This window comes from Adiantum capillus-veneris, chromosome 10, assembly GCF_014529385.1.
Source record: "Adiantum capillus-veneris isolate H3 chromosome 10, ASM1452938v2, whole genome shotgun sequence".
NCBI lineage: Eukaryota > Viridiplantae > Streptophyta > Polypodiopsida > Polypodiales > Pteridaceae > Adiantum > Adiantum capillus-veneris.
This window is the reverse complement of record NC_140940.1, coordinates 52,546,538-52,690,716: the sequence shown is the minus strand read 5'-3', so window position 1 is coordinate 52,690,716 and position 144,179 is coordinate 52,546,538. Positions and strand designations below refer to the sequence as shown.

General features: G+C 41.5%; 2 pseudogenes; both read left to right on the top strand.

Moving 5' to 3' along the window:
* The first annotated feature begins 29,328 nt into the window (after positions 1 to 29,328).
* Positions 29,329 to 131,256, top strand: LOC147448848 (uncharacterized; annotated as a pseudogene).
* An 806-nt stretch (positions 131,257 to 132,062) lies between these two features.
* LOC147448847 (brassinosteroid LRR receptor kinase BRL1-like) lies at positions 132,063 to 134,990 on the top strand (annotated as a pseudogene).
* The last annotated feature ends 9,189 nt before the right edge of the window (positions 134,991 to 144,179 follow it).

The following is a 144,179-nucleotide window of genomic DNA, read 5'->3' as shown; positions in this document are numbered from 1 at the left end:
TCTCTATACAGAGGCGACTGTGCAAAATATTTTTCCATAAACTACTAATCTCACTCTTTTGCATTTGCTCTTGTCAGTTTATGAATGGACATTCTGAGAAAGAAGAGTATTATATCAAGAAGTTTGATGGCACAAACTTCACGACATGGAAGTAGTGTACACTTAATGTTGTGGTCAATAAGTGCCTTGCCGAGCCATTGAAAGAGCTTAAAGGTCCACACTAATGATCAATGGGAGGAGCTTGATGCTCATGCTATGGAGACCATTTTCTTGCACCTTGTGAGTCTATTTTCATGGTTATGGATAAGACCACTACAAAGGAATTATGGGAGTTGTTCTGCTCAGGCTGGAATGGCAAGAGTACCTCAAAAAAAAAAATCTTATAAAAAAGCTCATGTCTTTTAAGATGAAAGATGGAAATAATGTTAGTTCACACTTAAATAAGTTCAACAGGTTGTTTTTGTAGCTTATCATTAAGGGACTCAATTTCAATGATAAAGGGAAAGTCATTTTCTTATTATATTCTTTGCATGCATCGTGGGACTCATTTAACACTACCGTTAGTAGTTGTGCTCCCAAGGGCAAGATTGGTTTCAATCATGCTACAAGTGCTCTAATCACGAAAGAGATTAGATGTTGATATGGACATGGCGATGCATATATGGATGGTGATGGTCGTCTAAGGCAAAGAGGTTCTAGTCATTGTCACAGTAGGTTAGAGGATCGTTGTTAGAAGATATGTGTTCGAAAGGTGAATCGAATAGGCGCAGTCTATCTGCTATCAAGCCCATCCTTCATTTCCTCAAATCCCTTGAACACATTAAAATCCGTCTTCTACATTCAATTAAAGTCCAGAGGAATACTTGATTCGATGTCAATCCTTGGTTACCATCTTTGCTTCTTCATCTTCAATCTCTAAACTTGAAAACTTATTTTCAATCCTGAATTTACCGAGTATGAGACATATAGCATGAGAGAGTAGAGAACTTCCTTTAATTGCTTTCACTTATCCTTCTCGAACTGTTTCTCAAGATCTTCAACACTCAATTCCAAGAGAGAGCAAGAATCCAAAAAAACAAACAAAACCTTATCTTTCCTTGCCTCTTCTTCTTCTTCTTTCCTTTTCTTCCTCCTTCTTCTTCTTTCTTATCCTTCCTTCCTCCTCTTACGCTTTCTTTCCTCTTCTTTTTTTCTTTTTCCCTAACTTTTGCATGCGAGGCCACACTATCCCACCAAAAATAGAAAAAAAAACCTCCTCAATGCTTTGGAGAGGGGCAACGATGGCTCACGACGGAGCCGCCGTTGCCTTCTCTCTTTTTCTTTAAAAAAAATACTTGGTGATCATTGCACGTTCACACAGACACATCCTTGTGGATTTGATCGTCGAGAGTCGCCCATAGTCAATGACCACCGCATCCCTGCTTACATTAAAAAAAATTTACCGCATGTCGCCAACGATGCTTTACTGTATTGAGTGTCACCATCATCAACAAATAATGCCCCATGTTGCATGCAATATATGTACGCATCCACCATTGCTACAGTTCGGGTGAGCTCTCCTCTTTGGCTCCATGATCTCCCCACAAGCACACAAGCACACAAAAAATGATTGTTGTACATAAACTCCTTCTCCCAGTTCCGAAAAGGCCAATGAAAAGTATTGCAAGTCCTCGAACTCATTTTCCACAATGCCATTGCACAAATACATATACACCTGAAATAGGTATAATTTGTATCATCAACTCCTTTTTCCCATTGTGGAAGCGAAGCGGCACGACATCACAAGAATTCCCATAGCAAGAGCCATGGATGTGACCTATGAAATGGGGAATGCTTTCATTGCCACAAGAAAGTCCATTTGAAGAAAGATAGTCACATTTTGCAATGTGAAAAGAGTAAATTCATTATCAATTATGAACCTCCTAAAAGAAATGTGAAAATGAAGAAACTCAATGTAGTTGAGTTTCAACCATTTGAGTTTGTTCTTGACGTACCATAGCCGTCAAATATCTTGATATTCATTGCTGACTTGAGTCCAGATGCATTATTGGCTCTTGATGAGTGTTATGTGCAAAATTGGATCATTGGCTGAGGTGACGGTTTCCATGCTACTTTCCATAGGGAATGGTTCTTCAGTCATGCTTCTATGCATGGTTTAGTCAAACTTGATAATGCATATGAGCTTGACATTTGTAAAATTGGAGATGTGAAGTTATATATGCATAACGACACTAAATATATGCTTTGAGATGTCAGGTATATGCCAAAGTTGACTAAGAGTTTAGTGTTAGTAGTTGAGACAAGTAGGAAATGCAGTATTGATGGCTACATGAGTTTGGAAGTAGAAAATGAAGGAGAACCCTTGAAGAAAGGCGACAAATAGGTGAAGATTTTTTCTACAAAAAAAAAGAATCAAAGGAAGATACCACCCAAGGGTGTATAGCGGTTGAGAAGGAAGTTGGAGCATCAAGAGATGCCACCTTAGTGGACAAAGTAATTCAAAGTGAATTGGTTGTAGATGGTAGCAAATCTCCAGTCTTAGGCAAGGAAGGCACTGAAGTTGGAGCAAATGCCACCTTAGTGTACAAAGAAAGTCAAGGTGAATCGGTTGTAGATGTTAGAAAATCTCCAATCTTAGGCAAGTAAGGCACTGAAGTGGTCAATCAATGATGTTCGGCAATAAGAGTGAAAACCTATAAGGCTGTGATCAAGACTTACCAGAGAAAAATGTATGCAAATAGCATGGAAGATGCAACAAGAGGAAAGGAAGAAGAGATGTTTAGCCAAGTTCTACAAGAGGAGCAAGATGTATCAAGAAAGGGGGATGGTTTTGAAGACAAAGGCCTATGCACCAACATGTATCAAGAGCAACATACTAAGCTAAAGACACTGCTGAAAGGTCAACCTTTCAACAACGCTTCCACAAAGATTCCATAAAGATTCCTCAAAGATTATCTAAAGATTCCAAATAAAGATGCCGATGAAGTGATGAAGACGAAGATGGATGCTGTAATGTGAAGATACAAGCTCATGGACATCATCGAATATCCCGTTATTATTATTTTGAGCCATTACGGCCACTTTTGTAATGTTTACGGGAACTTCATATTTTAAGTCGGCAATTGTATTTTGGCCAGAGATGCTTGTTGGATGAGAAAAGCCAGCTCATAGTGTTGTAATTAAGCTCTATAGAAGCCTAGGGACAAATGAGGTCATTTTGATCGGACATTAGGTTTTCTAAGGTTTAGTATATAAACCAAAACCTAAATCTTTGTAAAGAGACTTCTAATAATCTGATATTCTGTGTCGTGGGAGACTGCGAGAGAGTGAGAGAGTGTGTGTGTGTGTGCTATAGGAGCTATGGTGGCCGGAATTGCAAAGGAAGAGCAGCAGTGTGTTGCCCACAAGGAGAGCTACGCGTTGATGCTTGCATCACGCGCGTTCGTCTGTGTTTTGGCAGATTCACCCGCGAGCTACTTTTGGAGTTTCGGTGAGTAACTGTTGTCCATTTTTGCATTTCAGCATATCCACGGGATCAGAGCGAGTAGAGCTACACATTAGGCACTTTAGTTTTTGGAAACGTTGACCTGCAAAAACCGGCCAGACATCCTACGCGTTTTCTGCACGGAGGGTATTGGGTAGGTTTTTTTGGTCACGGACCTTAGGGAGAGTGGCCTATTGGTGTTGATAGGATATCCCTCAAGTTTCGTAACGTTTCGAGAACGTCTAATGGGCTTTTGGCTTGCGGTAGCATCATAGGAGACTCTCACATTCACAGAACCGATGGCATGTAGATTTGATATCTCTGTAGGAAGTAGTCATTAGTCGGTCGAGTAGAGGTTGACACCCTTTGCTTGCTTCCACGCGCCTATGGGTCGAGCTTCGTCCTCAGTTGACATTATATGTTAGGTGAGTTCTCGCTATGCTGACGTCCATCGCGGTGTATCCGTCCAACATTGGCGTCGCTGCCGGGGACGAGGGCCCTAAGTAGGTGACCGAGACTAGTCCTTGAGGATAGAGGTCCCTCGCTTGCCAAAGTATATTCATTCTTTTAGATAGGATCGGAGAGTGGTGGACTCTTTTGGTCTTAGAGGGAGTCTAGGGAGCGTGTGTCTAGCCTAGATCCTTCCTCTTAGGTAGTATTAGGTAGTAGTAGGTTGGGGTGTAGAGAGTAGGAGTTGGAGTGGTAGATGTGGTGGTAGGTTGACTTGAGAGCCCATGTGAGGCCAGGAAACAACCAAGACATCAAAATCACCATCTCACATTGATAAGTAGGAGTAGGGTAAGTAGGATATCTTGATTTTGCTGATCTAGAGTACTTTATGCATGTCTTATTTGCTATTAGGCTCATCAGAGAAGTGGAAAACACTAAGTAGGAAAGACGGTAAATTGTGTTTGGAAGCTGATTTGACGTCCAAAAGTTTTTTTGATTATTGCTGAGAGCTCTACAGAGCATAGGGAATACTATTGCCAAAAAAAATTTGCATTTTAAGACAGTAGACATCCTACGCGTAGGATGTCTCCAGGGAACTTTTGGTAGGGAATTTGGGAAAACTGAGGTTACCAGTGGGTTCAGAGGGTAGGTTTTACCCTAGTAACATATTGACTTGAGTGTTTTTCCCTATTTTTGTTGACAAAAAGCCAAAAGGCGGAGTCAGAAAACGTAAAATTTCAGAAAAGGCTTAAATTGAGTGATTTTTGCATGTTTTTGCAATTGTGAAGCATACTTGCACTTGCTGAGAGCATAAGGAAGCATCAGGGACACTTCAGTCTGAAAAAATAAGCAGTAGACATCCTACGTGTAGGATGTCTACAGGGTGATCTGGGCACTTTTTGGAAAATCTGAGGTTACCAGTGTGTTTAGAAGGTAGGTTCTACCCTATTTTCACCTGGAAAGTGGAAATTTGACCAAATTTTGACAGATAAAAGCCAAAAGACGAGAATTGCCAGACATCCTACCCAAATTGTGTCCAAGGCCTAATTTTGAGACCAAACCATAGGATGACTCCAAAGGCATGTTCTAAATGTTGTATTGAGTGCATGTGATAAATTTCATCTCATTTAGGTCAGTGAAAGGGAAGATTGAATAGACTTTAGCATTTTTGACTGAAAAAGGCAAGAATAGCTAGTTTTGGGGTCTTTTGACATCCAAACTCAAATCTAAGCATACCAGTGGGTTGCTGAAGACTAGGGGAATCTTTGGTCCAAGTTTGGGTTCATTCTGGGAAAAAAGACATCCTATGCGTAGGATGTCTACTGCATGATTCTGAGACCAAAATTCTCCTGTGACCATACCACGCTGTCATATAGCCTTAGATAAGCCTCCTAGGCAAATTTGGTCCAATTTGGAGTTGATTTGACTTGGGAATTCATCAGAACAGACATCAGGCTTCTGGAGCAGATTCTTGATCATTTGACCAACCTATAGGTGTCAGAATCAAAAAGTAAAAATAGCTGTGAGTTTAGCACATCAAGGGGAAGCTACAATGCAAGTTTGAGCTGAAATAGAGCAGAAAGACATCCTACGCGTAGGATGTCTCCAGGGTCATAAAGTGGTCAAAATTCTATTGTAGCCATATAGGGAGGTTCTAAGTGTCTCAAGGATTCCAGAACTTTTTTCAAAAGTGAATTTGGACCTTGTTTGGCCTATTTACCAAGCAAACACAGGAATTGTAAGACATCCTACTCTTGGAGTGCACTAGAAGCTTATGCAGCCCAAATCTTGACCTATTGGCATCCAAATTCAATTCTAAGCATACCATTGGGTTATTGAGCCCTAGGAGAATATTGGGATCAAGTTTGGACAAAATCTGAGCAGTTAGACATCCTACGCGTAGGATGTCTCCAGCTTGATTTAGGACTCCAAACCAACCTATGAGCACACCACTGTGATCAGCACATCAAGGAGAAGCTGGGGTGAAAATTTCAAGTCATTTTGAGCAAAAAGACATCCTATGCGTAGGATGTCTCAAGGCCATTTTTAGGTCCAAATAAAATTTTGAGCATACCATTGTGTTGCTCGACTTAAGGGGAGTCTCTGGACCAAATTTTGTTAAATTCTTAGCATATAGACATCCTACGCGTAGGATGTCTCCAGGCCAGTTTTAGGGTCCAACTGTAATTTTGACCATACAAGAGTGTTCACAGTGTCACAGAGATCCCAAATCTTCTTTCAAAATTGAATTTGGACTCATTTTGACCATTCTAAACTGCAATTCATTGTTTTGGCCATAACTTTCACAAACGGTATCGGATTGGAAAAGTTTTTATATCAAAACGTAGCTTGAGAGCGACACTATAGATCTTAGAGCAGAACTCGAACTAAATGCATGCCAACAGCAACCATCTAGTTCAACTTTGAAAAAACGCCGTTTAAGGCCTCAAAATGCATCCGGAAGTCAGGGGTGTCTAAAATCGAGAGTTCGAAAGAATTGTGAGAAAACGGTCACGGTTTTTGAAGACTGCTAAGTTAGCAGATTGAAATTATCTTTTGGGAAAACCATTGGTACCTGCGGAAAGGTGTAAAAGTTAACTACGGCCTAGTGTACGTCCATACATAAATCTGGTAGTAGTAAGACCATACACAAGGACTCTTGATTTTGCAACAACAATCGTAAGTTTTGGAGAACTTTAACACAAGATTTTTGCTAGCAAATCACTGCAACTTGTGCATAATTCTCTTGTGCTAGCTTAAGTTTAGTTCAGCTAAAAGCGAACTTGAAAGTCACTTCCGAGCTCAAGGAACAAGTGTGGCCGTCAAAGGTACATCAAGAATTTTGCATTCATTGTGAAAAAGTTTGCCAGCTAAATAGAATTTTGTAGATTGTGTGCTAAAGTGAACACGGTTAGCTAGACTCAAGAATCACTATGAAGGGAGTAGTCGTTGCAGTATAGTGGTAAGTTGCATAACTTATCACAGTGCTTCCACTAGATCGAGGCCTGCTAAAAAGCTCCAGGCAAAGCAAGCAGCCAGACAAGTCAGTATCAGCCTTGGCAAGCAAGGGAGATAAGAAGTTCAAGCAGTGCAAGCAAAGCCCAGTTCAATAACTCAGAGATTAAGGCATCCACAAAAGCTGAAGGACCTCAAGCGAAAAAGACCGAGACAAGGGTGATAATATTTTTATTAGCATTGAGGCAAGCAATTAGAGCTATCACTGAACAGGTACAACAAGGGAGTCAAGACGAAAGAAATGATGTCTCAAAGGAATCAGACCAGTCAGGAAGAGGCTTCAAGTACATCCACATAAATTACAAGAGAGAAAATTTGGATCTATCTGATTGGATACTACAAAGGACTGCCATGCTATGAGGATGACAATCGGAATTTGTACATCAAGAAAAAGAAAGATACAGAGGAAAATCGGACATCTCAATATGTGGAAGTTGAAACAGAGAAGAATGTACTACACCCACATCCAGATTTCATGGAAGACTGTCTGGGATCAATTTACATGAGGCACGGAAAATACATCGACAATGAGATAGAAATATTGTACAAGGATCAACTTACAGAACTCTACGCATATCCTCCAAGTATTTTTCTGTACAAAGCACAAGATGGAAAACGGAAAATTGGTACCCTCTATGGAGACGAAGACGGTTGATACTACAGGGCTGCCACAAGTCAGGAAGTTCCTATAGAAAACAATCATTACTTTGCAGCAGAAGCGTTTGGTTCAAGAGGAGAAGACTACATGTCTAAAGGTGGTAATGTATACCATCTTGTCATGGGTTTACCTCTTACTACGCACCTGGAAGAATTGACACCTACAACTGTCACTACACAAATGAGTGACACACCACATGACACACAACAAGGCACAACAGGGAAAGACACGGCACAAGTCTCGTGCACCACACTAGCACAAGACAAAGCACAAACACACCAAATTGCACAAACAGGGAATACGCCGGAAGTATCACCTATGAAGATAGCACAACTTCAAAAAGAACTAGCTCGGTCTCAAGAGCTACTTAACAAAGCACAAGAAGTCATATCATCAGGCATTAAACAGATGCCAACATCAGATATGGAACCCTCTCGGATGGGGGGAGTTCAAACTCAACAAAGAGACCCTATATCTTCAAGAGTGGGATTAAGAAGTCCAGTTTTACAAGAAGTAGTGTCCTTTTCAGGAGTCCAAGTGGAATTTCAAGAAGCATTGGAAGATGACGAGCCGGAGGAGAGACCACTGAAAATTCACAATGCCCAATGTAAAAGGTCAGGTCAAGATGTCATTGTGGTTGACAAATACAATAGGCACTATGAAATAGCCGATGTGAAAAATATGGATGAGTTTAGCAATTGTGGGCAACCTGTAAGTCACATAATTGGACCCCGTCCAAAAGCACCATCAAGGGAAACGGAAAACAAAAATTCGGTTCGATCTTCACCCTCGGTGCAGAACTCGCCAAAATCAACTCGGAAACATAGCCATAAGGCTATGCAGAAGCCCCACGTCAAAGACCATATACTGATGGAAGAATTAGCATTACAACTGCTAGAAAGCATGGATAGTGATTTGATCTTGTATGCAGCCAATAATGGAAGCTATTTTCAGCTTCTCAAGGACAAGACGATGAAGGATAAAGAGACAAAGCCAGTGGATACACCTAAGTCAGTCGTAATCTACAGGTTCAAGCATGCAAAGAAGAGGTCATATCTGTATCTTGATACCACAGGAAACCATTATCAACAGTATTATGGAGGACTGCCTCGTCCAAAGGGTGCACATGTTGAGATATCAACATATTGCGACCAATATGCCATTGGTCATTTAGTGAAGGACTGCCCAACAAATCTCTACATTGAAAAGAAGAAGCAACAAGCCAAAAGCAAAGTTCAGACAGTGACAACAAGGGAATGGAAGAAAGAATCCCCAACAAGGGAACAGTGACAACAAGGGAACGGAAGAAAGAAACCCCAACAAGATCTCCTGAAAAGAAGCAGATCTTATCACAGAGCACAAAAGATAGGCTCCAGACACAATTGCTTGAAGTCAAGGGTGTCAACGACATTATCATAGAGAATCAGGCTTTCAAAAAAGATCAATTGAATCAGTTGATTCGAGATTGTTTAAGGAACCTCAGTGAGGACAAGTCAAAGCATCCACAAGGTGATGAAGATGAAGCTCGTAGTTCAAGGTTCGAGAGCAAAAGAAGCCAAGATTCTGACCATAGTGAGCCAACACAAGAAGAGGTAACAAAAATTCTTAGTGCCACGTCACAAGTGGAAGACATGCAAATAGAATCAATGGATGAAGCTGAAAGTCTACCAAATAAATTCTCTATTGTGGACTCTTCATTGGTGATTGAACAAATCAAAGAGTATGAGAAGCTAAAAGAAGATGTAACTGAAGACATAGAATGCACAGAAGAACAGGAAATGACTGAGTCCAAGATTGACTACCAAGGACAAGCAATACAGGATATGAATGAATATTTTTGAGAAGACACTCTACAAAAACCCATGGAACAATGGAAACCAAAGGCCACGACGACCATTGCATCAGAAGAAGAGAGTCAACCTCAACATCCTGCTACACAAGCTTCAAAACATTTCCAAGAAGAAAAGTCACCATTGAATGACCTTCAAGTGCTAGAAGAAGTAAATAGTGACAGAGAGCTTCTGAAATCAAGAATCAAGGCATCACAGTCAGAAACTAGCAATGAACACCAACAAGCAGCTACAGTAGAAGATAGTAAGCACTTGGGACATGCTACAACCAGTCAAATGACAAAGAAGTTCAACATACAAGAGGATGACAAAGCCTTCAAGGCACAAAAGTCCAAGAAAAGTATCAAAAGGAAAGAGGACATCAGTTACTTGGCAGCCAACAAGAAGATTAAATTTTCGTTGGATGTGCATGAGAAACTGAAATTCAATTTTACAGCAGAGATAGATTGCACTGCCACGACTAATGTCATGTCTTATGGGCTGTGGTTACTTCTAGATAAGCCAGAACTATATGAAATTCAGGTACAGGTTCCTATATCACATGGAATAGCCGTCACAAGTTTAGGGATTGCAAAAGCTACCCTTACACTACGGTCAAAGGTAATCAAAGACAAATTCCTAGTGGTGGATTCCTCCAAAATGAGTACACATTTGATTTTGTCCAAGCACTGAGAAAAACCATTGGCAGAAGAACCTGAATTTTCAACAATGGTCATCACGACTAGCTCTCAAGAAATCCAGCCTACTACTGCTCCAAGATTATCGGCTTTCGACAAAGGCAAAGCCAAAATGAGCCCACAAAAGCAGCCCCTTAAATCAGAGTTTTCAATCCAGCCCTGAAAAGTTCAAGACATAGCTTCGACATCAACTGACCACATGCTTCCACATGAAAGACAGACTCCAAAGAAAATCTTTCAACCAAAATATCCTACACTGCGAGATCACCGTCGACAAAGGTTTTCAAAGGCCTACATTAAAGCTGAAGAAATTAAAGTCAAGGACCCAATATGGGTAAATGATCCTAGACAATTGACGAAAGATAAACACATAGGATGGATAGCCTCCCACTACATCTTAGTAGAGCAAGGCTATTATGTTACCATATACATGTGGTAGTGATGTGTGTGAACACACTAGGACCGCCGGGGCATTTTTTTCTTCTTTAGGAGGTTTTTTCCCCCGTGCATTGTATATATGCCCATCACTCTAGGGCTATCTATCTTTCCATTGCACACTAAGTAACACACTCTCTATTGTGTGCCTTGAGCTTCCTTCGTCTTCTCCAAGCTGTGTGTGTTTCTCTGCAACCCTAATTCCAACAATTGGTATCAGAGCAGGTCACGTCCTCCCGGGCTTAGTCGCCAGCTGCTCCAGCACACGCCTGCTCACTTTCTCCGATTTGAGTGAGCTTTGGCGAGCGTTCGCAGGTCGACAAAAATTTTGGGAGAGCTCGAAGAACTCGGTCTGCTCAAAATTTTGATTTGGGCTCATTTCAGCCTCCGTTTCCACTACAGGCAGTAAGTACTGCACAGGCTATTTTGTCATTTTTTGCAGAATTTTTGTCAGTGCCGTTTTCTGCATAACAGGTGCCTTATAGTCTTCTACGGTTTGTGCTATATAGCACAGGTTGTTCCCGCTCTGTTTCTCTTATTTTTGGGCAGTTTTCACATCAGGTGCATCATTTACCATGGCTGACAACAACAACAACACATGTGTTCAAGATGTTTGCTGCTAAGGATAGGTTGGATGGGGACAACTACCCTATGTGGGCTTATATGATGCCACATGTTCTTGTGTCAAAGGGTGTCTGGAACATTGTGCAGGGCATTGATGTACGTCCTGGTTCTAAGGATGTAGGCGATGTTGAGGATGTTGCAGATCTTGCTGCAAGGATTGCAGCTGTTAGAGTTGTTTTGCCTACGGCAGATGTTAAGGATGCACATGCTCATGTATTGATTGCGTTGTCCGTGAAGCGCACCATTGTTCCTCACATCCATTCAGCAAAATCTGCAAAACAGGCTTGGGATATTCTAGCAGGTCTTTATGCAAGCCGCAATGAGGCTAAAATTTCTTTGCTGTGTAAAGAGCTGGAGTCGAAGATTATGCATGAGGAAGATGATATGGACACTTTCCTTGCTAGTGTCAAGGATATCAATGAGCAGCTTATTTATGCAGGTGAAGTCATTTCAGACAGTTCCCTTGTGCAGACTGTTCTTGATGCCTTACCAGATTCCTACCAGACTTTTGCTAGTACTTGGAGACTGATGACCCAAGGAAATCCTGAAGTTGTCAAGTTTGATGCATTATGCACATTGCTGTTGCAAGAGTCACTTCCTAGAAAAAACAGGACTAGGCAGCGTGCAGTTGAACAGGCTTTTATTGCTTCTCAAAGAAAGGGTGGTAACAGTAATGCAACCACTTCTTATGGTTCTGCTGCGAGTGGCAAAAATTATGTTCCTAATGCTTCTGCTGGCAGTACTTCGTCTGGAAATTCTGGTGATAAGGGAAAAAATAAGATGCGTTGCCATTATTGTAAAGCCAATGATCACTTGATCAAGTCGTGTCCTAAGTTGAAGGCCAAAGAGGCTAAGAAGAAAGAGGGTGGTTCCACTGCAAATGCTGGTTCCACTACAAATGCAACCATTGTTGAGTCTTCTGTGAAAGGAGACTGTAATGCTGATGTTGATACAGAATGGGCTTTTACGCAGAGTGCACTTACAATCCTGCTGTCCATGATGCATGCTTGTCAGTTGTTGCCGCAGATTCACATGTGTGGTATTTCGACAGTGGTGCTACAAAGCACATTACCTCACATCGTGAATTGTTTACCTCTCTCGAGTCTGTCCCTCATGGGAATTCAGTCACTTGTGCCAACAACGCCTCTTATCCAATTCCGGGAGTTGGAAAGATTGTGCTCACTGCTGCTAATGGCAGTTCCTTCACACTTGTTGATGCACTTTATGTACCTGGGATCAAGAAGAATCTCTTGTCTATATCTACACTTGCTAGACTTGGACTTGTAGTCAAATTTGTGGATTACAGATGTACAGTTCATGATCTCAGTTTTGGTGATGAAATTGTTGCATCTGGCCTTTTGTGCCGTGGGCTGTATAAGCTCACTTTGTATGACAAGTGTGGACAAAATTTTGCAAATGCTGTTGCAGATTCAAGGGATATTTCAGATGCAAAACTTTGGTATGCACGTTTTGGTCATCTAAATTTTGCCTGTTTGCTGCGTTTGCAGAAATCTGATATGGTTGTTTCTTTGCCGCCTCTTGAAGTGCCTGTCAAAAATGTTTGTGAAGGCTGTATTTTGGGTAAGATGCAGCGTTCTAAATTTCCAAAGGATGGTTCAGTTGGGCCACATGCAGGTTGCAGCTTGTGCATAGTGATGTTTGTGGGCCCATGCAAACTCTGTCCTTGGGCAATTACCTGTACTTCGTGACTTTCATTGATGATTACTCCAAGCATGCCTGGGTATTTTCGCTTAAAGCGAAGTCCGAAGTTTTTATGTGCTTCAAAAAATTTCTGGCTATGCCTGAAAATTTCTCGAAATGTACTATGGGCACCCTCCGTTCCGATCGAGGGGGGGAGTATATGTCTCATGAATTTAATGCATTTCTGGCTAGTCGTGGGATAAAACACCAATGTACAGTGCCTTATACACCTCAACAAAATGGCGTTGTTGAGAGGAAAAACAGGTCACTGACGGAAATGGCACAATGTATGGTCAAAAGTCAAGCTTTGCCGCATTCTTTTTGGCTTGAGGCCATTATGTGTGCCACTTATATACTTAACAGGTGTCCTAGGAAAGCTTTGCAGTCTATTACTCCATATGAAGCATGGCATGATAGAAAACCTTCTATTGAGCACATGCGTGTTTTTGGCTGTTTGGCATATGCTTTGGTGCCACAAGTGCAGCGCAGAAAATTGGATGATAAGGCTGTCAAATGTATTATTTTTGGTTATAGTGCTGAAAGCAAAGGTTACAGGTTGTATCATCCGCAAACAAAACGTATTCTAGTTTCTCGGGATGTAGTGTTTGTGGAAGATTCTGTTCAGCCCTTGCTGTCATGTACTAGAGACAGTAATGTAAGCTCACAGGACATTTATGACACTTTGTTGCCTCTTTTCAGTGGTGGAAATACAAATGTAAGTTCCAATGAGGCAAATGTACAGCTTATGGGGGTTTCTGAAAATGTTTTAGATCAGCCTATTACTGATGCAGATGTACATGATGTACTTGATGAGGAAAGGGCTGAAAATGAGCAGGCTAGAGGTATGCCAAAATGGATGGTGCACACTTTGCGTGACAGTAAATTGGATGCACCTTTGTCTAGTCGTACTCGTTCAGGCTCTCGCCATGCATCTTATGCATCAGATTGTTATGCTTTGGCTGTGTCTAGCTTACATGATGTTGAGGAGCCTCTAACTTTTGATGAAGCACAAAATTATGAAAATTGGATGGCTGCCATGCAATCAGAATATGATGCACTTATAGAAAATGACACATGGACTTTATGTGATTTGCCTCCCGGAAAAAAGGCCATTGGTACGAAGTGGGTTTACAAGTTGAAACGCAAGCCGGATGGTGAGATCGATCGCCATAAGGCTCAACTTGTTGCAAAGGGTTATGCACAGCAAAAAGGCATAGATTATGAAGAGACTTTTTCTCCCACTTGTCGTATGACTACTGTGCGTTTTCTATGTGCATTGGAAGCTCATTTTGGTTGGGATGTACGTCAATCAGACATTGTTACTGCTTTCTTGAATGGTGACATATTTGAGGAAGTTTATGTAACGCAGCCTCGCGGTTTTGTCATAAAAGAAGAGGACAAAGTGTGCAAATGTAAGACGGCTTTGTATGGGTTGAAGCAATCTCCTCGTGCTTGGTATGAGAAAACTGACACTCATTTGGTTAAACGAGGCTTTCGTAACAGTCCAACAGAAAGCACATTGTATGTAAAGCGTGAGGATGATGTATTTCTCATCGTGGTTCTTTATGTTGATGATTTGATGATCACTGGACCAAATGAGAGACACATTGCTGAATTTAAGGCTGATTTGAATGCTACTTTCAAGATGAAAGATTTGGGGCTATTGCATCATTACTTGGGTATACAGTTTAAGCAATGTGATGGTGGTATTGCCTTGTGTCAAAAAAGTTACATAGAGACATTTGTCTATGTAAGTTTGGACTTCAGGATTGCAAACCTATTGCAACTCCCATGGAAACAGGTTTGAAGTTGAGTCTACATGATGCTGGCGATCCTGTTGATGTCACTCTTTACCAAACTGCTGTTGGCTGCCTCATTTATGTATGCAACACGAGGCCGGATATTCAGTTTGCAGTCTCACAGGTCAGCAGATTTATGCATAGCCCAGGGTCTAAGAATTGGCAGGCTGTCAAGAGGATTTTTCGCTACCTTAGTGGCACTTTACATCTTGGCTTGTTTTATCCCAAGGGGGGATCATTGCCGCCAGACTTACATGCTTTTTCGGACTCAGATTGGGCTGGTTGTTTTGACACGCGAGTGTCCACAAGTGGTTTTTGTTTCATGCTTGGCAATTCATGTATATCATGGTTGAGCAAGAAGAAACCTACTGGGGCCACTTCGAGTTGTGAGGCTGAGTACAGGGCAGTCTTCACAGCTACTGTTGAGTGTGTATGGCTCAGACGCCTTATGGCTGATTTGGGTGTTGGACAAGACACTGCCAACACTATCTACACTGACAGTCAGAGCACATTGGCAGTTGCGAGGAACCCAGTTTTTCATGCTCGCACAAAGCACATTGAGGTGCATTACCACTATGTCAGGGAGAGGCTCTCAGCAGGAGAGATCAACTTGGCTTATGTGCCAACACAGGACAACCTTGCAGATCTTTTCACAAAGGCATTGTCTCGTGAGAAGCTTGAAGCTTTCCGCAAAGCTTTGGGATTACTCCCCTTTGTGGACTGATCCTGTCCTCAGGGCATGGCACTTCCCTTTACTCATGTGCCAGCTCTCGTTCACCGCATCACTCCAGAGGGGATTTGTTACCATATACATGTCGTAGTGATGTGTGTGAACACACTAGGACCGCCGGGGCATTTTTTCCCTCTTTAGGAGGTTTTTTCCCCCGTGCATTGTATATACGCCCATCACTCTAGGGCTATCTATCTTTCCATTGCACACTAAGTAACACACTCTCTATTGTGTGCCTTGAGCTTCCTTCGTCTTCTCCAAGCTGTGTGTGTTTCTCTGCAACCCTAATTCCAACATATTATGAGGGTCAAAAGAAACTTTGGTTACAAAAACCACAGACCTCGGCTTATGTGGTGGATAAAGGTTTCAAAAAGCGTCTCCAAAAGCAACAAAGCTCATATTTATATCACCAAAGGAAACCAAACAACAAGGCTTGCGAAAGGTACGCAAGAAATTTCAAATCGAGCTGGCCTTCATACCAACATAAAACTTCATCGGTAAATAATCCCAAAAATGGCACTCTTGTACATCTCAATACGACATCAAAAACATCATGGGAAGTGCCATCTACAATTCTTCTGCACAAGGTTACTATCAAGGAAATCGAAGAATCTGGCTACCAAAGATGCCAGGTAAACATTCTTCAAGAAAATGACTTCAGCTTGAAAATAATCGCAATTTCACGGAAGGCAAAATCAAGGAAAATGTCACAGTCAAGGCAAAGGATATTTGCAAAGACACGCTAATCACACAATGCATATACAAATGGGTGCCAAAAGAACAACACATAACGAAGAAGATTGAAGTCATCTCTAGCTCTCAAGAAATGTCAAGACATGATAGACAAAGTGTTACGGAGAATGGAGCAAGCCATTCTTCTCAATCAAGGGACCACCAACAACAAAAAGAAATTTTGACAACCAAGGTCACCCAGGTATGGCAAAAGAAACCAATATTCCGAGTATGGTCCTTTACAAATCCTCTCTTCGAGGATGGGAGTTTTGAATTTCAAAACCTATTCTTGGTCGAAAGCTCCTGAGAGTAAGTCAAGTCGCCATAAAAATCATGGCATAAGAGTCAAGAGTCGGGTAGCTGAGCCACTAAATGAGCAAGTGTCAGACCCAAGCTTCATGTCTTAATATTTTTTGTGGTCTATGAGTCTCGATATTTAGATTATAGCTCAAGCTGGAAGAGTTGAGCATATTGTAAAATTGAGTCGCTCATGCTGGATAGGTGAGCATAAGAGTCGAAGTCTACTATTTTAAATGGTGGAGTGGCAGAGTAGTCCGGAAAACACTCACGCACATGAACACAGTGGGGAGAGTGGAAAAAATATCGTCGACAAAAACCCTTCTTGTGAGTAACGGCAGCTCTTGAAGTCAAATATATTTATTGCTTCTCTAGCTACGTTCACTCCTGGAAGCACCCATTCAAACTCTTCTCGCACCGCATATTGTTTCCCATGAATCTATCTGTGCAAGCATATATAATGTCCCATCATTGGACATTTGCATTTGACACGATTTGTGTTCCACCCATGCACTTACACAACAAAATGACGATGACGAAGCGGTAACGGTTTCATAAGCAAACGACTTTGACTTCAAGCTACTAACACTTATCCAATGTATATCCAGTCAATAATAGTAGCCATACGGCCATAAGTACTTTAACTCAACAAAACTCGGTTACATCAATACATAAGTACATATAGCCTCACATTTAATGGTGACTAAATGCATTTTTTTCCCACTGGGTTTTTCCCTTTAGTCCTATCTAGGTATCCAAGACCTTCATTTTGTAATATACGCCACATTTTATCTTTACTATTTTCTTGTAAAAACACAAAAAACCAGACCAACAACATCCCCAAACAACTACATGCTCATCAACTATAGGATCCAAGGGGAGCGGCCCATAAAAAATTCAAAAAGGCTTCAAGTTTACAGGTACACGTGCAGGATGACACCCAAAGAACAAACAATACAGAGTTTCCAAGATAATGACTTGTGGCAACAACAAACCTCACTCAACCTATTCACGCTACAACAACCAATCGGAAGGGGAGAGCTATGGATTCAACTACACTACATGTACAAGAAAAAGGTGCCTCTACAACATACAAAGCATCTGGTAGAAGCAACTACAACAACAAAAGCTTCAACCAACACCAAAACACGAAGCACTCTTCAAGGTCACTACAGACATAGAGTCTTGTCGGGGACGACAAGACTTCGGAGGGGGAGAGTGTTGAAAGGTCAACCTTTCAACAACGCTTCCACAAAGATTCCATAAAGATTCCTCAAAGATTCTCTAAAGATTCCAAATAAAGATGTTGATGAAGTGACGAAGACGAAGATGGATGCTGTAATGTGAAGATACAAGCTCATGGACATCATCGAATATCCCGTTATTATTATTTTGAGCCATTACGGCCACTTTTGTAATGTTTATGGGAACTTCATATTTTAAGTCGGCAATTGTATTTTGGCCAGAGATGCTTGTTGGATGAGCAAAGCCAGCTCACAGTGTTGTAATTAAGCTCTATAGAAGCCTAGCCCGACAAATCAGGTCATTTTGGCCGGACATTAGGTTTTCTAAGGTTTAGTATATAAACCAAAACCTAAATCTTTTTAAAGAGACTTCTAATAATCTGATCTTCTGTGTCGTGGGAGACTGCGAGAGAGTGAGAGAGTGTGTGTGTGTGTGCTACAGGAGCTACGGTGGTCGGAATCGCAAACGGAGAGCAGCAGTGTGTTGCCCACGAGGAGAGCTACGCGTTGATGCTTGCATCACGCGCATTCGTCTGTGTTTTGGCAGATTCACCCGCGAGCTACTTTTGGAGTTTCGGTGAGTAACTGTTGTCCGTTTTTGCATTTTAGCATATCCACACGATCAGAGCGAGTAGAGCTACACATTAGGCACTTTAGTTTTTGGAAATGTCGACCTACAAAAACCGGTCAGACATCCTACGCGTTTTTTGCACGGAGGGTATTGGGTAGGTTTTTTTGGTCACGGACCTTAGGGAGAGTGGCCTATTGGTGTTGATAGGATATCCCTCAAGTTTCGTAACGTTTCAAGAACGTCTAATGGGCTTTTGGCTTGCGGTAGCATCATAGGAGACTCTCACATTCACAGAACCGATGGCATGTAGATTTGATATCTCTGTAGGAAGTAGTCATTAGTCGGTCGAGTAGAGGTTGACACCCTTTGCTTGCTTCCACGCGCCTGCGGGTCGAGCTTCGTCCTCAGTTGACATTATATGTTAGGTGAGTTCTCGCTATGCTGACGTCCGTCGCGACGTATCGGTCCAACAGACGCTCTGCATAATGGATGTGTATCAAGTAAGTGGGAGGGTTTTAAAGACAAAGACCTATGCATCAACATGGATCAAGAGCAATGTAGGAAGCTAAAGACACCATGCATAAGGGATGTTTTACCAGAGGTCAGTAACAAGTAGGTAAGTATATATGGCTGGAGGTTTAAATTTGGACCATGTTTCAAAGGCTTGGGAATGGAATAAGAGTCATTTGTGTGGTGATTTAGACTCGCAGATGGGCAATGCCTCTAGTCTATGTAGAGATAGTCAACATGTTTCCAACCCAATAAGGATTACATCATCAAAGTCTAGTGTTTGCATAGGATGCATGGAATGCATTGGACCTTGGTTGAAAACTTGCAAGGGAAATTTGGTCATTTTGAAAGGCCAAAATTTAGGCTCATTCCCGTGAAGTTCACTAAGATAAAACACCTTATATCACGTGCAAAATGGGGACATTTAAAAAACCCTATGTAATTTTTTTGGGCAAGTTAACCCTACCCTTATGTGGATCCAAAGTATAATTAAAAATGGCCTTCCTATATATATATATATATATATATATATATATATATATATATATATATATATATATATATATATATATATATATATATATAATATATATATAATATATATATATATATAATATATATATATTTATATTTATATTTGAGCCTCTATTTATGAGAGGTCCTAATATAGATAGTATATTTCCTAACTGCCAGCAAATATGAAACTAAAACTTCTTAATATACACCTCTCATGACTTGAAAGGTGGGAATTTGTTAAAGAAAAAGATCTTAATATGTTAAAGGGCTTTATTGCTCACTTCATGCTCTCTCTCTCTCTCTCTCTAATCTTTTCCCTCTTGCACTTTACCCTAAAGTCCAATGCGTATTTGCAAATTGGGGCAACCTTACAACTCAATCAACACCTCTCTCTCTCTCTCTAGGGTTGTTTGTTGATGATATGAAGCATCTGTCCTCATCAATTGATATTTACTTACATGGAAAATAGAAATAAAGGACACAATGATAAAAGAGGAAGCAATAGTGGAAGACAAATGATGTGTATGTTTGCAATGAGTATGGGATTATGCTTCAAAATCTAATAACATTCTTGTAGGAGAGACTAAGGAACGAAACGTTGCTAGAGGAAGTGGAGAAGGCAAAATTGAAAATGGCCATAATTGAGGGCTAGAGGAAGTGCCTTGGATTAGTGAATTGATTTTGAAACACCGTGTTAGTGGATTTTTTGAGCCCGTGACATAAAACTCAAGGATGGTTTGAACATCACCTCTCATGACCTAATATCATGCTTTATGAGAATCGATATACATAAAAAAAAGTTTGGGTAGTGGCTATTTTAATCGGTTTTATATTGTATCTAGCTGGGTTGTATTTATATGCCAGTACTAGAAAAGAAATATGTATAAAACTCATTAAACATCGAAATCCCGAGTAATCACTGAATAGCGATGGTTTGAACATCACCTCTCTTGACCTAATATCATGCTATATGAGAATCGATACATATAGAAAAAAGTTTGGGTAGTGGCTATTTTTTATCGGTTTTAGATTGTATCTAGCTGGGTTGTATTTATACGCCCATACTGGAAAAAAAAATATGTATAAAACGTCATTATACGTCGAATCCCGAGTAATCACCGAATAGCCGTATTTTTTATTTTCAATCGAAATATCTTTCGATCAAAAAAATTATCCATGTAAAGGCAATCGCCGATTTCGATCGAAAACAGCGACTACAGTTGGAGGGCCATAGACAGATAGAGACTATTGAGGTATACTTTTATACTTGTTTAATTGTGTACTACCTTGTTTTTTTGTGTTGTGCCCAACTCGTGTGTTGTAGTAGTTTTTCTCTCACCACAGAGTTGGCTTGCAGGTTATAGGCCACTTCGTGGTGTGTAGCCATCCGGCTCACTCCAAAAGTGAGTAGAATCTAGTCTCTTTTCTCTTGTTGTTCAGCCACTTGGCTCACTATAGGGAAGGGTTTTATGACAGACTTAGATTCTCACTCGTGTGGTAAGGTAGTATAACTATCACCATAGATTTGAGTTAGAGTTTAGTGGTCGACTCGTGGATCAAATCATCATTTTTACCATGTGGAAACGCAAGAGTTCTGCTCGTGAAACAGAGTGGAGAGATGCATAGTTCATACCCTCTTCATCTCTATGTGACGCACTGCTTACTCTTGTGCTTCAAACTCCAAAGGCATGTCATTGTTCATCAAAATAGATGACTTGGTGTTGTCTTGGATGTAGATACATACAATATTTGACCTACATATGAGATTATTAAGTTGTCCGTTGATGTTTGTGTTGTGAGTTCCACACACTTCATCAGGGATTAGATTAATTCACATCATCGTTCTTACTACATAGAAATATGAGGGTTACGTTTGTCTACCTAAGAGTGGAGAGATGCATACCTATGCCCTCTTCATCTTAGCATGACACACCTTGCCCTTGTAATTTTTGATCCGTAGATACGCCACTCATCACTAGATGACTTGGTGTTGTCTTGGATGTAAATATGTATGATGTTTGACCATAATCTGAGATTGTTAAACTGTCCGTTGATGGTTGTGTTGTGCGTTCCACACACTTCATAAAGGATTAGATTGATTAAACTAGCAATCAACATTACAACAACGTCCAACACTTGTGCTGAGCATACCTCACCCAACCTGGGTTGTTCACATGTATGCTCCGGATGTTTGCGTGTATTATGTAACGCACATAATAGGGTCTAGTTCTTGTGATGAGATTCCCTCACACTACTAACCTGTTCACCTCTTGATCTCTCTCTTTGTGTGTTCTCCTCTCTCTATTGCACAATGTATGGATTGCAATCATAATATATTATTGTTTGCTATAAATTATGTCAACTATTTATGGTTTAGGGTCATGACATGATTTTGATAGTTTACCCTCTCCTCTGACAACGTTTATGTTTTAAAATTATATCTTGCAGATATGGCAGACACCAAGCTATTGAAACATCAACAAAAATTTTTCTTCGAAGTCATAGTATGTCACTTTTATCACACGTTGTCAGGTGTTTTTTGGATGAGCATAAAGTCAGTGGATTTATGCCAAAAAGCTTGCTAACTAGCTTCATGTATATATGTGTACATAGAGTCTTGGGAGTGACCATGTAAAAATTCATGTACAAAGGTTTGGTTTCTCTGAGCTTGGCTACTAGTGTTTTGGTTTGTTCAAGTTCCCAAAACATGGTTTTCAATAAGTATTTTCAGTCGTGCTTTATAGCCCGTGAATCGAACTTGTACATCATGAGTTATGCGCGTCTGAAGTGGGTGGTCTCTACTTAGAAAGTGGTTGCAGATGCATGCGACAAAGGAAATTGGGCCAACTTGATGATCTAAAATTAGAAATTTCTAAGATTTTAAATTTTTGGAGATAGCCGGAGTAATGGGCTCGGAGCCGTGCTTTACAGCGTCGCATTTGGTGGCCGGAGTGGTGCACTATGCTCTTGGGAAGTTGGTCCTGAGAAGGGGTCAAGCTGAAAATTTTATGTGGGAAGGAGGAAGTTGGAGAAGTGTGGGAGGAATGTGCCATGTGGAAAGGAAATAATCCCACATAGGGGAGCTTGGGCTCAAGGCAAGGGGTATAAGAGGGGGAATGGGTGCCCATTTGGGGTGTATCAAAGGAGAGAGGAGCTTGGCTATGGGGGTTTGTGGACCTTTGGGGGAGAAGGGGGCCATTTTTTAGTTCCCACCTACTGCCCGAGACACCTGGCATCTTTTTAGTCCCCTGGACATTTGCTCCCACCCCCTCCCTTGGCTCAAAAGTCACTGGCTGCCCATTTTCTTACCCAAATGAAGCCAAAATTGGACCAATTAAATGAAGCCTTGCAAGAGAGCCTTATTGGATGAGGAGAGAGAGGAAATATCTTGGATAAAAGATAAGAAAATCCCCCATTATTATAGCTACAATTCTCTGCAACACCAAAAACTTTCCAGAGAGCTTATTTTTTAGAAATAGAGAGTACACCCCCGACTTCAAGAGGCCATATCTCTCTCATCTTTTATCTGTTTTTAGCCTATGGATGCTCTACGGACATCTACTCAAGATGAGATACATCTTTATGTCCTTGGTTTCTCCTAGTTTGAAGTGTGATTCATGCTAGAAGGGTTCTTCATAAATCTTTACAGGTGCTTATCACAGTTGGTTTCGGCGGTGCAATAGTTCTTCCTTCCGATGGTGTGACTCGTGCAAGGCTATAGAGTCACTTGTTTTCCTTGTTGTTTGCATGCTAACATCGTTTTGGTGCCCCCAGCCAAGGAGAAAGTGCTCATGTGCTTGTGAAATATGTGTATTCTGTAGGCAGAGAATGTAAAGGGGATGTGGGTCCTTCTGGATAACCGCCTATGTATGTGCAAATTGTGGACAACACTTAAGGCGGTCATGTAATTGGATTGCAGCCTGTAGAGGGTTGTGAGGTTTTGTGAAGCCAAGCACTGGGGCCGGGTTACCCAATGTGAGGTGGATTAGGTATTGTGAGCGATCCATTGACATCCCTTGAACTTATGACGTCACATGTAAGTGTTTTTGTGGCAATCGAACACGGAGGACGAGTTTCCACAGTTTCATGGATTGCCTAATGAGAATGCACGGATTTTTATTGAGAAATTGGAAGTTAATTGCTCATTGCAAAATATACTAGATCAAGCTACATTGTTGCGGTTGCTGCAATATAGTTTACAGGATGAGGCAAAAGTTTGGTTACAAAATTATGAAGCGGTAGTGCACGTACAAACTCTAGGGGTGGTTTTGGACTACAATCATGTGAAGCAGGCTTTTCTGGCACAATACAAGCATTGAAGTACTTGATGAAGTTTGGCATGAAATTTTGGGGTACACTCAAAAGGTTAATCAAATTGTTGATGATTTTGTCATGCAATTCACCCATTTATGGGATAAATGGGCCCGAGCTTTGGGAAATGAAATCCCTCCAACCATATTAAAAAAGGACCGTTTTGTGGCAAACTTAGGAAAGGCTGAAGTTCAAAGTTGATTTGAAAAGGCCTGCTACCTTCGAGGAAAGCAGTCACTATCGCCAGGGAGAAAAAATGGAAAGCTCAAAGACTCAATGAGCATGGAAAAGTGGTCCATGTGCAAGGTAATGGTGGCCAAAATGAGGAAAATCAGGCAGAGGCTGAAGCCCAACTAGCTCAAAGGGTTGTGAACACTGAACACTTACAGTAAAATATGCAAGACATGATGACCATAATGCAAGAATTGCGGCTCACTATTCTTGGAGGTGGTCATGGTCATCGTCGTGGTAGAGGAATGGCCTAGCCATATGAAGCTTAGCCTAATGCTAATGTGGGTTGTGAACAAGGTGTCTTTGAGACACAAAGGAGGTTCATCCCTACCTGTTATAATTGTGGTGAACTTGGTCATATCAGCACTTATTGTCCAAAGCCAACAAAGATGGGAGGTGATATGTTTCTACTTCCTCAACAAATTCCTAACAAGGCTAATGATTATGCAGTGAATATACGGGGAGATCAAGGTATTGAACACAAAAATACGGCCTCAAGCTTTGGTGGTCATGTGGGTATTGTGCGGGTTGAAAAGAAAGAAGAAAATATGATTCCCATAGACAAAACAGAGAGGGAAGGTTATGTTGCTCCAGGTCCTAGTAAGAAGAAAGGGAAAGAGAAAGAGGATGAATATGCAAAGGTTAAGAGAAAGAGAAGACGTCGTAGACAGTTTGAAGTAGCCGATTTACCTTTGGGAGAAGGCTAAATAGCTTATAGTTTAAAGGAAGACCTCATTGGGAGGAAAGTAGATTGTAATTTTGGACAGTTGATGAATATGGTGCCCAAACTTAAGCGGCAGTGGAAGTCATAGTGAATCCAAAGAAAGATCCGAAGCATGGACAAGTCAGGGTGTTGGCTGTGGGAGAGTTACCCGACATTTGTCCTGTGGTGAATGCTTGGCACAAAGGTGTGGGCATGGGAGATGCCTACATCGATGGAGGTGCTCAAGTTTGTGTAATCACACAGTCATGTGTCAAGAGACTGGGTCTCATTACATGCAGAAGCTCTGGGTTCAGGATTTGACTAGCAAACCATGCCAAAGTGAAGTTTTTGGGGCTAATTAAGAATTTGGAAGTTGAAGTCTTTAATGTGAAAGTTATAGTAAACTTTCATGTTATGCCAGCTAGCTTGAAGACTTTTCTCTCATTTTGGGGGAACCTTGGTTGAGAGCTATTGGTGATGTGCAAGATTGGTGCAAGGGCACAATCTTATGTGTATGGCGAGAAGGGTGAAAAGAGGGTGTTTGATATGACTACCAAGCAACCTTTGGCACTAGAAGATGTGAGTGAAAATGATGAATCCAAAGTCACCAGTGAGACAGTTCTGAAGATTCAAGAAGTAGCACTACGTCTAGTTCCACTGATGAGGGTGAAGTGTCATTCTTGCTATCGGACGAGGAGAAGAGAGAAATTGGTGAAGTATTGCAAGTGTCAGGAGATATAAATCCTTAGATCCGTTTAGAGCAACTTGAGGAGTTGATGCAGCCTAAATGGGAATTCCCAGTGAAGAAGGGGTTAATTCAAAACATGCTGAGTACTAATTTAACACAAGGATAACGAAGGGAGTACTTAACAATGTTGGACAGGTTTCCAAATCTTTTCATCACTTCATATCAAGAAATAAAGGGTTTTGTTGGAGATCCTATGAAGATTGAACTAGTTGAAGGGGCAAAGCCAATAAGATAGAAATTAAGAAGGATGGTAGGTAAGGAGCAAATGAATGCTTTAAAGAAATAAGTGGATAAACTTTTGGATGCAGGGTTCATTGTGCCAATCGATAATGCTGAATGGGTGAGCCCTATAGTAGTCACTCCAAAGAAAGATGGGTGTTGGAGAGTTTATAATGATTATAAGCCATTAAATGCAGTGACCAAGAAATATCCTTATCCCTTACCTTTCATTGATCAACTTTTGGATGCCGTGGTTGGCTTTGAAAGATACAGTGTCTGTGATGGTTATTCATGGTATTTTCAACTTATGGGTGAAAGCATGAAAGGGTGGTCAAGTTTTGGGGCAAAATTGGTGGATCACTTTGGTACGTTCACATTGTGTGAGGGTCTAGTCGAAGCCGATTAGAAGATACCATGATTTGAAAACATCACTTCAAGATTTCATCATTTTTTGAAATGCAAGCATGCAACAAAAGGTAATGTGCTCAATGCCGGCACGGGCCAAGACTGTGTTGCATGGACTGCTCCTGCAATCTTTCGGAGCTCCCTTTCTGCTGTGCTCTACCACTAGTGTCACGAGACTGCTGACAACCATTACGTCCTCAAGGTAGTGAGCTCTCTCTCTCTCTCTCTCTCTCTCTCTCTCTCTCTCTCTCTCTCTCTCTCTTTTTCTTGTTGATGCTTGCTCATCTCTCTTGGGTCAGATTTCCTTGCAGTAATAGACTATTGAAATGCTGAATTTTCTTCTCTCTCTCTCTCTCTATACGCTGAGGGTGTTGCATTCATTGTTGGATGAGATTTGATAGTTTTTTGATTGGGACACCAGAAATGAAGACACCACCGCAAAAGTGCACATTACCAAACAAATCAGCGGTTGAGGTGTCATCCACTAGCTTGCATTCCAACAGTAGCAAACGGCCCAAGTGTGGTGCAAGTTTTTAATCAAAGAACATCTTAATTGCCTCTAATAAGGGCAATGGTAATCACCCATTTCCTTCTATAAATCTTTTAAATTAGTACATTTTGGTTAAAAATTAGATGTTAAAGGTTTTCCACTGTGTTTCCCATGTCCACATTTCATTAGTTTTATTACATTGAATGCATAATTTTACATGGTGGTGGAATTGTTTTAACTAATCCTCTTCCCTCTAAATTTTTGTGCTCAATAGTAGCATCTCGAAAGGCTCAATATCTCAAGAAGACCAGATTCTGCTTTACCCGACATGAGCTACATGAGGAGTATGGTCTAAGTTTGGAAGGCAAGCTGTACCAACATTTGTTTGATGAGGATGTGACATATGAGGATTGACTGGCAGTCTTCACAAAGAAAAGGGAGAAGGGTGTCAGGATCTTCTTGCATATGGTGCGGCCTGAATATGCAGAAGAATGTAGGTTATTGTTTTACAAAGTATATCAAGCCATACCAACCAACAAAGAAATCACACACAAGTTTTCAACCTTGTTTGTATATGAGAGATGCCCAGTTTCCATGCAAAGTCCAACGGGTTAGCGGAAGGTTGCATGGGATATTTTTGGTGATTAGGTCCTAGATTACTGCAAGAAGTTCCCTGGCGGGATGGACAAAAAGCTCAAGAACTGGACCGAGTGCATTGAGAATGGTCAGCATGTGACTTGGACCACACAATCCACTCCAAAGGCTCTCATTGACCATGGCGGGATAACTTCTATTTCCTGCATCTTGGGTCCTCACTCATTTTTGAATTGCAACTCTGTTAATCTCCAAATCATGGCGGAAGTGGAGCAGATGTTGGGTGCAAGAAAGAGTACACTGAAGAGTGTGAAAAGCACACTAAATGCAGCCCAAGGGCAACTACAAGAGAAAAGTCAAAGCATGTGGAAGATAGAGAGCTTCAAACACTGAAAGACAGCATGGAGGGAGGCGCATATGGTGCATATGATTCTGAGCTGATGGTAATTGATGCAAATATCATTGCTCTCTCAAGTGCATTGATAGCTCTAGGGTCTGATGCAAGCAACTCAAAGATTAGAGACGACATTGACGGTATAGAGGTATGCAATGTAAAACTAAACCTTGCATTTAGGGTTTTAAGTGCAATGTAAGTACCATGTGAACTTTCTAAGTGGTTCATAGCATTTTGGGATATTACTTGACAAGTACAACTCTCAAGATTCAACACCTGACTCTGATTATGTTTTGCATGGTACTTTCCACAAGTCCCAATGGAGTTTTTTTGGTACTTAACAAGGCACAAGTAGATAGAAGTACACAAACTCCACCATTTAACAAGGATTAACTATGTCATGGTACTTTATATAAGTACCAATGAATTTGTATGGATGCTTCACAAAGCCTAAGGATTGTAAAAACAAGGCAGAACTCTCACATTCCACCATGTGATTTTGATTTTATACACCATGGTACTTTCTTTAGTTACTAATGAGGCATTGTTGGTACTGCATAGAGCTTATAAATGGTAGCAAATAGGTAGAACTCTCAAAATACAACATTTAAGGTGGATTGAGTAGATCATGGTACTTTTTGTAAGTACCAATGCAAGTTTATTGACCAGTCAATGGGTCACAAATCTTAGTGATGGTGGTGGAAATCACGAAGTCCTCCATTAAACTAGGATTAAAGGTACTTTGTGAGGCTAAGTAATATGGTAGCTTTTTTATATGGTAGTTCAAAATTCAAGGTACAACCGAGAGTACCCAAATACGCACTTTGTACATATTGTCGTATTACTTGGTAGAGTTTATAGTACCTATCGTAGGTACATTGACAAAATATATGCCTTTATCTTTCAAGGTACCTTTCATAGGTTGATACTTTGAAAGTACATATACCTTGTTTCCAAAGTACCATGCATGTGTTTGTACATTGTGAAAGTACATGTCTTTTTTTTGCTAAGTACCATGCATGTGTTTGTACCATGGGAACATACATATGCCTTTGTTGCAAAGTGCCTTTCATACGTGCTTGGTAAGTTCTTATGATTGGTACTCTGAGTTTGTCCTCGGTACTCTTATAGGTACTTAGAGTGTATCCTTGGTACTTTTTTGACATGGACTAATATTTACTTGTCAAGTGTGGTGCAGAACAACTAATTGAGCTGGCAGCATCAAAAGATACATGTGTTGCTCAAGTCACATTTTGTGAGAGCTTGCTGGATCAAGTGAAGAGAGGTGACTCAATCTTGCTACGACCGACAACAGCTGGCAAGCATGGGAGTCACCAACAGGGCAAAGTTACTGTTCCGGGAGCATGTGTTGCATGTGGTTTTGGTTTTGTGGCTTCCGAAGTAGTGTGTGTGTATACACTAGCATGTGGTGATGCATACCATGCTTTGTTTTTTGCTGGATGGGTTGGGTTTGAGAAAGAATGTGCCAACCCTTCCTGTAAGCAGAGTATTCCAGAATTGGCAAAGTCAATGCGTGTGCATAATGGTTGGTTTTCTATTCTCCATGTCTATCGAGATTAATAGAGTTTGTTAAGAATGTAAGAAACGTTTTTGATTACACAAGCTACAACTTCTGTGGTGTAGTTGCAGGTTCCAGTCATATGCCATATGTGGCAACATTACCAGCTGAGGTGCCAAACCTAAATGTTGATCCAAATCTGAACGCCCACAACATAGACACCGACATGCAATTTGATGATCAGGCAACTCCAGATGGCAAGGAAGGCTCATCCTTGGCAAGTGACAAAACTCTGGCTTGCGAGGAAGGCTCGCATGTGGCAATTGACAAAAACCCCAACTGCTGAGGTGGAGCCCTCTCAATAGACAATAGGTGAACCAAAACCAAAGGAAACTGAACCAATGGAAATGCTGACGTTAAGATGACAAATTTTGTAGCGCAAGAGGGGGTGGAAGCGGTGCAATGCATGGTTCATGGTGATGGAGATCCAAATTCCCCTGTCTTCCTTAGTGATATGGTGAAGAAATCAAGGAAGCAAAAGAAACATGCTGATGGTAAGTTGTTTTGGCTATCTAGGATTTGGCTCCCTACAGAAATTGGATGATTTTTATTCATGTGTCTCTTTATGTGCAGCTGGATAGTTCAAAAATACGCGAGCATAAGAGATGAACCGCTCAAAGCAGCAAAGTAACAAGGCTGAGGAAGAGAATGATGGTGAGACCTCTTTAATTACTCATGGCTTGTTTAGGAAAAGCATCTCAGCATGTAGAGGAAGTTTGTACGATCAACCTCATTGATAGTTTTATCTCTATAGCTCATGTTCATGCTCATCAGCGTGTAAGTCGCTTGGGTTTTGGTTTTAGGTGGAGATGGAAAATCGATGAGCGAGGAAGTTTCGAAGTCACTGCCTCCTGCAAAGAAGTCCCCCCAAAAAAAGTACTCCCCTCTAGCAACCCGGTATTATTTCCCACCCCCCAAAGCCTCGTGTTTGCAAAAAACTGTGACATTGAAGACACTGCGTGCCTGCACTCTCTTATAATGACAGAATCTTTGATTCTTGCTTTCTGAATAGAAATGAGAACTTTATGTTGGTCTCCATTTCTCTATCTCTCAATTTATTGCAATCGTAACTTTTGTTTTGGTTAAAAAGTGCTTTGTCTACTCCTTGAAGTATGTAAAACCCATGTCTTTTATAGAGATACCAAAAGAAAAGGGGACTCTCAAATTGCCTGTTGAAGAAATAATAATTATCAGAGATCCACCCCCCTATATTCCAAAAACCATCACATTGCTACCATTTGATATCCCCTCATGACCCATATTAGTGTTTGATCTTAACGGTGTCCTCTGTACTTCATGGATTGAAGATCCCGATAACCAGGATGCTCAACCACTTGATCTTGAAACTGTTGGGTTCGACCTCATCAACAAAAAGGATGATAGGTTTGACCGAGGCTTTGAAATATTTTGTTGTACGTATGATTTGTGCATGCCCACAAAGCGGGAATTGTTGTTATTTAGGTACCTCTTTGTTCCCAAGGATGCAAAACAGTTCTTAGCTTGGGTTGTGGGTTGGGCAAATATTTACATTTGGAGTTCAGCAATGCTAAACAGAGTGGAAAAAATAATCAAGGCAGCTTTTGGGGGGCTTTGTGACTACTTCAGCGGATGGTCTGGACAACAGTTATGCGATGTAGCCACATTCAAAATGGTAGGTGGAAAACCAGTCTTTTTCAAGAATCTGTGAAATTTTCTATAGCTAGTTCTGCAATATGGTATGAGAAATGTGCTATTGATCGACAACAGTCTTTATAAATTCCATTATAATTTTCCTGGTTCCTACATCATTGTACCTGGCCTAGAGGATCGGAGTATTGAATTCTTGTCCAGGGATTTGCAAGAGGTTCTTGCCAAGTAGCGTGATGCTACAAATCGGTCAGCCAAAGCTTTCACCTTCAATGTGAAGCCTACTTTGGAGGACAACTATGTTAAATCTACACTCAAGCGAGGTGGAAAGGCGACCAGTTATAGAGAATACTCGACGGGGCCACATTTGATGCCAATGAAATTTTAGCCCTAGTATCTCATCCTTAAAAAGCTCATGTAATTTTAGGAAGCGAAGCTTTGTAGAAAACCCTTGTATTGCCATGTTTTTTCATTATAGCTTAACACTCTCTTCTAACCCATGTATATGCCTACTTCCCATGAGGGATGGTTTTTTGGATAACATTTTGAATGCCTCTATACTGAGTGATTAACATGTAACTTATCGGCAACAAAAAAGCTGAATTTATAGTTATTTCATTATGTCAGTTTAACATGCTTTGGACTCTAGTTTTTGTGCTTTGGACTCAATTTATGTTGTGGTAGTGTGTGTGTGTTTGGATGTGGCTGTGGATGGTGCTAGACACGTAAGTTAAGTGTTTTTGAGGCCATGTTGTGTAGTCATTAGAGGCCTCTTGTCATTACAATCATGTGTTGTAGCATTCTAGCACTAGAAAGTAACAATACAGGTACCAACCAAGGTACTTGGTGTACCTAATGTGCAACGGGTATTTTAAAAGGGAACTTTCAAAACACCCACAATGGTAGTTTAGGGTACCCTATTTGCAGATAGATACATGTGAAGAATGCTAGGACACTAACAACAATGGTACTTAAAGTAACTAATTTAGAGATATGTTCCATGCATGTTACTTTAAGTATCTAATCTTCACACTTCTACATTGTAGAACATGCACTAAAAAACTGTCATTGGTACTTTGAGACTACCTGGATACCCCCTTTAAGTACCTGAACAAGCAGACAGATGCCCTAAACTTGAATGTAGTAAGTTTTAAATTAATTTGAAGTACACATGTTGGTACAATAAATGGGAGATAGACAGTTTGTTGTCAACACTGATATCGTGTGAGAAGTGACAGTGGGAGAGAAAAACACACCATACATGGACTGTAGAAAGAGAAAAGAAAACCCGGAGGCTACATTTGTGATTAGATGTTTTGGGAGGACTTAGGTACAACAAACAAAAATTGCAGCAAAATAACCGTTTAATAGGCTCAAAGATACAAAGACCTACAAAACCATTGGCATGCTGTTGTACACATTTTCGTAAACCTCTAGAGATAATATGAACTTATGTGGCTCTCCATGCAAGGGTTCCAAAGGTATCTTGATGGATTGAACCAAGTGTGATGCCAATAACACTTTTGGCTGGTCAGGAGGTATGTAATAAACATCCTTGGTACCATTTTGACTAGCTCATAGTAGTAGCCCTCAACCAAACAAGAATTTGGAAATATGCAGTTGTCCCAAGAATCTCTTAGAGCTTGTTTTGTTTTGTATTTCTCCTTTGAGCACCTCAAGAGGTAGAATTCTGCTCCGTCTTCATTCGTATTCGTGGCAAAGTTGTCACCTACACACAAAGCATCACTAATGGCATCATGATGTCCAACATACATAGGAAAATATGATCCTTCATTGTCACTTGACTGATAACTTTCTTCATCAACACTATTGTCCAAGGGTTCGATGGTAATATACTGCTAGTTTTTGACATGTGTGTTGTTAAGGCATCACCTCCAACGTTGTGACATACAAAACTGACAAGAACATGAGAGAGCTCTATAGGGAAGTGCATACTTGTCAGTCCTGGAGTGTCCATTCACACAATGCAAAGAGCGTGACCCTTCCACTCGCTTGCAATTCCATTTCCTCTCCTTCATCACATTTGCCGCTTCGACGTCCCAAAAAATTTGAGTCACCTCTGACCGGGTGTTTTCATCATGAAATATATGTTTCAAGAAACTAACCACATCATTGGCACACTTCATGTGCCATGCATCAGGTTTCAATTGCTCATGTGTCAAAGCCTTTTTGACAATTGCACTGGCCCCATCATGCTCTCCTTTGCCATGGCCCGATGCAAAGAAACTCCATAGAATCTCAATGCCAGTCAAAGAGTAGTACCTAGATCAATGACACATCTCAAAGGCTAGGAGAAAATAAGAAACTAGATATCATGTTCAAGAGACTAGAGAAGCTAGAATACCTTGACACACAAAGAAAAATGGCATGGATGCCTTGAATTGAGCAGCATACCCGTCTGACCAGACCCAATGCCGCTTCAAGGAGTTGAATCCTTGCTCCTGTAGCCACACACTATGCAATTGCATGCAATGCTGCACAAACAATTTGTCATGCTCTTTGTCATCAGAGATGTAAAAATGTATATACTTCAACACCTTGTCAGCCTCGTCTCGAACATAGGTGATGTGCACCAAGATTGTGACTTGTGAAGAGTACCAATGCATTGATTGGATTTCATTTTTCACCTTGAAAGAGTAATTCTCAGCAAAGTCTATAACAGAGACTACCACGTCTCTAGGAAACCTTTGAATGTAGTCTTTGAATTGTTGAGATTGCCACCTGGAAATAAAATTGCGTCTGATGTAGGTGGTTAGATGCTTTTTAAGGAAGGATGTAAAATCTGCACATCCCATTTCTTGACCAGTAGATCCTTGCACTTCTTGCCTTCTTGATGGGCTGATGCAATGTCTTCAAACATCTTTATTGAAATGTGGAATGCATTTTTAGATTCTTCTTTTGGACAGAGCACTAACCGTTGTGATCCACATTGATCACATTCTCCCTTCAAGCAAGAGAGCTTATGAAATGTAGACTCATCTGCCTTTGGACATAATACCATCTCAGTCAATTTGTTGATGCTAGTGTGCGTGTACACAATAGCTCCACACTTTCCTAGATCCTCTTCTATGAAGCATACTTGACACTTGCAACCACACCCTTCACCGTGCACTCCTGTCTTGCTTTGTCTCATTTGGTTGAATGCATCCTTGAGGTATATCATTTGTATGTGAGCAATGCAACAAGTGTACTTGTCCTTCAACTTGTGAACAAACCAGGGCTTCAATCCCTCAAAATATATGAGAGAGATCTTGATGTGTGAATATTGCATTTGGAATCTCCACCTGTCCAATGAAAAGAAATCTCATAAAAACTTTGAGTCTGTGAAGAGAAGGTTAAAGTCATTGCAACTTGAAGATGCTACTTAACATGGTACTTTTTAAACCTTTTGTTAGGTACTAAAGTACCCAAGCCAATGTAAATGGTACTTTTTTTTTGGCAAAGTACCTAAGTCCTTGAAATTGATAATTTAATAATTACCACGAAGAGTACATTTAAAGTACATATATACCTAGAGTTTGTATTCCAAAAGTACATGCTGGTGGTCGCATGCTAGCTTCTACCTAGTCTCAAGGTACTTTGGAAGCTTCTAAGTAGCCCAAGAGAGCCTATTGGTATGTACTTTCATAGTTGTAAAGGACCTATGAGTTTACAAAGGTAGTTTTAAACTACCATTAAATGTACATTCGTTGTCCAAGAGGACTGTAATAGAACTTGTGAGTCTACATTCGTGCTTTTGAGCACCAACCCCTTTGACATGGTAGTATTACTAGCATCTACATGTAGGTACTCTAGGTAATCTTCAATGTAATATATTTCTACAAGGTACATGTAGAAAAATTGGTAGTGCTGAAGACCTACTCTATGCACTTTGGCCAAATGCACTTTTTTTTGCCTTTGTGTATACTTGAAGTACTTGTTTGACCTCATCCTAGCTTCTACCCAGGGTGAAGGTATTTTTCATGGTTCTAAGTATTTTAGGAGATCCATGAGTATATATTGGTGGTTGAAGAGTTTGTATACACTATACCTATGGTGCTTGCTATGGTGATAGTAAAATATATAAGAGTTTATATTGGTGCTCCAAGAGTACCAAAAGAATGCCTTTTGGAGCGTACACACCTCTAGGGATTCACAGACATCATTATACATGATGTAATACTACCTAAATGCAGTTACTACCTACACGCATGGTACCTATAGTAGAGCATGCAAGAGAACAAAATAATTCAAGCACTTTTAAAGCATACCTGGGACTCTTCAAGAAAATGTATTGGATGCTTTATGTAAGATTTTTGCCCTAGATGCTTCCGACACACATCCTTTTTGTTTGGGGACACTCGGTTCTCCGTCTGCCAAAAAGAAAATACAATGTCTCTTATCTTCTGTGTGATGCAATGACTTTGAGGCTGTTGACGTCGCCATGATTGTAGTGGAATCCTTTTTGTTTGGGGACACTCCCGTATTTGTCTGCTAAAAAGCAAACACAATGTCTCTTATCTTTTGCGTGATGCAATGACTTTGATGCTGTTGACGTTGTCATAATTGTAATGGAAATGATCATGCCTCAGCCTGCTGTAATCGTGAATTAGCTACTGCAAAATTTCATCGATGCAAACCTGTGAATCTCACAATCTCTGAATTGCTGATAGACCTTGATGGATCCCCTTCGCTATTCACCAACATCATGGATAAAGCTCTTTTTAGCCTCAACTCCTCCTCTGATAAGGATGCTTTGACTTTGGTTACTGTGCATTGTATGTTGGAGAGTATAGACTTCTCTAATCCACAATGCAGCCATTGAAAATCTGGCTTCTCTAGAAGCAATCGAAAGGTGGCTTTCTTAGCTTCACAATTCATGCCTTTCGTAACTTCTTGCCAACAAAGCACCATTGGTTTTTGCAAGTTGTACTCATATCTTCATGCGTTGACAAGCATGATGCATCCCATTCTCTTTTTCTTTGACGACTCTCTCGTTTCATCATGGCCCAATACTGTCGCATCCTATGTGTGGCTTCCTGGCGAATCATGGTTGAGTAATCGATGTGGCCATGAGGGGATATCCCATCATTTCTTGGATTTTCCTCGACATGATCTTGAGATGAGTGAGACCACCCCATTAGATTTGAAGCTTGGTGATGGTAACCAAAGCCATTGTCTGCAATTATTGATTGCCCAATAATGTGGCAATCATTTGGAGGATGTTGTTTGTGTCCAATTGCTGCTTCCACAGATGTGGGCTGCCATCCAAGATGAAGGATCTGCCAATGCTGCTGGTGCAGCACAACCTCCTCTTACAAGGTGCTCTGACCCACACAAAAATATTGATGCTGAATTTTCTCTCCCAACCTGTTGATGCTTCCATCCACGGGTAGCCATCCACCTTGAGTGTAGTGAGAAGGCTGTTGTTGTTTAATGTCCTACTGCCACATCTAAGGCACACCAACGTGGGGCAGAGTAGACAAGAGCCTTGCCCTTTTGAAGGTTGGAGCATGCTGGTTGCAGTTGCTTTTGAGTGCATTCGCATCAAGCCAGGATGTAGACGTCATTGAGGCAGATGGGTGTGCAAGTCATGCTAGCTTGCTTCAAGAGAAGGAGAGATGAGGGTAGATTGCTAAACAACATGCAAGTAGAGAGAGAGAGAGAGAGAGAGAGAGAGAGAGAGAGAGAGAGAGAGAGAGAGAGAGAGGGAGGCACTTAGCTACAAAAGCACACATGAAAGTAGACGGACAGACATTTCAAAAAATCGTTTCATGGGGTTGTTTCTGCTTTTTCTGCCTTCCTTTTGGGTTGACAAATGGACCTAGAGATTTTGAAAGAAAAGTGGATTGGGTCCTTACCCCGTTCCTTGGGAAGTTTGTCAAAGGGTTTATATATGATTTCTGTGTATATAGTTCAAGAAAAGAGTATGTTCAGAATATTGAAATGACTTTTGCAAGGTATGATGAATGTAGGGGTCGTTTGAATCCTAAGAAATGTCATTTGGTGCAGCCAAGGGTGAAGCTTCTTGGACATGTGATTTCAAAATATGGGATTGAAGCAGATCCAAAGAAAGTAGAAGCCTTGCTACTATGCTATCATCTCAAAAGGATACAAGACAGTTGGCCACTTTCATACAGAAGGTTAAATATCTGTTTCGATCCATACCTTTAGCATTACAATAATTATATCCATTGCAACAACAAGCGGTTAAGAATGATCCATTGGAGTGGACACATGATTGTGAAGATGTTTTTGGCAAAGTCAAAGGAGTTTTGAGTACACTACCTATTATGCAAGTTCCTGACTAGGAAAATGAGTTTTATGTTAACCCATCAGTGGGAGATGATGCCATTGGAGTCATGTTGTTGCAAGGGGGAAGGAATCTCAGTATATGAAGCCTGTTCATTATGCTAACAGAGTGAAGACTCCTCATAAAAGAGATTACTCAGAAATTGAATTGGTGAAGACCAATATGGTTTATGCTTGCAGACGATTTAGACATACTTGTTGCAAAAGTCATTTACTTTTCTCACCAGCTATTCATTGCTTCCTCAGTTGTTTAATAATTCAAATATATCAAAGATAGTGATGAAGTGGGTTATCGAACTTCAAGAGTTTCAGTTCACTTTTTTAGTGGAAGAGAGTATTTGGGCTACCCTGGCAGATTTACTCACTTATAAAGAGACTCCTATTTTGGTTAAGGAAGAGGTGGTGCAAAGGAAGAAGGTCAAAACTCTTGCCATATGCAATGCTTCACTATTACATTTTGATGGCTCTTATCAAAGAAGTCATGATGCGCTTCGGGAGGAGTTTTCATTTATGATGCACAAGGAAAACTTGTAAGGAAACAAGGGCTCAAACTAAATGCAAAAAGTAACAATGAAGCAGAGTACGGCTCTTGAAGGTGGCCTGCACATCTGTTTATAGTTGAGAATTAGACGCCTACAAATTAAAGGAGATGCCTTGTTGGTTGTGAAGCAAGTATCGAGAGTATGGAAGAATAAGAATCCTAAAATGAAAAATTTATGCTTCAAGGTGAAATTGTTACTCAAAAATTTTGAAGCATGGAGTTTTGCAGCATATTGAAAGGTCTCAAATTGAAGAAGCTCATGATGCACCCAAGAAATGATCACTTCTGTGTTTGTGCTTGTTGGAATTAGGGTTGCAGAGAAACACACACAGCTTGGAGAAGACGAAGGAAGCTCAAGGCACACAATAGAGAGTGTATTCCTTAGTGTGCAATGGAAAAATAGATAGCCCTAGAGTGATGGGCGTATATACAATGCACGGGGGAAAAAACCTCCTAAAGAGGGAAAAAATGCCCCGGCGGTCCTAGTGTGTTCACACACATCACTACCACATGTATATGGTAACAAATCCCCCCTGGAGTGATGCGGTGAACGAGAGCTGGCACATGAGTAAAGGGAAGTGCCATGCCCTGAGGACAGGATCAGTCCACAAAGGGGAGTAAGCCCAAAGCTTTGCGGAAAGCTTCAAGCTTCTCACGAGACAATGCCTTTGTGAAAAGATCTGCAAGGTTGTCCTGTGTTGGCACATAAGCCAAGCTGATCTCTCCTGCTGAGAGCCTCTCCCTGACATAGTGGTAATGCACCTCAATGTGCTTTGTGCGAGCATGAAAAACTGGGTTCCTCGCAACTGCCAATGCGCTCTGACTGTGAGTGTAGATAGTGTTGGCAGTGTCCTGTCCAACACCCAAGTCAGCCATAAGGCGTCTGAGCCATACACACTCAATCGTAGCTGTGAAGACTGCCCTGTACTCAGCCTCACAACTCGAAGTGGCCACAGTAGGTTGCTTCTTGCTCAACCATGATATACATGAACTGCCAAGCATGAAACAAAAACCACTTGTGGACACTCGCGTGTCAAAACAACCAGCCCAATCTGAGTCCGAAAAAGCATGTAAGTCTGGCGGCAATGATCCCCCCTTGGGATAAAACAAGCCAAGATGTAAAGTGCCACTAAGGTAGCGAAAAATCCTCTTGACAGCCTGCCAATGCTTAGACCCTGGGCTATGCATAAATCTGCTGACCTGCGAGACTGCAAACTGAATATCTGGCCTCGTGTTGCATACATAAATGAGGCAGCCAACAGCAGTTTGGTAAAGAGTGACATCAGCAGGATCGCCAGCATCATGTAGACTCAACTTCAAACCTGTTTCCATGGGAGTGGCAATAGGTTTGCAATCCTCAAGTCCAAACTTACATAGCAATGTCTCTATGTAACTTTTCTGACACAAGGCAATACCACCATCACACTGCTTAAACTGTATACCCAAGTAATGATGCAACAGCCCCAAATCTTTCATCTTGAAAGTAGCATTCAAATCAGCCTTAAATTCAGCAATATGTCTCTCATTTGGTCCAGTGATCAGCAAATCATCAACATAAAGAACCACAATGAGAAATACATCATCCTCACGCTTTACATACAATGTGCTTTCTGTTGGACTGTTACGAAAGCCTCGTTTAACCAAATGAGTGTCAGCTTTCTCATACCAAGCACGAGGAGATTGCTTCAACCCATACAAAGCCTTCTTACATTTGCACACTTTGTCCTCTTGTCCTTTTATGACAAAACCGCGAGGCTGCGTTACATAAACTTCCTCAAATATGTCACCATTCAAGAAAGCAGTAACAATGTCTGATTGATGTACATCCCAACCAAAATGAGCTGCCAATGCACATAGAAAACGCACAGTAGTCATACGACAAGTGGGAGCAAAAGTCTCTTCATAATCTATGCCTTTTTGTTGTGCATAACCCTTTGCAACAAGTCGAGCCTTATGGCGATCGATCTCACCATCCGGCTTGCGTTTCAACTTGTAAACCCACTTCGTACCAATGGCCTTTTTGCAAGGAGGCAAATCACATAAAGTCCATGTGTCATTCTCTATAAGTGCATCATATTCTGATTTCATGGCAGCAATCCAATTTTCTGAATTCTGTGCTTCATCAAAAGACAGAGGCTCCTCAACATCATGTAAACTAGACACAGCCAAAGCATAACAATCTGATGCATAAGATGCATGGCGAGAGCCTGAACGAGTACGACTAGATAAAGGTGCATCCAATTTACTGTCACGCAAAGTGTGCACCAGCCATTTTGGCATACCTCTAGCTTGCTCATTTTCAGCCCTTTCCTCATCAAGTACATCATGTACATCTGCATCAGTAATAGGCTGTTCTAAAACATTTTCAGAAACCCCCATAGGCTGTACATTTGCCTCATTGGAACTTACATTCGTATTTCCACCACTGAAAAGAGGCAACAAAGTGTCATAAATGTCCTGTGAGCTTACATTACTGTCTCTAGTACATGACAGCAAGGGTTGAACAGAATCTTCCACAAACACTACATCCCGTGAAACCAGAATACGTTTTGTTTGCGGATGATACAACCTGTAACCTTTGCTTTCAGCACTATAACCAACAAAAATACATTTGACAGCCTTATCATCCAATTTTCTGCGCTGCACTTGTGGCACCAAAGCATATGCCAAACAGCCAAAAACACGCATGTGCTCAATAGAAGGTTTTCTATCATGCCATGCTTCATATGGAGTAATAGACTGCAATGCTTTCGTAGGACACCTGTTAAGTACATAAGTGGCACACATGATGGCCTCAAGCCAAAAAGAATGCGGCAAAGCTTGACTTTTGACCATACATCGTGCCATTTCCGTTAGTGACCTGTTTTTCCTCTCAGCAACACCATTTTGCTGAGGTGTATAAGGCACTGTACATTGGTGTTTTATCCCACGACTAGCCAGAAATGCATTAAATTCATGAGACATATACTCCCCCCCTCGATCGGAACGGAGGGTGCCCATAGTACATTTTGAGACATTTTCAGCCATAGCCAAAAATTGTTTGAAGCACATAAAAACTTCGGACTTCGCTTTAAGCGGAAATACCCACGCATGCCTGGAGTAATCATCAATGAAAGTCACGAAGTACAGGTAATTGCCCAAGGACGGAGTTTGCATGGGCCCACAAACGTCACTATGCACAAGCTGCAACCTGCATGTGGCCCTAACTGAACCATCCTTTGGAAACTTAGAACGCTGCATTTTACCCAGAATACAGCCTTCACAAACATGTTTGATAGGTGCTTCAAGAGGCGGCAAAGAAGCAACCATATCAGATTTCTGCAAACGCAGCAAACTGGCAAAATTCAGATGACCAAAACGTGCATGCCAAAGTTTTGCATCTGAAATAGCCCTTGAATCTGCAACAGCATTTGCAAAATTTTGTCCACACTTGTCATACAAAGTGAGCTTATACAGCCCACGGCACAAAAGCCCAGATGCAACAATTTCATCACCAAAACTGAGATCATGAACTGTACATCTGTCATCCACAAATTTGACTACAAGTCCAAGTCTAGCAAGTGCGGATACAGACAATAGATTCTTCTTGATCCCAGGTACATAAAGTGCATCAACAAGTGTGAAGGAACTGCCATTAGCAGCAGTGAGCACAATCTTTCCAACTCCCTGAACTGGATAAGAGGCGTTGTTGGCACAAGTGACTGAATTCCCATGAGGGACAGACTCGAGAGAGGTAAACAATTCACGATGTGAGGTAATGTGCTTTGTAGCACCACTGTCGAAATACCACACATGTGAATCTGCAGCAACTGACAAGCATGCATCATGGACAGCAGGATTGTAAGTGCACTCTGCGCTAAAAGCCCATTCTGCATCAACATCAGCATCACAATCTCCTTTCACAGAAGACTCAACAATGGCTGCATTTGTAGTGGAACCAGCATTTGCAGTGGAACCACCCTCTTTCTTCTTAGCCTCTTTGGCCTTCAACTTAGGACACGACTTGATCAAGTGATCATTGGCTTTACAATAATGGCAACGCATCTTCTTTTTGCCCTTATCACCAGAATTGCCAGACGAAGTGCTGCCAGCAGAAGCATTAGGAACAGAATTTTTGCCACTCGCAGCAGAACCATAAGAAGTGGCTGCATTACTGTTACCACCCTTTCTTTGAGAAGCAATAAAAGCCTGTTCAACTGCACGCTGCCTAGTCCTGTTTTTTCTAGAAAGTGACTCTTGCAACAGCAATGTGCATAATGCATCAAACTTGACAACTTCAGGATTTCCTTGGGTCATCAGTCTCCAAGTACTAGCAAAAGTCTGGTAGGAATCTGGTAAGGCATCAAGAACAGTCTGCACAAGGGAACTGTCAGAAATGACTTCACCTGCAGAAATGAGTTGCTCATTGATATCCTTGACACTAGCAAGGAAAGTGTCCATATCATCTTCCTCATGCATAATCTTCGACTCTAGCTCTTTACGCAGCAAAGCAATTTTAGCCTCATTGCGGCTTGCATAAAGACTTGCTAGAATATCCCAAGCCTGTTTTGCAGATTTTGCTGAACGGATGTGAGGAATAATGGTGCGCTTCACAGACAACGCAATCAATGCATGAGCCTGCGCATCCTTAACATCCCAACGAGCTTGTTCTGTTGTAGGCAAAACAACTCTAACAGCTGCAATCCTTGCAGCAAGACCTGCAACATCCTCAATATCGCCTACATCTTCAGAACCAGGACGTACATCAATGCCCTGCACAATGTTCCAGACACCTTTTGACACAAGAACGTGTTGCATCATATAAGCCCACATAGGGTAGTTGTCCCCATCCAACCTGTCCTCAGCAGCAAACATCTTGAACACATCTGTGTTGTTGTTGTCAGCCATGGTAAATGCTGCACCTGATGTGAAAACTGCCCGAAAATAGGAGAAATGGAGCGGGAACAACTTGTGCTATATAGCACAAACCGTAGAAGACTATAAGGCACCTGTTATGCAGAAAACGGCACTGACAGAAAATCTGCACAAAATGACGAAATAGCCTGTGCAGTACTGCCCGTAGTGGAAGCGGAGGCCGAAATGAGCCCAAATCAAAATTCTGAGCAGACCAAGCTCTTAGAGCTCTCCCAAAATATTTGTCGACCTGCAAACGCTTGCCAAAGCTCACTGAAATCGGAGAAAGTGAGCAGGCGTGTGCTGGAGCAGCTGGCGACTAAGCCCGGGAGGACGTGACCTGCTCTGATACCAATTGTTGGAATTAGGGTTGCAGAGAAACACACACAGCTTGGAGAAGACGAAGGAAGCTCAAGGCACACAATAGAGAGTGTATTCCTTAGTGTGCAATGGAAAAATAGATAGCCCTAGAGTGATGGGCGTATATACAATGCACGGGGGAAAAAACCTCCTAAAGAGGGAAAAAATGCCCCGGCGGTCCTAGTGTGTTCACACACATCACTACCACATGTATATGGTAACAGTGCTAAAGGAAAATGCTCCTTTATATCATGGAAGGGAAGTGTTATCAAAGGAGGTGGATTTTTTGTTGACAGGTATTTTACCAGGGGTTCTACCATCATCCAAAATGTATGCTTTTATAAGAAAAGCTAGAAAGTACAAAATACTTACTGATATGCTTTACATGAAAGGAAGTGATTTAGTATTACGTGTGTGCCCTAGAAAGAGAAAATCTACAAGATTCTCGAAGAAAATCATGAGGGATCTTGTGGAGGCCATTTTGCCATGATAATCATGTTGTATAAAATTTTGCAAGTCTTGTTTGTCTTGTGAAAAAATGGGGAAGAGAATTTTGAAGCCCGAATTATGAAAGACAATTCTAGCTTTTGATGTGTTTGAAAAATGGGGTCTTGATGCTACTGGACCCTTACCCATGACTAGTAAAAGGAATGCTTAGATTTTGACAGTAGTGGATTATTTGTCACATTGGACAAAAGCTAAAGCTATCAAAGAGATTACCAGTAAGGAGATGGGAAAGTTTGTATATGAACATATATGCTGCAAATTTGGTGTACCATTAGAATTACTTTCTGATAGAGGACTGGGATTTAGAGGAGAGATGTTTGAATTCCTATGCAAAAATCTCAACACACAGAACATGTACAATTCTCCTTATTATCCACAATGCAATGGTCTCAAAGGTTCAATGGAGACTCAGTGAAAATCTTGGCAAAGATGACATAGATACATGGGAAAACTTGGGATTCATAGTTGCTTTGTGCATTATGGGCCTATAGAATAGATATCAAAATGAGCACAAGTTTTTCTCCTTACCAGTTGGTCTATGGCAAGGAAGCATTATTGCCAATTGAAGTGGAAATTCATGCACTTCAATTGTTGTCATTGGGATACAAAAAGCAAAGAGATACTTGGCAGAAAAGGTTATTGGATTTACAAATCTTGCAATTGGACACAGTTTTGGCTTTAAGCTACTATGAGGAAGTGTCAAAGAAAGCTAAGATAATGTCTAATGAATGTGTGAAGGATAAGGGAATTGAAAAGGGTGATCTTGTGTTGCAATACAATAGTAAGTTGGACAATACCTTTTAGAGAAAATTTCAAATTAAGTGGAAAGGTCCTTTCATTGTTGTGAACAAGTTCAACAATGGGACATATCAATTGGTAGATTTGAGTGTTGCACATCATAAACACCGTGTTAATGGTTATAGATTGAAGAAATATCAGGCACGTTTGATGACAATTGTAACAGATGAGATGCTATCAATGGAGGAGATAGTGTGAAGACATTTGAAAATGTGAATGAGGTTTCTGGGAATGAGCTACAACAATTGTTCACCCTCGAAACCTCTGCTTGTCATGAATGATCAAGCAGGCTAGGGGGCTGGCAAGCTATGTCATGAAATTTTTGGATGAGCATAAAGTCAGTGGATCATGCATAAAAGCTTGCTAACTAGCCTCATGTATATATGTGTACATAGTGCTTCGAGTATTGGGAGTGACCATGTAAAAATTGATGTACAAACGTTTGGTTTCTTCGAGCTTGGGTACTAGTGTTTTGGTTTGTTCAAGTTCCCAAAACATGGTTTTCAATAAGTATTTTCAGTCGTGCTTTATAGCCTGTGAATCGAACTTGTACATCATGAGTTATGTGCATCTGAAGTGGGTGGTCTCGACTTAGAAAGTGGTTGCAGATGCATGCAACAAAGGAAATTGGGCCAACTTGATGATCTAAAATTAGAAATGCTAAGATTTTAAATTTTTGGAGATAGCCGGAGTAATGGGCTCCGAGCCGTCTTTACAACATCACATTTGGTGGCGAGCGGTGCACTATGTTCTTGGGAAGTTGGTCCTGAGAAGGGGTCAAGCTAAGAAGTTTTTGTGGAAAGGAGGTAGTTGGAGAAGTGTGGGAGGAATGTGCCATGTGGAAAGGAAATAATCCCACATAGGGGAGCTTGGCTCAAGGCAAGGGGTATAAGAGGGGGAATGGGTGCCCATTTGGGGTGTATCAAAGGAGAGAGGAGCTTGGCTATGGGGCTCGTGGACATTTGGGGGAGAAGGGGGTGCCATTTTTGAGTTCCCACCTGCTCCCCTGGTGCCTGGCCATATTTTTGGCCCCCTAGACATTTGGTCCCCCCCCCCCCCCCCCCCCCCTTGGCCGAAAAGTCACTGACAACCCATTTCTGACCCAAATGAAGCCAAAATTGGACCAATTAAATGAAGCCTTGCAAGAGAGCCTTGTCGACTGAGGAGAGAGAGGAAATATATTGGGATAAAATATAAGAAAATCCCCCATTATTATAGCTACAATTCTTTGCAACTTCAAAAAACTTTCCAGAGAGCTCATTTTTTAGCAAGAGAGAGTACACCCCTGACTTCTAGAGGCCATATCTCTCTCATCTTTTATCTATTTTTAGCCTATGGATGATCCACAGACATCTACTCAAGACAAGTTACATCTTTATGTCCTTGGTTTATTTTTATTCCAAGTGTGTTTCAGGCTAGAAGGGTTCTTCATAAATCTTTTCAGGTGCTTATCATAGGTGGTCTCGGGTGCGATAGTTCTTTCATCCGACGATGTGACTCGTGCAAGGCTACATAGGAACTCATTTTCCTTGTTGTTTGCATGCTAACAACATCAAAGCCTTAGATTCATTGTTGCCTAAACCCCTCTGCGTCGGAGCATTATTACCAGTTCACGGAGGCCTTAGCGAAGTCTGTGTTTAAGCAGCTCCAGCTCGTATTTTCGCCCGCTGCTTTTGACATATCTCTAATGAAATCAGGTTCATTATTGAACATGGTCAAAAATTCTATTGGAAAGATTGAAAATATTTTTTAGAATCTAAAAAATCATGTGACTTCTTGGTGAGTCCAATGGAGATTCTAAGTCGGCCATCTTTTTTCTCTTTCAATCTTACTTTTCTCTTTTGTCAACTTTGCACTTCAGAACTTCATGGATCTTCTGTTTGTATGATTTTGCTAGCTCTAGTTTGGCAACCACTTTCAGGTGTTTTTGATGCTTAATCTTTTCAAGTCGGCCCTCCTTGAATTGCTCAAGATTTTTGTTGAGCTTGGCATCATCTACTTTGTCTTTAGGGGTGGCTTCTTCTATTTTCTTCTTTTTCATAGCTAGCTTGGCCAGTTGCTTCCTCCATTGATCTTTGAGCCTGTGATTTGGGAATTTGCTTAGCAGTTTGTGTTTTCTTGAAGACCAAAAGAACAGTAATATCCTCCTTGTCTTTAGTGTATTGGTACTCAAAGGGGATGTCGTGTTTCCTGTCCTTGATCTCTCAACATCATTTTAGATAAATTAGTGAAATCATGTTTCCCAAATGCTAAATTGGCATGTTAAAATCATGATATTCTATTATTTTAAAGCTCGGTTTGCCCTTAATTTACATAAGATGTCATGATTCTAGAACCCAAATTTTATTTTTCTATATTGATTTCTATAAGAAAACTTTCAATATAGATTTTTGCAAAAGGATTTGTATCAAAGAAATATGTTAAAACATCATTCAAAGCTCCTAAAGATGGATTCTTTATTACAAAAAAGGTTTCAAAACACACCAAATGATGTGACTACTAAAGCAACATATATATCCATTATTCCAACCAAGAATATAATATCTAAACACAAAGAGCACCAACAACTCTTAGCATAAAATTGGTAATCTTAATCTCAAGTACAAGAAAATAGCTAGTCCCAATTTTAAAACACTATCAAGTTTCAACTACATTATAGTACATACAACACCCAAATTAACATTTGATAAATAAAAAATCTAAAGAATATTGTGGTAATATTAACCTATGGCCCTAAGACCATAACTTGTCATCTATGGCACACATAGTGCCATTTAGTGTCAAAAAACTTATGTTTGTGCCAAAGAATCTATATTAACATGCCACATTTTCATCAATATATTCTTTGAAACTTCAATAAAGCTTCTACAAATGGTCTCTCAAAACTTTGAAACATTCTTTAAAACTTCAATAAATCTTCTAGGGGTGGTGTCTGAAAAAAAGGAGGTGCTTAAAAACAACATTGATGTGACTAATAAGCAGCCTATGAGTTGATTACACCAAATTTGTATGAGTTCTACACAAAGATTACCAAAAACTCATTTTATGAAATTTATGGTCTTTATCTCATGTACAACAAAGTACTAAGTGCAAGGAGTATAGTATCTTCAAGATATAGGGTGTTCAACAAACACCATTTTTGCAGCACTATCAATTGTCAACATCATTTTGGTAGTTTTCATCACCTCAAAAAAGACAAACACTAAGAAGAAAATGATAGAAACATCAAACAATTATATTTTCAATGTTTCTTAAGTGAGAGATGTCTCCTCAGATAGGGTGCACTTCATAAATCCAAAATTTAACGATTTTTTGAGGCTATTTCTTAGATGAGATTTTTTCTTTTGTTTGAAAGAAATTGGTAGGTAATCAAACCATTGTTCCATTTTGAATGAGATACTTGATGTAATATGAGAAGAAAGTCTTCTAATTTATGACATTATAATAGATTTTGTTTTTCAAAAATGCACTAGAATGACAACAAAAATTCAATTAAAATTGTTTCATTCCAGCTTTGCCCAAACATTGGGATACAAGGAGTCAGCTACTATCAAAGTACATGAAGCCAAGAATTATATAAAAGAGTTTAAGATTCATTATAATCTCAAATAGATATCCATTGACCAAATAATAGAGTAGATTTTTGGAATATTATGGAATCTACAAAAGCTCTAAAATTTATCTTTTAGAGTGCTTATGCAAATTTTTCTTTCAATGCTATATGTAGATTTTGATTTTGACGTGCCAAATACTTAATTTTAGCTCATTAAAAGTTTCAATGTATGTTGTTTTACAATTTGTGTCCATTGCACCAAGGACACTCTACACGGCCATAAGGCCATATGTTACTCTATGAGCTTAAAGGATTTGGACTCTATAGTATCAACACCCTATGAACCTAACACCATACATTGGCTTATTTTCTTCCACAAGATACTTACTAATGGTGGCCAAGAATAAGTATCCTAAGATTCTAAGGTTTTCAACAAGGCACTTAAGATCCCTATATAAATAGCTTTAATAAAAATCATGGGCCATTTAGGACAAATAACATTCTTTTTGACATTTTTAAAGCGCCTTTATGTTATTTAGAAATGGAACCTTATGACCTTTAAGTCATAGGGATCCATTTGATCTTTGGCCACACTTTAACAAAGTGTGGCCGTATGAAGCCAGATTATTGACATTGTATAATCCTACATATGGCCACACTAATTTCTCCACAAAACAATATATGATTCTAAGGCCCAAGACTGGTATCTCATCTTCTATAAGACTTTTATTAATTGTGCTCGTAGGAAGCGATGTAATTTGCACCTATGGCATTAGCACCCTATGACCACAAGTCCATGAGTTGACATATGTTATTCCAAGCATAATTGATTCAATACCTTTAAGGATGATAAAGGTCTCATAATCTTCAAAAGCCTCACTTTTTCTTGATCAACTATTAGGAGTTTCTTATCTTGAGCTTGAGTGAACATTCCACTATTGCTAGATGTTGCACCTTTTTCGTCGTCATGAGGACAGGAACCTTCTGGTAGTCTGCGTGTGGAGTAAGTTTTCCCTAAAAAAAACCAAATTTCTCTCCTCCCACTCTACAAAAACGATGTGAACATGACTATAAAGTTCATGTTATTGCACTATGGGTGCTTGTCCATATAGATAAGAGCTTGTAATTGTGTGAATGTCGTTTGACATGATAAAGAGCTTGGATATATAGGAGCAGATCTCCAAGCAAGATATTATCCTCCTCTCATCAACATTGAATGATGGCGAAAATAGGATTAATGCATCCCTTTAATGGTGCATCATCTACTAGAAGCATTATTTTTGCATCAATCCCAAATTGTATTGATGCAATAGCCAACGGTTTTAAAGATTCTTCCACTCCTAGATTATTTGGGCGAGAGATTCTTGATTCTTCACATGATTGACATTGCCTTTGTCCCCAAATCATAAAGAATGGAATCTTTTCTCTAGCCTCCTTCTTAAGAATCTTGATGATGTCTACAACATGTGTATCATTAGTAGTTGACCATATCCCTAAATTGAAATTGCTAAGTAGAGTCTTTAAAAACTCAATGCATCCTCGCTATAGAATAATATAATCATGTTCAAGATTTAAGTTCTTCATTTTTTAGGACTTGTACCAGAATTGTCTCAAAGAAATCCACCCAAGCTCACTATTCTAATTAGCATTGGTCTTCTAGTTGATGAAAGGTCCAAATCACCTGCACCCTAGTCCCTAATTCTTGAGTTACTAAAATGTTCTGGATGGATTCTTCTTCTACTTCCATAGCATCACTCTTCAAATTCTTCTACAATGGCTGCAATGGTCGACCTTCACAAACTTGTATATTTTTTTCTATTTCTTCAACAACTCTCTAGTTGCTATAGAGATCCATAGACTCTTTCTCAAAAGGTTCAATATCTTGAAAATCCTTCGTACCAACAATTTGAGGCAAAACTTTTTGAAGCGCTGTGAGCGGGATGGAAACAAACAGAACGCCTCTAGAATCACCTGGCACACACACTTGGGATGATACACACACACACACACACACACACACACACACACACACACACACACACACACACACACACACACACACACACACACACACACACACACACACACACACACACACACAACACACACACACACACACTATGGGGCACCACTCGGCTTACACAACCCACCTAGCCGAGACAGGGAACACACCGATGGAGTGAGAGGAGAGAGACTATCCATTTTTCCACTCCATACAAAGAGAGAGAGATACACAGACACACACACAGACACACACACACACTATGGGGCACCACTCGGCTTACACAACCCACCTGGCCGAGACAGGGAACACACCGATGGTGTGAGAGGAGAGAGACTATCCATTTTTCCACTCCATACAAAGAGAGAGAGATACACACACACACCCAAAAAACTCAGATCAAAAGAGGATCATTTTTTATGTTTAGATACAATTGGGCTTGGGCCAACACCAATAGGGAAAATAGCTCACACAATATGGGTAAAATATGCTAGATACAATCACAAATTGGAGCAAAATCTTCGCTCATAGGAGAAACTTACATAACCAAAAAAAAGAGAGTGAGGAATTTGGCAAAATGGACATCACCTTTGCGTCCCGAATGGCCCAAAACCCCATTCTACAATATCAAAGTGCTCAAATCCGACCTCGGATGAGCAGTTTATGGCCAAAATAGGCTCCAAAAACAGCAAAAACTCAATTGCGGATGTTCCTCCTCTTCTCTCCATGTTTTTTCTGGTCTTCTCTCAGGTTTTTCAGTTCCCACACTTAGCTTTATTACTTGGGCATCTTTGGACTTTTAGCTGACCTCAAACAGACCCCGAACAGGCCCAAAAGTGGCCTCACAATGCATAGTTGTCATCCTGCTGCATCCATCCGCACGCCTGGCACTCAACTTTTTCCAATAATGCATCCTGCAATCACGTGAAGTGGACCCCAAATACAATTCTCATGATGAAATTTTTGCATAATTATCACAAGAAAAAACCCACGTTGTGTCCGTACTTATCCGCATGCAAATATTGACCCCATTCGACCTCCTGATGCCACTAGATGCCATCTGACGCGCTTGCTTACCTCATGTTGTTGGCCCGCGGATAGCTTCCTCGAGAAGTTTTACGTGCTACTAAATCCTCATTATTGTGGAAAAAACACACTCGTACTGGTGATAGTGAAAATCGATGCACTATGTACACCCTGCCCTACTTGTACACATGTGGGCCCCACGTAACCACCTGGCTCTGAAGAATGGGCAAGTCTTTATTTTATGCACCATGCATGTGTATATACATATGTGCAATCCCTTGCTCCAAGAAACGCCTAACATAGTTTGCCCATCCCCTACCTGCTAGATCATTCATGATCAGCAGCAGCAAAAAGAGATATGAGACTCGCCGCGTCATAGGTCTCCTCATCCCTCACAAACATTACTTGTTCTGCAGACACCTCATCTTGCTCCACCATCATCAATCTAGCATGATACAATTTAAGACGCAATCCATTTACCCTTGACTTATGTAGAATCCCATCCAGGTTAGCCAACTGATATGTACCATTTGGAAAACACTCCACTACCTTGAAAGGGCCTTCCCACTTAATTTGAAACTTCTTTTGGAAGGTGTTGTCTAACTTATTGTTGTAACGCAAAACCAAGTCATTCTTCTTGATACCCTTACTTTTGACCTTTTCATTTATCTTTGCTAAAGCCTTATCCTGCATTTTCCCATAATGTTCCAATGCACTCATCCTATCCAGCTGAACCTCTTGTAACTGTAAGAGCCTCTCTTTGAATGCATCACTGGACTGCCCAAGCAACTTTTCTAACATCTTGACCATAGGCAAATTTACTTCCATAGGAAATAGTGCTTCCTTTCCATATACCAAATGAAATGGAGTAAACCCTGTACTTGTCTTCAATGAAGGTAAGCCCATAATGCACTAGGCAATTCCAAATCCCAATTCTTTCCTTGGTACTCTGTCACTTTCAAAAGAATTTGTACCAACTCACCATTGAATCTTTCATTTAAGCCATTACATTGTGGGTAATAAGGAGTGGTATGCTGGTGCCTAATCTTCATCTTCGCGCATAAAAAGTCTATTAGTTTAGCTCTAAATCTTGGCCCCTTATCTGAAAGTAGCTCCAATGGCACCCCAAACTTGCAACATATTTCATCATACACAAATTTTGCCACATCCTTTGTAGTGATTTGTTTTATTGCTATAGCCTCTACCCATCTAGAGAGATAGTCCACTGCAGTCAAAATATAGCTTTTGCCCCTGGTTGTGATAGGTAACTGGCCTATTGCATCAATCCCCCACTTTTCAAACACATCCAATTCCATAATGGTATTTCATAGCTCTGGCTATTGCAATACCTACACCAATGGTGAACATCCTTGTGCAAACTAGGCCATACATACCCTTCTTGCAAGATCTTATGCAAGGTGATCTTTAGAGCAAAATGGCCACCACATGTGCCTTCATGATTTTCTTCCAACACTCTATAAAGCTCCTCCCGCCAAGGTACACGTCTCAACACAAGATCAGCCCCTTTCATGTACAAGACATCACCAATCAATTTGTACCTGTATGCTCTATGCACAAAACCATACTTCTTAGACTTCTGAATGTCCTTTGGAATGATTCCTGTTAGCAAAAACTCCGCTTCTTGAGCCAAAATTTCCCGGCCATGATAAAGAGGTAAATTGGTCCTCAACACAAATAGCTCCCCAATCATGCTTTGAGATGCTTCATGTGCCTCTCCATTTAGAGTATGTTCAATGTGTCTGATGCTCCATGCTTCAAACTTTTTTAACAGGCCTTTAATTCTGACACATTTCCTTCAATGAGGCGTTCTTGCTCTTCCACACACCCAACACTTGCTTCACAACCAACAAGGCATCACCTTTTATGCTCAGCCTTTTAATCCCATGATTCAAACAAATGTTTAATCTGACTTCCAAGCCTCATTGTTACTATGAGCATCCAATTTGAACCCTCTGTTGCATACTAACTTCCCCTCTGATCGTAGAGTGCTATCCCCCCTGAAGCCGCATCATGTCTCTTCCTGTATGAGCCATCAAAGACCAAAACATGTGCATTGCTGATCTGTGGCACTTCTTCAACTACCTTTCTCACCACCTCTTTCTTAACAAGGAGGGGATTCTCCTTGTAAGTCAACAAATCAGCTAAGGTAGCTCTTATACTGCCTTCCACTAAAAAAGAGAACTCAAACTCTTGCAGCTCAATTACCCATTTCTTCACCACATTTGACATGTTAGTGCCATTAATTAATTGTGGCAAAAAGGTGTAACTTGTCAAGAAAACAAAAGGTTGTGGTAGCAAGTAATGACAAAATCGTCGACAAGCAAATATTACATTGGCCATCACTAGCTCTACTTCCGAGAATTTTCTCTCTGCTACCTGCTTCACTCGGCTTGCACAATACACTACCCTCATATAATGGTTGACCTTCCCCTTTTGCAATAACATGGCTCCAATGGCATCATCCCCTACTGATGGATTTACATAAAAAACTTTCTCCCAATCAAGAGCCTGCATGGCTGGCAAACCCCCTAACACCTCTTTCACCTCTTGAAACACTTCTTCACACTTGTCATCCCATTGTAATGGATCATGATTTGCCACTTGCTGTAATGGATAAAGGAGCTGTGAAGACAATGGAATAAACCGCGCCATGTACCTTACTTTGTGTATAAAGGTTGCCAATTTCTTTGTACTCGTGGGTGATGGAAGAATAATAATAGACTTAACCTTGTCTGGATTAGCCTCAATGCCATTTTGTGACACCATATGGCCTAATAACTTCACCCTTGGCTGTGCTAGATGACATTTCTTTGTATTTAGTTGTCCTCCACATTCATCATATCGAGCCAATACCATCTGCAGCTTCTCATGGTGTTCAACTCTACTGCTGTAGACACAGAAGTCATCCATAAAAGCTTTAACAGAACTACCAATGAATGGTGCCAATACCCAATTTGCTCTCTCTTTATAAAAGGAAGGTCCATTTGTCAACCCAAATGGCAATACCGTGTAGCAATAACAGCCCCATGGCATAATGAAAGATGTCTTTGTTCGGTCTTTAAGAGCAATCTTCAATTGAAAATATCCTGAAAAACCATCACACACACTATACCTCTCATAACATGCCACTGAGTCCAAGATCTGATCAATGAATGGAAGAGGATATGGCTTCTTCTTAGTGGATGCATTTAAGGGTTTAAAATCTACACAAATCCTCCACTTCCCAGCCTTCGTTGGACTGACTACTAATGGACTCACCCATTATGTGGTCTCCACTAAGACTATGAACCTTGCCTTCAATAACTTGTCCACCTCTTCCCGCAAGGCTTCCATTTGCTCTTGACCCATCCTTCTTAGCCTTTGTCGCACTGGATTAGCACCTTCCTTCAGTTCTGTATGCATCTCTTCACCCTTGAACCCTTTGATCTCTTCATATGAAGTAATGAACAAATCAAGAAAACTAGCCAGTATGTACAAATATATCTCCTTCTCCATAGCTGAGAGATCTCCACTGATCATTTGTCTCATCAATTCCTGCTTCTTTGACAATTCAACCTTGGTTTGGATCAGCCCTTCAATCACTTCATAAGGCCCTTCACTTTCATCTTCAACCTCATTTGCATATGCAACTAAACCAGACTCCTGGGTTCCTTTGTCCATCAAAAGAAATGCAACATCAACATCCTCATCACTGTTGGTAGTACTATCACTGTGCTCATCAGACACTGTGGAATAGTCTTCATCACTAGACTCATCCTCATCTTCATAAAGTTCCTCCAATCTTTTCCTTGTGTCCATATTATATAGCTTCTTGGCACCTATCTTTCCATAGAGGCTAATCGTACCCTGTCTCCAATCTTGAACAACTCCCATTGTACGTAACCATGGTCTGCCCCTAGGATAATAGGATATGCTCCCAACCCCGCTGGCATCACATGAAAACCAACCACCACCTTTGCATCATACGCCTCCACTTCTAAGCTCTTTACAACACCCAAACATTTTACTTTTTGATGGTTTGCCAATTTGATCCGGAAGCCTAACACCCTAGTCATTGTGAGACCCATCTTCTCAACGCATGAGTGTGTTATAACACATATTTGGGCTCCACCATCCACATAACCTTGTCCTAGATTTTGTCTTTTGTGCCACACATCTACTACTGGGCAAATGTCTGGTAGCTCGTCCATTGCCAACACTTTTACTGAATCTCTCTCTGGCTCTTCTCCATTGGGCTAACCATCCTCCTCCACTGTCGCTTTAGCTTAGGCACCATCTCTATAAGCTGCCCAGAAGTAGCATCTTCCTTCCTACTTGTCAGATCCTCCTTCAAGTCATAGCTTAATTGCCCATCCCCTAGTGGAAAATCTGAAACATGAAACTTGCGACGAGCCCTCCTTTTCCTCTTGGCCTTGACATCCTCGCCTTCATGGCTCTTTCCCTTCTTCTTACTAGGACCTGGGGCACTTCGTCCTTCCTTGTCCTCTGTGATCCTCTTCCCAGTAGGCATCACTAATGTATCCTCTAGCTTTGATGCCTTCTCCAAGGTGACTACACTGATCACTTTTGTCTTTCCCTTTTCCTCCTGGGTTAATCCACTAGTTCCTTCATCTCCCGTAATTTCGATGCCATAATCATTTGACCTAGTTAACACCTGTTTTGGCAATGGATACATGTCTCCCCCCATCCTTGGTGGCTTATCACATTGCGGGCTGATGTGATCCAACTCTCCGCAATTATAACACGTCGGCGTCTGCCTACAAAACCTACCATTGCTTTGTCCAACACCATTCCTGGGCATTTCTTCACCTCCTGGCTGATTTGCAAACCTCCCTCGACCTCGATTATTTTCCACTTGACCAAGCATGTTTAGGTTTAGATTCTTCATTGAATTTACCACTTGCCTCATGTCTTGCTTTAGCCCATCATCTTGCACTGTTGTAGTGACCAGTGCTGGCATAACCTGAGGAGTAATAGAAACCACTAGTTCATGATGAACCCTTGGCATGCGACCTTGTAAAGAGTCCATAGGCTGAAATTCATACCTCATGAGCAAAGACTCCACCCCTAACTGACTCATTTTCCTCATCTTTCACTCTTTGTTCCTTGCTACCTCTAGTGCATCTTCATATGTCCTAGGCTTCTTTAGATCCACTCTCTAATGTATATTCTCCCAAAGACCAGCCAAGAATCTGTCCTTCTTCATCATATCAGGTGGGGGTACCTGTGGTGCTAAGGCCTTGATAAGATGGTCCATTTGACAACCCAAATGGAAATACCGTGTAGCAATAACAGCCCCATGGCATAATGAAAGTTGTCTTTGTTCGGTCCTTAAGAGAAATCTTCAATTGAAAATAGCCTGAAAAACCATCACACACACTGTACCTCTCATAACCTGCCACCATTGAATCCAAGATCTGATCGATGAATGGAAGAGGATATGGGTTCTTCTTAGTGGCTTCATTTAAGGGTTTAAAATCTACACAAATCCTCCAGTTCCCATCCTTCTTTGGACTGACTACTACTGGACTCACCCATTCTGTGGTTTTCAGTGGGACAATGAACCCTGCCTTCAATAACTTGTCCACCTCCTCCCGCAAGGCTTCCATCTGCTCTTGACCCATCCTTCTTAGCCTTTGCCGCACTGGCTTAGCACCTTTTTTTAGCTCTATATGCATCTCTTCGCCCTTGAACCCTCTGATCTCTTCATATGAGCTAATGATCAAATAAGCCAGCATGTGCAAATATCTCCTTCTCCATAGCAAAGAGGTCTCCACTGATCATTTGTGTCATCAATTCTTACTTCTTTGAAAATTCAACCTTGTTTTTCATCAGCCCTTCAATCACTTCATAAGTCCCTTCACTTTCATCTTCAATCTCATTCGCAAATGCGACTAAACCAGACTCCTGGATTTCTTTGTCCATCAAAAGAAATGCGATATCAACATCCTCATCACTGCTGATAGTACTACCACTGTCCTCATCAGTCACTGTGGAATAATCTTCATTAATAGACTCATCCTCATCTTCATAAAGCTCCTCCAATTGCTTCCTTGTGTCCATAATATATAGCTTCTTGGCACCTGTCTTTCCATAGAGGCTAATTGTACCATGACTCCAATCTTGAACAGCTCCCACTACACGTAACCATGGTCTGCCCAATATAATAGGGTATGCTCCCAACCCCGCTGGCATCACATGGAAATCAATCATCACCTTTCCATCATACGCCTCCACTTCTAAGCTCTTTACAACACCCAAACATTTTAGTTTTTGATGGTTTGCTAATCTGATCCGGAAGCTTGACACCCCAGTCACTGTAAGACCCATCTCCTCAATGCATGAGTGTGTTATGACACATATTTGGGCTCCGCCATCCACATAACCTTGTCCCAAATTTTGTCTTTTGTGCCATACATCTACTATTGGGAAAATGTCTGGTAGCTCGTCCATTGCCAACACCTGTACTAAACCTCTCTCTGGCTCTTTCTCCATTGGGTTAACCATCCTCTTCCACTGTTGCTTTACTTAGATAACATCATTATAGCTGCCCAAGAGTAACATCAGCTTTCTTGCTCGTCAGATCCTCCTTCAAGTCATAGCTTAATTTCCCATTCCCTAGTGGGAAATCCAAAACATGAAACTTGCGACGAGCCCTTCTTTTCCTCTTGGACTTGACATCCTCGCCTTCATGTCTCTTTCCCTTCTTCTTGCTAGGACCTGGGGCACTGCTTCCTTCCTTCTCCTGTGCGGTCCTCTTCCCAATAGTCATCACTAATGTATCCTCTAGCTTTGCCAAGGTGACTACACTTCACTTTTGTCTTTCCATTTTTCTCTTGGGTTAATCCATTGGTTCCTTCTTTACCCTTAATTTCAATGCCATAATCATTTGACCTAGTTAGCACCTGTCTTGGAAAAGGATACATGTCTCCCCCCATCCTTGGTGGCTTATCACATTGCGGGCTGATGTGGCCCAACTCTCCACAATTATAACACGTGGACGTTGTCGTGCTGTAGCACGTATATAGTGGGAACGGGCATTAAAAAATTTATCTTGTGACTTTTTGACGCATAATTATACTTCATATAATACTCATATGCATAAATAAAATCTTTCTACCATACCTTAGTATTTACCTTTGAAGTAATATAAATGTACATTACTATTAGAAAGTACTTCAAGAGAAGTATCAATGATTGTGCCTCTTTTTGCCTGGGGAAAAGCATTTGTATATTCTTCTAATATCTCAGCTATACCCTACCATATATAAAGTATTTTCTTCTTTTCACATTTATTTAATAATATAACCCTTCAATAATGCATACCTTCTTGGATACATACAAGAGGGAAGGGCCTACTAGCAGACTTTATGAAAAGGAAGATCCAAAACTTCTTGGACCATCCCAATTTGAAAATCCCGACCTAAAGGCATGGCAAAAAGGCCAAAACCAATTCAAGCTCTTTTAGTAGGCCAATTTTGCTTTTTGAAGCATGTCAATCCAAGTTACAGGGAAAACAGTGAAAAATTCTCTCACAACTACATTGCAAGAAGAGATGGTAAACAGATGAATCAAGTGAAAAGAGGTAATCTTGGTCTTTTTGCATAAAATAAGATATTTGGAGGATAAAAGACATAAGCATGTGAATGTGACACCTCAAAGATGCCTTGAAGGACAAGACACACAAGTTGGGACCCCCTGCTGGAGCCACACAGAAGATGCCTAGGTGGGGCCCACATACATCATGCACCCACATGGAGCCTCAACGACCAAAAATGTTGAATTTCATGATATTTTGAGTCCTAATATTACCCATTTTAAGAAATATCCAAAGAACATTTGATTTGGGCTAATTTTTTAGCCTAATCAAGTGATTATGTAAAACATGGCTCCCTCACCTATAAAAAAGGCAACCTTCTCTTCATTGGGGGCAATTTATGAGTGAGTGAGAATAGCTCAATTCCATAGTGACACACTCATATTAGTGCCATACTTTCCCTTGAAGAAGGCTGAAGTCTTGCCTCATCTTCTCTCTCCATTAAGGTGGTGACGATTGCTCTCATGTAAGATATATGTTGCGAGTTTTTCTTTCATTTGCATATCTAGTCCAATACTTGTCTCTAACTCTATCTCTATCTCTCATTATCTATCTTTAATAACACCACCACACTTAGATCTATCTCTAATTCTATCTTTACTCCTCCTTTCATCTCTCTTGTTGTGTCCTAATTGTTTCATTGGAAGGTATTCAAGCAGCAATCTTGTCAATGTAACGGGCACAACGTTCTTGCGGAAAACAATTATGTGCACAAGGTTAGTAACCATATCTTCATCCTTCACAAGAATATCTCTCTCTTAAAGTTCTCATTCTCTTCCACAAACTCTAGAATCTCCTTGCTACAAGTACTTCTCTCCCCGCAGTATCCTTATTGCCTAAGGGCAACAATAGGGCTTGGGAGAGAAACTCTCGTCTTCTTCTCCTTTCACTTCTTTCACACCTTTATCTTTGAACATACTAAGTATATCATTGATGAATAACCATAATCCACATAGAGGAAATTTCTTTCATTTCCATTCTGTGCAATCTATTAGGGTCAACATTTGGATTAGTCGAAAGATTCACTTTCAACAACGCATAGTGTTTCTATTTGGTCCTGAAAGGCTCAACTAAATACTTCTCTCTCCAGATTCCATCATACTACCTATTATTGACTATAACTTCTCTTTTGATGTGAATGTGGTTATTTTATTATGAATCAAGAGGATTTGTACTCACAACTAATCCCAATCGCTAGACAACACATATACATTATAGTAAGCATAAAGTTACAATTCCAAAGAGCAGTCCGTAGCTTATTTGGACAACAAAGATTAAATATCATTAACTCATTCATTAACCCTTTTATCCTACCCATGATACGATATGATCGTAATCTCTATGTTTTCATTTTTATTTTATTTTTACTATCTTTCATGAGTTCTCTCCATCACGTGTGTGTTTGTAAGGGAAAGTGAGCGGCTTCTTTGGCTATATTTCTTCTTTAGCTCTAGAAGCTATGTTATCTACATCTTAGCTCCTTCTCATAACCCTCGAGCTTCTTCACAAACTCTCATAGCAAGAGTCCCGGTGCCTTCCTGGCAAGACCGCCAACTTCTTGACATATTTCTGGTGAACCCGACGTGAATCTGCCAGGGTGAGAATTTGTGGGTAACCATGGGTGATCATGTTGAGCAACAGGGTATGCATTTTGACCCATCAACAATGCAAATGTTTCAAGCATTTGCAATGTTCATGCAACAACAACATGCTACTGAAAGAAGGGAGATTTCAGCAATGAAGGCCATTCAAGCGGTGGTCAATAGAATGGATCAGTTCAATGGCAAAGATGTAACCAAGTACTTACGCGAGTATGTGAAGGAGATGGAGTTGCATCGCGTGTCAGAAGGTGAGATGATTCAAAGCTTTGAGCTAGTTGTTGCTCCAGAAATTAGGGAGCATGTTTGGGAAATTAAAGATGGGCATGGGAGAAATTGGGAAGAACTCAAAGTAGCTTTAAAGGAGGAATATTTCATGGAGGACTAAGAGAGAGTGACCAAAAGGACATTCTTAGAATGGGTAGTCAAGCCAAAGCAAGGACTATCAATAACAGAGCTACTTAGGGAATTTGAGCAGCGCTATGCACAACTCACCAGGACAGAAAGGTCCACACTAGATGCAGAGAAGACATATCTTTTCTTACAAGCCGCAGGTAAAGAGTTTCAAGAAAATTTGGATCTTCTTCTTGAAGATAAAGATGCTGATCAAGGACTAAAGACCGATTGGAATGAAGTTGAAGGTGCTGTCTCATTGCTTGCCAAACGACAAAGAAGAAGGGACAAGATGGTAGTAAACACTACAAGTCCTTCAACCTCAACTTCTGACAAAATGGTAAAGCCTACTTATATAGCTCCTAAGTTTGATGAGTCTATGCTAGATGAGCTTGTGAAGGGAATGCGCAACTTGAAGGTGAAGCTTGCAAAGCTTGAAGAAAAAGGCCAACCATCAGGGACACTTCTTAGGCAAAGACAACAGCCCAAAGAAGGGTTTGTTAATAGATGTATTTGGTGTGATAGTACAGACCATGTAAGAAGGGATTGTGATGATTTTAGTGATGCTTTGTCAATAGATGTTGTCTTTTTTAAGGATGGTAAAATCCACTTAAGAGAGACAGGTCTACCCTTGAGAACTAACTTTGGGAAGGGGGGGATGCAAACCTTAGTTGAAGATATGGCAACTAACCGTGCTAGCTCTTCAGTTGAGGCAGCTACTTATGGAGTAAAAATTGAGCATCTTAGTGATGAAGAGGTGAATGACCATCATGGTCAAATTTGGCCAAATGTCATGCAATTAGCTAAAAAGGGAAAGCTTACAAAAGAGATTCTGCATGAAGCAGGTGATTGCATACGTCTAGAAACAGGATGGAATGATTTAGTGGACTCATTGTCAGTGCATGCCTACATTACAAAATGCCAACAAAATGAGGCTATTGTAGAAGAAAAGCGCAGGCGTGAGAATGTTGATGAAGGACCATCAAAAAGAGCTTCTAGAAGTGGGGGAAGAAGTGACTCAATGCCTTCCCAAACAACCCCGACACAAGGAGCGTCTCCACTTGAAGTACTCATGGAGGAGTCTACAATAGGAAAGAAGAAAGAGCCAACAAAAGGTAAGACAAAAGGCCCAACTTATAAACTACAATCTGATATTGAGGTTGCTACAGATTTAAAGAAAGTCTTGGAGGAAAGGATCTTGAATAGCAAGATTGAGTTTACTCTGGGAGAAGTTCTTGGCATAGCAAAGAGTGAATTCCATGAGGAGATCATTGACATCATCAAGAGGAAGAGACAAACTCTTGCTGAAGTTTCTCGTCCACAGGTTGAAGGGGAAACCTCGAAGACGCAAGGGATACAGCTGCAAAATAAGGAGGAGGATGATGGAACTATGGTAGGATGCTACCAATCTAGTGGGAGAGTGAAGCAAGTGTATTTCTCAAATGATGATGAAGAAGTTGAAGCTATTTCTAGGAGTTACTATTCACGAAGTCATTGGGCAAGGGCTACTACAAAAACTTTGGTCAAGGTAGGTGATCTTGAAGAGCCATTTGTTGCCTTGATTGACCATGGCTCAAAAATAAACATAATGTCAAAGAGTCTCTACAACAAATACAAATGGCCGATGGACACAGATCATGGTTGGATGGTAAAAGTAGCAAACAATTCATCCGGTGAATTGTATGCAGCATGTCCAGGTGTGAAGGTGACAATAGGTGATGTAAAGATTGACCAAAACTTCTTTGTACAGGATACATCTTCATATCATCTCATCCTTGGACAGGCCTATATTATGGGAGTTTGAAAGGAAACAAAGGTAATGGATGATGTTTCAGTATATGTTAGGATACGCAACAAAGATGGTAAATGTGTTGTCCAATTCCTCACAGTTTGTATAAACCATGAAAGAAATCGTGACAACCTCAGAGAACATCCTCTACCAAAGCTGAGCAAAGAGTTTCATGACCATAGGGAAATGATTGGTTTTGGCCAAGTACCATTGTAAAGCGGGATTGCAGTGGTATAGAAAGAATAAGGGTCTCGCTTGATCCAAAAATAGGTGAAACTTTTTCAACGGGCTCCTTGGTAACAAGGAATGGATCAGTATGTTTTACAAAACTTGAAGATTTGAAGAGATGTGAGAGGCAATATGTGCATAATGTACAAATAAGCATGAAAAAGAGTGGGTTGCTAGAGCCTACTGAAAATGTTTTGGGTTTGTGTGAACAAGTTTCTTTTGTAGATACTATGGGTGAGCTTGATGCTATAATGGGGTCTAGTTTGCATCTTGAAAATGAAGCTGTGAAAGTCTGCTCTATGGAAATGTATCAAGTAATAGAAGCCTTTAAAGAAAACCAAATAGTTGGCCCAAAAGTCCATGTTGAAACTAAATACAAGAGTGTAGAAAAGAAGGTGAAACTAGTAGCTTCACCCTTACCATCCAACAATAGGGAAAAGATTGAGCAGGCTTCTTTACAACCAAGTTTGAGGAATCCTAAAACGATTGGGCATACCTTCACAAAGAAGTCTTTCCAAGAGTTGCACATACAGTCACGAGGAGTTTCTAACAAAGGAGGAGACAAAGTGCTTCAAAGAAATGCTTTCAAAGCATGGTAAGGCTTTTTCATTTGAGCCACATGAGATAGGATGTGTTGATCCTTCTATGTAGCTCCTATGGTAATTTTCACAATACCTCATGTGCCTTGGAATCTACGGCCTATTCCGGTTCCAAAGGCTCATTTGCCAAAGTTAGCAGAGCTACTGAATGAGAAAATCAAAATGGGAATCTTGGAGCCTTCTTGTGCTCCATACTCAAACAGGTGGTTCACAGTTCCAAAGAAGAATGGTTCTCTACACTTCATCCAAGATATGCAATCAGTGAACAAGGTGACAATTAGAAATGTAGGTACAGGTCCAATTGTGATTGAGTTTGCAGAGGCGTTTGCAGGGAAGACAATCTACTCAATGGGGGATCTCTACTCAGGGTATGATCAATTTCAGCTTGCAATCGAAAGCAGAGACTTTGCAACCATGAGTACACCTTTGGGTTTGGTAAGGATGTGTACCTTGCCACAGGGAGCAACCAACTCGGTTTCACATATGATGAATGGGATGAATAACGTCTTACGTGACTTTATTCCTGAAATCACAATGCCTTTCATTTATGATTTGCCTATCAAAAGATGTGAAGAAAGTGACAAAGATGAAGCTTTGGATCTCAAGGGATGTCACAGGTTTGTGGTAAATCACATCAATGATTGTGATAAAATTTTGTCTAGGTTGAAAGAAGTGACTTGTTAGGGAAAAAGTCTATGTTTGGTGTCAATGAAGTGCTCATTGTGGGGCCCAATGTGCGGGCCATATGGTAGGAAACCTTGTCCAGCAAAGGTAGATGCCATCCAAAGAATGAAAGAAACATGCACTAGCATCACTGAGGTTAGAAGGTTTCTGGGAGCATGTGTCTTCTATGTTATTTGGGTTCCACATTATGCACATGTAGCTGATCCTCTTTATCAGTTGCTTAGAAACAATCAAATTTTTAAATGGACAGAAGCACATGTAAAATCCATGAAAAAGCTAAAGGAGTTGCTCCAGTCAGCACCAACTTTGAGAAAGGTAGACTATGAGTGTCAAAGGCCAGTAATTGTGACAGTAGACACCAGTCCTACAGGGACTGGATGGGCAATAGGGCAAGATCACGAAGAAGGATGCAGGTATGTGGTAAGATTTGGAGCAAAGGTACTTAGTGCTCGCCAAAGAAACTATCCACAAATAAAGAGAGAGCTATGGGGTATGGTTACAGCCTTGAAAAATGGGAAAGAGTACCTAATTGGTGCATGTGTGGTTGTAGAACAGATTGTCTACCACTTCCGGGGATGATTACAAGCTGCTCAACACCAGATATTGCTACGTGGCAGTGGATTGCCTACATTAAGTCCTTAAATCCCGAGTTTAAGCACATTGCAGGTAAAGACAATACAGTGGCAGATATGCTATCAAGGGCAAGGTATGAAGATGAGTCACAAATGACCGATGAGGGAGATGATGTAGGCACAAAGTTCTATTCTATCTCTCATGTCAAAGGTAACAATGTTTGCATGAATAATTCACTTGAATTGTTCTTGAAAGATCTTTATGAAGGTGATTGGCTTCTTATTGGAAGCTACTTGAGTACTCTAACAAAACATGATGATTGGTCTGAACAAGAATTCAAGAGGATACTGAGGAAAGCACATGGGTACTTTTTGAGGGATGGCTACTTGTGGAAGCATCCTAAAGAAAAGGGTGCTACACCACAACGGGTTATATGTAAAAAAGAGACTCAAGTAAAGCTCATGCAAGAGTTTCATGAGAGTCTATGGACTGGACACAGAGGTGTGTGGGACCTTCTCCAAGTTGAAAGAAAAATACTGGTGGAAGGGTATGTATAAAGATGTATCTCAGTTTGTAGAGTCGTGTGTAACTTGTCAAATGTATTCAAATGTCCGACATCGTGATGGATTGCACCCTACATATCCGCTAGCCATGCACTATAAATGGGTTGTGGATCTAGTCACAATGCCTTTAGGACTCTAGCAGATGAGATACTTGGTTCTTGCACGAGAGGACCTAACTAACCAGGTTGAAGGAAGAGCATTAAGAGCTAAAACCACAGAAGCTCTGTGCAAATTCCTTCTTGATGAGGTGATTTGCCATTATGGTTGTAACATTTAATGGTCTAAAAACTTATGTTTAGCGGAAATTAGCATGAACATAGTGGGCATTTCATTAGAATAGATTCCTAATGAGAATTACAAGAGTGCTTGGGTGGAGAGAGCAACAAAAAGCATAACACCTAGTTAGATAGCATCGACAATAATTTCAAAAGAGAGAGAAATTAAGCTATTGACAACAGTTGAGGACCGGATTTGCATGGAGCCGTTCCCCCCTCCAAAAGGCTTTGTATTATGGTTTCTCCCATCAAGAGAGACATTGTACAATACAATTCTTTGTGTTCCTTCAAGACTAGCTAGTGCAATGAAGATGAAAGCTTCATGCACTAAGCAAAACACTTAACAAACACAACTTTAATTATCCCCGTTCTTAGACCCAAGACCTCACACACCTTCGAAGATGGTGAGAGCTAACAGGGTATGAGAGTAGATTGAGAGGAAGAAGGAGTATCTTACGAGAAAGATGTACATCTCCTCACATAATCACTCATATTAGCATAGATTTAGCTTATTAATTAGCTTGGTAGAGGAGATGAGCATGCATTGAAGCTTGGCCCTTGGTTGGATTTGCATCCACAAGCCAAGAGTGTGTCGTTGTAGGCTTCTATCTCACAAGCTTGGAGTAGGTGATGAGCTCTCCATTAAAGCTTGGGAAGAGATAGTCTTCTCTTTCTTCACACATGAGATTGTGTGTGTATGTGTGTGTGATAATGCCTTGCAAAAATCAGCCACCTCTCTCTCTTGGGCGAGCCCTCTTGCTAGTTGCTCTTGCTGAGCCCTCATTGGCTCTCCCCAAGTCAAGCCAATGACTATTAAGCAGCATAAGTGATAGCCTTCTGACATGTGTCCCCCTTTCCCCTTTTGTGAGAGCTTTAGGTAATTAAATAATTAAACTAAACTCTCATTGGACCCCTTTGCCTCCTGGCCAATAGAAATCAGGCAAGCCATTGGGCTCTTGAATGCTCATTGGACCCCTTGTGAGACTGCCCAATAGTCTTCTAGGAGACTTAATTCTCATTGGTTTCTTTTATTAAATGTTTTTACATTAATTAAACTAGATTTACTCTAGCTTAATTCTCATTGGTCCACCTCCAAGGCCATCCAGTAGGAATTGGGCACACCTTGTGGGCATCTGGGCTAGGGAGCTGACATGTGTCCCTAATTCCCTTTGTGTAAAGGGAACCTGTGTGTGTGTGTGTGTGTGTGACTTTCTCTCTCATCCCCTACCTTTAGGGCTAGCCCCCTCATGTGTAGGGATGTGTGGTGACTTTGGAGAGCACACAAAGCATCCAATTCCCCCTAAGCTTTAACCCTTTGGACACAACCTTTGAATTTTGGAACCTTAGCATTTTGGAAGTCTTAATGGGCTGAACCTTAGGGTCTTTTTAGCCCATTGTTGCACATGGCTCTTTTGCAGATGGCCCCCCCTTTGGATCCCTATTTTCCGTCCTTTGGATCCCTACTGTGGCCGGTCTGCTAGCTTAACCAATATTCTAGCTTTTTCTCCCCTGGCACTTCCCCACATTAAATGATCAGTTTAATATGAGAAAATCATTTAGGAGAATTAGATATTGATTATTATGACATTACCTCTCTCTTGAAATCATAGTCGTCCTCGACTATAGTGTAGAGAAGATAAAGCATATTCATGAGTCCTTTTCTTAGCGGGTAGAGGATACCTATGTTACCCTACGACATCATTCAACAATGGATGACTAGTCCATTTGGCGCTTGAGAGTCTGAGGCTGCCACAAGCTTGTCTGCACATTAGTCCTATCAATCTTCCATAGTAGAGTGACAAGCTCTACTTGGTGTTTGGGAGACGTCGTCTCCGCAAACTTGATCTAAGCATGCATACTACTTCATTTTTGTGCACAATAAAGAAAAAGAGAGTCTTATAAGACAAAAAAGAACTTTGTTCATTTTTAACATTTTGTACATTTGCTCTCTTGGGAAGCATTGTAAACATTGTCAAGGTTTAGGTTATCCTTTAATTGCATTCCTTGCATCCATCTAGCATCTTCAAAAGGATAATTCTTAAACTTAATAAGATATCGTCGGATAGTCTTACCGCCTCTTAATACCTTGTCTTCATGTCGGAGAATGGACTCGGGCTGCAGCGCCTCCTCTTGGTCCTCGATCTCCGGTGGCTCTTCAATAGTTGGTTCTTGAGGTGGCTCTCCTTTGTAAGGCTTTAATAGTCTCACATGGAAAGCATTGTGTATGATCCAATGATTGGGCAACTTGAGTTGATAGGACATCTCATTGATTGGCCTAAGAATCTGGAAGGGACCATAGTACCTTTTTGCTAGTTTAGCATAGTACTTTTGGTGGCCCGTACGATTCTTGCCCGTCGTGTGCCTTAATCAAGCCTTGGGAAACTTTAACAAGACCCAATCGTTTTCTTTAAAGGCTTGGGATTTTCTGTGCTTGTCAGCAGCAGCCTTTTGACTTTGCTATGAGATAGAGATAGCATCCTTAATCTTTTGAAAAGATTCTTGTAGGTCTCAGCTATACTCATCTGCAGCGAAGATCTTCCCATGTAACTTAAGTAGCAAGGGACTTTTTGATCTTCCCTCGATTACCTCGAAAGGTGCTTTTCCCGTGGAAGTATGTACAGTGTTATTGTAAGCATACTCCACTAAGGGTAAGTACTTCTCCCATTGGGATCTTTGATCTACTTCCGTTACATAGGCTTTTAGTAGATCGAGAATTGTTAGGTTAGCTATTTCACTTTGGCCATCCATTTGTGGATGATAGGCAGAAGAGAAGTTTAGCCTTGTTCCTAAATTCACAAAGAGACCCTTCCAAAAATTACTGGTCATTCTAGGATCTCTATCCGACACTATGGACATTGGCAAGCCATGGTACTTGAAAATTTGTGAAATGAAGAGGGTTGCCATTTGATGGGCTTTGATAGTCTTTTTGACAGGTATAAAATGAGCTTGTTTACTGAACATGTCTACTATCGTCCATATTCTCGTATTCCCATGATAGAATTAGGCAATCCAAAGATAAAATCCATGGATATGCTCTCCCATGGTGAATTAGGGATTGGCCAGGGTTGAAGCAATCCAAGTTGCTTCCCTCTATCAAATTTTGTCTTTTGGCATACCACACATTTAGAAACATACTCTTGTATGTTCACTTTCATGGTAGTCCAATAGGAATATGTTTCAATTCCCTTTAAGGTAGACTGAATCCCTCTATGCCCGGCATAAGGTGGAGCATGAGATTCATACATTACTTTCTCACGTAGTGAGTTAGTAACACATAGTCTATTGCCATAGAGAAGATAACCATCTTGTAAGGTAAATGGTTCTTCTTTCTTCCCTAATGCAAGGGCTAAAATCACATCTCTAAAATCGGGATCAATAGCATACTCATCTATCATTGAAGATAGATCATTGTGAGTTTCTATGGAAACTGCATTCACTCTCGGCCGTCTTGAGAGTGCATCAACTACTTGATTATGCTTGCCAGCAATGTGAGCAATATGAAAATGAAATTGCGAAAGGAAATTTTCCCACCTCATTTGTTTGTCGGAGAGCTTGGTTTGCGTCATGAAGTACTTAAGACTTTGGTGATCCATTCACAGAATGAAAGGAGTCCCCAATAAATAGTGCTTCCATTAGTCTAAGGCATGTAGAACTGCAAGGAGTTCCTTTTCATATATGCCTAGAGCTTGCTCAACAGGGTCGAGCCTTCGACTCTCATAGCCTATGGCATGCCCTTCTTGGAGTAAAACAGCTCCAAGGCAATCACCACAAGCATCACATTGGACCTCAAATGGTTTTGAGAGATCCGGTAGTGTAAGCACAGGTTGAGAGATAAGCTTTTCTTTAAGCTTTTCGAAAGCATTGTTCTCCTTAGCAAACCATGTATACCTAACGCTTTTCTTTGTTAGGTCATGTAATGGTCCCGCAATTTGTGAGAACTTTTCTATGAAGCGTCTATAGTATGCACACATACCTATAAAGCTTCTTAGTTCATGAAGATTCCTTGGTTTAGGCCATCCTTTTATTACCTCTAACTTAGATGGATCCATTTGGATGCCATCTTGAGAGATAATATGATCTAAATACTGAATCTCTTGCAAGAAAAATTCACTTTTCTTTCGATTAACATAAAGTTTATTCTCTCTTAAAACTTGAAATATTATCTGGAGGTGTTGCTTGTGTTCCTCCAATGAATTAGAGTAGATGATAATATCATCAAAGAACACTCCAGTGAAGGTTCGATGAGGCCTGAACAGCTTCTCCATCAAGCGGTTGAATGTGGCTGGTGCATTGGTCAAGCCAAAAGGCATGACAATGTATTCGTAAAGACCAAATGTGGTGCAAAATGCGGTCTTTACAATGTCTTGATCAACTATCCTTATTTGATGATAGCCACTTTTTAGGTCAATCCTACTGAAGTAGGTCGATCCTTGTAGCTTATCAAATAGGTCTTCTACCCGTGGAACGGGAAACCTATTCTTGATAGTGATCCTATTTAGTGCTCTATAGTCGACACACATACGATATGTGCCGTCTTTCTTTTGCACTAATAGCACAGGTGAGCAAAATGGAGATGAGCTTGGCCTAACCATACCCTTCTCAACTAACTCATGCACTTGCCGCATAATCTCCTCTTGTTGAGCTTGAGAAACTCTATAAGGAGGTTTGTTAGGCGGTGAACTTCCTGGAAGAAGTTCGATTGCATGGTCATCATTACTTCGTTTAGGAGGTAGCTCACAAGGGATGTCGTCAATAAAAACATCTTGAAACCCCTTGAGAAAATTGGATAACTCTAATTCCTTTTGGTTGCTTTTATTTTCTTTTGCTAAATCATTAGGTTCATTTTGAGAGTCTTTAACCAAAATCATGTACACGGAAATAGAGCTCTTTATTGACTTGTTGAAAGCTGGTGCATGTACAATGGGGATAGTGTTACCCATTTCCTTAGCATCTATATACATGTCTTTTTCCCTGAACTTAAAGGAGATTCTCCTTTCAGGAAATTTAACATCGGCAGCCAGGCGGTCAAACCATGGTGCCCCTAGGATTACATCCTCATGCTTGAGAGGAGAGCTAAAGAAGTCCTCTTTGTCCACATAGCCTTGGACATGAAGCCTCAATTTCCCGATGCAGGGAGTGACTGAAGCTTCTTGCCCCTTGAAGGCACTGTCTGTGGGTAGGACATCTCCCATCTCTTAGGATTGTATGCCTAGCTTGGTGGCTAACTCTATAGATATAAAATTGTGAGTAGAACCAGGGTCAAAGAGAACAAAAGCATCATGTTCTCTTACCTTTCCCCAAGCATGGCATAGAGGAGATCCTTTGTGGTGAGTTTGGTGAGTCTGCTCCTCTTGAATTTCAACCAAGGAAGCTCTAGGAGGATCTTGGCGGTTGTTCTTTTGAGACAAGCACGGTACGCATGCCCTTGTTCGCCGCACTTGAAACACCGGTTATCCTTACGATAACGCTCAAGCTCTTCAGGAGAGAGTTTATTCTTACCTTTGTAAACCCCCTTCTCTTTAGCTTTGTTGGAGTTTCCCTTAGGAGACTTTTGGACATTGTCCTTCCCCTTAGGCTCATTGGAACCCTTGTTTTCCGGGGGCTTATTATTTCTTTTAGCCCCCGTTTGGAAATTGATTCGAGAGGCCACCATAGTATGGTGTATTACCGCCGATATGGTACGTGGCCTTTGGGAGTTGACATACTCCGCCATTTCTTCGGTTAAGCCCGCACAAAATTGTTGCTTTTGCTCTCCAAAATCCAACTTTTTGAAGACAGTGGCTTTGAGTTGTAAGTCCCAAAACTTGTCTACATATTTGTGGATGGATTCATTGGGAGAGAGCTTTAAGCTTCGCCATTCGGTGGGTACTTTGTCTTTGGCATCGGTGGCCAAAAACTACTTCATAATGGAAGCTCTTAAAGCTTTCCATGTTCGTGGAGCTTCACCGTTGGCTCGTAGGCTAGACCACCATTGCCTGGCGGACTTTTGAAAGTGCATAGGTACATGGCGTAGCTTAGAGGACTCTGTGAAGCCCTCATCTCCAAACGCCGCATTGAACTGTTGGATAAAGGCCAAAACTTTGTCCGTAGCACCAAAGGTACCATCATAGGTAAGGAAAGAGATGCTCCTCCCTCCCTCTTTGAATTTCTTCAGTTTGGACGACCTCTTCCATGCGGCATAGGATTTCCTATGGCCTCTTCTTTTTGATGGTTCAAAGGTTGCACCATCACTTTCTTCAAAAGGTGAAGAATTTGAAGAAGGCGGAGAAGAGGGTGACCTCTTTCTCGCCTTTTTCTTGTCTTGATCTTCGTCATCTTCACCATAACTTTCATAAGAGGAAGAGGATGAAGAAGATGGAGAAGAGGGTGTCCTCTTTCTCGCCTTTTTCTTCTCTTGATTTTTATCATCCCTCTTTGAATTATGGCGTGGAGAAGAGTGTGATGGTCTACTCCGCTTTGGTGGTGATGGAGAGCGTTTAGCCTGCCGTCTTCGTGGAGCCATCTCCGCCGAGGTGGCGGGAGACTCGCTTCTTTCTCGTTCCCTTCGGTGGAGGCTCTTGAGTTCTCCTTTGGGAAGGAGATGCATCATCAAGAAGTAAATTCTTGAGCCCTTCATATGGATTCTCTTCTTCTTCCCGAATCAGAGAGAGACCTCTTTTGGTAGTCTCACAAGGAGGCTTCCTAGGTGTTCTCTCGTCACGGTGATGAGCTTGGAGAATCCCGTGAGCACGGAGCTGCCGTTGCACTTTACTTTGGAGAGATGGATTTCCCATGGCTTGTTGAAGCCTAATAACAAGATAGTTAACAAGCATTGAAGCATCATTAGTAGCTTGCTCATGAGCAAAATCAAAGTTATCAACATTAATTTCACTCTCTTTACTATTGTCAGCCATTCTAACAACCTTTAGGTGTAAACTTTTTAGGTGTACTTTGGCACTTCAAGACCTAGTTGCTACTCCTCTTTAACCCTTTAGAAAAAGCACTCAAGCTACTGTACCCATGGATCGAATACCATTAATTGCAAGGAATAGAAGAGAGGGTCATTCGACACCAAAACAGCACCGGCTCCTATCAAGCTTCTAATAGCTCAATAGTGGTTAAGCCATAGGCAAGCCCCGTAGGACTCCACTATTAAGACCATAGCTCTCGACGGTGATGCCCCGTTAACTGCACGAAGGCAGGCGCACTGCAAGGCTGAAAAATCCCTATTCTACTTACTCACAGGAAATTAATAATACCAACTATTTGTAGCTAGCTTGAGGACCTCCCTTCTTGACCAAGAAAAGAGAAACCTTGAGCTCTGATACCAATGTAACATTTAATGGTCTAAAAACTTATGTGTAGCGGAAATTATCATGAACATAGTGGGCATTTCATTAGAATAGATTCCTAATGAGAATTACAAGAGTGCTTGGGTGGAGAGAGCAACAAAAAGCATAACACCTAGTTAGATAGCATCGACAATACTTTCAAAAGAGAGAGAAATTAATCTATTGACAACAATTGAGGACCGGATTTGCATGGAGCCGGTCCCCCCTCCAAAAGGCTTTGTATTATGGTTTCTCCCATCAAGAGAGACATTGTACAATACAATTCTTTGTGTTCCTTCAAGACTAGCTAGTGCAATGAAGATGAAAGCTTCATGCACTAAGCAAAACACTTAACAAACACAACTTTAAGTATCCCCGTTCTCAGACCCAAGACCTCACACACCTTCGAAGATGGTGAGAGCTAGCAGGCTATGAGAGTAGATTGAGAGGAAGAAGGAGTATCTTACGAGAAAGATGTACATCTCCTCACATAATCACTCATATTAGCATAGCTTTAGCTTGATAATTAGCTTGGTAGAGGAGATGAGCATGCATTGAAGCTTGGCTCTTGGTTGGATTTGCATCCACAAGCCAAGAGTGTGTCGTTGTAGGCTTCTATCTCACAAGCTTGGAGTAGGTGATGAGCTCTCCATTAAAGCTTGGGAAGAGATAGTATTCTCTTTCTTCACACATGAGATTGTGTGTGTGTGTGTGTGTGTGTGTGATAATGCCTTGCAAAAATCAGCCACCTCTCTCTCTTGGGCGAGCCCTCTTGCTATTTGCTCTTGCTGAGCCCTCATTGGCTCTCCCCAAGTCAAGCCAATGACTATTAAGCAGCATAAGTGATAGCCTTCTAACATGTGTCCCCCTTTCCCCTTTTGTGAGAGCTTTAGGTAATTAAATAATTAAACTAAACTCTCATTGGACCCCTTTGCCTCCTGGCCAATAGGAATTAGGCAAGCCATTGGGCTCCAGAATGCTCATTGGACCCCTTATGAGACTGCCCAATAGTCTTCTAGGAGACTTAATTCTCATTGGTTTCTTTTATTAAATGTTTTCAAATTAATTAAACCAGATTTACTCTAGCTTAATTCTCATTGGTCCACATCCAAGGCCATCCAGTAGGAATTGGGCACACCTTGTGGGCATCTAGGCTAGGGAGCTGACATGTGTCCCTAATTCCCTTTGTGTAAAGGGAGCCTGTGTGTGTGTGTGTGACTTTCTCTCTCATCCCCTACCTTTAGGGCTTGCCCCCTCATGTGTAGGGATGTGTGTTGACTTTGGAGAGCACACAAAGCATCCAATTCCCCCTAAGCTTTAACCCTTTGGACACAACCTTTGAATTTTGGAACCTTAGCATTTTGGAAGTCTTAATGGGCTGAACCTTAGGGTCTTTTTAGCCCATTGTTGCACATGGCTCTTTTGCAGATGGCCCCCCCTTTGGATCCCTGTTTTCCCTCCTTTGGATCCCTACTGTGGCCGGTCTGCTAGCTTAACCAATATTCTAGCTTTTTCTCCCCTAGTACTTCCCCACATTAAATGATCAGTTTAATATGAGAAAATCATTTAGGAGAATTAGATATTGATTATTATGGCAATGGTTGTTTGAAAAAAATCACTGTAGATAGAGGTGAACTGGATGCTGAAGAAGCAAGGGAGTTCTTTTCTAGATTAGGAATCAAGCTTTCTCTTACTACATCTTACAACCCTGAAGGCAATGGAAAGAGTGAAAGAGGGCATCCTCCTATCATAAAAGCTTTGGCCAAGGCTTGCGAAGGAAGAGTTGGTGAGTGGCCAAAACTGTTACCATATGCTTTATGGGCTGATCATACAACACATAGCTCAGTAATTGGCTACATGCCTGCGGAGCTAATGTATGGTCAAAATCCAGTGATGCTGATTGAAGATACAATTCCCACATGGAGTGTACTACCTTGGCAAGAGGGGCTTAGTAGGGGAAGGTCTCCTTGCACTGCGTATAAGGAAACTAGAGAGAAGACCTGGAGAAATTGAAGCTGCTAAAGAACGACTCAAAAATGCAAGGTTGAAAAACAAGGACTACTTTGATAAGTGACATCGACTCAGGAGCAAAGCAATTGACAAAGGTGACTGGGTTTTGATGTACCCTAAGTCACCTTTTGGTCTTTGGCATTGGTTCGGCCAAAATTCTCCCTTTGTGTGATCATTCGAGACTGAAATGATCATATCTGTACTTGTAGGAGATTATGAGATCCATTCGAGGTTTTCTACAACTATACTGACTCCTAGTCGGACAGGTATGCCCTTCAATCTATCCATCATTATTTTTAACCGGATTTTGGTAGTTGTAGGTCAAATTTTCTCGTTTCGGTTGTGCTGGACAAATTAGGCCCATTCTACGAGCAAAATTTGTGCATTATCCTTGAAAATTCAAGAGAGTGTATCTTTAATTGAGTTCCAAGCCTGGGCCAAATCAAAAGTTGCAAAACCTGCATCTGGGGGCACCGATCGCGATCGTACCACAGAGGCCAAAATGATTTTTGACACTTGTAGATTGTAGGCGAGGCTGAGGGGAGGTTTTTTGCAGATTCTGTCCCAAGTTTTGTCAGTGAGGTACACCGATCGCAATCGTTGTACCACCACCAAACTGAGATTTGATCACATGGCTTTGTTCCTGACCTTGTGGGGAGCACATTGATGTGTTCTGTGCTTGAAAAAAGTTTTTTTTTGGATGCCTCTAAGGGCCCTTGACCTATTTGACCCGATCCGACTTTGAGTTGATCCCTTCGCCCGTTTGTGCAATGATTCGCGCTTGCATGCGTAATAGACTTGATCTTTACTTGATAAGGAACATACCTGTGAAATCTGGTATGAAATGCTGGCTCCGACCGTCCGTACGGGGTAGAAATGTGGCAGCTCACTCTAGGTCAAGAAGCTCTCTTCTTCTCTCTCAAAATGTGAAAATGAACAATGAGCTAGAATTTGGCCTACTTGATCTATATCGTCCCGAGGTTTTCGTGACATAGGGATGATTTTGCTTACCTTTGATCCTGATATAATCTGCATACCACTTGTGGGTCGAACCGCTTGTCATTCCGGCGTCGTATGACCATTTGATGCGATTTTGGTGAAATGTAGTCATGATCATTAAGGCTGAAATTCGACATCTTCAGATTAGCTTCATATATTCCATGCTTGATAACCTTATCATGATACTTCGGTGTTTGCTTCCAGAACACGATTCCGACACTTGTGAGCAATATTTTTTAATTTTTGATGTTTTATTAACAAAAATCAAACAAAATAAATTGAAAATACTTATTAACTGGCAAAAATTAGCCAAAAATTATTATCCTCACCCCTAAGCATATATTTTCACTAGAAGCATCCCAATGCTCCAGATTTTGTCATTACAGCTCATTATTATGTTGGTCGGATGATAAAAACACTAAAAATGCCAGATTTTGATCAAATATGTTCGAAATTGAACTGTAAATAATGAAAAACACACACATTATGTACATACATACATGTTGGACCTCTTAATGGTTCTGACTGCTGCTAGATTCATCAGTTACTCCCCCCTTCCTAGACTCAGTCGTCCCGGACGAAGGTTGGGTGCATGTGCATGGGTTTTGAAATCTGTGTCTATGCATGGCCGTGTAATGTGGCCCTATTCTCACGTTTGAGACAATGCGTTGGGTAACAAGGTGTTGTGCAAGATGCGGGGACTGAATGTAGTTTTGAGTGGCTTTTAATGGCGAGGGTAGCTGTGTATGCAACAGAAGAGCTTGTAGTCGAATTGCTCTTTCCCTGATTGTTGGTGTTGTGATGGAAACTATTTTTGGAACCCATTTGTATGCGGTTTGTTGCACCTTTACAAATTCTAATTTAGTTTCCTGAATTTTCATAGGTTTCTAGTGCCATTTTGGTAGTTCAGGCTTCCTGTTTTGACTTTTGGGTTTCCCTTCGAGCTTTGTTGCCGAATCTTTGGTTTTCTCCAGTTTTGGTTGCCATTTCTACTCTGAACTAACTCTTGAAGGTCTTTGATATGGTGTTGCTTTCGTTGTGAGTTTTTCCTTGGGTAGCCATATCTGGCTTTGTTTGTTCTTCTTGATTTTTTTCTTTATCCATACTTTCAGAACAACCATTTTTGGTGTTTTTGGCTGATGAGTTGGTTGCTTTTTGTCGATGGGGATACTCGGCCACGAGTGATCTGTTTTGGCAAATGGAGTCATGTATTTGTTAGAGTTGTGTGTGTATATCAGCGCATGTTCGGACCATTGAGTAAATGCATTGTACGTTCTCATCCATGGAACTCCCAAACATAGTGATTCCCTGATTTCTCCGTCTTTCATTACGAAAAATTGATGAGGACAACTATTTCCATCAATATTGATTGGTAAGTTTACTATCCCCAATGTTGGCATTGTTGCCCCATCTGCGGCTTGTAAATCATGTGTGGATTTCACTAGGGGTTCATCTGTAAGCATCTTGTAAGTGGAGAAGTTGACCACATTGACTCTTGCTCCTGTGTCAATCAATGCTTGTTGATATCTGCCATGCGAAAGTCGGACATTGATGCAAACATCGATTCCTGTTTCCCATTGCTCACCAGTGTGAATTATAGAAAGAGGAATTTGAGCCGTATCTGCTGGTTGAAGAAGTCTTTGGTGTTGTAAGTTTTGTTTTCGTTTTAAAATCCTGATTCTGGCCTCCTTCTGCGCTTAAGTTTTTGTCGCATTTTCTTTGTTCTTGCGCTCCTTCGTAGCGTGTATTTTGGTAAGCATCTCTGAGGTTAGTGGTAGGTTGTACTTCTTTAGTCATCACTAATCCTGTTAGGCATCTCCTCTCCCTCTAATGTCGCAAGTTTAATGGCACCGCTAGATGATATGTCATGAATCACATAGGGTCCATTGCCTCGCTTTTTGAGTTTTTGGGAATGTTGTTTCAGGGTATACATTAAGACGTAATTCCCCATAGCAAATTCCTTGCTGATAACATGTTGATCAAAGAATGATTTCATGTTTCGTTTTTGCGCGTAGATTGATCAATTGTTCTCAATCTAGTTTCATCCAGTTTTTTCAGGATATCTACCTGATTGGATAATTCATGGCCCGTCCATTCTAATTCTTTAGCGACCAGAAGCGTGGGGATAAGAAATTCAAGAGGCAAAATCGCTTGAATTCTATAAACTATGTTGAACGGAGTCGTTCCGATTGATGTTTTGTAAGCTACTCTATATGCCCATAAAGCTGAATGCAGCTTTTGATCCCAGTCAGCTCTCAATTCGCTAACAATTTTGGTGAGAATTATCACCAAAATCTTGTTTGTACTTTCTGCTTGGCTTCCTGTGAATTACCATGAATTCATCCAATAGGAAGTCAATCACTTCATTGATGAAGTGAGTCCCTCTATCGCTCACTATCTCTATTGGTAAGCCATATCTGGGGAAAATGTTTTAATACAAAAACTGTGCTGTCGTTTTTGCATCATTTTTGGTTGTTGCTTTCGCTTCCACGCACTTTGTTAGATAATCTGTTGCCACAACAATGTATTGAGCGTGCGTTTTATATCCAGGAGGCATAATCGGTCCTACAAAATCTATTCCCCATTTCGCAAACGCTCTTTCCCCCATCATTGGCCTCAAGGGCATATCATCTCGTGCTCTAGGAATCTTTTTCCTCTGGCAATCGTCACATTGTTTCATAAACTCTTCAGCGTCCATGAATAGTGTAGGCCACAATATGCCTGCAATAAGAATTACTTTGGCCGTTTTGTCAGCTGAGAAATGTCCTCCAGCTTGTCCGCCATGTGCTTGCTCTAAGATAGGAATGTATTCCTCTTCATTCGGGCACATTCTCAATTGATTGTCTTTTCCCCTCTTGTAAAGATTTTCCTCAATCAGTACATAGTTTTTTGCCTCTTTCGTGATCGTTTTGATACGTGATCTACTCATCCCTTCAGGCAGTATCCCGGTGTTGAGGTATTCAACAATGTAGTTACTCCATCGGGGTGCTACAGATAATTTGAATAGAGTCGCGTGTTCTATCGGCTTTTGAAATGTGCAGCTAACACATGATTTGATATGAATATGAACACTTTGTTGCATTTTCGGCCAATACACACCCATTCTCATCAATCTTTGATACGTTTGTGCATGCCCATTGTGAATCCCCGTTGTTTGTACATGAGTTTGGTTTAGATACCATTCCCGTTCACTCGATTCAACACAAAGACTAAGGATTTGATCTGATCCCTGTTTGTATAGCCTTCCCGCCAACATTACCAATGATCTAGATGCTGCAATGGTAGATGGTTGTCTTGTCACATTCAATGACCCAATAGTCAACAAAGGAATTACATCCTTGATCCATCTTGGAACCATTTTTATGTTGAAAAGATATGCATCTGGCAAATCATCATCAACTCCTACAGGGTTTTCTCCATGCATCATTCTAGATAAATGATCCGCTCTTTGGTGTGTAGTTCCTTTTTTGACTACTACCGTGAAGTCAAACTCAAGCAGTATGATGAACCATCGTACAATCCTCCCCGTACTGCAAGGTTTGTTTACTAAGTACAATAGTGCTTGGTGATCAACGAAGAATACAAATTTATTAGAAAGTAAGTAGTGTCTAAACTTTTTCACCGCATAGATCATACCCAAACCCTCCCTCTCAGTTGTTGTGTAATTCTTCTCTGCATTGTTCAGTTGTCTACTGGAGTAACGGATTAGAAACTCCATGTTGTTCTCTCTAGGTTGTGAAAGTATGCATCCTATAGCATATGCTCATGCATCTACGTGGATGTGGAATATCTTTTCCCAATCCGGAGCCTTCAAAATTGAAGTGGAAATCAACCGTTGCTTCAAAGTTTGAAAAGCTTTCTCGCACTCATTTGTCCAGTCAAATTTAGTTATCAGCGTATAAAGTGTTTTTGCAATTATAGTGTATGAGTAGATAAATCTGCAATAATATCCATAATGGCCCGTAAAATCCTGTACCTCCTTTACCTTTACTGGTCGTGGTAGATCAACAATGACGCTGATCTTCTCCATGTCTGTCGAAATACCATTTTTGGACACTATATGTCCCAATATTTTGTCTTGTCTTACCATGAAGATACATTTCTCTGGCCCATTCAATTGCAAAATCCGTCTTGTGTTGATCCTCTGGCTTTATTGCGAGTTGGTTGTAGCCCGAAAAGCCATCTAAGAAACTATAAGCTTCTTTACCTGCCACTCTTTCTATTACATGATCAGTAATGGGTAGGGGATATTTGTCCCGAATTGTAGCAGTGTTTACTTTCTTGAGATTGACGCACACTCTTAACTTTCCAATTTTCTTCGAGACCACCACAATCGATGAAACCCAATCGGTGTGCTCAATTTCGTAAATAAACTCTGTCTCTTTAAGCTTATATATCTCCCCCTTGATCTTTTTTGCAAACGTCTCATTGTAAGTATAGGGACGTTGTCTGCTGGGTTTGGCGTCATTCTTAAGGGGTATTGTTTGTTGACAGATACTTGGATCCACCCCCTTGAGATCTTTGTATGACAATGCAAACACATCTCTATACTGTTTAAGAGTAGCTACCAAAAGCTTTTCCTCGTCTTCAGTAAGATCCGTGGCAATATATGCAGGTTTTGGATCTTCTCTCGGATCCGCTAGATCTTTTCGTTTGGATTTTTTAGGACCATCGTACGATGTACCAGGTTCCTTCAATTCCCTCATCAGTTGTTGCACTATGATTTTCCTATCTTGTATGGTATACTTCTTATAATGGGACGGCGCATCCATCTTGTCAAAATTCGTGTCCTCATTTGTTTCCAATTCAGTCGTCCATATGTCTCTGAGGGTTCGTTTGAGCTTATTGTACTCCGTTTTCCTCTCTGTTTTGGTCATTCCAGACCCTGTTTTGCTCCCTTTATGTGTCTTAGTCATTCGCTTTTCCCACCTGTTCTTCTTGTTGTTTTTTCATGGTTTAGTTTTGATAAACCGGCCAGTGACCTCGTCTTTGACACAATCATCAACTTTGACAAGCTTTACATATCCCGTTCTGTCATTGACAAGAGGCATCGGATTATGCTTATTCGCTCTTGATTTTCTTGTTCTCTTGGATTTATACCGCTCTTGTCAACTAGGTTTTTGGTTAGGAAACTCGTAAAACCTATCCTGTCTCGACCTGTATTTCGTATTCGTCTCTGATCCACTTGATCATTCGTCATCAACATCAATCATTTGGATTTCATCACCCAGTGATGGAAGGTCACTGCTTAGTGAATCTGTGAATTCCTCCTTTGTTCGATTCCTATCGTTCACTCCTCGCTCTCTGATGTTGACTCAAGGATGACGCTAGCCATTTGCAACGTTACTGGTCGTATCCTTCATCGTCACAAAATTTTGTAGGCGTTCATTCGTTAACACATACATCCAAGGTTGACAATATTTGAGTCCACCCAAATGGATCAAATAAATGTTTAGGGAAAGGTTCTGGGAGATAAGCCTTGTCTTCTACGGATCTTTCCAATATGCATTCCTCCTTGATTATGTCTCCACAATCAGATGCTCCACACATCCAGACATGTGCTTTCGTTTGTATCCATGCAAGTATTTCTTTTTCATTTATTGTGGTTGAATTAAATTCTTGCACTGGTGTTTTTTCAACGTCTCTATAGTTGTGATCCTTCATGTTGATTTTCGTTATTATCTCTTTGTGCCTTAGGTAAATTTGGTCGTACCCCCAATCTTGTATCATTTTGAGTTGACGCATAAAAGGTCGCCCCAAAATAATGTCAAAGTTGTTCGTTTTCCCGAAATCCACCACAGCAAAGGTGTGCTCATAGTTAATTCCACACGAAGTTACAACTATTTGGTCCAGGATTCCCAATGGTCTCTCTACATACCCATCTGCGAGTTACAGTTTCATTCTCGTCTTTTTGAGAGCTAGACGGCTCCATTTCTCCCAGATTTGCTTTGTAGCAATCGCAACTCCCACTCCACTGTCTAGGATAGCTATCGTTTTTATATCCTGATATTCAACGGGTAAGGTTGTATTACCTTCCTCACCTTCACAGTAATCTCCGACCTTGTTTATGGGCACTGGTTAGGCTTTGGGTTGACCTTCCCGTTTGTTTTCTTCTCCCATAGGGTTTGTCTGAAGAGGAATCTTTACTCCTTTTTTCTCCAAATGTTTCCCCATGTCTTCCCATAAGTGTGGTCTGACTCTCAAGAGTTCTGACAATGTGATTGTGCATGTTATAGGTGTCGACAGCATCTCTTGAAGACTTTTTGAGTCAATCATTTGTGGAATACTTCTCATCTGGGATGGAATTAACCTTCTCACTTGGTCTATCTTCTATTTTCACACAGTAGCGGTCCATACCATCTTTGTATATCTTGGCACCTTGCTTGTTGTCATATTGATACTTAATGAACAATAGCTTCATTGTGGCTGAAGGGTCTGATGGTCCTGCTGCCATGTTTTCTCTTCTGTTTAGTTTTAAATGTCCCAAGTGTTCCGTGAAATACTGGTAAGATCTCTCTGAAGAAGTATCGGAGATACCTTCTTCAAGGATCGGCTCTAACGGTCGTACTACAGCTTGGTTTACACTCTCCTCCGTTGATAAAACACTTGCTTGATCCGCTAAATTTCGATGTTGGATGTTGATTTGTTTTCCCGATCTCAAAAACATGAAGAAAGTCGGATTTACTGACTGAATCCAAACCTCTTACTTGGAGATGGAGTGATCTTCCAACTCCCGCGACTGCATGGATTGTTACTTGATCGGTCTCTGCAAATGAATACACTTGATGGCTATGAGATCACTGTATCATTCCAACTGTTAACAGATTCAACACTTTCACAATGACTTCAACACAATTTTGCTTGCAGATTGTTGGCAGTAGGTCCAATTTGGGTTTTGACAACTCCTGATATGTTAAATAGTCTAGGTCTATGAACATGTAAAAAATGAGTCAAATCTGGCATAGAGGTACACCGATCGCGATCGTTGTTCTGAGCCCAAATTAGATGAAACTTCACCAGCTTGTTCACTACTCTATTTTAAGGCTACCTCTCTGATACTTTTGTATTCATACTCTAAAAAGTCAATCTTTTACCAATTCTTGGTTGAAAGTGTCTGTTTTCCAGAATCTGTCAGTTTGATATGATTTTGGTGCTTGATTTGGGATTTGGAAGCTGTCTGGGGTTGTCCTGTGTACATGCTATCCCTCTGTATGGTTTCTTCCCAGTTTTGATGTGTTTTGGTCTACTGAAAGTCAATTTCTATGCCAGTTTAGCAGTTTTTGACTTGGATTTGTATTCAGATGGTTTGACAAGTATTTTGAGGTTTCTGGCTCTAGGTCCTTTAGACTTTTATATTTGTATACACATGAGGATCCCATACATGAAATCTGGTCAAAATCTGGGACTTAGGTACACCGATCACGATCGTAGTTCTGAGCCCAAATTAGACCAAATTTGGCATGCCTGTAGACACTGATGTTTTAGAGCTATCCCCCAAGTCTTTTTGCATTTGGATCATCAAAAGCCAAGATTTTGCACTTTTTGGGTCTGTCAGGATAGTTTTACCCAAGTGGCCTGATTTCCTTGATTTTTAGTGTTTTTGGGTGTTGTTGCTTTAGACAAACTTGTTTAGAATCTTATCAGGAAAGCACACAACAAATCTGGTCAAAATCTGGCACATAGGTACACCGATCGCGATCGTAGTACTTGGGCCAAATCTGATGAAATTTGGTCTGCTCCCTCTGACAAGTATTTCCCAGTGTTTGGTGCTACCACTTTGTGATTTGAATCAATTTCAGCTCTGTTTGGTCAAATTTTCAAAATTTCAGAGTCTTATGGCCTTTTAGCCAAAGTTATGGTTTTTTGGTTTCTCAACTCTAACTTTTGTCCCAAATCTGATTGGAATGTGATTTGCTTATCCTACTCCTAAGCACAAAAATGAAAGAACATAAGTAAATGAATCAAACAAAACAAACATGACGCATTTTGGGTGTGATTTCAGTACTCAATCGAGTTAGAAAAGTTGAAGAGCAAAAATGCTTTGAACACTCTCACTCACAGCTCCCTAAATCCCTTAAGAGAGGATCTAGTCGGTCCACTGACTCTAGACTCCACTAAGCTCTAATCTCCTGTCTAGCAGCCTAACTGAGGTGTAAAATGGATTTGTGGATTGATTAGCTTTTTAAAGAATCTAACTGCGCACTTGGTCACTCATCACCTAAGGTGCATTCCTCGGTAGCGGTGCTAATGTTTGCGGGTCGCCACGACGGACGTCCATAACATAGCTCTGAAGCATCAACATATTTATCAATACAAGGGAAGCGAATAGGATGAGGCATGGAAACTCACTAGGGTGTCAATCCTAATGAAGTGAACTCGATGATATGCATCTACTAACTCTACAAGCAAATCAAATGCACTATCGCCAAGTAATCTGACTATGTCCTTCTACACAGCTCTACAGTCTTCATGCCCGTTTACCATGCAAATCTATTCGAAATCGCACGAAACTTGAAGGGAATCTACGGGGGACTATCAAGATCATATCCTATCACTATCACAACATTGTGGAGAGGTACAAATATCACGATCGTTTGTCCCAAAGTCAGCAAAAACAACAAACAGGTGATCCTAATGGGTCATTTTAGGGTCCCTAAAGCCTCTCCTAGGGTCAAAACAACATAAAATACGCATATAGACACTCAAAACAGTGATTTAAGGTCTCAAACCCGTAGTTAAAAACCTACACCGAATCTTGAATGATTACACTTGAATGGAAGAGCAAAGTAAGAGGAAACAATGCAATAAACGAATCTGAATTCGGATCACTGTAGCCACAATAGCGAAGATTATAAGTTGGAGCAAGAAGGAGCTCTCAAACGTACGCTGTCTTCTTAGTTTCTCATAAAAAAGATGATGTTCAAACTTACAAAAAATGACCTTTATAGTTTAGGTCTTTACAAATGGCTTGTCCGGCCAAAAGCTCCTAAACTTCTAACTGACTCTCTAATATACAAATGCTCCCAGAAGAATAATCATAAATCCTTTGACAAGTTCTTGGCTTAGAGATGCTCTCTTACAAAAAAGTTTTACAAAGGTTTCCATAAAAATATGACCCTTCTCTGGAAACGACCGCTTGTCACTTCGTCCACCAAACATGCATCGATTTACACTATCATAAGTACCAGTGTGGTTTTTCTATAATATTGAGGAGTTGATAGCGTGTAAAACTTCTCGAGGAAGCTATCCGCTGGCCGACGACATGAGGTAAGCAAGTGAATCTAGTGGCGTTAGGAGGTCGAATGGGGTCAATACTTGCACGTGGATAAGTACTGACACAATGTGGGTGTTTTCTTGTGATAATTACTGAGAGAAGACAAAAAAAAATGTAGAGAGAAGAGGAGGAACAACCGCAACTGAGTTTTTTGCTATTTTTGGAGCCTGTTTTGGCCCTAAATTGCTCATCCGAGGTCGGATTTGAGCACTTTGACATTGTAGACTCGGGTTTTGGGCCATTTTAGATGCGATGGCGCTGTCCATTTTGCCAAATTCCTCACTTTTTTTCTTCTGTTTTGGCTGTGTATGTTTCTCCTATGAGCAAAGCTTTTGCTTCAATTTGTGATTGTATCAGGCATATTTTACCCATATTGTGTGATCTATTTGCCCCATTGGTGTTGGCCCAAGCTCAATTGTATCTAAACATAAAAAATTCTCCTCTTTTGAGCTGAGTTTTTTGGGTGTGTGTGTGTGTGTCTCTCTGTGTGGAGTGGGTAAATGGGTAATCTCTCCTCTCACTCTATCGGTGTGTTCCTTGTCTCGGCCAGGTGGGTTGTGTAAGCCGAGTGGTGCCCCATAGTGTGTGTGTATCATCCAAGAGTGTGTGTCAGGTCATTATAGAGGCGTTGTATGTGTTTCCATCCCGCTCACATTCTTTTGGTGCCCCCACGGAGGATCTTCTTCGAAAACCTTCTGCTTCGAGCTTCAAGCTTTGAGATTCGAGATCACAGGTTACAGGTTACAGGTGATAGGGACAGGTACAGGTACACGTGATTCACATAGGTACAGGTAGCTGGAGTAGAGTGATACAATGACAGTGGAAGTCACTTCCAGTTGCCGTGGGTATGCATCATTTGGCGCTTGTTTGAGCGCATTGTGTTAGGTTTGAATGGCAATAAGCTCAAGGTGGCTTGAAGCTTGGAAATACCATGGCTATACACAGTAGAGAGAGAGAGAGAGAGAGAGAGAGAGAGAGAAAGGAGAGAGACTCACACTCAATAGACCATATTGTACATACATTATATTTTACAGCATATATTATTATATGGTTCATAAACAAAAAGAAAGTGTTTATATACAAAAGGTCTCACAGCCATTATCCAGCAGCTCATATCTCCAGGTGCCTTTTCAAAAGGCTACACACATATATGTAATATGTGTCACATCAGAAATTAAACTAGGTGTCGAAGGAGTTCCCATGCCCACCTTTCAACCCTCCCCTTGGGCATGTAATACATACTGAAGACCCAATTATCCACACAGGATGACACTATCCACACAAGATGACAAGATCTATCCACACAGGATGAAAAATACCTCCCCTTGAACTAGAGAGAGTAGAAACGGATCTTCAAAGTACATTTATAACGAAAGAAATTTCCCCTTCATCTTCAGTTTCTTCTTCTTGGACTATATGTGATGCTCCTCTCACTGGCTTCTTGCCTTTGTTGTTACTGTTGCCGCTATTATCTTGAACTTTTGAATAGCACCTAGAAGTAGGGTGCCCCTTCTTTCCACAAGTGCTACAAAATTTATTGATATAGCAATCTTTAGCTATATGACCCATTTTACCACAGTCATAGGATTTTCGGACGTTGGAAGATGATATGAAATCTATGGATGATTCACCTTCTCTTGATATAAAAGCCCCATTTGTCGGTGTAGGTGGATTTTTTTGCTTCCTTTCTTCTGCCTGAAGTGAGCTTACCAAGTGCTAGAGTTGGCTCCTTTTCTTCAAGAATTGTGACTATATGATCATAGTTGGAAGGAAGTGCACTAAGAAGGACTGCAACTTTGTCATCTTCTTCTACTTCGCATTGAATGTAGGTCAATTGTGTAATCATGATTTTAAGCCTATTGACCAAACTAGCTACGTCTTCCCCCTCGAGCATAGTGAGTTTGTAAAGTTGCATTTTCAAGCTAACTTTACTTCGTTTTGCTTTAGCTCCAAAATTCTCCTCTAGAAATTTCCAGGCCTCGTATGCATGTGTGCACTCATCTATAAAATGTACATAATTATCATGGAGTGCAGTAATTATTATGCCAAGTGCTTGTTCATCCTTTTCTTGATTGAGTGTGGTAGAAGCTCTGGTTTCTGTGCCTTCATGATCACTGAGAGATGTTTTTACTACGGCCCATAATGTTTTGTTCATTAAGTATCCCCTTAGTTTAGTCTACCAAGTATGAAAAACCTCCCCATTAAATTTTATGATTCCTTTCTCTTCCATGATGCAAGTGCTCGTGGCAAAATGCATGGGACTTGGTCTTACCGATAGAGAGACACTCTCTATGGCAGTGTCTTGTCCATTTTCACAAAAATAGTGCGGGTGCAAGCTTAGTAAATTCAATTGTGAAGTCACTCTTCATGAATGAGAATCATGAAGCACCTCTTCACACGAAAGCAATGCCGCTTAACATTTGTCTTAGCTTCGAGAGAGCACCTATCTCGAGAGAAGCCTCTATGGAGGAAAAAAAAAACCTTTTTCTCTTTGGTTCTTGGCTTCAGTGAGGATGGGGAAGTACTCCTAAATAGAGGTTGCTTGAGAGACTTCGACAAGTGGCCACCTCTCGGGAGAATCCCTTGAAGTAGTGCTTGAAGAAAACCTTCTAAGCGTGTGATAAGGCGCCCTTCCTTGGAAACTTATAGAAACACCTTTGTGCTTTGTTGGGGGAAGTGCCGATGCCCTAGTGTAGAAGTGCAGTGGGAACAAGGTTTTATTTTAACACATAATATTGAAGGTTACAAAGTAAACCAAAAAGAAAATAAAGCCTGCAAATTTTTTCTGTCGATTATCGAAGGTGAGCAGAAGCCGTCCGAATGCTGTGCTCTGAAGCTTCATTGGTTTGCATGACCTGAAGGTGCAGATAGGGTCGCTTGGCCCACGTGGTAGCGTCCATAAAGCCCCATTGGAAGTTCAGTTAGCAGAGATGACGAATGCCAATTGCGCCAAGCAACTAAATCAATAGCAATGTCGCATTGTATTGCATCTTGCCGTGGTGGTGTGGCTGCCCGCAATCACCCACAGAGAGAGCGCGAGTTTTGAGGATTATGTTGAACTTGTGTACGGACAAGCTATGTGTGTTGAGATCAACAATTGTCAATTATGTCGATTCTCTCTGCTTGAACGCCACCCGGCTATGCTCGGAAGCTCCAAGCTCACTTGAGTTTGTTGAATTTGCTCCAAGCTCAGTTGCTTGAATTCGCTCTTGCACAGTTGGCTCCGATTCGCTTGCTTGTACTGCCCAAATTTGCCTCTATTGCACTTGACTACTTGGAGCTCTCAAGCTTCCATATCTCGTTTGAGAGGGTTGCATAGATGATGAGGGAAGCGGGGATCAGATCAAGCTCTGATACCAGTTGTTAGGTTTGAATGGAAATAATCTCAAGGTGGCTTGAAGCTTGGAAATACCATGGCTATACACAAGAGACACACACACAGAGAGAGAGAGAGAGAGAGAGAGAGAGAGAGAGAGAGAGAGAGAGAGAGAGAGAGAGAGAGAGAGAGAGACTCACACTCAATAGACTATATTGTACATACAATATATTTTACAACATATATTATTATATGGTTCATATACAAAAAGGAAGTGGTTATATACAAAAGGTCTCACAACCAGTATCCAGCTGCTCATATCTCCAGGTGCCTTTTCAAAAGGCTACACACATATATGTAATATGTGTCACATCAAAAATTAAACTAGGTGTCGAAGGAGTTCCCATGCCCACCTTTCACATTACCTACTGGTATTGTACGTTACTTGTGGATACTGCCATTGTACGCCTTTGTGGAGCCATATTTGGCTTTATTTGACAGTCCCAGCAATTTCTGAGACTTGGTCTGGAAGATAGTCATTTCTGAGACTTGACTATACGAGATTTTCATAAGCCTTCATGAGAGGGTTGATAGCGTGAGGTTTTATTGAGCTGGGAGATTCTCAAATATAAGACCCTTTCGGTGATACAGGTGGCTAGAGCACCCTTTTCATAACCTCGCCATAGGCTATATACTAGTGATTCCTATTTGATGCTTGGGTTCTATTGTTGGCAGTTTATGCATATAGTCTATATTTTGGGTTCTCACTGCTCTACTTGTGGGGAAACTCTGTCAAAATTTTTCCAAGTTATGATGGCTGGTTTTTTGGTCTTTTAAGACATTTATGTTGTTATGCCGCTGAAATTATGGCAAAATCACGGGATAAGTCAGGTGTGCCTTCTTGGGAGCTTCATGGTCGGCTTTAATGGATGATCAAAATGGCCCTCAATTCACTCCTTTTCATTTAACACAAAGAATCCAAATAAATGTTCATGTGTTCAGGAAGATTTTTTTATAGCAGCGCATAGTCTTTATGTTCGGACCAAGAAGATTAAGAGAGATACTGGAATGCCCTTTGCCTATTGTAGTTCCAATGATTAACTATGAAAACTCATTTGATGTGCATGTGTTTGTCCTTATCTAAACTTGAGCTCCATTGAAATTTCTGGGGATTGAGTCAGTCAAAAGTTTCGGATTCTTGCCATGTATTCAAAGGGGTTCTCAAAGCATTGTAACTTGGGTAGCCATGGCTTTATCTTATCCGGAGTTTCATGGAAGAAGTGATGAAGATGTAGAAGACTTTTTGGAAAAGATGGAGGTTGCTTGTATTAGCAACCAGATTCATGACCCGGCGTAGATGTTACGTCTTCTCCAAATTTGTTTGAAGAGTGATGCACGAGTTTGGTCCAAAGCATTGGAAGAGGAGTTGTGTTGGCTGATCCACCTGTAAGATTGAGTTGGCACAATCTAAGGCATGGATTGGAAGTGGAGTTTGTGAAGACGTAAGATCCTAACAAATTGTGGCAAGAAGTACAAGGTTTGGTGCAAAAGGAAGGTGAGCCAGTAGATGCATACATACGTAAGTTTTCATTGGCATGGGAGCAGATGTGCAAGGCCTTAGCACCACAGGTACCCCCACCTGATATGATGAAGAAGGACAGGTTCTTGGCTGGTCTTTGGGAGAATATACATTAGAGAGTGGAGCTAAATAATCCTAGGACATATGAAGATGCACTAGAGGTAGCAAGGAACAAAGAGTGGAAGCTGAGGAAAATGAGCCAGTTAGGGGTGGAGTCTTTGCTCATCATGAGGTCTGAATTTCAGCCTATGGACTCTTTACAAGGTCACATGCCATGGGTTTATCATGAACTAGTGGTAGGGGTCACTACAGTAGTGCAAGATGATGGGCTAAAGCAAGACATGAGGCAAGTGGTAGATTTAATGAAGAATCTCAGCCTAAACATGCTTGGTCAAGTGGGAAATAATCGAGGTCGAGGGAGGTTTGTAAATCATCCAGGAGGTGAAGAAATTCCCAGGAATAGTGTTGGACAAAGCAATGGTAGGTTTTGGAGGCAAACGCCCACGTGTTATAATTGCGGAGAGTTGGGTCACATCAGCCCGCAATGTGATAAGCCACCAAGGATGGGGGGAGACATGTATCCATTGCCAAGACGGGTGTTAACTAGGTCAAATAATTATGGCATCGAAATTAAGGGAGATGAAGGAAACAATGGATTAACCTAGGAGGAAAAGGGAAAGACAAAAGTGATTGTTTGCGGGTCGCCGCGACGGACGTCCATAGCATAGCTCTCAAGCATCAACATATTTATCAATACAGGGGAAGCGACTCGGATAAGGCATGGAAACTCACTAGGGTGTCAATCCTAATGAAGTGAACTCGAAAATGCAACTACTAACTCTACAAGTAAATCAAACGCATTACCGCCAAGCAATCTGCCCATGTCCTTCTACACCGTTCTTCAGCCTTCACGCCCGTTTACCATGCAAATCATATCGAAATCGCACGTAACTTGAAGGGAAGCTACAGAGGATTATCAGGAACATATCCTATCACTATCACAGCATTCTAGAGAGGTACAACGATTGCGATCGTTCGTCCCAAAGTCAGCAAAAACAGCAAACAGGTGATCCTAATTGGTCGTTTTAGGGTCCCTAAAGCCCCTCTTAGGGTCAAAACAACATAAAACACGCATATAGACACTCAAAACAACAATTTAAGGCCTTAAACTCGTAGTTGAAAACCTATACCGAATCTTGAATGATTACACTTGAATGAAAGAGCAAGATGCGAGGAACACAATGCAATAATCAAATCCGAATTTGGATTACCGTAGCCGCAATGGCGAAGATTACAAGTTTGAACAAGAAGGAGCTCTCAAACGTACGTTGTCTTCTCAGTTCTCCTTGCAAAAGATTCCCTTCAAACTTACAAAAAATGACCTTTATAGATTAGGTCTTTACAAAATGGCTTGTCCGGCCATAAGCTCCCAAACTTCTAATTGGCTCTCTAATATACAATTTCTCCCATAAGAATAATCATACATCCTTTGACAAATTCCCATCTTAGAGATGCTTCTTTACAAAAGAATTTTACAATGGTTTCTCAGAAAAATATGATCCTTCTGGAAACGGCCGCTTGTTGCTTCGTCCGCCAAACACTCCCCCCTTCCTTATCCTTGCACGCCCTAGTGCATGTTCAGTGCTTTGGCCGTTGATGTGGCTCTAATGAAGCAAGTGTCTCTGAAAAACTTCTTGTTCGCAGGACGGCTTCTAGGGCTTCTTGATGCTGTCTGAATGGATTTTCATATAAGGTGTGTTGGTATGCTACGGACCTTGCCTTGAGGTCCTTCGCCATAGGATGGAAAATCCTTGAATCCATTTCGAAGAATCCTGTGATGAAGGCCTCTTCAAATGTCTGCAAGTAGTGTGATGGTAGGTACATTAGCCTGGAGTACATGGCCATCAAGATGTGTCTTGGCGGTGAATCCTGTAGATTCCAGCAGATGCCTCTATGTCCTTCCAAGAATAGATTCCACGGATGATCGTCGCCTTCACTATCTTTAAACACCAGGATGCAGGTGACGATCATCCGGGATATCTTTACTAACATTTGGCACGCCAAATCGGGGACATCCCACAGCAATGTGACTGTTGAATTCAGTGTGCTGACCATGTAGGCCACCGTAGGGGGTTGCTGCGCTGTCAAAACCGGGTAATTTAGCTTGTGCGGCCTTGACCCCTTCCATGTGGCGAAGTCTTTCCAAGTGCGTCTTCAAGGGACTGGGAAGAATGTAGGATCTATTTGTATATGTTGAGGAGCATTGTGATAATTTGTTAGATCCTGTGGCCTTTTGTCCAACCACTTCTGTCTCCCCTTGGGGTGGTCATCGACAAGCATCTGAGCTTCTTCCGCTGTTAGTGCAATGCCTTCGTAACCCCCATCTTTGTTTCGTGGCAAGGCTGGCCGCATCTTTTCTTTCCACAAAATTGCTTCATGGCATAGGAGAGGAAACGGGAGGTACTCATGGCCAAATCCTTCCACCTGCTCTTCTAGTTGTAAGTATGCCAGGGCTGCTGACTCCAGTATCTTCTTTTCATAGAGCATGTACTCCTTTGTTGGCCCCTCTGGCATGTCCTGATCGGGACCTTCAAATTCCTGCTCCTGTTGCCCTTGGTGTGATGTTCCAGGAAAATCTGGTGCTTGTTGTCCGGGCAGCAATTGTGGTTGAGTCTGGGCTTTGTCTGCTTTGATTTACTATTGAAAAAGTAGATCTTCTTTTTCCTTTAGCAGCGTGTCACCGATCTGCTTCTGAATCTGTAGTTCAGTGCTTGCTTGAGCTAGTTGCTGCTCAATTTCTTTTAACTTTAGCTCATTTGCCGCCGTCTGGGCCACCATTCCTGATATGAGCAGCTATCTTTGAAGCTTTTTCTGCTCTAGCTCTGCTTTTAGTGCTGCTATAGTGTTCACTACTGTGGCATCGTCAGATGTGGAGACCAATGCCCCAGCAGGTTCTTGATTCGCCATCAAAGTTGTCAAAGTGCCTTTGACAGTATTGTATGAACTACTAAGCCTCTGAAATCTTGCGCTCTTGTAGGCCAGTTGCTTTGTTGCTCTCTGTATTCTTGTCGTCACTTCTTGGCATTCCTTTTCTTTGGCTGTCAAAGTGTCAGAGTGCCTTTGACAGTATTGTATGAACTACTAAGCCTCTGAAATCTTGCGCTCTCGTAGGCCAGTTGATTTGTTGCTCTCTGTACTCTTGTCGTCACTTCTTGGCATTCCTTTTCTTTGGCTGTCAAAGTGTCAGAGTGCCTTTGACAGTATTGTATGAACTACTAAGCCTCTGAAATCTTGCGCTCTCGTAGGCCAGTTGCTTTGTTGCTCTCTGTACTCTTGTCGTCACTTCTTGGCATTCCTTTTCTTTGGCTGTCAAGTCTGTCCTGACGTCCACCAAGTCTTTGATGAGAGACTGAGCCTGTTGTCGCTCAAGGTCTCTCTCCTCCGTTATGTGCTCCAGTTGCGCCCTTAGGCTTTCTAAATCCTCTTGCCCAGATGTTTGCTTTTGTTGGGCCTCTTGTACCTGCCTTTCCTTTTCACTTAGCACCACGTGCTGACACTTGAATTGTCGTTCCAATTCTCTTAAAGAGTTTTTTTATAATCAAAACCAGCCACTTCCTGGCAAGCTTCGTGGTATCCGAATGCTTCTGTAGGAGGTATAAACTCCTTTTGTGAGGTTGAAGGGGGAGAAGTTGGCTGTTTTTTGTTTGATGGAGAAGGGGGAGGAGGAGGAGATTTTGGCGAAGGAGGAGGTGATTTTGGCGAAGGAGGAGGTGATTTGGGCGAGGGAGGAGGTGGGCTTAATTCTTCTTGTACGTGCCTCTTTTTTGAAGTCTCTTCCCTTGTGAAGCAGATGCTTCCACTTTTCTTTTCTTTAGAATCCTGATGATTCTTTGGCGAGTGAGATCCGCCGCCCTTCGCGCTTCCAAATTCCTTTGTCTTTGGATCTTCGTTAGATGCTCTGCCTGGTTTGTTTCATGAGCCGCGTCTTTCTCCTTCGTTCCTTCAGTGGACTGCGAAGAGATGTCCACTTCCACAGCCTTTTGCTCTGCTTCTAAACTTTGCTTCTCCGCGCGTATGCGAGTTGCATTATCTATTCTTTCTTGCCTCTCCCTTTTGAATCTTCTTTTTTGTGCCTGTTGTGTTGCAGCCGCTCTAGCCTGTCTATCAGCCCTTAACTTGGTTCTTCTTTCCTCGACTCTTTTTTGAGCTTCTGCATATGATTTTTGCATGTTCGACTGCGGTACTGCACTTCTCTCCCCTCTTTTTCTCTCTAGCGGCTTTGTGGAGTCTTCCTCCTCGCTTTCCTCAAACTCTGATGGCCCTTTGTCTTTAGACTCTTAAAATTTTCCTTCATCATCTGTCTCCATTTTTTCTTCATCACTCAAGCTTTTGTTGGTGGCCTTTTCTGAGCGCGATGATGTCGCGCCGAGGGTCGTCCTTACGGAATGAGCAACCAGCTTTGCTTCCTAGATCAGTGCTGTTTGAGAACTAGCAGCTGGCAAATCTTCAATCATTCCCAAATCCTGGTATGCTATTTTGGTTAGCATCGGCCCTGCATTCATGTAGCTTTTGTTTTTTGCCGAGCTTTTCAAATTTGCTTCAATCAGGTTCTCCAGAATGTAAGAACCATAGTCACAACGAATGGTTCTATTTTCAGCCGTCACTAGAGCCATGACTACGGCAATGTGCAGGATTGGCTCGGTGTAGCGGCGAGGCTTTTGTACTCCGAAATGCTGGGAGATCAATCGCATCGGCAATTCCAGTTCTCCGTATATCATGTCACTGTATTTGTATTTGTTTTGCTTTGACGAATGCCTTCTCATTGTCCAGTGACTTTGTCTTTGCCAGCAAATCGTGTTGCCCTGGGAGGAAATGTAAAGCTTCATTGATGATTTCCTTCGTGATCTTTACTTTCACCTTTGATCCATCCTTGTTCGTGAGCATTGCCTGCCCATCATATTGTATCGAGCTCATGAGCTCGTGGGCACTCATAAAATCTGTTCCCCATGGCTGTAATCTGAAAAATTGCTCCAAGTGTACTGCTCGCACTGCCTCTATCACCTCCGGTCTTCGGTGGAGGTTCCATATCTCTCGTGGCATGATAGTTGTCTTTACCAAGTCACCATCAACATCCTTAAACTTTGAGATGAATATGTCGGCAGGGATTTGAGCAAGTATTTCATTCGAGATGTGAGCCTTTTCATTTGTAGCGAGCTCCTCCACTTCATATGGTGCTGCTGTCCACTACCTTTCTTTCTTTTGGTGAGGCATTCTTTATCAAGAGAATCACAAGCTGTCAGGATTTTGCCTTCGCAACAATCGCATTTAGACTTTTAGTAAAAAAAAGTTCAAAAGTTAAAACTGATCATAACTTGAACAAATTTCATCCATTCTTGTCCATATTTCACCAGTGGGACTAGGAAGACTAGAGCTATGACTGATTAAAATCTGAGCCAATTCTAGAGTTGAGGTACACCGATCGCGATCGTAGTACAGAGGCCAAAATTAGATTTGATCACATGAGTGGGTTGCTGATAGTTGGAGGGTCATTTTGGTCCACTCTATGTGTCATTTGAACCACTTTTGAGTTTACAGGTCCCATTTCTGGGTTACAAGGGAGTTTTGGACTAGACTCTGACTTTTCATGAGTTTTTGATGTCCAAATGGCTTGAAACTTGGTTGGTGACTTGAGCAAGATGTATGCAAGGGATATGATAGGTTTTTGTCAAAATTTGAAGCTGAGGTACACCGATCGCGATCGATGTTCTGGGCCTTTTTTAGGTGAAAACTAGATGGTCATGAACCCCTATGCCTGCCTAGCCCACTGATGATTTATTTCCAAGTTTGTACTTAAAATGAACAAATTAGAGCAATTCTTCATTGTTTGACCATATTTTACTAAGTCTAACCATATTGGGTTTTCCTGATGAACTTTGGTTGGATCCTGGAGTTAGTTGAAGTTAAGTTTTAGAGCTCCCACTACTTCGATGAGGTTCTGCTACCATCATCGTACTCCATTGTCTGATTTTGACCTTATCAGGCACTTTATACCCTGTCTTAGGAGGTTTTTCAGATTTGTGCATTTTTCAGGCATTTCTTGGATATCCATGTGATGCTTGAACATCCTTACGTGACCTTTTGGTTTTTGGCATTGGCTCGGCTCCAATTCCATCTTGGTGTGATCATTCGAGACTGAAATGACTATATCTGTACTTGTAGGAGATACTGAGATCCATTCGAGGTTTTCTACAACTGTTCTGACCCTTAGTCGGACGAGTGTACCTTTCAGACCCTCCATCATTATTTTCAACCGGATTTTGGTAGTTGTAGGTCAAATTTTCCCTTTTCTGTTGTGTTTGGCAAATTAGGCTCATTCCATGAGCAAAATTTGTGCATTTTCCTTGAAAATTCAAGAGTGCGTACTTTTAATTGAGTTCCAAGCCTGGGCCAAATCAAAAATTGCAAAACCTGCATCTGGGGGCACCGATCACGATCGTACCATGGAGGCCAAAATTGATTTTGATACCAGCAGATTGTAGGCGAGGCTGAGGGGAGGTGTTTTGCATGTTCTGTCCCAGTTTTTTCAGTGAGGTACACCGATTGTGATTGGTGTACCACCACCAATTTGTGATTTGACCATATGGCTTTGTTCCTGACCTTGTAGGGAGCACATTGATGTCTTATGTGCCTGAAAAAAGTTTTGCTTGGATGCCTCTAAGGGCCCTTGACCTCGTTGAGATCCCTTCCCCCGTTTGTGCAAAGATTCGCGCTTGCATGCGTAACAGACTTGATCTTTACTTGATAAGAAACATACCTGTGAAATCTGGTGTGAAATGCTCGCTCCGACTGTCCGTACGGGGTAGAACCGTGGCAGCTTGCTCTAGGTCAAAAACTCTCTCCTTCTCTCTCAAAAGGTGAAAATGAACAATGAGCTAGAGTTTGGCCTACCTGGCCTATATATTCCCGAGATTTTCGTGACACAGGGCTGATTTTCCTCACCTTTGATCCCGATTTAATCTGCATACCATCTGTGGGTCGAACCGCTTGTCGTTCCGGCGTCGTATGACCATTTGATGTGATTTTGGCGAAATGTAATCATGATTATCAAGGTTGAAATTCGATCATCTCTAGATTAGCTTCATATCTTCCATGCTTGATAACCTTATCTTGATGCTTCGGTGTTTACTCCCCCCTTACTTGTCCGAGTTGTCCTGGACGAAGGTTGGGTGCATGTGCATGGGTTTTGGAATCTGTGTCTATGCATGGCCGTGTAATGTGGCCCTATTCTGATGTTTGAGACAATGTGTTGGGTAACAATGTGATGTGAAAGATGCGGGAACTGAATGTAGTTTTCAGTGGCTTTTGATGGTGGTGAGGGTAGCTGTTTATGGAACAGAAGAGCTTGCAGTAGAATTGCTCTTTCCTTGATTGTGGGTATTGTGATGGTAATTAATTTTGGAACCCATCTGTATGCGGTTTGTTGCATCTTTACAAATTCTGCTTTAGTTTTCACAGATTTCCAGTGCCATTTTGGAGGTTCATGCTTCTTGTGTTGAGTTTTGGGTTTGCTTTCAAGCTCTGTCGCCGAATCTGTAGTTTTCTCCAGTTTTGGTTGCGATTTCCACTTTGGAGTAGCTTCTGAAGGGCTTTGAGATGATGTTGCTGCCGTCTGAAGTTTGTCCTTAGGTAGCCATATCTTTCTCGGTTTGTTGGTCAGCAAACTTTTCTTTATCCATACTTTTTGAATAACCTTTGGTGGTGTATTTGGCTGATTAGCCGGTTGCTTTTTGTCGATGGGGATGCTCGGCCACGAGTGATCTGTTTTGGAGAATGGAGTCATGTACACGTTAGAGTCGTGTGTGTACCTTAACGCATGTTCTGGCCATTCAGTGACTGCATTGTACGTTCTCATCCATGGAACTCCCAAGCATATTGATTCTCTGATTTCTTCGTCTTTCATTATGAAAAATTGATGAGGACAACTATTTCCATCAAGATTGATTGGTAAGTTTACTATCCCCAATGTTGGCATTGTTGCACCGTTTGCTGCTTGTAGATCACGTGTGGATTGCACGAGGGGTTCATTTGTAAGCATCCTGTAAGTGGAGAAGTTGACCGCATTGACTCTTGCTCCTGTGTCAATCAATGCTCGTTGATATCTACCATGCGGGAGTCTGACATTGATGCGAACATCGATTCCTATTTCCCATTGCTCATCAGTTTGAATTATAGACAAGGGAATTTGAACCGAATCTGCTACTTGAGGAAGTTTTTGTTGTTGTAAGGTTTGTTTTCTCTTTAAAATCTTGACTTTGGCCTCCTCCTGCGCTTGAGCTTTTGTTTCCTTTGCTTTGTTTTTGCGCTCCTTCGCTTCGTGTATTTTGGCAAGCATCTCTGTGGTGAGTGGTATGTTGTATTTCTTTAGTCTGCAACCACTAATCCACTTAGGCATTTCCTCTCCCTCTAATGTCGCAAGTTTAATGGCATGGCTAGATGATATGTCATGAATGACATAGGGTCTATTTCCTCGCTTTTTGAGTTTTCGGGAATGTTGTTTCAGGGTATACATTAAGACGTAATCCCTAGTAGAAAATTCCTTGCTAATAACATGTTGATCAAAGAATGATTTCATGTTTCGTTTTTGTGCGTAGATTGATGCAACGGCTCTCAATCTAGTTTCATCCAGTTTTTCGAGGACATCCACCTGATTGGATAATTCATGGTCCGTCCATTCTAATTGTTTAGCGACTCGAAGCGTGGAAATAAGGAATTCAAGTGGTAAAATCGCTTGAATTCCATACTCTATATGCCCATAAAGCTGAATGCAGATTTTTATCCCAGTCAGCTCTCGGTTCGCTGACAATTTTGGTGAGAATTGTGACCAAAATTTTATTCGTACTTTTTGCTTGGCCGTTCGCTTGTGGGTGGGACACTCAAAACAGCGATTAAGGTCCTCAAACTTGTAGTTGAAAACCTACACCGAATCTTGAATGATTACTCTTGAATGAAAGAGCAAGATGAGAGGAACACGATGCAATAATCAAATCTGAATTTGGATTACCGTAGCCGCAATGGCGAAGATTACAAGTTTGAACAAGAAGGAGCTCTCAAACGTACACTGTTTCTCATTTCTCCTTGCAAAATATTCCCTTCAAACTTACAAAAAATGACCTTTATAGATTAGGTCTTTACAAAATAGCTTGTCCGGCCATAAGCTCCCAAACTTCTAACTGGCTCTCTAATATACAATTGCTCCCATAAGAATAATCATACATCCTTTGACAAATTCCTGGCTTAGAGATTCTTCTTTACAAAAGAATTTTACAATGGTTTCTCAAAAAAATATGATCCTTCTGGAAACGGCCGCTTGTTGCTTCGTCCGCCAAACAGTGATCATTGTAGTCACCTTGGAGAAGGCATCAAAGCTAGAGGATACATTAGTGATCCCTATTGGAAAGAGGATCACAGAGGACAAGGAATGACGAAGTGCCCCAGGTCCTAGTAAGAAGAAGGGAAAGAGCCATGAAGGGGAGGATGTCAAGGCCAAGAGGAAAAGGAGGGCTCGTCGCAAGTTTCATGTTTCAGATTTTCCACTAGAGAATGGGCAATTAAGCTATGAATTGAAGGAGGATCTGACAAGCAGGAAGGAAGATGCTACTTCTGGGCAGCTTATAGAGATGGTGCCTAAGCTAAAGCGACAGTGGAGGAGGATGGTTAACCCAATGGACAAGAGACAGAGAGAGGTTCAGTAAAATTGTTGGCAATGGACGAGCTACCAGACATTTGCCCAATAGTAGATGTGTGGCACAAAAGACAAAATCTAGGACAAGGTTATGTGGATGGTGGAGCCCAAATATGTGTTATAACACACTCATGCGTTGAGAAGATGGGTCTCACAGTGACTGGGGTGTCAGCCTTCCAGATCAGATTGGCAAACCATCAAAAAGTAAAATGTTTGGGTGTTGTAAAGAGCTTAGAAGTGGAGGCGTATGATGAAAAGTTGATGGTTGGTTTTCATGTGATGCCAGAGGGGTTGGGAGCATATCCTATTATCCTGCGCAGACCATGGTTACGTACAATGGGAGCTGTTCAAGATTGGAGACGGGGTACGATTAGCCTCTATGGAAAGACATGTGCCAAGAGCTATATAATATGGACACAAGCAAAATATTGGAGGAACTTTATGAAGATGAGGATGAATCTAGTTATGAAGACTATTCCACAGTGTCTGATGAGGACAGTGATAGTACTACCAACAGTGATGAGGATGTTGATGTTGCATTTCTTTTGATGGACAAAGGAACCCAGGAGTCTAGTTTAGTTGCATATGCAAATGAGGTTGAAGATGAAAGTGAAGGGCCTTATGAAGTGATTGAAGGGCTGATGCAAACCAAGGTTTAATTGTCAAAGAAGCAGGAATTGATGACACAAATGATCAGTGGAAATCTCTGAGCTATGGAGAAGGAGATATATTTGTACATGCTGGCTAGTTTTCTTGATTTTTTCATTACTTCATATGAAGAGATCAAAGGGTTCAAGGGCGAAGAGATGCATATAGAACTGAAGGAAGGTGCTAATCCAGTGTTGCAAAGGCTAAGAAGGATGGGTCAAGAGCAAATGGAAGCCTTGCGGGAACAGGTGGACAAGTTATTGAAGGCAAGGTTCATAGTCCCAGTGGAGACCACATAATGGGTGAGTCCAGTAGTAGTCAGTCCAAATAAGGATGGGAAGTGGAGGATTTGTGTAGATTTTAAACCCTTAAATGCAACCACTAAGAAGAACCCATATCCTCTTCCATTCATTGATCAGATCTTGGATTCAGTGGCAAGTTATGAGAGGTATAGTGTGTGTGATGGTTTTTCACGCTATTTTCAATTGAAGATTGCTCTTAAAGATCGAACAAAGACATCTTTCATTACGCCATGGGGCTGTTATTGCTACAAGGTATTGCCATTTGGGTTGACAAATGGACCATCCTTTTATAAAGAGAGAGCAAATTGGGTATTGGCACCATTCATTGGTAGTTGTGTTAAAGCTTTTATGGATGACTTCTGTGTCTACAGCAGTAGGACTGAACGCAGATGGTATTGTCTCGATATGATGAATCTGGAGGACAACTAAATCCCAAGAAATGTCATCTAGCACAACCAAGGGTGAAGTTATTGGGCCACACGGTGTCAGAAAATGGCATTGAGGCTGATCCAGACAAGGTTAATTCTATTATTCTTCTTCCATCACCTACGAGTACAAATCAATTGGCAACCTTTATACAGAAAGTGAAGTACATGGCGCGGTTTATTCCATTGTCTTCACAACTCCTTTATCCATTACAACAAGTGGCAAAGCATGATCCATTACAATGGGATGACAAGTGTGAAGAAGTGTTTCAAGAGGTGAAAGAGGTGCTGTCATCCATGCAGGCTCCTGATTGGGAGCAAGTGTTTTATGTATATCCATCAGTAGGGGATGATGCCATTGGAGCCATGCTATTGCAAAAGGGGAAGGGCAGCCATTATATGAGGCCAGTGTATTGTGCAAGCCGAGTGAAGTTGGTAGCAGAGAGAAAATTCTCAGAAGTAGAGCTAGTGATGGCCAGTGTAATATTTTCTTGTCGACGATGTCATCATTACTTGCTACCACGACCTTTTGTTTTCTTTACGAGTTATGTCTTTTTTCCAATGTTAATTAATGGCACTAACATGTCAAATGTGGTTAAGAAATGGGTAATTGAGTTGCAAGAGTTTGAGTTCTCTTTTTTAGTGGAAGACAGTACAAGGGCTACCCTAGCCGATTTGTTGACCTACAAGGAGAATCCCCTTCTTGTTAAGGAAGAGGTGGTGAGAAGGGTAGTCGTAAAAGTGCCACAGATCAGCAATGCACATGTGTTGTTCTTTGATGGATCATACAGAAAAGATCCATGATGCGGCTTCAGGGGGTAAAACACTCTACGATCCAGAGGGGGAGTTAGTTTGCAAAAGAGGGTTCAAGTTGGATGCGCATAGTAACAATGAGGTTGAATATGCTACGTTGGAAGCCGGATTACACATTTGTTTGAAGCATGGAATTAGAAGGTTGAGCATAAAAGGTGATGCCTTGTTAGTTGTGAAGCAAGTGCTGGGTGTGTGGAAGAGCAAAAACACCTCATTGAAGGAAATGTGTTTCAGAATTAAAGTCCTCTTAAAAAAGTTTGAAGCATGGAGCATTAGACACATTAAACGTGCTCTAAATGGAGAGGCACATGAAGCAGCTCAAAGTATGATTGGGAAGCTATTTGTGTTGAGGACCAATTTACCTCTTTATCATGGCCGGGAAAGTTTGGCTCAAGAAGAGGAGTTTTTGGTAACAACAGGAATCATATTGAAGGACATTCAGAAGTCTAAGAAGTATGGATTTGTGCGTAGAGCATCCAGGTACAAATTGATTGGTGATGTCTTGTACATGAAAGGGGTTGATCTCGTGTTGAGACGTGTACCTTGGTGTGCACGTATGTCGCACGTGTCAATGCAAGGAACTTGACGATACACTGTGTGCGAGCCACAAATGGATCCAAGCACACAACAATCCTAAACTAGTAAGCTCAAAGATGGCGTTGGTGTGTCACTCACCGCTCTACGCTTCTTGTCGTGGAGGATTCCTTGCCGCAAAGAAGAAGGAGACGCCACGCTCAACCGCTTTGCCGCCGCCATGCCATCGTCTCAATGCTCAACCGCACGCTCTCTCTCTCTCTCTCTCTCTCTCTCTCTCTCTCTCTCTCTCTCCCGCATACACACACACACACAAGGAGATGAAGAAGAAGAAGATGGAGATGGAGCAAGAGAACTCTTCTATTGCACAAATGAGAGAATGAGTGAATTTTAGGTTTAGTTGACTTTTATATGTGCTCGCCCCATTCACACTTGGGCACCCATGCTTAGCCAACTAATCCCTTGAATGTTCCAGTTAGAGTGCGCCTCTCATCAGCAATCACTCTTACCCTTTTCCTATTGGACCGACAAGCCCGTTACCTGACTCTAGCAAGTAAATAATACAACATCCGTTGTAGGTGATAGGGTGTTCGTGAGCCGTGAGGGTTAACATGCCCGCCTTCCTGATGTAGATTCCGTCCTCGGAAGCTATTGAGGTTCAACGCGTTCGTCGAGGTGGAAGAGCATTTGAGATGAATGTCCCTGCAAAATCAAACAACATTGGCATAGTAATTGCATTCTCATATACAATTAAAAAGCATAGCAATTTTAGGCAGACAAATTGATTGGTAACAGAATTTTAAACCATTTGTCAGCAATAAACATTAAATTTCAATATAATCAAATGCATAAACAGATTTAAAGGTAAAAATTAAACAAGTCTGGGATCGCTAATTTAACGGTCGAAAGGTAGTAGAGATCGACTATTAATACCATGGGTAAGCTTCTTAATTTTCTCTGGTCAATTAAGTTATTTAATCGTGAGAGCCAAGTATTTCATGTTCGAGGGCTGACTAGAGGCTATACCTAGAAGACCTTGTAGTTAAGCTACGATAAAAGGAATTTCTCATGAAATCATCGCCTGACTGATTACCTTTTCTTTGACCCCCCAAAGTCTTTTCACAGTGATTTAATTTTGATGTGTGTGCTTATTTTGTATGCCTTGGGTTTTTTGCTTTTCAAGGAAAAGCGCCCACACTGGGAACCTCTAGGGCTCTAGTACCATAGGCGATACATGTGAGTGAAGTACCAAATCAAGCTGAGATTTCTCTTCCAGCTTAAGATTTTACATTGTCGCAAGTCTTTGATTTTTTGTTTGTTCATTTTCAGCATTTTAATTTTGTAATTTTGGGGGGTCATATACATTGTTACCCTCCCCAGGCTCATCACACTAGTAAACTCCCTTTATAATACTTAAGCTAAAGGTCAATAGGGACTAAGCCCACTATAAAGCCCTAGTACATTTCACACAATGCTGCCTAAATCGGATTAAGAACCTAAGTAACCATTAATTATTATGAAAGCATCCCCCATGGTATTAAGAGAAGATCTTTAATGCCTAGCTTGGTCAAACTAGCTTAGTCGAACTGCTTGATTTTTAGCCTAGACAAGTGATTATGATAAAAAATTACCTTGAATTAATGTTTGATACTCTGCAAATGCATTGAATATTAATCACAATCAAAGCAGACAACATGGATGCAAAAACGATAAGGGGCAATGCTAATGGAGGTGGAGGCTCAGGAAGGGGGGAGTCCCAGTCATGCACCATTTTTGCTTCCCTCATAAAAGGACGTCCTAAGATCATCTCCGATACCATAGTGTGTTTGGAGAAATCCATAACAATGAAGGTAATCCTTATTTTATGTCCAAAGACCTTGATCTTGAGATCTTCTAGCATCCCAATAGGTTTAACAATAGACCCATTGGCCATCTTCACTACTATGGTTGTGGTCGTAAGGTGAGGTCTTCCCATAGTTTCCCAGCATTTTTTAGTCACAATGCTAACCCCAGCACCACCATCAAGGATTCACTTCACAGTTAATCCCTTAGTAGTGATTGGTATGGTATGGTCGCATTGGATTTATCACCCTCAAAGTATTGTCCCAACTTGTTAACAGGTATTTCTATAACAAGGTTCTCATCTAGGTTGGGTTGAGGATCTAAGTGTTCCTCCTCTGTTGGCATCTCCCCAGCTCCATCCATGTGTGAAAATTGTGGTAGCCCAAACTTTAGTTCTACATTGAGGAAGTCTCAAAGAGCTAAGACTAGCTCAGGGTCTTTATATAGTTTGGACATGATGGTGGTTCTCACTTTTGAAGACATGAAATCCATCAATTTGGCAATGTTTAACGACACCTTTTGGCCTTGAGTCCCTTGACGTGGGGAAGATGGGATCTCCATTTCTTCGATAGGATCAAGTAGTCCCTCTATAAACATTCTTTCCATCAAGAAGTGAGTATGCCCACTTTGACTTTAAGTCACTTTCTTCTTGGATGACACTAGCTATGGCTAAGGGTCTATGGTCTTGTGAGGCTTTTGTTGCGTAGGGAACACGGTGTCTATAGTCTGGATCTGCCTAGGTGCTGGTTCTAGATCCCTCTGGGTATCTTCTACCAAACTCCTTAATTACTTGACTCGCTCGATCTCCTCTGTAGGGTTTGGATAAGTTCCTATCTTCTTCTTGGATCCTAGCCATTGTTGCTCGTGAAGATCTTCCTTGTTGGTTTATATCTTAGTGGTCGTTTTGGTCTCCATGGTTTCACCTGAATCGGAATCTTCTTCAGTATCATTCATATATACGGGGTCGTCACCAGTCCCTATGTTGGTCTTCAAACCGGGGTCTGACTTCGCTGCTTTTTGCGATCTCTTCCTTCGTGTTTTCTTCTTTTTCTAAGATTGGGCAATTGATGGCGTGTCTCTTTCCTCAAGAATATAATATTGTTTTTGGAGCATCGATCGTGTGAGTACGTTTACTAGTACCACAGGTGTAATGGCTCCTCGGTAACTTCAATCAAGTTTAATGGCGTGATCTTCGATGCATTTGGATTATTTGGACATTGGGCAATCAAATGATCTATGCCACATCAATTACACATGAGTATCGGCATTGTAGACGTGCTCGCTTGATTGGTTTGCATTAGTGTGGCGTTCTTTTGTAGCCTAATAGGACACTCGGCTACACGATGTGGACCTCCACACTCATAGCATTGAAGAGGTGGTCTCTTAGCATTGTAATTGAGATTATGGCCTCTTGCTGCAAGAGCATCTACTTGATATACAAGTTTGACTTGTCCCCAATAGTCCTCCATGTAGTATTGTTGACTTTCTTCAAGCACATCCATCCCATAGGCAATATTAGGATCTATATCTTCCTCACAACCTTCCAAAAAAGCAATAGATGACTCACAACCCACTTGATTCACAGAAGTGATTCTCGGATGTGGTGGTTGCGGTCCTAGCACTAGAGGTGGTAAGGGTGTTGTTTGGACAACATTTTGGGCCCTAGGTACCATGTGTTGTGCTCTTTGTTCAAGAGGTGGGACCGTCATCAATGCAGGCACTCGAGGTGTGTTTGTCCATGCTAAGGTTGGTCTATTGGCCATTGTGCGCTTAAATACTATGCAATCCTTACCTTGATGACCATACCTCCCACAGGCATTGTAGTTCCCATTGAATTTTACTCTAAAAGTAGGGAATTCACTGGTACTATGCGGTCCATAGCATACTGAGCACCATTGTTGCTCCCTTCTTGGATACATATGATTGTTTTGCGGAGCACGATTGTCTCTAACACTCTCTTGAATAGCCTTGGTGAGATCTGCTAAAGTCATCTCAGATATCTTTGTCTCCTTAGCAATAGGCTTTAGGGTCATTGGATGATGTCCTGGTGCTTGCGAGCTAATAGATTTAAGCTCAACAGACACTCTTTCTCCTTGAATCATTAAATTATCCTCCAATTGGATCGCATTGGTGGTGACTGCTTCCCAAGTGGTGATACCTCTAATGACTAGGCCATTGTAGATATCCTCATGTCGTAATCCCCGAATGAATCTATCGAGCAATTGGTTATTGTTGAAGCTCTCATTTGGATTACAACGAGAATTCAAATGCTTCAAGCGACTAATAAAGTCTCTCACCAACTCTCCTTCCTCTCGTTGCGCTTTCTGGAGCTGAGAGGCTACACCCCAAAGTACTCTCTCTCGTATGTATTCTTTCAAGAACAGTCTCCTAAGAGTAGGGTAAATCGTTTTTTCTTCCACCCTTAGGGTTCTATACCAATCCACTGCCTTTCCACTTAAGGTTAGGCTTAAATCATTACTCTTATGCAGGTCCTTGTGTTCTCCTAGAGAATCACATATTTGTTTAAACACTTCCATATGCTTTCTCACATCCCCGTCTCCACTAAATTTTTGTGTGAGCTTGGATATTTGTACTGCCTTACTTCTAGGATCTCTATCAGGCGTGTTACGCATATTCTCAACAATAGATCGACCAATAGCTTGAGAAAACATTGCCAAGTCACCTAAGTGAGCAGGCACTGTGGGTGAAGGTGCTCCAGAGACTACATGTGGAGTAGGTATTGGCATTGGGCTTGGCGCATAAGAAGCCCTTGGGTTCCACGTTTAGTATGGGGTTGTGCCATGTGGCGGTCCATAGTTCATAGGTGTGGCGCTAGGCATAGCAGAAGTTGGATGCGACATGCTAATGCTAGCCGGTATAGTCCCATGGAAATAAGAACTTCGGTGTTGTGGTTGTGGAGCATAGGTTGTTGAAACAATGGGAGGAGTAGGGACTACATGAGTACGATGACCCATAGGTGCATACGATTGGTACACACTTGTAGGTACTGTTGCAAGCATTGAGCTACCATGTAGCAGTGCTTTACTAACAAATGAGGTCCATGGCATGTTTCTCGGCATGCCCATCATTGGGGTAGGCATGGTAGCCATGGTTTCATCAAAGGAAAGATGAGCTAGACTTGGAAAGGTAAAGCTATCACTTGTGGGCTCAGATTGCACCGAGACCCCTGGCGAAACAACATACGGGGGATCCATCGGACTTACCGAGGGAGTCTCCATTTGCGATAAGGTAGGTTGTTTAGCCTTTCCTATATCGAAGAATCTCATGAAACCCGTTGAAGGCATGTTGATCCCCTTGTTCTGTCTCTCTAACTCAATGACCCTATGGATGACCTCACAAACTCTTTGTCATTGATCCTCCACACTAGTAGCACCCATTGTGGATTGTAGGACATCTAACCAACCCACGTGATAGGTGTGACCTGTGTATAGGTCGGTCAGAGTTTCCGTTTGTAGTTCGTACTCCCAGTTCTCATTTAAGAACACTCCATCTAGGATTGAGGTGCTAGGGGTTTCCTTTGAGCTAGATGCAATGTTGCTTTCTAGGGGTTGGCCCTTAGCGGTTGCTAAGTTAGGAGCACTCGATTGCTCTCTTAGCAAGGATATTGACATAGGGGCTTTTTCTTTTAACTCTCTTCGTTGCCCCGCCTTGCGTAAGCTCTTGACTTCCTTTTCCCTAGCCGCAATGATATATCGCTCAACCTCTTGCACTTCGGCAAGGCTTCTACCATCAGGTAATATGACCTCGGAGGGAAATAACTATGAAGAGTCAGGAGGTGCAGTGAATGAAGTAGTCACGTGCACATTCTCTAAGGACATAGGATCTACATTGGTCATGAATGGAGAATTGTCCAAGGGCTGACTAGAGGCTATACGTAGAAGACGTTGTAGTTAAGCTACGATAAAAGGAATTTCTCATGAAATCATCGCCTAACTGATTACCTTTTCTTTGACCCCCCAAAGTCTTTTCACATTGTTTCAATTTTGATGTGTGTGATTATTTTGTATGCCTTGGGTTTTTTGCTTTTCAAGGAAAAGCACCCACACTGGGAACCTCTAGGACTCTAGTACCATAGGCGATACATGTGAGTGGAGTACCAAACCAAGCTGAGGTTTCTCTTCCAGCTTAAAATTTTACATTGTGGAACTTTGATTTTTTTGTTTGTTCGTTTTTAGCATTTTAATTTTGTAACTTTGGGGGGTCATATAACACTATTACCCTCCCCACGCTCATCACATTAGTAAACTCCCTTTATAATACTTAAGCTAAAGGTCAATAGGGACTAAGCCCACTAGAAAGCCCTAGTACATTTCACACAGTGCTGTGTAAATCGGATTAAGAACCTAAGTAACCATTGATTATTAGGAAGGCATTCCCCATGGTATAAAGAGAAGATCTCTAACACCTAGCTTGGTCAAACTAGCTTAGTCGGATTGCTTGATTTTTTAACCTAGACAAGTGATTATGACAAAAAAATTACATTGAATTTAATGTTTGGTACCAAGAAAATGTGTTGAATATTATGCTACCAATCACAATTAAAGCAGACAAACATGGATGCAAAAAGATAAGGGGCAATGCTAATGGACAAGAAACACCTGTTTGCATTGATAATTGCACTTGATTTGAAGAGTGAGTCGAGATAAAGATTCCATGAAGGTCCAAATCCTAACAACAACAACATGCTCCTGTACACACTAGGAAACACAAAGAATACCTCTACGAGGCACATCAGTGGGAAAAGGTACCAACACTTATTGAACACAATTAAAAAATATAAGGAACCCTAACCTAATTATTTGTACTCCCCTTAGAGAGTCAAGGGAATAGGATATTGTAGAGATTGGGGGGAAACCCTAAGGCTAAACCCCTATCCTCATTGTCGAGATAAACAAAGTCATCATCCATGAGACCATATGTGTCATCCGTGTAGTCATGTAAATCTTCTTCTTCATCATAGGTACCCATGTTTACTAAGAAGGTCACTAGACGCCTATAGTCATCTGGGAAGCAGCTTCCGTCGATGAATGGCTTTACAATGGTGGTCCCTACGAACTGATCGTTCTTCACTTCCTACTTGGTGTAGCTTGCTACATGGGTCGCGAATGGGAACTAAGCTTCCGTTTAGGTATACGCCCTTGGATTGCTGTCGCTTATTCAGCTCCAGTCGCAGCTGCTGTCGCCGTCTTCCTGATCTATCGAATTCGTCAAGGAAGTTTCTCAGACGGTATGCCTCTGGGCATTTCTGGTACTTTCAACTTCATGATCGTATTCTAGGCCGAGCATTGTTGGGGTATAAAGGCCAATTAGGTCGCCCAGGTAAGTGGGCGGGCCGCCAGGTATGTACACATATTCTTTTGTAAAAACCTAATAAGAACTCACTATGCTCTACACATTACAGTAGCGCGAGTTCACCATATCGTCGTGCTCTTCTTCTCGCACTCTCTCTCGCGTCGCACTTCCGCTCGTACTCCTTCAACTGGTATCAGAGCTCAGATCGAGGCTCAGGGCAACACTGCAGGAGGCTAGAGTCACCAACTCAGATTGGAGTGAAATTCGACAGGCGAAGACACGGCCCCAAATCTCGTGGGTCAGCCCGAAGGCCTTGGTGTTGTCAGAATTTCATTCTGAGGTCATCTCGGCCACCGTTCGGCTTCGACAAAGGTCTGCGCAGGCCATTTTCGACTACGTGGTCTCGACGGGTGCAGATCCGACTCTGCAAATTTGGGGTTTTCGGCCTACGACTGTAGGTGCTGAGGATATCAACACTCCCAGAGTGTTGATTTGTGGCTGTCTACACATCGAAGGACTGCTCACAGTTCTTGGAGGCGTGTCACATACGACACGGGCGCATCTACACACAGACTGTAGGCGACATCCACTAGTTCATCAGGTAGCTTGTGTTTGCTGCTCTATATTCCAGATTTCATCCTGACATTGCAGGTACTTCCACATGGGATGTATTGTCAGAGATGATGTATGTCTGTTGAGGGTTTGCTGGCTGTGAGTCACGCAGCAAACAATCGCAGCAGCGGTTACAGCATACAGTGGAAAATTTGTGGATGTATGACTTTGTGGGAAGTCTATGTACTGTCAGATTTACTGCAGCCTTTGTTGAGGGTCGAGTGAGGTTTTATTGAGCTGGGGGATTCTCAAATGTTGAGATCCTTTCGGTGATACAAGTCTTGGAGTGATCCCTCGAGCACCCTTAGATAGGCAGCTAGGATGTATTGACTGTGAGTTAGACAGTTGGGATTGCATCTTTGCTTTACTGCCGTTGAGGCATTGTCGTAGTCTATGCTTATAGGACAGTGATAGGACAATGAGAGACAGTACAGGTGCAGGACAGGTTTACCCGCAGCTTACAGTGTCAGAGAGACAGTGTTTTTTGAGCTGTTTTTTGGTCTGTTTTTAGTACACTAGAGCCATTTTACAAAGGAGACTCTGCCAAAATTTCTGCAGAATCTGAAGCTTTCTTGGTTCATTTGACAGGTTGATATTGGTTCAAAGGTCAGTTTACAGGGGAAACTTTGCCGAATTTTTCCCAGAAAAGTAAACTACTATGAAGCGTAGCTATGGCTGGATCACAGGACACTGCTCTTTACAATATCAAGAAGCTGGATGGAACCAATTTCCAATTGTGGAAGAAGCAGATTTGGCATGTGTTGGTACAAAAGAAGCAGATAAAACCTATAAAGCTCAAGGGGATAAAACCAGAAGATATGGACGAAGATGAATGGAGCGAAATGGATGAATTGGCACTTTCTACCCTTATGCTGACTTTGGCAGAAAGCGTTTACTTCAATGTAGCAAACGAGATGTCGGCTTATCAAGCATGGTTAAAGCTGAGTGATCTTTATGAGAAGCAGAGTGCAGCTTCACAGGTATACTGGCTTAAGAAGCTTGTTGACTTGAAGATGAAAGAAGGGACACCTATGTCCAATCATCTGAATGAATTCAACACAATCTATAGTCAGTTGTCAGCTCAAGGTGTCAAGTTTGATGAACCTGTTAGAGCTATGTTCCTGCTGATCACACTGCCGGAAAGTTGGGACACTTTTCGCACAGCTTTGAGTAATTTTGCACCTCCAGATGGTTTGAACATAGCAGGTGTAGAAGGAAGTCTGCTTACTGAAGAAACCAATAGAAAGACAATGGACAAACGCAAAGGAACAGCCTTAGTTATCAAGGGAAGGACCAAAGAAAAGTACAAAGGTGGAAAGAGGAATCAGTCTCGTAGCAAGTCCCGCAGTGCTAAAGGCAAGAGTGACATAGAATGCTACCATTGTGGCAAGAAGGGTCACATGAAAAGAGACTGTAGAGAATGGAAAAAAGAAAAAGACAAAGAGAAAGCTGAAGACCATGGTGAGAAGAACAAGTCCTCAGTGAAGATTCAAGAAATAAATGTGACAAACACTGTTGAAGAGGATGACAGTCTAGTGTCAGGAGACATCTACTTCTTGAAGAATACAATGGACTCAGCTCTTCTTACAGCATCTGATGGAAATGCACTGAGTGACTGGATTATAGACTCAGGGGCATCACTTCATGTGTCTCCAAACAAAGAGTGGTTTACTTCTTATGTGACCACTAAAGATCATGTTCGGCTAGGCAATGGGCAGACATGTGAGATCTTAGGTGTTGGAGATGTTCAATTGAAGTTTCAGAATGGCTCTTCTTTCACGCTGAAGAATGTGAGACATGTTCCAGCAATTACAAAGAGCTTGATCAGCACAGGTTTACTTGATGATGCTGGCTACGTCACCATTTTTGGACAGAACATGTGGAAGATATCCAAGGGTTCTATGACAGTAGCACATGGAGTAAAGTCTGGAGGACTTTACATGATTTATGTATCAAATGTCTCTAAAAATGTAATCAATGTAACCGAGCAGCCGAACGTTTCTTTGTGGCATAGCCGGTTAGGACATATGTCCAAGAAGGGAATGGAAATCTTGTCTCGTTCTGGTTATTTGCCTGGCTTTTCATTTAATGATTTTGAATTCTGTGAACATTGTCTGTATGGTAAGCAAACACAGCAGCCACATAAGCATAGAAGCAGTAGAAGAGATACACAGTTGGCACTTGTTCATAGTGATTTGTGTGGACCTATGCCTAACCTATCTCTAGGGGGAGCTTCTTACTTTATGACATTTATAGATGATTACTCGAGGAAAGTATGGGTTTACTTTCTCAAGCACAAGGATGAAGCGTTTAGTGTTTTCAAAACGTTTGTGACACTTTTGGAGAATCAGAGTGGCAAGAAGCTTAAATGCTTACGCACTGACAATGGTGGAGAGTATGTTTCAAAGACCTTTCAGGACTTTTGTGAGTCAAAATGTATAAAACGTGAACTTACTGCTCCTTACAATCCTCCTCAAAATGGTGTTGCTGAGAGGATGAATAGGACCATACAAGAGAAGGTCAGAAGTATGTTGTCTAACGCACAGCTGCCAAATGGGTTTTGGGCTAAAGCTGTATCAACAGCTGTTCATCTTGTAAATAGATCTCCTAGCAAGGTTTTGCAGAAGGATTCAGTGCCAGAGATGGTATGGTCAGGCAAAATGCCCTCATACAAGCATCTCAGAGTCTTTGGTTGTGAGGCATATACTCATGTTGCAAAGGAATTTAGGAACAAACTTGAGCCAAAGAGTAGAAAGTGCATCTTTCTAGGCTATGGTAATTCTGGTGAGATGGGGTATAGACTTTGGGATCCCGAATCCAGAAAGGTTATCCGCGGCAATGATGTTCACTTTAATGAAGCCAAATATCATTCTAAACCAGAGAAAGTTGAGGAGATTAGAAGAGTTGTCTTCCAATAAGATGGACCTGCAAGTGCAAGACAAAATGTCAGGGCTCAAGAGGAGCAAGGACAGGATAGAGTGGAACCACAAGTTGTGGCTGAGCCTGAGCCACCTATTGTGCGTAGATCTGGACGTGTCACACGACCTCCTGATAGGTTTGTTCCATCTATGAATTATGTTATGTTGACTGATTGCAATGAGCCTTCATGTTACAAGGAAGCAGTGCAAATGAAGGACTCCGGGAATTGGCAATTGGCCATGCAGTCAGAGATGACAGCTCTGCATAAAAACCAGACATGGAAGCTAGTTAAATTACCACGGGGAAAAAAGGCTCTACCCTGTAAATGGGTTTACAGGTATAAGATCACCGCTCATGATAGTCAGCCAAAGTATAAAGCAAGGCTTGTTGCCAAGGGCTTTAAGTAAGAACAAGGCATTGACTTTGATGAAGTCTTCTCTCCGATGGTCAAGATGACTACATTGAGATGCTTTCTTGCATTAGTTGCCATATTAGATTTGGTGTTGCACCAAATGGATGTCAAGAAAGCGTTCTTGCATGGTGATTTAGATGTGGAAATTTACATGCAGCAGCCAGAAGGGTTTGTTGAGAAAGGCAAGGAAGATTGGGTATGCCAGTTATTAAAGAGTCTTTATGGCTTAAAACAATCACCGAGGGCATGGTACCAAAAATTCCACAAGTTTATGCTTTCTGAAGGGTACAAACGTAGTGAGTTCGATCACTGTCTATATACAAAGAAGGCTGAGGATGGCAGTTGGCTGATCCTTATTTTGTATGTGGATGACATGTTGATTGCTGGTGATAGCCGTTTTTCGGCTCTTTGTAATTGCCACAGTGAGTTACCTCACCCTACCAAAATCACCCAAACACTGTGGCTATCCCTACCATTTCACTGTACATAGGCGTGCGTGAGTCACGGGACTTTTCCCATATCTTCTTAAAAAACCCTTAATTAGCTAGTCATTGGGCTAGTTGAGCCAAAAAAAATAAAAAATAATAATAAAAAAGTATATTATGGCCCATGCGTATGTAAATATTTCTTTGTATATAGGGCCTAAATAAAAGATTTTTTCATAATTATTTTGATATTTATTTAAATATTTCTACCTAGGTGTGTGTTATTTATGCTCTGTACATTGCCTCACCATTACCACAATTTTTCTTACCATTTTTCATACTCTTTATTCCATATAGAAATATTTTCATGTAAGCTTCTCTTATATTTGGTGTAACTCCACCCCAACAAAAATCCAAAAAAACTAGTTTTATTTATGTGTATATTTTTCACTATTGTGATTTTTCCCTTCCTACATCTATTTTGTTTTTTTTTCTAAAAAATTAGAACACCAAAAATATTTATCTTTTTATGGTAGCCTCATAATGAGAGAGATTTCTTTTGACCCCTTTATATTTTTTCCACTTATATTATTTATATTTGACATGTACATATTTTTTAGACCCCTCAATATTTGATTTTCTTAGTTGTACTATTCACTTATATCATGATCTCAACAATATCTTCAATTATAGACCTACCAAATAAGGTCAAGGGTAGGTGGCATGCATACATGCACTATGGAGGGCTCACTCTTGGAGGTATTCAAAAGAATCATCCAAAGAAGGACCCCACAAGGACCTTGTGCAGAGGAAAAAAACGGTCGGTTTTGCTGAATTTTTAAAGTTCACTTGCTCTCCAAATTTGAAAAGGTGATACAAACAAAATTTGTAGCTCGTGGGCTGAACTTTTGCCTCAAATTTTTTCATATTTTTTTGAGCTACGAGCTGTGAGCTATGATTTTATTAGTGGACCCCAGATTTCCCATGCTATGCAGCCACACTCTCTCTTCCACTTTATCATTTTCCTCTTTCACACACACTTCTCCACTCATCATCCCCACCTCTCTCACCACTCCTCTCTGCACCCTACTCACCTTCTCCTCAACTTTGAAGAATAAGAGAAACCATGGTGAACTCATACCTCCCACACACAACTCCATTCCAAAATTGACCACCTAGTCTCATTTTTCCTCCTCCAATTTACCCATATCTATAAAAAAAACCACAAAATTCAGCCTCTTCTCTTAAAGGACAGCATCATGGTGGTTGATTACTCAGCTTCAATTACCTTGTCTCTCAAGGAAGGTCAAGAGTGGAGAAAAAATGTACCGTCAAAGCTAGTGGACCGTCAACAAGCGTCAAAATTGGCCCTACTCAAGACACTTGGAGCATCAACCTTGTAAGGAATCCACCTTTTCTTACCTCTTAAGATTTTTTCTTCCTTATTTGTATCATACATGGATACTCCCATTGTAAATATCCAATTCCATTTGTAAATTAATACTAACTCTACTAACACTAACCCACTATGAAAAGTCCTATCACCTCCATTTCTCTCCTCTCTCTTTCCCCACCAACTTCTTGATAATTCCAAGCAAAAGAAATTAGATAAATTGCTGAAAATCTAACCCAACCATGGTTAGAGGAGTAACCCTAGCCTTCAAAATTGCTATAAAAGGAGGGTGTAGCTAGCACAAAGGGGAGCCATAAGCAAGAGCACTATGCTATAGCTTGAGAAGCCAAGCTCAACCTCTCTAGAAGGAGCTCTTGAGTGGAAGCTCATTGTCTTATGCATGTGCATTTGTTGTAATAGGGGATTAGCAAGGGAACTCTATGCCATTGTAAGAGAGAGAGTGATCATTCAATTGAGAGTAGGAAATCTATCATTTCTCCTACTAGTGTAAGCCCAACATTTGCTGAATCAAGGAGGGTGGATTTGGACTAAGCTTGGATATTTTGTCTCCCTTCCAACGTGAAGTAATGGACAACAATGATGCGTAAGTGTCTTGGTGTTTTTTGTTAAGTTCTTGATAGCTTGTCTCTGGTGTTGTCATCAATCTAGCAATAAATCCCACATACTGTAAGAGGGCGACAGGGTGGAGAGGACTCCCCTGGCTTTAAGACAGTGATTGGGGTGGCTTTTCTTGTGATGTGTTGTGGTGAAATTTACGCAAGCTATGTTGAACAAATACTAATTTCACTTTGATTTGTCATGACAGATTTGTAAGAAGGTATTAATGCAACAAGCACCCCCTCCCCCTTTCTCTCTCTTTCTTAAATATATAGTTGTGTTTGCTTGATCATTGCCGATATGTTTCAAAGCATCCCGAGCACTATCTCTCTCTCTCTCTCTCTCTCTCTCTCTCTCTCTCTCTCTCTCTCTCTCTCTCTCTCTCTCTCTCTCTCTCTCTCTCTCTCTCTGTCTGTCTCTCGTTTTTTAGTGTGTGAGAGTGTTCCATTGGTGTTAGGGTTAGTGTAAATTCCTTGCTTGTTTGTGGGTTGCTCTAACGAAGCCCTCTACGCATTGATGTAAAGACAGAATTTTTCTGTGTAATGAAAGACTTTGCTGTAACAGCATCTCAGAACTGAAAAAACTGTCAAAACTTTGCGTTTTTGTTGCCGACTTGAAGGCAATGTCAGACAAAACTCGCAAGGGTGGAAAAGCCACACTCGCCATGGAGAATGATGCAAAATCTCCAAGGAATTTGGATGCTAATCCAACCACATCGTCTACAACAACGGAAGCAATGATCATGGCTTACTTGATCTCGTTACAAGAAACCGTCAACAAGCAAGGTGAAGAGTTGCGCGCACTTGCAATGGAGAATGGTACTTTAAGAGTTCTCGTTGTGGAGAATGAGCACCTCAAGAAGGTTCTTGAAATGCAAACAACACGCTTGATGCATCTTGAGAATGAAGTTCAAGAATGTAAACGCTCTCTTGTGGACATGAATGTAGTGAAAGAGCGCTTGAGCAAAGTTGAGAGTGATCATGTATTGAAAGAGGAAACGATAGATACAATACGACATGATGTATGTGAGATGAGAAATGCATCCAAATCATGGGCTGATATATGTAAGGATAATGTGGTTTCTACATCTCCTATCACGCAAGCCGTTGTCCAAGCAAAGAATGTAGAGAATGTGGACACTCAAGAATTGCAAGAACGACAAAAACGCTCAAAGAACATCGTCATTCGTGGAATCAAGGAGGAAAGCATGGAAACACCCCAATCTCTTGCGGTTGCTATTGAAGAGTTTTTTGCTACACACTTTGGCATGTCAGGAATCATGGCTTATGGTGCACATCGAGTTGGAAAACAAGGAGTCCCTCGCTCGGGAGAAAGACCTATTGTATGTACCATGGCTGATGAGGTAAAGAGAAAGATCATCCTTGACAATGGTTGGATCTACCTCAAAGGAACGGGTTGTAATGTATATGAGGATCGCACTCTTATGCAACAAAATGTACGTCGCAAAGCATACGAGGAAAGAAGCAAGAAGGTTAAGGTATCATCTCAAGAAGAAAAGTCACTTGAGGAGGATGCAAGTCCACCCAACAAATAGGGACACATGATCTATGAGACCAACTCACGCTTGCGAATAAGCTTTTGGAATTGTAACGGGTATCCATTGAATGCGGGAATTGGCATTGATGAGCTTACCAATGACTCCGATGTGATACTTCTTGTCAAAACATGGGAGCATGATGCGCAACGAATTCTTGGATTTGACAAATACGATGTACATTCTTTGATGTGGGCCAAAAATGCAAAGCAACGAAGAGGCCAAGGAGGCGTAGCATGTATGACCAAAAAGGGTTTGAAAGATGTTTCCATTGTCAAAGAAGATAAGTATAAACGCTACTTATGGCTGAAAATCAGCCCACCAAATGGTCAAGTCATGTTTGTGGCCGGCTGCTACATTCCTCACTATGACTCCAACTTTTATGCTCGCTTGAATATGGATAGAGATCAGCCCTTTGTTGAACTAGAGGAAGACATTGCTCATTACAAGGATCAAGGTGAAGTCATTGTTTTTGGAGACATGAATGCTCGCACAAATATGTTACAACACGACACACAACAAGTCGACATGCCGCATGTATCAAGAAGAGTGGATGACTCATACATGTATAATCGAAGTTCTAATGATGTAAAAGAAGTGGATCACTATGGAAATTCACTTCTACATATGTGCAATAGTACCGGAATGCTCATTGCAAATGGTGTATCTCTATGGCAAGGCACCAATGACTTTACATGTAGAAAGCACAATGGTGCTAGCGTGATTGACTATATGTTGTTCTCAGAAGCCACTCTAGAATGCATACAAAGCTTTACACTTGGTGAATGGAATCCGGAATCGGATCATAGGATGTTATGTATTGACCTCAAGTGTGGTAAACGGCCCGAGCATGTAGCCTCCAATCATGATGTGAATCATTTGTACCTACGTCTAGACTTCAAACGAGCACTTATATATGCTGATATGGTGGACCAAATGTTAAGCATGATAGAGCATCAAGGGAGCCCAACATTAGAATGCAAGTGGAAAGTTTTCAAAGAAGTAATTTTCTCTTGTGCGAAGGAATGCTTTTCGGTGAAACACATGTCTTGCAAAAGGTCTAAGAAGGGTAGCACCAAGAAGAAATGGTTTGACATGGAATGTAGTCAAGCCCGAAAACACTTGCTAAGATTGGATGCAATCAAAGACAAGGAAGTTTACTTGGAATGTTCACACACATACAAAGCACTTGTTCAAAAGAAGAGGAGAAGGTGGGAAGTCGAAAAACAACTTCTTTTAGCACAAGAGAAAGCACATGCATGTGGCAAGTTTTGGCAAAATCTAAAAGGCAAGCGCGTTGAGAGCTTTGGTGACTTGACTCTTGAGGATATGTATATGCATTGTAAGAACCTCTATGAGCAACCCAATGTTGATAAGATGGAGGGTTGTAGCTCCCTTCCATTTATGTCTCCCTTCTTTACCATTGAAGATGTATGCCGCGCGCTTGAGAAACTTGCTACTCGCAAGGCAGGTGACCTTCAAGGTGTCAAGGCTGAAATGATTAAATGGACAAGCAAGAAAACACGATATTGGATATGCGATATGTTTAACCTTGCACTTCAGTATGGCATGCCTCATGATTGGAGTGCAAATTGGATCAAACCTTTGCACAAAGGAGGAGATGTAAACAATGTGAACAACTATCGCACTATAATGGTTGGTTCTTTGATGGCAAAGTTATTTGGATGTATCATGGAGATGAAGATAAGTGAATGGGCTGAAAAGAATGGCAAACGTGCGCTTGGCCAAGCAGGTTTTCGAAAGCATCATAGCACTATTGATCACCTTGTCACTCTTCGAGTTCTTATGGAAGCGTCTCGATTGAAAGGAAAAAAGTTGTATTGTTGCTTTGTGGATTTCAAGAAAGCTTTTGACATGGTACCGCGAGGAAATCTTTGGAGACGTATGCAAAGCCTTCAAGTGCCGAGAGAATTTATGCATGCAGTCTTTCGCATCTACCAAAAAGTGATATGTCGATTACGTATGGGAGATGGAATTTCAGAATTTTTTGCAAGCACTATTGGTGTCAAACAAGGATGCCCACTTTCCCCAACCCTCTTTGGGCTACTCATTGATGAATTGGAATACATGGTTCTTGATTTTATGCAGCAAGAAGGCATAGAAGAGGTTAAGATTGGAAATGCGGTGATCATGCTTTTGCTTTATGCCGATGATGTAGTGCTCTTGGCACATACCTTAGAAGATGCACAAAAGCTTATGAGTGTCTTGGAACGCTTTTGCCTACATAGCGGGCTGATCGTGAATGGATCCAAAACCAAGGTTATGCTTGTAAAGACCCTCAATGACGAAAATCCATGCATTGTATACAACAATGAGAAACTTGAAGTGGTAGATCACTTCAAGTACCTTGGCCTTGAGGTTCCATCCAATCATAAATGGAAGGATTGTGCAATGCGTCGCTTGGAAGCCGGAAAGAGGGCTTATTATGCATTTGAGAACATGTGCAATGCAGGAGAGATCAAGTGTTGGGCTCTCAAAAAGTACCTCTTTGACACATTGGTGACACCGGTGCTTCTTTATGGAGTGGAGGTGTGGGGTGGAAGCATCGGGAAGTCTACTTGGAAAGAGTTTGAGAATGTCCAAAAGCGTTTTCTCACCAACTTTCTCCAAGTCAAGACACAAACACCCTACATGCTCTTACTTCTTGAGTCCGGATCGCTTCCCATTGAGGTCTTGGGCATGGAAAGGGTTGTGGAGTACATGCGTAAGACACAACGTAGCCCTTTGCATCGACTTCCTAGAATCGCATATGAAGCAAGTCAAAAGGTTCAAAAGACATGCAAGAGCAAAATACTAAGTTCGGGGTGGATGCTTGATATTAAGAAATGGTTTGGAAGATGGGATGCATGTCACTTGGTCAAGGATGCGTCGATCGACTCCCAAGTTAATGAGGCCTTCTTACAACGCCAATGTATCATGGCTTGGGAGAAATCCGGAGGTTCTCGCTTCAGCCATTACACCACACACGTTGCCCCAAACTACAAATCTCTCTTCTTCTCGGAACGAGGTAACCGAACCCATTCCTACATCCTTGAGCCCATCCCGTTGAGTGCGATCCGCACCATTGCCTCCATTCGTCTTAGCTCCCATTCTCTACGCTGCGAGACAGGACGTTGGGGCACTGGCGAGGAGTGTCATCGACTTTGCACCTTATGCCCTCGTCAAGTGCGAGAGAGTGAGTACCACACACTACTTGAGTGCTCAGCTTTTGACCACATTAGGTCCTCTTTTCCCCATATATTCAGCCATGAGCTCTCCCTACATACCTTCCTCTCCCAACCACGATGTGGACTCTCTATTGCGACGCTCATTTCAGCCATTTTTGAGCATCGAGAGTCACTTATGAACTCCACTCACACCACGTGACATGTTCATTTGGTCCCATAGGTCATATTTGACCTCCCAGGACGATAATAGAACTATCTATCTATCTATCTATCTCTCTCTCTCTCTCTCTCTGTCTCTCGTTTTTTAGTGTGTGAGAGTGTTCCATTGGTGTTAGGGTTAGTGTAAATTCCTTGCTTGTTTGTGGGTTGCTCTAACGATTCTCCTCTTTTGCGTCCTAGTTCGCTCTTAAACTAGGTGGTGCCCCTTGTGTAGTTGGGATTTGGCTGTGGGTTTGTTGTTTTGGTTTGTGTTGTGTTGTACCCCAGCCCCATTGAGCAGCACGGGAGCCTTGAAGGGTGTTTAGAGGTTGCTCTTCTTGTTGCCCGCCCCGGACCGCCTCAAATTGGTGCCCCCACGGAGGAACGGCTTGTGTATTTTTGTGTAGAATCAACCTTTAGCATAGTCAAGTAGTTTGCATGAATCACGAAAATTTGTATGATCCCTTCATTCCCATTGCAAGGCAAAAGGTACACATAATCGTTAGTACTAAGTTGCAATTTCAACGTGTCATTCGTAGAATTTTAGGTCCTCTTAGGTTGGCCGAGATAAACGCTTCAGTAAATCCTTTTATTTTGCGTCTCATTAGGTACGACCTTAGTTTGGACGTCTATATTTTTGTTTTGTTTTAAGCATTAGGTCATGCATAGACCATGGATAATGTCCCAGGAATAGAGGTTTTCCCCTTCCATTTCACTCCACACATTAGAATAAACATTGCAATTAGTAGGAAAATCCATTTTCAACAACGTATGGTGTTCATGTTTGGTGCCCAAAGAGTAGGAGAAATTCTCGCATCACCAAACCCTGTCATCCTACCTCTTATTGATTATCATAGGTTGTTTGATGTGAATATCTTTATTTTGTTGTAGAATAGATTGCAAGCTAGATACATTGTTGTGTAAATCTTTTTAAGAAAGAAAAACAAAAACGGGTGTCACTTTGAAATCAATTCAATGGAAAGCCAACGCCAAATGTCTGGGTATCCTCTTTTCTTTGGAGAGCCTGGAGAGGATGCTGAATTATTTTTAACGAATTTCAAGATGTCTTGCCATATCAAGAGGATAATAACTAATCAAGAACGTGTAGAAATGTTTGAGGTGGTCCTTAGGAAAGATGCTAGCACTTGGTTTGACTCTTTGCCTGAGGAAGTTAAGGGGAATTACACAGAAGTTTTGAATCGTTTCAAGAAATACTTCTTTGATCCCCAAAACACTCAAAAATTATGGCAAGACATTGTTTCTCATAAGCAAAAAGACTTAGATGACTACTACTTGTACAAGCAAGAGTTTCTACGTCTTTGGGCTCTATGGATACGAAATGTTGCTAACCCTGGTGATGGTACAGAATTTCTAAAGAAGGAGAGGTTCATAGCCGAACTCTTTCCTGACCTTAAGGTAAAAGTTGAGGCGGGTGCACCTGCTACCTTTGATGCAGCTGAAACTAGGGCTGCTGAGAAATATAGGAAACTCAAGTGCTTAAGGGGAGAGGTTCCAATAGAAGGTCTTAGACCCAAAGGTAAGTCACAAGCATCAACATCGAGGGAGCTTCTTGAGGTAACGACGGAAGTAATTGAGAAGTTAAATGAATCTTTAAGCAGCCTGTCAATTCACCTTGCACAAGCTGTAGGTCCAAAGGGACAAGCAAAGAAGTCTGAAGAGCAAGATCCACGACCTAGGAGAGTCTTGCAATGTTGGAATTGCGGAGAGTCTGGACATGGGATGTATAATTGTCCTTGGCCACGTGGGGAGCCAGGGAGACCTAACTTGAATTACCCAGTGATGAATGCAGGTGAAGGAACTGGTCAACAACCAAGGCTTCTACAAAGACCAAATGGACCAAGACCACCTCCACAAGGGGTAGAAGGAGTTCCACCTTTGCCAGATCCAAATGTGCATGTGGTAGAGGTGACAAACTCAAATGAGGTTGACATGGAAGCAAATGGCATTAAGCGTGGCCGAGGAAAAGGTAAATAGAAAGAGGGTGTCCCATCACAGAGTGACCATGGACAAGGCAAGAAGGCAAAGGAGACCAAGGAAGCTAAGAGGACTCGACGTCGTATCAATCTCCAAGACTTCCCTCTTGGACATGGTATGGATCCATACAACCTGTTGGAAGACATATGAGGTAAGGGTCCTGATATCTCATGGCCTCAGTTTCTTGCATTATGCCCACAAGTTAGGAGGGATTTAACAAAGGCAGTAGCACTAGGAGAAAGGTAAAAGAGAGTTTTCCTGTTGTAAAAATTGCACATGCTGAAATGAACGAGGATATTACACCTGTGCTAGATTGTTACATAAAAGGAAGATTGGTTAGGAAAGGTCTAGTGGATGGGGGTGCACAAATTTGCATCATGACAGAAGGGCTCATGCAAAGACTAGGCATGCACATCCATGAGACACCTGAAATCAAAGTGAAAATGGCAAACAATAGCAAGGCTAGGTGCGTAGGCATTTGTAAAAATGTTTTTGTGGAGGCCTTTGGCATTAAGAAGGCAGTGGATTTCTATGTCATGTCTACCAAGGGAAATGGTTACCCATTTATCCTAGGAAGACCATGGCTAATGAAAATGCGAGCTTTGCAGGATTGGGAGAGTGGAAAGCTAATTTGCAGGAATGAAAATCACAAGAAGGTTGTCTTTGACATGAAGGAGAAACGCCACGAGGAGCTCCATGAAGAATCATCTCGAAGTGAGACGGAAGAAGATTGGACTGAAAACACTTCAAAAGAAGAAAGTAGCGGCAGCATTACTGAAGAGGAGTCCTCCATTGAAGTCATGGGGGTAAGGTTTAAGCCAAACAACCAGGAGACCTCTTCTCGAGGTTTGGAAGAGGTAGGTTCCCAAGAGAACCAAAAGGTGGAAGATGAAGGAATGTTAGAAGGTATGTTGTCCACAACACTTACAAAGGATGAAAGAGAGGAGTTCAAATGTGTGCTAAGGAAATTTCCGAGGCTTTTTGCTAAAGACTACACCGATGTGCGTGGAGTAGATGTTGTTCAACACAAGATTGAGTTGAAGCCAGAGGCCACACCTAAGGCTCAAAAGCTACGAAGGCTAGGAGTCATTAAGGAGCAGGCTCTACTCAAGGAGGTAAGAAAGCTTCTAGCAGCAGGTTTCATTTATCCAGTGGAGAATTCAGAGTGGGTCTCTCCTGTTGTTGTCACTCCTAAGAAAAATGGCAAGTGGAGGGTGTGTGTGGATTACCGTCCCCTCAATGAGGCAACAAAAAGAGATCACTTTCCCCTCCCATTCCAGGTTGAGATACTAAATGAGGTAGCTGGTCATGAGAAGTACACTGTGTGCGATGGTTACTCAGGTTACTTTCAAATAGGGATTGCATTGGAGGATCAATTGAAAACAACCTTTATCACTCCTTGGGGTTGTTATGCTTTTAGAGTCATGCCATTTGGTCTGACAAATGCTCCTGCAACATTCCAACGTTTCATGAACATGGTGTTTCAAGCATTCTTTGGAAAGTCAATTAGGGTGTTCATTGATGATTTTTGCATTTATAGCTCAAAATCATTGCATCTACAAAGGGTAGAAGAAGGTTTAAAGAAGCTCTACGACATGGGAGGTCAACTCAACCCCGACAAGTGCCACATAGGTGAGGATGAAGTGATCTTGCTCGTTCACAAGGTTTCCTATAAAGGCATTGAGGTGGATCCTTCAAAGGCAAAGGCTCTTATTGAGCTCCCATCACCGAAGAGTCTTCAGGAGGTCATCTCTTTCATTCAGAAGGTGAAGTATATGTCACGCTTCATTCACTTAGCCTTGGAGTTGCTTCATCCTTTGCAAAAGTTGACACAACAAGTAGAATTTGCATGGTTTGATGAGCTTGAAGAGTATTTTTGTAACATTAAAGTCATTTTGTCAGAGCTACCAACACTCATGCCTCCTTGTTGGGAGTACACATTCTTTGTTAGCTCTAGTGTTGGAAGGGAAACAATTGGTGCTGTGTTGCTACAACAAGATCCCCACAGTACAAGGATGCGACCCATCTACTTTGCTAGTAGGGTCATGAATGCTTTGGAGAGAGACTACACAGAAGCAGAACTCATGATGCTTTCTCTCATGTTTGCGGTGAGAAAGTTTAGATCCTACCTACTACCAAAACCTTTTGTAATTCTCACTGCAGAAAATTTGTTCCCTTGGGTGTCATCTCAAATGAATCTTAGTACTAGGATCTCAAAGTGGATTATGGAGTTGCAAGAGTTCCAATACTCTTTCAAGGTAGAAGATAGTGTGCGTGCACAATTGGCAGGGATTCTCACTTATAGGGTACATGAGAAGGAAATTAAGGTGCCTCAAGTAAAGACCCTACCATTGCCACCACCAAAAAGTATTCCCAATGCTTTTACCTTGTTCTTTGATGGAGCTTTTCGACGAGCCACAGGAAAAGCAGGGGGAGGGCTAGTGTTGCTCAACCCAAGTGGAGAGGTGGTCATGAAATAGAAGTTCAATCTACCAAGTTTAGCTAGCAACAATGAAGCAAAATACGACACACTAATTCATGGTTTGAAGATGTGCATTGGCCAAGGGATACAACGCCTCATGGTAAAGGGAGGTGCACTTCTCATTGTTAAACAGATTTTAGGCATTTGGGCATGCAAGAATGAAAGATTACGGACAAAAGTTCATGCCATTCGTAGATTGTTTAATCAATTTGAAGAAGTGCAACTATATCATATTCCTAGGAAACAAAATGAAGATGCCGATTTACTTGCACAGCAAGTAGTTACATGTGTTGAGAAGGAAGTGCAGGTCATCATGGTGGCAGCAACTGTCAAGCAACCGAGATACCAGGGATTGGAGTCATTGACTCCCATTATTAGCTACATTTTGGAGGGCGAGTTTCCACAAGACTTCACGAAGGCTCAGAAGAGGAGACTCATGAAGAAGGCAAGCGCATATCTCTTCCTAGAAGGCTCCCTCCATCAAAGAGGGAGGGATCAAGTATGCAGAAGAGTACCAACTATTGAGGAAATTCCAGCCATTCTAAAAGGTTTGCATGAAGAAGCATGTGGTGGTCATTTTGCCCAAGAATTAACTGTGAAGAAGATTTTGCTTGCGGGGTATGTTTGGCCAAGTCTACATGTGGATGTCCAACATTGGTGTAAAAGTTGTTACAATTGTCAGGTAAATGGGAATAGAAGATTGATTTATGGTCCAAGGCAAATTGTGCTTGCAAATGAACCCTTTGAAAAGTGGGGCATTGATGCTATGAGTCCTCTGCCTAGGACAAAAAATGGTAAACTCTACATTCTAGTGGATGTAGACTATATGACTAGGTGGGTGGAAGCACAAAGTGTGGCAAAGGTAAATGAGAGGACAGTGAGAAAATTCGTCTACACTCACATTTTTTGTAGATTTGGCACACCTTTGGAGATTGTTTTTGATAATGGTCCAGGGTTTAGAAAGGGATTGCTCATAGAAGTCTGTGAAGAACTTTGCATTCTACATCGTCACAGTACACCCTACTATCCCCAATCAAATGGTTTGGTGGAGAAGGCTAATGGTGTCATTGCAGGAATCATTAGAAAGATGGTGCAAAACAAGACAAAATTATGGGATGACTTCTTGGATGGTGCCTTGTGGGCATATCGAACCACATATAGGGAAGCCACGGAGTTCACACCATTTCACTTGGTCTATGGTCAAGAGGCTTTGCAGCCTATCGAGCTCAACATTCCAACAATGCGACTTCATGACAAAGCAGCACAAGATGATCAAGAAGCATGGATGGATCGACTTCTTACCTTAGCTGAGCTTGAGTGGAAAAGAGAAGCAGCATACGAGTGCTACAAGAGGAAAGCTACGCAGGCGAAGGAGAAGCTTGACAAGAAACTAAAGGACAAAGGCATCAATGAAGGAGATCTGGTGCTAAGGTATGACAATCGACTCGATAATCGTTTTGATGCCAAGTTTGAAACTAGATGGCAAGGGCCATACATAGTCAAGAAGGCTTTCAATTCAAGTTACTATCAGCTTATGGACTTGAATGGTAAAGAGCACTCCAGGAAAGTAAACGGGTATCGCTTGAAGCCCTATTTGAGTCGCCTTCTACCAAAGGATCTACCAAAGATCTGTCAAAAGGCCACTGTCTCATGTAAGTATTGTTACATGAAGCATGAGTGTAACTCTAGCAAAAATTCTGACGGGCCAAACAATAAAGATCTCGTCAAAGACTCTGAAGCACTCTCTTTGGAAAAGATGCTCTATGATGGTACATGAATATACCATCATCCAGGGGGAGGGCTAATGATAGCCGTTTTTCGGCTCTTTGTAATTGCCACAGTGAGTTACCTCACCCTACCAAAATCACCCAAACACTGTGGCTATCCCTACCATTTCACTGTACATAGGCGTGCGTGAGTCACGGGACTTTTCCCATATCTTCTTAAAAAACCCTCAATTAGCTAGTCATTGGGCTTGTTGAGCCAAAAAAAAAAAAAAAAAAAGTATACTATGGCCCATGCGTATGTAAATATTTCTTTGTATATAGGGCCTAAATAAAAGATTTTTTCATAATTATTTTGATATTTATTTAAATATTTCTACCTAGGTGTGTGTTATTTATGCTCTGTACATTGCCTCACCATTACCACAATTTTTCTTACCATTTTTCATACTCTTTATTCCATATAGAAATATTTTCATGTAAGCTTCTCTTATATTTGGTGTAACTCCACCCCAACAAAAATCCAAAAAAACTAGTTTTATTTATGTGTATATTTTTCACTATTGTGATTTTTCCCTTCCTACATCTATTTTGTTTTTTTTTCTAAAAAATTAGAACACCAAAAATATTTATCTTTTTATGGTAGCCTCATAATGAGAGAGATTTCTTTTGACCCCTTTATATTTTTTCCACTTATATTATTTATATTTGACATGTACATATTTTTTAGACCCCTCAATATTTGATTTTCTTAGTTGTACTATTCACTTATATCATGATCTCAACAATATCTTCAATTATAGACCTACCAAATAAGGTCAAGGGTAGGTGGCATGCATACATGCACTATGGAGGGCTCACTCTTGGAGGTATTCAAAAGAATCATCCAAAGAAGGACCCCACAAGGACCTTGTGCAATGGAAAAAAACGGTCGGTTTTGCTGAATTTTTAAAGTTCACTTGCTCTCCGAATTTGAAAAGGTGATACAAACAAAATTTGTAGCTCGTGGGCTGAACTTTTGCCTCAAATTTTTTCATATTTTTTTGAGCTACGAGCTGTGAGCTATGATTTTATTAGTGGACCCCAGTTTTCCCATGCTATGCAGCCACACTCTCTCTTCCACTTTATCATTTTCCTCTTTCACACACACTTCTCCACTCATCATCCCCACCTCTCTCACCACTCCTCTCTACACCCTACTCACCTTCTCCTCAACCTTGAAGAATAAGAGAAACCATAGTGAACTCATACCTCCCACACACAACTCCATTCCAAAATTGACCACCTAGTCTCATTTTTCCTCCTCCAATTTACCCATATCTATCAAAAAAACCACAAAATTCAGCCTCTTCCCTTAAAAGACAGCATCATGGTGGTTGATTACTCAGCTTCAATTACCTTGTCTCTCAAGGAAGGTCAAGAGTGGAGAAAAAATGTACCGTCAAAGCTAGTGGACCATCAACAAGCGTCAAAATTGGCCCTACTCAAGACACTTGGAGCATCAACCTTGTAAGGAATCCACCTTTTCTTACCTCTTAAGATTTTTTCTTCCTTATTTGTATCCTACATGGATACTCCCATTGTAAATATCCAATTCCATTTGTAAATTAATACTAACTCTACTAACACTAACCCACTATGAAAAGTCCTATCACCTCCATTTCTCTCCTCTCTCTTTCCCCACCAACTTCTTGATAATTCCAAGCAAAAGAAATTAGATAAATTGCTGAAAATCTAACCCAACCATGGTTAGAGGAGTAACCCTAGCCTTCAAAATTTCTATAAAAGGAGGGTGTAGCTAGCACAAAGGGGAGCCATAAGCAAGAGCACTATGCTATAGCTTGAGAAGCCAAGCTCAACCTCTCTAGAAGGAGCTCTTGAGTGGAAGCTCATTGTCTTATGCATGTGCATTTGTTGTAATAGGGGATTAGCAAGGGAACTCTATGCCATTGTAAGAGAGAGAGTGATCATTCAATTGAGAGTAGGAAATCTATCATTTCTCCTACTAGTGTAAGCCCAACATTTGCTGAATCAAGGAGGGTGGATTTGGACTAAGCTTGGATATTTTGTCTCCCTTCCAACGTGAAGTAATGGACAACAATGATGCGTAAGTGTCTTGGTGTTTTTTGTTAAGTTCTTGATAGCTTGTCTCTGGTGTTGTCATCAATCTAGCCATAAATCCCACATACTGTAAGAGGGCGACAGGGTGGAGAGGACTCCCCTGGCTTTAAGACAGTGATTGGGGTGGCTTTTCTTGTGATGTGTTGTGGTGAAATTTACGCAAGCTATGTTGAACAAATACTAATTTCACTTTGATTTGTCATGACAGATTTGTAAGAAGGTATTAATGCAACAAGCACCCCCTCCCCCTTTCTCTCTCTTTCTTAAATATATAGTTGTGTTTGCTTGATCATTGACGATACGTTTCAAAGCAGCCCGAGCACTATCTCTCTCTCTCTCTCTCTCTCTCTCTCTCTCTCTCTCTCTCTCTCTCTCTCTCTCTCTCTCTCTCTCTCTCTCTCTGTCTCTCGTGTTTTAGTGTGTGAGAGTGTTCCATTGGTGTTAGGGTTAGTGTAAATTCCTTGCTTGTTTGTGGGTTGCTCTAACGATTCTCCTCTTTTGCATCCTAGTTAGCTCTTAAACTAGGTGGTGCCCCTTGTGTAGTTGGGATTTGGCTGTGGGTTTGTTGTTTTGGTTTGTGTTGTGTTGTGCCCCAGCCCCATTGAGCAGCACGGGAGCCTTGAAGGGTGTCTAGAGGTTTCTCTTCTTGTTGCCCGCCCCGGACCGCCTCACTGGTAAGCACTTGGAAGAAATTTCAGCTTTGAAGTCAAAGATGGCAAAATCGTTTGACATGAAAGACGTGGGTGAGGCAAGTCATATACTTGGTATGCGCATTGAGAGAGACAGATCAAAGAAGTTGATTTGGTTATCTCAAACAGAGTATATTGACAAGGTTTTGCAACGTTTCAATATGGAGAAGGGAAAGGCATTGAGTGTCCCATTGCCACCATATGTGAAACTTAGCAAACAAGATTGTCCTATGTCTGAGGAAGAATAGGCTGAAATGGATAAGATTCCATATGCATCTGCAGTGGGTAGTTTGATGTATGCAATGATTGCTACTCGCCCACACATTGCATTTGCAGTGGGAGTAGTAAGTCGATACATGTCAAACCCAGGCAAGAAACATTGGGAGGCAGTGAAAGGAATATTGAGATTCCTGAAAGCTACAAAGAGTATGGGTATATGCTATGGGAGTCAGGAGCTAAGTGTAAAGGGTTTTACAGACTCAGATTATGCAGGTGACTTAGACAATCGAAGGTCTACGTCAGGGTATGTCTTTACATTGGCTGGTGGAGCAGTATCATGGCGTTCTAGATTACAAGATTGTGTTACTCAGTCTACTATAGAGGCTGAATATGTTGCAGCATCAGAGGCATGCAAAGAATCAATTTGGCTTAATCGACTAGTAACAGATTTGGGAATCAAAGAAGAGATGCCTGTGTTATATTGTGATAGTCAAAGTGCTATACAATTGGCTCGCAATCCAGTTTATCACTCAAAGACAAAGCATGTGGATGTGAAGTATCATTTCATCAGGGAAATGCTCGAGGATAAGCAACTTTAGCTTTTCAAAGTTCACACCACAGAAAATCCTGCTGATCTACTTACAAAAGGACTTCCCTCAAAGAGCTTTGCGCATTTTCGCAAGCAGTTAGGTGTAGGGTAGTACATCACTTCTCTACATCTCTTGTATATTAGCTTGTATAGTAGCTTCTCTCACACTTAAAGTACCACATTGGACTTTAAGTGGGAGGTTGTTGGGGTATAAAGCCCAATGTGGTCGCCCAGGTAAGTGGGCGGGCCGCCACGTATGTACACATATTCTTTTGTAAAAACCTAATAAGAACTCACTATGCTCTACACATTACAGTAGAGCGAGTTCACCATATCGTCGTGCTCTTCTTCTCGCACTCTCTCTCGCGTTGCACTTCCGCTCATACTCCTTCAAGCACAACATCCTTATGCATCCTTTCCACATGTTGGGTGTAGCTGGCGTATTCGGCGGCTCTCTATTCAGTGCTATGCATGGTTCTTTGGTAACTTCTAGTTTGATTAGAGAAACTACTAAGAATGAGTCTGCCAATGCAGGTTATAAGTTTGGTCAAGAAGAAGAAACTTACAACATTGTAGCTGCTCACGGCTACTTCGGTCGTTTGATCTTCCAATATGCTAGCTTCAACAATTCTTGTTATCTACACTTCTTCTTAGCTGCTTGGCCCGTGGTAGGTATCTGGTTTACCGCCTTAGGCATAAGTACTGTGGCATTCAACTTGAATGGTTACCCATCACACGGCTCTCCAACTTAAGTTACCTTAGGGAAAAGGATCTCTCTGGGCATAGCCAAAGGTTTATTATTCAACCATAATGATTGCTGTCCAAACATCCTACATCGAGACCTCAAGACAGCGAATGTGCTTCTTGACGAGGCACTAGAGGCTCACGTCGCCGACTTCGAGATGGCGCGGTTAGTGAGTGCATGTGACACATATCTTATTGTGTTGTGCTGTGGGCGCAGGGGACACCTCGATATGTGCCGGTACTACCAGACTCCCAAATGCACAGACAAAGGCAATGTGCATAGCTTCAGGGTGTTTTCAGAGCTAATGACAAAAAGGCAGCCAACATGGTCGTCGGGAGCGACCGACAAACTATTGAATGATAGCTCTCGTAACCCCTCATATACTATATGACCTCCGGCTCGCCTAACCCCGATAAGCTCAACTCAGATAAGCCTGACTCGGATAAGCTTAACTCAGATAAGCCAGATGGCCAGACGATGGCTTGCCCCTCACCAACACCACCTAACAAGAAAAGAAGGCACGGTAAGGTTTAAGGTTGCGTTTTGCTCGCAGGACTTGTGGTTGCCGTGAAAGGGATAGCGGGTGACGGGATTCAGAAGGCGAAAAGCAAATAAAACGAATCCTTCATCTACTAAAGCTACTTCAAATTTACTTAAAGCACTCGCTTCTTCATCTACTAAAGGCTTGAAGCACCTGCATCTTCACCCATGACTTTATCCACGTCAGGTACTTCGCTCGAAGTAACAGCACCTTTCATCCACGTCAGCTAGTTCACTCGAAGTACCTGTTCTAGACTCAAAGTCTGTACCGTCGAAATCGGCTTCTTTTCTTTGGGTATATCGACAGAAAGTGCAGAGAAAAGACACTTACTTGAAGAATTAGCCGCAACTCGTGGCACCTAATAATTGAGGCGCGCTAAAAGTCGACTAGAGGCCCGCAAACCACCTAATCTATAGGTTAGATGATCTATCTCGAAAGATGGAGAAACCCAGTAGAGTAGTTCCAGTCCTGCCCTGAGCATTCCACTTTCAGGAGAACTGGTATGGCAGCTTCGCAGAGTGGGTTCGATGATTCATAATCAGATTGTTGACAGAAATCGGCGATCAACGTTAAAAAGTCGAGTACCCCACCCGGGTTATGTTCATCCAGCCGCTATTTTCTTTTAATGGCGGAGGCAGAACAGGCGCAGTACGACAGGGAGTGGATTTGTAATCTTGGGGAAGGGAAGGGTTTGATTGCGTGCTTGACAAGGCTTTCGCACAACAAATTCTCTGGCGCTCTCTCCTCCATTGCGGCGCCCTTTCTTTCATGGCTTAACGTTTCAAACAACAGCCTTTCAGGCAGCCTCCCGATGGGTATCGGCCAATGCAGGACACTTAAACATCTTAACATTTCCTTTAATCAAGGAACTGGCTAAATACCTCTTAAAGCCTTCTTATTATCTACCTTGAACCTCACAACTGCCATAGCTGGTAGTTGCTCAGACCTAACTCTGTTAGATCTCTCTAAAAATTTTATAACAGGCCCAATTCCCACATCCCTCAGCTCCTGTTAAAGCTTGCACCATGTCAACATCTCCTTGAACTCCTGGAAATATTCCCACCATCTTCAACCAGCTAGTAAGCCTAGAGGTGCTTTCTGTCTCCAAAAACAATCTCACAGGCGCAATACTACCCGATTTTGGGGATTCTTTACACCAGCTTAAGAAGCTAGATCTTTCGACAACAAGAAGAAACAAGATAATCCCAATTTTCGGCTCTGCATAAGCTTGTATTGAGCTTCAACAAGTTCACGGGGCCTCTTCCTACATCCCTCCCCAACTCCAGTAGGTTAAGGGTACTTGACCTCAGTGCAAATGCCTTCACAGGAAGTATTCTTGGGAAGATCTGTGGTCCTTCGCTTCGCAGATTGCTATTAGCAGACAATGATTTGTCTGGGGTGGTGCCCTTGGAGAGCTGCAGCAGCCTTGCTGCAATAGATGTCAGTTGCAACTTTATGACTTGCGCCTTCCCGACACCGCTACCGGCTATGCCTAACATGAGAGAGATGGTTATGTAGGGCAACTTTATTGAACAAGAAATCCCCATTGACATCCGCGGCGCAACAAGGCAATTATGGCTACTGGTGCTCAACCTCAACCTTATCAACGGCACCATCTCGCCCACCCTCTCAAACTGTAGCAGCCTAAAGTAGCTAACTATTTCAAATTCAAACAACCGTCTCACAAGTTACATTCCGCAGGAGCTGGGGCTTATGCCAAGAATCAATTTTCTGCATCTCAACAACAATTCATTGTCGGGCACAATACTGCCTACACTTGGGAACTCCAGGTATCTATCGTGGGTTGATCTCAGTGGCAACGAGCTAGATGGTGCTGGTGAGGTGGTTATGCGACACCGAAATCTTTTTGTGGTAAGGAAAATATTTCATTATACTTTCTTTGGATTGAAGGGAGCTTTGAACTAAAATAAACTTTGGACTGAAGGGAACTCTTTCTCCTTGGATGGGAGATAACTACCCTAGGCTAGGAAGCCACCTCACCTTAAATTGAAGGGAGCTAAGCTATTTAGTATCCTTTGGACTGAAGGAAGCTGGCAAGAAAGCTTTCCTTTGGTTTGGGAGCTAATTTTCTTTGGACTGAAGGAAGCTCCTGATGTCTTATCATGTTACTTCGGACTGAAGGGAGCTAAGCTATTTAGTATCCTTTGGACTGAAGGAAGCTGGCAAGAAAGCTTTCCTTTGGTTTGGGAGCTACTTTTCTTTGGATTGAAGGAAGCTCTTGATGTCTTATCATGTTACTTTGGACTGAAGGGAGCTCTTTCATTGATGTCTTATTATGTTAATTTGGACTGAAGGGAGCTCTTTCATTGATGTCGTCTTATCATGTTAATTTGGACTGAAGGGAGCTCTTTCATTGATATCTTATCATGTTAATTTGGACTGAAGGGAGCTGCTCTCTTCTCTCTTGTTAGACTAAAATAAACTTACTTTTTATCCCATACCACAGAAAGCATCCTTCCCTTCTTTTGTGGTCCTTCTCTCAAGAAGTTGCTGCTTGCAGATAATGAATTGTCTGGGGCGGTGCCCTTGGATGGTTTAACCTTGTCACATTAGATATCATAATTTTGTGAACGGCAAAGCCACTGCCCGTCTTGCCTTACCTGTAGGAAGGAGTGGGCCAATCTCATTTCATTGAGGGAGAAGACCTGACATCTGCTCAGCGACAAGCCAACTGTGGTTGCAAGTTCTCACCTTTTCAACGGCACGGCACAACTCTACCCACCTTGGCAAACTGCAGCTTAGAGTAGCTCGCTCTGCTCACAAGCAACCTCTTTACATCACAGGCAGCATTCCTTTAATGGTCTCATGCTGGCGAATCAATTACTTACATCTCGGCCCTTGTCCGGCACCATCCCGCCCACCCTCTCAAACTGTAGCAGCCTAGAGTGGCTAACTATTTCAAACAACCGTCTCACAGGTTACATTCCGCCGGAGCTAGGGCTTATTCCAAGAATCAATTTTCTGCACCTTGGCAACAATTCGTTATCAGGCACAATTCCACCCACACTTGGAAACTGCAGGTATCTGGTGTGGTTGGATCTTAGCAGCAATGAGCTAGAGGGCATCATCCCCTACGAACTAACCGAGCAAGCAGGGAAGGTGATAAAAGGAACGCTCAGCACTGGTTTGTGATTCGGGTATTTTAAGTATCTGTACGGAGATCTATGCACAGAGTATGGCTTGGGTTCAGTGCTTACCATGAGAAGAGCTCACCTTTTAAGGCTAAGCAAAATTCTAAACTTCCAGAGCAGAGATGCAACCTTAGCGTTTCTATGCAGACATTGCACCATACTACATCCCTAACCCTCCAGGATCCAGTGAAGGCAGCCTAACATTCTTTGATGTTAGCCAAAACAAGCTTACAGGCACTATTCCAGAGGACTATGGTAGCCTAATCTACACCCAGGTGCTTTCATTATTACATAACAACCTCACTGGCACCATCCCTTTCAGCCTAGGCAACCTGGTCCAATGCTCCAAAAACCACCTAGACCATAACCACCTTCAAGGAGGCCACCAAGGGCTTCTGTGAAGAGGCCAAGATAGGCAGTGAAGGCTTTAGCATAGTCTACAAGGCCACCTTAGATGATCAAACTGTGGTAGCGGTTAAGAAGCTCATCCATAAGATTGATGAGAAGGGTGAGCCAAGAGATTTCCAGGCAAAGATAAAAACAATAGGTAAAATCAAGCACCCTAACCTCGCCTCTTTGTGGGGTTATTCTCAGACAGACAATGAAAGGTTTCTCATCTATGAGTACATGGAAAATGGCAACTTGTATAAGTAGCTTCATGGCACGACCTATGAGTACATGGAAAATGGCAGCTTGTATAATTCATGGCAACAAAAAAAAACAAGATGATCCCAATGGCCAGCCTGCGGCTACAATAGGGCTTAGCTGGGAAAGCAATTAGCTTATAATAGCTTCAGGAAAGTATCTTGTTAGCCCATTGTCACTCAGATTCAATACTTCAAGAGAGAAGCACTTTGCAAGAGAGACCCATAAAAGAATTTGCCAATACCAGGATTAAGCATATGATCACACAAGTTGTAAGTAACAGGTGCAATTAGGCCGAATCGGCCAACATTGCGTTGACCGACACTCACTACACCTTTTACACTAACATAAGGAACATGAACACGACAGCTACTATACTTTTGTTTTAGTGTATTTAATAAATTGATTATTCCTTGTGTTGCATGTAACCTACTCTAGCTAGATCCATCGTCCTTATCTTTGCCTTTTTTTCAGTGACTGTATACTAAATACCCTGCACACCTTGCTATAAAAAGAGAAAGGACTAAAACTAATTCAACAGATTTCGAATGAATAGGGTCTTTAGCTAGAGGTAATTTATATATAACCGGGCTTTGAATCCACAAGAGCTTGTATGTTAAGTGTTGTCGGTTTTTAATTCTTTCTTACCTCAAAATAATAGAGAGTAAAGCATATAGTAAAAATAATAGAAAACCACAAGGATCAGAATTAAGATTGGTGCATGATGCTATACTTGGGTGTTCATCTGTGTTTAACACAGGTGGTTTAGTTTTAAGAAAATCAAAATCCCATGTTTGAATTTGAAAGTCAAACTCGGCCGTAAAAGGTGTCAAAAAGTCTAATTCCCTAAATTTCTAGTATATAGTCAAATCTATTTAATATATAGAAGTCTACGCCAAGAAAACAACTAATGAGCGCAATGAAAAAAAAGGACACAATATAGGTTTGATTAATATAAGAAGCACGAATAAAAGGAAATATTACATGAATTATTGGGCTTGGTAGGTACTGGTCAATACTTTTTCGAAGTTTGAAAAGCTGCAAATCCCTAAAAGGCCAATGCATATTATAGTAATTGGTTACACAGCGAGGCCCTAGTATCTCATCTTTTAAAACCTCGTCCCATGTGTTTTTTAAAGAAAGCCGCTTGATTACTTCGGTATTGGTTGCTTGGATTTTATTTGTTTTCCCTCTTTTCTTTTCCATTTTTATTGTTTTGGATCTGGGGGCTACAAAATTGTAATAACTTTTTTTGTTTGTAGCTAGCTCTTTCCCTTACCTTTTCAAGAGATTCTTCTCCCCATACTACGGGAGTTTTATCTTCCTTTAAGATATATTGGTAGACAGTTTCCCAGACCCTGTGGATACTCACATGACATTGCCGCCCTTCGAATTCTGGAAAGGCTTCGCGTATAACACTTCGTACCAGCTTGTGCAATGGGAGAAACACTCTCTACTAAGTATGGATCAGTCGTGGTCAAGAGACGTATCAGCCATTCTAACTCCTCGAAATTCCTCTCACATGCTAGCGTACCTACCAAATCCCATTCACATGCAAGCACCGGAAAGACCATGTGAAACAATTGTGAAAAGTAACGAGGGTACCTCTCACCCAAGGCAGAAGTGGATGACTCTAGAGTACTATCCATATCTGTACATGCAAATAGATGATGGTTAGAGTGCAAATATTACAAGGGTCGTTTTCTTGTGCATAATGTGTTTTTATGATTTTGTTTTATGGCTCTTGCTCTTTTACTTTTTTATCTTGTTTTTGTGATTATAAGGCTTTATATATACATTCCCTAAGATTGGAGATTGAGATGTCAAGGAGGAAGGTTGAGAGGGAAGCAAGTGAATGATGTATGTCATCAAACACTCCCCCCTTCCTTGGGTAGATTATACCTTTTGGAATGATGTCGTTACCTTTTGAAAACAATTGTTCCAAGTTGTTATGGGTGAAGTCTTTAACCAATAGTTTTCGACCGCCCTATGCGTTTCATCTAGTTGCAAGGGTGGTAAGGTACTCTCCCATGATTTTATTTGCAACATTGTTGTAGGTGGTGAACTTACAATGGGAGGTGCAAACTCTTTCTTTCTTGTATGGATATGTACAATGGTAGGTGGAGGTTGTGTTGAAGCTTCTATTTCTATATAGGAACTACATGAAGAGAAAGAAGCTTCATTTGATTTCGTTGTTCCTGAGCTTGGTGGAACAAATCGTTTTTTCTTCGGTACCCAAACTAGCTCTGGAGTAGGTGTGTAGCATTCCGTGATTTTTTCCTTTCCGCGATCTTCAATTTGTTTTGGAGCACCAGGATTGAGCTCACATGGGCCTGGTGACAAGTAAGAGAAAAATTTACGTTTTGGCACCCAGATTTGATCATTTCCTTTACAGTAGCCTTGGGCTTCCAATAGTTTTTAAGGAATCCAACGCAACGTTTCTTTACATTTCTTGGGGGAGAATGGGACGTCTCTTACCAGGCTCCTGTCTTTTAGCACTGGCTATGGTCGCTAAAGAAGCTTTAGGGACCCACTTGTATGTTTTCTTTGTTATATTGGCATGGGTCTTGTGTGTCGCAAGCTTTATTTCAACTATATCAATTGAAGCTCTAGAGAGTTGGGCTATGGGGACATATGGTTCAATCTCTTGGACATGCAATGTTTTGGGTTTTATTTCCTTAAGAGGCAATATCTCAGGGACTATGGCTTGAGTGGCAGGGCTAAGAGTTGGTTTCTGTGTTGTGACACCCCCTGTCCCCCAATCAATAGTGCATTTGGTGTCTATCATCCACGTGCGTCCTAGGTTTATATTACCCTCCATAGTTCCAAGAAGCATGACCAAAAGTGTTGAGCTACAACCCCATTGTCATAACTGAAAAAATGTGCCAAATTCCAAAAACCGCAGTTTTTTTCTTGTTGACACCCTTGACTTGGATAATACTCTTAGATAGAGGTGGTTTCCCTAATTGACACCACACCCCATATGATAGCAAATTATATTTATCACCCGTGTCCAATGAGGCGTTATATAGCACTTTTCCATAGGTGTTGTTTATCTCAATAGGGTATCGTAGAGGTATGTCAGAGTCCAACCAATCCTCATCGGTTTCAACGTGGAATGCATGTGTGACTCCAAGGTTAGCCTCTCATTTTCGTCTTAGCGTTGTTGTCGCTCCTTAGCCTCAGCTTGAACTTGTATCTTCTTCAATTCTGTTTGTGCCTTGGCTGCCTTTTTGGTATGGATGGCATGTAGCTCCTCTTGGCTTAAAGGATCATAGTATCTTTTAAATTTGCTCCAATGGTTTCAACTCCATCAAGAGTCTCCACACGAATGGTTCCTTGTAGGGTGATCTCACATACTCTATATGCTCCTTTTCCCGCATATTTCAACTTTTTCTTTTCGTTACGCACTCCATACATAAGGATTTTATCACCAATATGTACAATATATACACACACCTAGGGGATATCTTATTGCCGTCCCCATTCATCTCGTTATTAGGGAAATTGCCTAAATTTTTCAAGAAAGATCATACATAAACACACAATTAATTCAAAACATTGCCCTTGTCTCTTCCAGATTCATATGCTTCTATCCACATTCAAATTTTCTCCCCTCCTCCTTGCTTCAATCCTTTAGTACAACTGAGTACCTTGGTTGTGCAGTGTGTAGGTTATAAAGTCATGTCTATGCATGGCCCTGATTGGCCCTATAATGCTATTGATGTCAATGCAATTAAACACACTATGTTGTCATAAAATCTAATATCTAACCAACCCAAACGATTTTCTCATATTAAATTGATCACTTAATGTGGGAGAATAAATGGGAACAAGTGTTAAGATATAGATATGTGCTTATAGATCTATCTCAACACGGGGCCAATAGTAAAGGGGCCCAAATGGGAGATGGTCTATCAAGAGCAAGGCTAACCAATGGAGCATAAGACCTTAGGGTTAGCTTCATTGAAGACCTCCAATAATGTGTGTAAAAGTCCTTTGACCTTAGGTAAGCTAGGGCTGAGCTTGAGGTGGGAACCCGGCCCAAGCTCGAGGTGCTTGACCTGCTTGAGGTGCTTGTCGTGCTTGAGGTGTTTGTCCTGCTTGAGGTGCTTGATTAAGGTGCTTGAGGTGCTTGACTTACTCCATGCTTGAGGTGCTTGACTTGCTACATGATTAAGGTGCTTGAGGTGCCTAGAGATGCTTGCCTGAGATGCTTGTGGGAACACCCCCTAGTCCAAGTGCTTTGTCATGCTTGATGACTAAGGTGCTTGAGCTCCTAATGTCAAAAGCATCCCTACAAGAGGGGGGGCGATCCCTTTTCCTAGGGATTAGAGAGAGAACACACACTCACACTCACAAGGGAAGCCCCAGCTTGAAGAGGCAGCAAGGACACATGTCAGGTCCCTACCCATGTTACCTTCATGTGTTGCTTGAAGCCTATTGGCTAGGCTTCAAAGGGGTCCAATGATAAATTACTTGAATTATCTAATTTTTTTTTCATTTATCAAGTCCTCTCTCTCAAAGGGGAAAGGGGGACACTTGTCCCAAGGCTACCCATGTTGCTTGTAATGGCTCCTGCTTGTGATTGGCTAGGCCTAGAGGGGTCCAATGAGCTTCAAGCATGAGCTACAAGGGGGGGTCGACCCAAGCAAGCTAGGGGGGTGCTTAGGGGGTATACTCACCCACACACACTCAAAAACACTCTCATTGTGTACTATGCAAAGTGCAAGAGCTCCCTCTCCTTCTCCAACCAAGTAGAGGTTGAGAGCCTACACCAACACTCTTTAGCAGCAAGAGTATGATAAGTGAGGAACTAATTCTTTCTCCTACGAAATGTTTCTTCTTCCTCTTCCCTACCCTCATTCCCTACTAGCTCTCTCCACCTTCGAAGGTGTTTGAGGTCTTGGGATAGTTAAAGCTTTCTTCAAGTTTATGTTATGTTTGTGATGCATGAATCCTTCCATCTTCGTGGCATCACCTAGGTCACAAGGAACACAAAGACTGTATTGTAACAAGTCTCTCTTTATGGGAGAAATCATAATACAAATGCCTATTGGAGGGGGGACCGGCTCCACATAAATCCGGTCCTCAACTGTTGTCATGTTCTCTAAACTCTCTCTCTTGCAAAAGTATTGTCTATGCCAAGTTAACTAGTTGCTATGATTATGTTGCTATCTTCAATTATGTCAACCCGCTATGCTCACAAAATCATTTCTTGAAAGTACTCTCATTAAATTCCGCTACTCTCACATATTAAGGCAAATTCCATTACATTGGTATCAGAGCATTTGGTTTCTCTTTTCTTGCTTAAGAAGAGAGGTCCTTAAGTAGCCTATAAATGGTTGATGTTGTTAATTATAATAGAGTAAGTGGAACTGGGATCTAATATCGGTTTTGTTAAGCCCACTATGTGGAGGATGGTGCACACCTCGGGAGCTTTGGACTTAATAATGGAGTCTTTTTAGACTTGCCTACAGTTTTACCATTATTGAGCCATAAGAAGTCTGAAAGGAGCTAGCCCTTGGCAATTCCGCTATGTTAGACCCACTCCTCTACTCTCTATAATTAACCACTTTGAGCCGTGGGTGTAGATACTTAAGAGCCGATTTTCAAAGGCTAAGAGGAGTGGCAACTAAGGTTTTGTATTGCCAAAGTATACACTAAGTATAAACATAAATTTTGTTAACATGGCTGACAATAATCAAGAGAGTAGAATGAACATTGATAGCTTTGATTTTGCACATGAAGGTGCTAATGATGATGCTCCCATGTTTGTGAATTATCTCGTCACTAGGTTGCAACAAGCTATGGGCAACCCTGTTTCGCAAGCCGAAGTTACTCAACAACTTCCTGCTTATGGAATTTCCCTTCCTCTCCCAGAGGAGAGAGAGCTTAGGAGGCCTCTTGAAGAGACCCCCAAAAGAAGACTCTCTCCCATTCGAGAGGAGGAATCCAAAGAGAAAGAAAGCAATGAAAGTCTAAGTTCTTCTGAAGAGGTGGCTCCACAAAGACGGCGGTCTAGAAGATTGCCTACTTCTCCCAAGAGGAAAAGAGCAACCTATAGTCCTTCTCCTCATCACTCTGAAAGGCAAGAGAGGAAACAAAGGAAGAAAAGGGCTAGGAAGAGGTCACCCTCTTCTCCTTCTTCTTCACCTTCCTCCTCTTCCGATGAAAGTTATGGCTATTCTCCTAGAGAATACAAGAGGGGAGGACATTGCAAATCATTTCCTGCATGGCGAAGGTCACAAAAGCTAAAGAAGTTCAAGGAGGGAGGAAAGAGTATCTCTTTTCTCACCTACGATGGCACCTTTGGTGCTACCGACAAAGTGTTGCCTTCATCCATCAATTTGATGCAGCCTTTGGGGACGAGGGCTTCACAGAGTCCTCCAAGCTACGCCATGTAGCTATGCACTTCCAAAAATCAGCTCGTCAATGGTGGGCTAGCCTTCGTGGCAATGGAGAAGCCCCAAAGACATGGAAAACTCTACGAGTTTCCATCATGAAGCAATTTCTTCCAAGTGATACTAAAGATAAAGTTCTTACCGAATGGCGCGGCTTGAAGCTTCTCTCTCATGAGTCTATCAACAAGTATGTAGACAAGTTTTGGTATTTACATCTCAAAGCTACTGTCTTTCAAAAGATAGACTTTGTCGAGCAAAGACAGCAATTCTGTGCGGGATTACCTGAAGAGATGGCCGAATATATCAACTCTCAACGGCCCGGTACTATTACCGAAGTAATCCACCACACCATGGTTTCTTCACGCATCAATTTCCATCAAGGGGCTAGACGTAATGTCAAGCCCATGGAAAAAAAAGATAAAAATGATGCAAAGGGGAAATCCAATGCTCAAAATAATTCCCAAGGCACTTCCAACAACAACAATCGGTCTAAGGAGAAGGGAGTTTACAAAGGTAAAAACAAACTCTCTCTTGAAGAGCTTGAAGCTTTTCGCAAGGACCATAAATGTTTCAAGTGTGGGGAGCAAGGACATGGCTATCGTTCTTGCCCCAAGAAGAATACTCACAATGAGACTCCTAGGGCTTCCACCATCGAAGCTCCAAAAGAGGATGCTCATTGCAAAGGATCATCACTCTCCTATGCTTGGGGAAAGGTAAGAGAGCATGATGCTTTCATCTTGTTTGACCCTGGCTCTACTCTCAACTTCATATCAATAGAGTTGGCCACCAAGTTGGGCATTCAAGCTTTTGAGATGGGAGATATAGTAACAGCTGATACAGCTTTCAAGGGACAACAAGCCTCCGTTACTCCCTTGATTGGGAAGTTGAGGCTTCATGTCCAAAGCTATGTTGACAAAGAAGATTTCTTCATCTCTCCTCTCCAACATCAGGATGTTATCCTAGGGGGACCATGGTTTGATCGCATGGCTGCCAACATGAAGTTCCCTGAAAGGAGAATTTACTTCACCTACAGGGGAAAGAACATGTATATAGATGCTAGTGAGCGTGGTCGCACTATTCCACTTGTAAATCCTCTTTCTTTTGATAAATCAATGAAGAGCTCAGTTTCTGCGTACATGATTTATGTCAAAGAGTCTCTAAATGCTAATAATGTTTCATCAAATGAAAATGATAGGAATCAAGAAGAGTTAGACTTGTCTACTTTTCTAAAAGGATTCCAAGATGTGTTCATCGATGATATCCCTATGGACCTACCTCCAAAACGAGGGGATGATGACCATCGTATTGAGCTCCTTCCAGGAAGCTCACCACCTAACAAACCTCCTTATCGAGTCTCACAAGCTCAACAAGAGGAGATTATGAGGCAAGTACAGGAATTGGTAGACAAAGGGATGGTGAGGCCTAGTTCCTCTCCCTTTTGTTCTCCAGTCCTTTTAGTGCAAAAGAAAGATGGTACATACCGTATGTGTGTGGACTATCGAGCACTAAACCATATCACTATCAAAAACAGATTTCCCGTGCCTCGGGTAGAAGATCTGTTTGATAAGCTACAAGGCTCTACCTACTTCAGTAGGATTGACCTTAAGAGTGGCTATCATCAAATAAGGATAGTGGATGAAGATATCCTAAAGACCGCGTTTCGCACAACATTTGGTCTTTATGAATATCTAGTCATGCCTTTTGGCTTGACTAATGCACCAGCTACTTTCAATCGTCTCATGGAGAAAATTTTTAGACCATATCGTAAATTCACTGGAGTGTTCTTTGATGATATCATCATCTACTCCAAGTCTTTGGAGGAACATAAGCAACATCTCCAAGTGATTTTTCAAGCCTTGAGGGAGAACAAACTTTTTCTCAACCAAAAGAAAAGTGAATTCTTCCTTCAAGAGATTCAATATCTAGGTCATATTATCTCTCACGATGGTATTCGTATGGATCCATCAAAGTTAGAGGTAATAAAATCATGGCCTAACCCAAGGAATCTACATGAGCTAAGAAGCTTTATTGGTATGTGTGCATACTATAGATGCTTCATAGCAAAATTCTCTCAAGTAGCAGGACCACTACACGACTTAACAAAGAAGAACGTTAAGTTTGTATGGACTGCTAAGGAGCAAAATGCTTTTGAAAAACTCAAAGAGAAGCTTACTTCCCAACCAGTCCTCGTGCTTCCGGATCTCTCAAAGCCATTTGAGGTCCAATGTGATGCGTGTGGTGATTGCCTTGGAGCGGTTTTGCTTCAAGAAGGGCATGCCATAGCATATGAGAGCCGAAGGCTCAATAGTGATGAACGAGTCTTGGGCATTTATGAGAAAGAGCTTTTAGCTGTTCTACATGCCCTAGATACATGGAAGCACTACCTATTGGGGACTCCATTTATCCTACGAACCGACCACCAAAGTCTCAAGTATTTCATGACGCAAACCAAACTTTCCGACAAACAAATGAGGTGGGCAAATTTTCTTTCGCAATTTAATTTCCATATTGCTCACATAGCTGGTAAGCACAATCAAGTTG